The 105,407-nt window shown below is 46.3% G+C and overlaps 1 protein-coding gene across 3 annotated transcripts; it reads right to left on the reverse strand.

Annotated features, from left to right (window-relative positions):
• Positions 1 to 9,809: 9,809 nt before the first annotated feature.
• PHF2 (PHD finger protein 2) lies at positions 9,810 to 95,496 on the reverse strand. Of its 3 annotated transcripts, XM_080350603.1 has the most exons (22): positions 95,310 to 95,496; positions 53,893 to 53,978; positions 48,986 to 49,100; positions 46,049 to 46,209; positions 43,705 to 43,846; positions 40,665 to 40,851; positions 39,991 to 40,153; positions 38,451 to 38,538; positions 37,775 to 37,881; positions 36,534 to 36,625; positions 35,205 to 35,294; positions 33,804 to 34,175; positions 32,776 to 32,895; positions 31,414 to 31,532; positions 30,629 to 30,807; positions 30,330 to 30,403; positions 28,640 to 28,797; positions 18,991 to 19,268; positions 16,694 to 16,789; positions 15,654 to 15,763; positions 14,231 to 14,492; positions 9,810 to 11,004 (listed from the first exon to the last, which is right to left on the reverse strand). In XM_080350603.1, the coding sequence occupies exons 1-22, from the start codon at positions 95,405 to 95,407 to the stop codon at positions 10,916 to 10,918; spliced, it is 3,186 nt and encodes a 1,061-aa protein (XP_080206729.1). In that variant the 5' UTR covers positions 95,408 to 95,496; the 3' UTR covers positions 9,810 to 10,915. The 3 variants fall into 3 exon arrangements, with proteins under 3 accessions (XP_080206729.1, XP_080206730.1, XP_080206731.1); XM_080350604.1 differs by lacking the exon at positions 32,776 to 32,895; XM_080350605.1 differs by lacking the exon at positions 14,231 to 14,492.
• Positions 95,497 to 105,407: the final 9,911 nt, after the last annotated feature.

Here is a 105,407-nt window from a genome sequence, read left to right on the forward strand (position 1 = left end):
CACAGCATCAACACCACTGCACAAACAGGGAGTTTCTTTTGACCGTAAAAGCAAAACCTGTAGAAACTAAAGAGTCTGCTCTTTTTAACTCCGAGCACCAAAATAATGAGGACTTCTGATTTACTTGCTCATTTGCTTTTGTTACAGGTGACTTGATATTCTGCATAGCAAGGAACGTGCTCAGAGGAGAACAAGCTGTATTTGCAGGTACACAGAATTATTAGGATAAATGTCATCCTTCCTGCTGTTCTCTCTGGTCTCCTTGGGGCTCATAGCTCAATAGCTCTGACCTGTCAGGAGAACCGGTGAAGGCCCCTGACTCTTTGTCAGACCTCACAGTGTTCCAACACCCTCCATTCCCAGAAATTTCACCATATGTGACAGGATAATTTACCTCTGACAACCTGCAAATCTGCCCTTCCTCACACACCCAGTCTCAGCCCACAACCAATCCAATCTCTCACCTTACGGTCCCATTCTGCAAACAACTCTATGAATGTCCTTTTTTTGGCTTTTCCCAGGGAATCTGCCTTATTTTTTTTCTTTTTTTCTTTTTCTTTCTTCCAAGCTTCCTCCTGTACATACAGTAACATTCCTGTGACAGTCACAGGAGTGGTCGTATCCTTCTGAAAGGTCTGTTTGGATGTTCTCAACATACTGGGCTCTTCATAATAAAAAGGGTGGGAAAGATTTTTGCCAAATTTTTGTGAATTATGTATTAAAACGAGCAGCACACCATCTATTACATGTGAGCTTTTTAGGCACTTGTTTTGTATCTCTCTCCTCTCCGTACACATGGTGGAAGGTTAGTCCCCTGGGGTGATGGATGGCACTGGGCCCTTTCAATGCATGTGGATGTTCTTCAGAGCATTGTGGGAATGCCTGTAACTGAGAAGAACATTTCTGTCACAGGGGTGAATTAGATCAACGTGAGTCGCTATCAGTGCCATTAGCCCTCTGGTACCAGCTGGACAACTCCTGAGGTTCTCCCATTGTGTGGGGAGATGCGTGGTGAACGGAGCTGACCTCTGGAGAGCAGGAACCTCATGGCCGGCGTCTTCCCTGACCCAAAGCCCACGGAGGTTGGTGGAAATCTTCAGCAATGTTGTGTCAATAGTTCACAATGCTGAGATTTTAGAGTACGTTGGGGAGTGAATGTGAAGGGTGACTTGGACGGTGGAGCGTCTCCTGTCATTTCAATGGATTTAGACAGCTGGTGAGCGGGCAGCCCACACCACCACAGACACACGAGCAATCCTCAGACATGTTTGCCACAACAGCATCTCCAGGAGACGTATTTTATCACTTGTGTTCATATCACATCCTATGAAAAGTCAGTTTAGGGCTCTGACTATCCTCAGGTACAGTAATTGAACTTCCTTTTCATCTAAAGAGCTATGAGAATGGTCACTTTTATCAAGAGGAGAGCACGGGAACGTGACAGCTCTAGAACGTGAAGGGTGCTTGGGTGGCACCAAGAGAACACTTTCATGGCTTTTTCTCACTGGAGTATGCTTGGAAAGTGCACAGAAACTGGTCTGGTAACAGCACATGCTACATGGGATCCCACTGCCTGTGGGGCTTTGCTACCTAAACAGTTCAGATCTGTAGGGATCCAGCCAACCGCATGGGTTGTCTTACCTGAAAAAGACTCAACAGGGCTCTGGAAGGAACAAAAGTACGCAGGGCTATTTGGAAGCTCAATGGAAACACAACTGCAATGGCGGGAGTGAGCCACGATGTTTTGAGAAGGAGCTGACATGAGGACTGAGTCATTTTCACAAGATAAACCATCATATAAACAGACTCCATATGCTACTGTGACTGAAAACATACTGAAAATAATTTTTTAAATTAATTACTTTGCCTGGATGTATTTAATTTCCTGTTCAGTTTTAAGCATTGGACAAACAAACTCTAGTTTTGTTTTGTTTTGTTTTGTTTTTTTAATAGCCAATGTTCCTTTCTGTTTCTCAGATCCTACTTGTGACATTGTGCAGAAAAAAAATAACCAGAATATTCTTGGAGATTTACAGGGTTTTTGCCCCATTGCACGTAGGTCAGAAGCATGTGAAAAGCTATGATTCTGAAGGTCACACATATAAAGCAGAGTTGCTTTCTCTTTGGACATTCGTGGCTAGTGATGGCTTTGGCCAATGCTGGATGCTGGCGGCCTAAGCAGCAACCAGAGCCTTCCTGAAACGGCCCTGGATCAAGCAGGAGATTAAGAAAAGCATTAATGAGCAATGTGGATTAAATTTGTCTGGACGTTAGGGGGGCAAAAAGTCAATTTACAGTGGTTTTCAAAGGGCTCTGTGATAGACAAGCTCCAATGAAAGTGTCTGGCAATGAAACGGTGTCTTGGAGAAACTGAGGTGTGTAGCTAGAGAAAAAGAAAAGTTTCCTTTGTCTCAAGAGCAGAAAACTCACCGAACGTGATGAAGGTTTAATCCCTGCAGATGGTCTGAGGCCACAGCATCTTTATTCTCTTCTCACTAGCATCTGTCAAAAGGTTGTCATCGCTGCTTATGCCAAATGCTGGACAGGGAACAATTTGTGTAAAACCTGCTCAAGATAACAAGCTCGTTAATAGCTTATATTCTGTGTTAGCGGGCAAGGTACACTTAGCTGTGACAGTTTTCTTTCAGTGGGCTGGGGAGCTGTTATCAGCTGTGACAGGGCAGAACCGGTGGAATGCGGGGAACAAAAGGCCCAGACAAAGGGAGCACTTTGGGTCTGGAGCGTGTCTGGCTTCCTCCGGCTTCCTCCAGGCCACACAGTGACAGGCATAGGGTCGGATTCCTTACTCTAATTAATATTTCATTCTCAGAGCGAGTTTCAAGTTATCCCTTGAGAGAAGTTAAAGGTTTGTACATTTTGAGGCAAAGTAACAAGGCTGGTGAGATTGAATTAAGAAAATATGTTGAAAGGAGCTGTTACCATCTCTAACCTTGGGCAAGGGACATGCAGACCATAGGGCATTAGTGGACGTTTTCATTGTATAACTTGGTCTATGTCCTACTTTATGGTCTACTCCAATAAATTTATACATAAATGCTGCTAGGAAGCGTTCACCCCTTCTTCCCTTCCTACCTCCTCTGAACTGGTGCATCTGATATTCCATATTCTGCAGAGGTGTTTGTTTTCCAAACCAACCCACCAAATGTACTTTATGACAGCAATAAAATAAAGTGGCTATGCGGCTGGAACTGCTGAGTTCAGCTAAGAAAGTGAAAAAATTGGCCAGTGCAGGAGAGTTTCTGCTGCCAGCAAGTGCGAGGAGATAGATAAAGCAGGCTGGTGGCCATCCAGCCTTCATGGCCAAGACCTGCATGAGACAGGGGTGTAGGACTGTACAGATGTGGCACATCGGGCACTGCAGTAACAGAATCAGACCAGTCATTACCAGCACGATCTTAACCACCTAGGTAGCTAAAGGATGAAGCTGTGTCACTCATCATGGGCCTCAGCTTTAGGGTTCTCTGTCCAGGGGACTGGGAGACAGAAAGGCCAATACTGGCAAAACAGGCAGAATTGATCCCTCTGAACTACTGCAAGACACTGGCCAGCCTGGGAACAGTGTGGTAGCCAGGCAGGGCAGCAGCGCCCTCCCACTCCCTGCCCCACGCTGGGCACCGGAGCCTGATCCTGGCCAAGGGGACGGACCTGCACTGACCATGGAGGGAGGTTACTCCTGGGAAGTGGGTGAGAGACGGTGTCCCTGCAAGCTGAGGTTGGTTGGAGCCGTCTGATGGCTACGGCACTGCCTCAAGCAGAGCTGCTCTATCCAGCGTTTTCTCATTCTCTTCGCCATGGGTTGTTGTCAGGCAGCAGCCTCTTAATCCAGCTGTAATTCCTCAGGATAGAGCTTGCTCGAGAGAGAAAAGTCATTACTGATCTCAGGCTGGTGAACTGGAGGTGCAGTAAGAAAAGTGGTGCCACTATGTGTTGAATGGTTTACCTGTGAGTTTATCAACTTGAAGAAAGCCCTCCCTGGTTGTGCACAGAGAGAGGCACTTAATACATCTAATAGCACCCGCGACATTCCTATAGCATCTCTTTCAGTGTTGTGTTAAGGACTGCTCCAGCATTCTGCTCATGCATCACTGGATGACATTATCCCTGCGTATTATGGCCACCGGCACACCTAGGTTAAAAAAATGCTGTGATGTTCCAGGGGAAAACAGTTAAATTATTACTGTTCATTCACCAAAGTCTGGACCCTATGTGGGGAGCTGTGCTCACGTTATTTGCCCAGTCTCCTGCTCTAGTGCACCTCACCAGCATGGAGTGTCCCACCTTCACGTGCTGCGCAGCCTGCACGTTCTGTGTGGAGGAAGAGGTTCCTGAGAAAAGGCCTTGTGCTAAAAGTCCTCCTGTTATGTCAAAGAAACCAGCACAGAGACTTCGTACCATCACCGTGAAGGGGCCCTGCGCACTTGCGTGGTCCTCACAGAGCTGCGCAGCCCACGTGCGGAGTCTTGGTGAAGTGACGGCAGGTTTTGTGTGACCGCGAAGCAACGTCTGCGGAAGAGCTGCGGTCACAGCAGGGGTCTGGCCCATGGTGGCTGCTGCTCTGTCCCACCGAATGGTGAGAAATGAGTGATGAGCACAGGACTGGGGTGAGGAGCTGAGCCAAAGATGCCCCGGTGACCTCTGGAAGAAAGGGGGCATCATGTTCTCCTTGGGCTGCCAAAAAAAGCTTTTTAAGCAGCAAATGACAGAGTAGCGTAAACACAAAGCCTTTTAAGATGCGTCTCCTTGTCACTTAGGTGACTGCTAATTATTAATTTGCTGGAGTTGAAGGTGAGAGGAAGACTCGTGGTCTGCGAATGCCTGCAGCGTGTGAAGGGGGAGCCAGGAGCGAGCCCAGCCCTGGCTGGCAGGGCCCCTTGTGTCTTCTCCGAGAAGTGCCCCATGGAGCTGAATGTTTAGTAAATACAGTTAGCTGGGGAAAGAAGTATGTACAGTTTGACAGAAGAGTGCCCTAAAAGTGGGCCTCAAAGTGCATCTTCCCAGCAGACTGCAAACAGAAGGAAATCTAATTAATTATAATTATTACACTTTTAAGAGAAGAAGAGAAGCAGACTTTCTCTCGTATACAGAGAACAACTTCAAAACTGTTTACACAAATGCTGTGAATTCTGCGGGGTGGGGGCTCCAAATCCATGTCAGATGTTAATGGAAAGAACGGCGGCGCAGGATGGCACCGAGCCACTGTTTTAAGTAACAAACACGCTCTCTGCAGTGCAGAGTCTGCCCTGAGCGGAGATGAAAGATGAACGTTGGGTCTGCAAGGCACAGTGAAGCTGTGCCAAACGTCCGCTTCTGAGTGATTCTTGTCAGTTTAAAGACAGAAACAGTAGAAGCCCAAATGTTAGTAATAGTTTACCAGGAGCAGCCAACAGCCTTTCTGCACACATGGACAGAAAATACCTCTCTGGCAACGGCATCCTTTGTACGTTGAGCAGTAGATTCATGAATTTCCAGCTGCCAGTCACTGTAAAAGTAAAATGTAAGGTGCACTTCTTGTTCCTCCTGCAGGTAGCTCCACATAGGCAAAAAGAGGAATTAAGAAGTATTTCACCTATGTCTGCATATTGCCCAACACAGCACCCATTAAGCCTAGTGAGACCACCTGAGGGTGTTTGAAGTCCTCAGTCAACTTGACAGCAGTAAATGCGGAACATTCTGTGGCCTCTTCATATGCCCATGAGGCACATCAGGCGTTCCCTTGCTGCGTGTGGAGCCGGGCAGGTGGGAGGCAAGACATGGACCTGCTGGAGAGGGGCCAGAGGAGTCACAGGAATGATCCCAGGCTGGAACAGCTCTGCTGGGAGGACAGGCTGAGAGAGCTGGGGGTTCAGCTGGAGAAGAGAAGCTCTGGGGAGACCTTATTGTGGCCTTTCAGTGCTTAAAAGGGGCCGACAAGAGAGATGAGGACAGACTTTTGAGCAGGGCCTGTTGCGATAGGACAAGGGGTGATTGTTTTAAACTAAAAAAAAGGGGACATTCAGGCTGGACATGAGGAAGGGATTGTTGGCCCTGAGGGTGGTGAGAACCTGGCCCACGTTGGCCAGAGGGGTGGTGGATGAACCATCCCTGGAGACATCCCAGGCCAGGCTGGACGGGGCTCTGAGCAACCTGAGCTGGTGAAGATGTCCCTGCTCATGGCAGGGGGGGCACTGGGGAGCTGGGAAGGTTCAAAATGCAAACCACTCTGTAGTTCTATGCTAAGGCAGCAGGATCTCTGCACAGCTGACCTTGGAGCAGAGGTTTGGGGCAGCATTTGCCAAGCACAGCTGGAAGGCAGAGGAGCTGGGACAGTCCAGGGGCTGCCAGAGGTATCACACTCCAACTGCAATTGTACATGCTGCATTTTCAATGCGAGATATTGTAACGAAAAGAAAAAAAATGTGGCTTTTCTATCTTGCTGGCACCCAAAGAGCTTCCACTTGTGATTGCTGGAGAGCCCTGCCCAGGAGCTGGAGCGCGGCCGGAGCAGAGCCAGGCGCCCTTGGTCTCTGCTGTCAGCAGGAGGCGGCGATGCTGATGGGAAGCACCGAGCCAGCCAGGGGTCACCTGGGCTGGCCCCCTGCTCTCGTTTTTCACATGACATTTATGTAGGATAAGAACTTGTCAAATGCAGAGCCCTCTGGAGCTTGTCCAAGAAGGGCTGGGGGAGTTGCCTGGAAATGGAGTTAGCTGCCCAGGGTCAGCAGCCCATCTGTAGTGACAAAGACACTATTACACTTCTACCAGCCATGTGCAGTGGGTACCAGGATTGAGCTACACACATTGTCAATTGGTGCACAAGCTTATGGCTGAAAGACACGGGCTGTTTTGGGGGCCTGAGGAAGGGCAAAATCAGTGCGGGCAAAGGAAGCAATAACGATTCAGGAAACAGGCACGAGATTTGAAATGACTGGACAGAATCACGGACTGAGGAATGATTTGCAACAAGCCCTTAAATGTTCTTCCTGGGGGGATGCCTGACAAAGCCAAGACAAACCATGAGGAGAATGGCAAGAAGCCCCTAGCAACCCAAGAGGCCAACAAGGCAGTTCTTCCTGAAATGTTGTTGTGGAAATACTCGACAAGCAGCATCTGAAGGATGTTTGTAGCACTGGCCTCAAACCTCACTACTGGCTATGGGTAAGGAAGGGTAAGAAATACTTTGGAAAGCTTTCTATAGTGTCCAAATGGGATTTTGCAAAAGCCTGGACCCTCCTGGCTGAGCCTGGGGATGGGAACAGTTGGGTCCCATGCTGTACCATCCCATGCCAGTGCTGGACTACTACGAAGGGGAGCTGGAGCGGCGACTGTCGCCTCTTGTCGCTGGATGAGAGCTGCAGCTCTGTACCCTTTTGCCAGTGCTCTGGCCCCTTTGCACTGTAGCAGCTACGCACTGTCATGTTTTCTGCACGGACCGGAGGACTTGCAGTGGCCTCCTCAGGCTGCTGGCAGCTATGCACTGGGATGAGTCCCAGGGCATCCTCAGCTGCACTGTAATAAACCTGGGAACAGAGGCCATACATCTCACCAAGCCTTAGGAGGTGCTGGGCATTTAATTACAACAGCTCCTATTTTCTAAGCTGTGATGGTTTCTGAACTGTGAACTCCCCCAGCTGGCGAACGTCTGCTATGACCACCAGCCACCCCACCTCCAGGCCAGAACGGCTGTGAGGACGTACTGCAAAACCAACCCCAAAATCTGTCCTACATCCAGGGTTCTCCGGTCAGTTGGAAGCCAGATGGGACATCTGAGCGATGCGTGTCTGCAGGATGATGTGCTGACATGGCCTAACAAAGCGAGCGATGTGTTAGCACAACTGTCCTGTCATTTGGGTAGAGCAACAAGGTCAGCACGTGTTTGCAGATGACACATGCTTGGTGGGGTTTTTCTGTCTCACGGTCTCAGCACCATGGGATGCTAGACAGGAATGTGAGAAGAGCCAAACCCCCAGCAGCTTCTCTATCAATGCTCTGCCATAGCCTTGAAGGAACATCATGCCCAGGCTGCTTCAAAATATGACTTCAAGAGAACACAGCCACATAACCTGGCCCATGCCAGACGTTTCAGGTCACTTGCATATTCTTTTGGGCTTTGTACATAAAAGTCTCTATACACACACATCACTGACCATCCCTAATGGAGCTTCAGGCCTTATTCTGAACACATAAAAGTGTCAGGAACACGGCTGCACAGCAAAAATGGGAAAGCAGAAAGAAACTGTTCACCTGCTCAGCAGTGCACACCCCACACAGTCTGAGAGACACTGGTCATGCTGCTGCTGTTCTGCCAGTGTCCAAGGCCAGGTGAGGTCTGCAGCCAGCAAACATCGTACTCCTGCTCCACACCGTGTTCACGGGGGCACCGTCTGCTCCAGCACTTGTTGGAGGTTGCCAGCAGCCAAAACACCTTCCTTTCCAACAGGGCAATGAAACATCTTTTTTTGGGTCTAGATGGGCAAGGTGAGCGAGTCAATGCGAGATGTTTGGTGGGAAAACACAGGCAGAATTGGAAAGGGGGGGATGTGGGGATGTGGACAGGACACATCCCTCCTGGCAGTGGTTTCCCCACTCCTGTAGGGAATTCCTGAGTAAAGGTGGGAACTAGACAGGACTGGGAGCTTGCTTCCTGGGAAGCTCTGTCTATCCAAGCACGACCCTTTGGCCTGTGACATTGGAAGGAGCTAATGGCCACCATATGAGTAAGTAAGTTCTCTGCTGGAAGGCAGAGAGGATCAAACCACTGCCCCTTCTGATACCTCCACCTGGTGCCCTGTTGTCCACAGGAGCATTCCCTGGGCCCCTGTAGATTCTTGTCATGCTGTCCTCGGCCAAAAGCTTACCCTTGGATGAAAGGAACTTCTCAGCTTTCCTTCAGATCCCTCAATCCAAATGGGTTCTCAGAGCCTTCCCCTGGGAAACGCTGCCTTCATCCACCGACCACGCGTCACCACTGGCTGCCCGCTTTGGAAGGTGACAACATTCAACTGAGATGAGTTTTGCAATGCCTTGTACTGCACATAATACCTGGCACCCACTTCTCCTGAGCAGACACGGCCTTTGCATTTGCCTGATGTGCATCAGAGACCCAGGACAGACACGCGGTGTAGGTACTTCAGAGGCAAAGCCTCTCAGAAAGGAAGCAATCCCTCAGCAGCCCCCCGGCCACCTGTCTTTCTTCAGGAATTACTTACAACGAAGCTTCATCCAAAGGCAACCTGTCTGAAGAGATGTGGCCAGTGACAAGATCCATATTATGCCATCGCGTCATTGCCATCTAGCAGACGAGTACGACATAATTGGGGTTTGAGGCCACGTCATGCTTACCTCCATGTAGAGGATTCTGCAACGCTCCCCTCGAGCCTGACGGGGCTGTCAGAAGGGGTGAGGAGTGACCCTGTGCATGCTGGAGTTGGCTCGTGTCACTGCCAGCGTGATGTGGCCAAGGGCAGCAGCAATTGCACGTGTCTATGGGTACCATGTTCAGGCTCTTGTGACAACCAAGGAGCATTTTGAGAATGGCCCCAGGGACAAGAGGGTCAATCTGGAGAAATGGCTCAAAGTCAATGGTGAGATGGCTGATGTTTTGGTGAGTGAAGAGAAGGGGACAGCCTGTAGCACCTGGTACCTCCCAGACAGAGGAAGGAAGCAGAGGGAAAGGAGTCTGCGTGCTTCTCCAAGGGACGTGGATGGCAAGAGCAGTGCCATGGGCAGACACATCTGGGTGGACCACAGGGTGTCTTACCAGGACACTCAAGGCTGTGCCAAATTACCCAAGGCTCCTCATGGTGCTACAGCAAGCAGAGGTCTCGGTAAAGGGTTTGGGTAGCAGATGGGGTGCTGGCTGTGCTTGTAAAGGGGCAGAGGAGCCTCCCAGCTGCCTGTCCCTGCTGAGGAGCAGGCAGAACAGGGCAGAGCACCATGCTGGGCTGCCCGCCCTGCCTGCCCCCCCGCCCGCTGCCACTGCTCCTCCCACCCACCCCAAGGGACTCCAGGGGCACGCGGCTGCTCCCCTCGAACCCACAAAAAGGCCAGGCCCAGGCAGTTGTGTACAAAACCTGAAATAGTTTACTTTGCTTTCTTTTTTCTTTTTTTGTCTTTTTTACCTTTTTTTAAACTTTGCTCTAGGTTTACTTAGATTTTGTGAACTCGATACAAGAGCATTTGATATGAATCGGTAAATAAAACACCGTCATAGATAGATAGCCACAATAAACTTTGTTAGAAATGTACATGTTGCGAAAAAATAATAATACTAATAATCATAATAAAAAAAGCCAGTGCGGCGCCCCGGCCGGGCGGCCCCGTGGCCCTCGCCCACGGCCGCGGGTGGTTCTGGTTCCCCGCGGGCGCCGCACCCCGGTAATGTGTGTATATAAACAAAGCCCATAAGAAATGTACAAATATAAAAAGCTACAAACATTAATAAATTACATCGTCACAAAACACGGAAACACTCCACAAGGTGCTAGTAAAATAACTCGTCTCCCTCCCTCGTACAAGAAGTTACGCAAAGAGCTGGTACCGGCGAGCGGCGCCCCGGAGAGACTTTCCCCTTATAAAAACCCGGCGGTGGTTATTCCAAAAGCTATGTACAAGCTACATTCTAGGAAAAGGGAAACGCAGCTACACGGGGCGGCGGGGGCTGCCTGAGAAATGCACCCAACGCCCCACGGCCCCGGCCCAGCCCCAGCCCCTGAGGCTGCAGCCGGGGGCCAAGGTGACCAGCGCGCTCCTCCGTGACCAGGATTAGTAGTAACTTTTTGCGGCTAGTCACTCTCAGCACTCTGAGAAAGGACATCTATATTAAAAAATATTTATAGCAGGATTCTGTACACTCCGACCGCTGAAAGTTAATGGGATTATTGTGGTGGTGGCCCGGAGCCCGTTAGCGGCTCTGCCGCTAGAGCAGCAGCTTCCCGTTCCGGTGGATCTTCAGGATCTTGCCGAGCCGCTGCTTGGCCGTGGCCATCCCCTTCTTCGTGCGCTTCCCTGGAAGGAGAGCGGGGAGGGGTGAGGCCTGCTCCCGCCACGCGCCGCCCCAGAACCGGCCCCATGTTGGCTGCCTCCATCCTCCAGAAGCCCTCCCACTCTGCCCAGCATGGGGGAGCACGGCCTCTGCCAAAACCCACCCCTTACCCGCACCAGGACACGCTCCTTGCAGCACACCCAGCTCATGGCGGAGGCTCAGCTCGCCCGTTTCCTGTGGGGGCTCCTCCTGCCTCTGCAGTGCCAGCCCTGCTCCCTGTGCCCTCACCAGCCCTGCCAGCCAGCCTGCCTCCCCACACACAGACCCACGGACACACAGAACCACAGAATGTCCTGAGCTGGAAGGGACCCCCAAGAGTCATTGAGTCCAACTCCTGTCCTGCACAGGACACCCCACAGGTCACCCCGTGTGTCTGAGGACGTTGTCCAGTCTCTTCTTGAATACTGTCAGGTTGGGGCCGTGACACCTCCCTGGGGAGCCTGTTCAGTGTTCACCCAGCACCTCTGGGTGAAGAACCTTTTCCTCATGTCCCGCTGACCCTCCCTGGCACATGTTCCTGCCGTTCCCTGGGCTCTGTCACTGTCACAGAGCAGAGCTCACCCTGCCCCTCCTGCTCCTGCTGAGGAACCTGCAGCCCGTGAGCTCTGCCCTCAGTCTGCTCTGCTCCAGCTGAGCAAACCCAGGGACTGCAGCCGCTGCTCACACGGCTTCACCCCAAACCTGCACCAACTTCATGGCCTCCTCTGGACACTCTGCAGCAGCTTTATCTCCTTTTCTCCTGTGTCCCAGCCCTGCACACAGCGAATGCTGCAGGTGAGGCCGCCCCAGCGCAGAGCAGAGCGGGACAATCCCCTCCTGCCCGGCTGGCCGTGCTGTGCTGGGTGCACCGGGACACGGGGCCCTCTTGGCTCCAGGGACACTGGTGGCTCATGTTCAACTTGCCGTCGACAAACCCCGTGGCTCCCCATGCCTGGCAGGCTGTCACAGCTCCTGCCCTCACCACACACCCGCACAGCCCCAGGGCTCTCCGGGCATATCTCTGCTATCCCTAAGGGCAGCCTGTGCCACGGGGATTCTGAGCTCACATGGCATCATGTGTCCCAGGCCATGCACTGACCTGAGGATGCCTGGGCTCTTACGCACCACACTGAGACCAACCCACGTACCATCACAACTCTGTGTTTCTTCTTGCACTTTCCTCCCCCAGCTCTAGAGAGACCACCCACATCCAGCCTCACCAGAAGGACACTGAAAAGACGCACACACACACGCTCCCATACACGCACTTTCCACTTTCCACAGATCAGGCTAGCACCAAGGTACCACAACACGCCCGAAGTGGACAACCTTCCCTGACGAGAGGACACTGATGAGAGGACACAGCTATCACAAGCCCACGTGTGGGCTCATGAGCTGTGCAGTTCGGCGAGGTCTGTGCTCCCTGTGTCCTCCCTGCCTCAGCACTTCCCAGCTCCCTCCTTATGGCCAGGAACTCCCCGGTTCACCCGGGCACAAAACAAATCCACACAGCCTCTGTTCTTCCCATCGTGCCACCACTGGTGCATTCTTGTGCGATACCTGCAAAGACTCAGCTCCTCACCACCTTTCCCATCTGCATTAAGTGCCCCAGCCTTAAAGACCATGACGGTGTGGGTGACGCTTTCCACGGGAAGTTTCCTCGTTTCTCATCCTTTTGCCTCACTCTTTAGGACTGAGTGACCTTCCCTGAGGAGGTCCTAGAGCTCCCTAATTCTGCTTCATCCCGCCATCTCCTTCCACTGTCCCTTCTGCTTCATCCCACCATCTCCTTCCACAGTCCCTTAATTCACAGTGACGTACAAACTGGTAGACCTCATGCTCAGGACTCTCCGGTGCTCCATGCAGAGAGATGCCCTAAAGTGCCCTTGGTGCCCCCAGCTGTCCCAAGACCCTCCACAGGAGGCCCTGAAAGTGCTCTGCTCCCAGCAGGTCAGCCGCTCACTTTCCCAGCACATGGGTCCATCCCTCCTTCGAGGCCTGAGCTACACCACAGGCAAGGTGTGACCCACGTGCCGGGTCAGGCTCCCTTCGCGATGCCCTGACCGGGCTGCCCAGCTCACCGGCCAGACTAGGGTTTGGCTCCATTCAGCACTTGTCTCCCCTTCATATCTTCCACTGCCTCGGATCTCTTTCACTAATGCCACCATTCCACCACAAACACACAATTCCAGGCAAATACCTTCATTCCGCTCCAGTTCTGTAGACAGTCACAGGTGTTGGCAGCTCCTGGCAGGACCTAGTGCCTACCACAGTCCTCTATGGCCCATTCAAGCTACTCTGGTGTTTTACTATTGGGCAGGACACTGTGCATCACCTCTAATTTGCTCCACTTAAATGCAGGGGAATGCAGGAAACATCTGCCATGTTGCCTCACTTTTTACATCAGGGCCTCTCTTACTCTTCACACTGTCCCACACACCTGCCTCTGTCACGCTTTCTGAGCAAAGTTCTAGCAGAGAATAGGAGGTCCTAGCCCAGACTCCAGAACAGCCTCAGCTTTGTAACGCTTTCCTACAGCAGACAAGCGGGCTCTTCCTCTCTCTTGGCTTGTGGCTGTGTAGCTGTGTTACTCCCAAGGTCTGATGCTCCTTCACTCTCTTGTGCCAGCTCCCCAGTGAGGTTTGCAGATTTGCACTGCCCTGTGCTCGCTGGATGGGGACTCCTCAGGTACACATCAGCACGTACTTCTGAACAAACACCACCCTCCACAGCAGAGTCTGACCCAGCCCTGGGCAGAACAGCCACCACAGATACATCTTCCCCTGGACAAGGCTTCACCAGACAGGCTGGACTGTGACGTGACCACTGCAGGTGTTCCTCCAGAGCCCCAGGGCATGCTCAGGAGCGCATCCTAGCATGGGATGCCTCACATCCCGCAACAAACAGCGCAGTAACAAACACATATTTGGGCCCACGGCGCCAAGACAGTCAAGACCACGGGCCCCATCTCTGAATCACAGAATGTTAGGGGTTGGAAGGGACCTCAACAGATCATCTAGTCCAATCCTCTGCCAGAGCAGGAACACCTAGATGAGGTTACAGAACTCTCTGACCAGAACTGACCTGCCGACACACTTCTACATACCCACGACACACACAACACGTTGAGGGCCCTGCAAAAGGCACAGATTACACGACCAATTCGCCCTTCCCCATTCCTACACCATAACCCCAGGCGTTTCCTGGTACCTTTGGCGGAGGCATTGTTCTGCGAGGATGATGAGGGTCTCCTCTGTGTAAGGAAAACACCGGGTGCCATCGGCTGCGATCCCCTGTTAGGCTGGGCGACCCCAAAGGTGCTGGCCCCTGCGGTGTACTCGTGATCTGTGAGGCTGCTGGCATGTGACTCCAGCTTCGGCTCTGGCGAGCTGCCTTCCTGACCCGCTTTGTTCGCGTTGCTGGTTGACAGCTTCTTTTTGGTATTTTTTTTCTTCTTGCCTTTTTGTTCCTCCTTTAAAATGACAAACATGAAGCTCAGATTAATCCCCTTTAGCTACGGCAAGGGCCAGCGGCGTTGCTTAGGGTCCTGATACAAGGAACACCCACGAAGCTTGCCATGTACACACTGCTCACGGTCTGTTCCGACACCACCTCGCTCACAGCTCTCTCTGCTGCACGCACACGTTTGCATTTCTTGCAGCTATGTTTGCACCTTGTGCAGAACCTCCTGGTCTGGTAAGTCTGCGTACACCGTGGCGAGCGGGAGCCAGCCAGGACCCTGCCCTGGGAGACCAGCGTGGTTTGGCACGAACAAAGTTTTCGATGTTCCACAAAAACTGGCACCTCCTATCTTCAGATATCTTCATATGCTTTCACAACAGCATGGAGGATATTAAACATCCCGCTGATTCACAGACTCTGCTTCCTGCTAGGGCACAAACTCGACCTGTAACTGCACTTACACACATGTCCCATGAGAGCAGTGATCTGGCAACATCCTGTTTCCCTTGCCTACCTTCAGTCTGCTTCTTGATGAACCCTGCTACCAACCTTAGAGTTCTTCTACTCAACTGCACACATCACAGAAACCCAATGCCACCAAAATCTGCATCTCCAGCGACTGGCCAAGGTGTCGCACCAACCTTGCTCCAGCAGACTGTGTCAGCTTCATGCTTCACGGTGTCACGTTTGTGGGGCCTATGTATGTTAGCACTTAGCATTTATCTGACCTCTTCGGAGACCAGACACTGATCAACACCCCAAGTGCCTCAATATCTTTGCTAAACTGTCCCATAGTTACCCACAGTTCACCAAATCTGTGGAAGCAAATCCTTATGCTTCCCAGCAGGCCATTTCCACTGACCAGGCAATCACAGCAGTCAGACTCTCAGCAGTTCATGCATTCTCCTTTGGGGCAGCCTGGCAGCTCTGCTCATTCACTCATACTTCTCTATGCTTCCCATACATCTCTGCGCTGCGGTGCTGTCAGATACGCTGCGGACACCATAGGACTTTCCTTCCATTTATTTCCCCTGAGACTGCCGAGCCTCGTGTCACTGGCACGACCAAACACTGAGGAGGACTGGCACTGCACTGCTGTTTGGGCACAACTCTGCTGCGGGGGGACAGGGCTTTCATTTCCTGACAGCTACGGCTTCCCAAGCAACCTCACCTGCTGTGACAACTTGGCGGCAGCAGCGGCGAGTCCAGTTTCAATGGAGGCGACTCTCGTGCCCTCTCGCACCGGTCTGTCTTGTCGAGGCACCGAGGGGCCCACTCGTGCTACAAGGAAATCAGATGCGGGTGAGAGGTGCAGAACTTGCCCGTGTGAGCAGCACAACGGCACACGGGGCAGTGAGGCTCTGCCCTCCGCAGCAGGGAGGGCCAGGGATGCTGCAGCCTCTGCCCTGCCTTCCCCGGGATGCACGTGACAGCAAAAGGTGCCAGCAGCCTCCAGTGACAGTGGTCTGGGGAGAAGCTGCTGATAAAGATGTGTCACAGCTGAGCAGCTTCCCTGGCAGCAGCAGCTCCTGAAGCCAAAGGCACAGGAGGTTTCTGCTGACACTACAGATAGGAGTGACTCCAGCATCCTTTCCAACAGATGGTGTGAACTGCCCCATCAGCTGGGGGTGGACATGCTGTGCCACCAGCTGAGGAGACACGGGCTGCTTGTCACACACACAGCAAGCTGCGGAGACTCCCCTGTCAGTGGGCCACATCCAAGTGGTCCAAGGACCTCCTGGCCTGTCACTGCCTCTGGTGAGCTGCAACAAAATCACCCTTGCAGCCCACCGTCTTTGGCTGAACCTGGAGGAGACTATTCCCACACCCTCTCCATTACTCTTTACATAGTCAACACCTAAAATAAAAGCCGTGGCTACTCCGCTGTCTGGGGTTTCACTGTTAAATCACTGGTAGGGTGGCCACCAATTGTTCTGTCACCAAGAGTATGAAGAAAAATAAGCCAACAACCCACCCAGGAGTGACTTTTTCTTGTCAACCGATTGACAGAGGATGGTTGACACTGCTCAGGGTGAGCCCCAGCGCAGGATATCACCTCCCAGTGCTGGAAAGGATTAATTAATCCTTCACATGATAAAGAAATTGCTATTTGTGGTCTTACAGTTTCCACACCCCTTGAAAAATGGCTGTGTTTTTAGGAAGCTGCATGACTTGGCCTGAGTCTGGGCAGCACAGACCATATGGACTTACCTGTTGGACTGTAAGGGGCATCATCTGAGCTTTTCCTTTTCTTTGATCGGGATTTGAATACCGGGTTATCTTCATCTGATTCGAGGGAAGGGTAAACTACAGGAGGAAAGAAAGGCAATAGTTTCAGTGTAGGAAAGAGCTCTTACCCTGCACAGAGGCCCGCATGCTCTGTACAGGTGTGGTGGCATCACAGCTGGAATAGCAAGGTCCTTCGGTGGTACCACTGAGGGGTGACACAGCTGCAGCATTCAGGGGACTTTCTCCTGGCTCTCCTCCACACACTACACTTGGGAGCCGCTGTCATTAAACTGTGATGCTAAACTACTTTTAGGATACACAGTGAAACTTCTCAGCCAGGAAAAATCAGTTTTCCTTCTGGCTGTGGAGCAGCAGCACAGCCAGAACAGACACAAATGGGTTTCCTTACTCCAAGCTAGACCGGTGCTAAAGACTAAGGAATTCATGCAGCACAGCACCTTCCTGGCCCCTATGGCTCCTGAACACACAGGTAGAGAGAAATAACACAGTGCTGTTCATACAGACCTGGAAAACTGCTTTCCTTTACTCAGAGTATCCAAAAGATGAACAAGAACCATTCTACCAAAAGATCTTTCACAAGTTGGTGTTTATCGCAGACGCTTAACTGCCTAAATTTTGACCCAGCGTTTACTATGAAGTTTCTCTATGTTTTTTCACGTGTTTGATTATCTTGCCTGTTGGCATTTGTGACATTACTGGTGATGTTGAGCCAGTGTGTGCCCAAGTGGCGAAAAAGTCCACCCGCATCCCGGCTTGTATCAGCACTAGTGTGGCCAGCAGGCCCAGGGCAGTGACCGTCCCTGTGCTGGCACTGGGGAGGCCAAACCGCGAATCCTGGAGGCAGTTTTGGGTCCCTCACACCAAGAAAGGCTTTGAGGTGCTGGAGTGAGTTGAGAGAAGGGAACGGAGCTGGTGAGGGGCTGGAGCACAAGTGTGATGGAGCGGCTGAGGGACCTGAGGGGTTCAGCTGGAGAACAGGAGCTGAGGGGAGACCTTCTGATCTCTGAACTGCCTGAAAGGAGCTTGGAGCCAGGGGGGTCGGGCTCTGCTCCCCAGGAACAAGCGCCAGGAGCAGAGGAAACGGCCTCAAGTTGCGCCAGGGGAGGTTGAGGTTGGATGTGGGGAACAATTTCTTCCCCAAAGGGCTGTGGGGCATTGGAACAGGCTGCCCAGGGCAGTGCTGGACTCACCAGCCCTGGAGGGGTTGGACAGACATGGAGATGAGGTTCTCAGGACATGGGGTAGTGCCCAAGTTAGGTCACGGTTGGACTCAACAATCTTGAGGGTCTCTTCCAACCAAAATGATTCTATGATTACTGTGGCATTTGGCCATTGACACTAGAACTCTACTGATCAGACGTGGCACAAACAGAGCCTCTGGACACTGAGCCTGCTCACAACAAAGACTCTTCATTTGCTGGCAGCACAGACATAGAATGAGCAAATGCATGTAGCGCACTCTGAAGGGCTGGGCAGCATTCTGCAGCACATCACAGTGTCTCCATTTTGGCATCTCTGCCAATCATGTGAAAACACTCACTCCACTTTTCCAGTCATGACCAATGATCTCTGATGGCCATGCTTGTCAGGGAGATTTAAACACACACATAGACTCTTCTGTTATGCAGCATAAACCTCGACCAACCTCTTGCTCTCTTTGGGGCTTCAGGCTTTCCAGGCCACATCAGCCTTCACATGACTAATTTTCTTCATTTCCTCACTTCTTATATTTAAAAATGCTTCTGCTGGTGGCAGAGCCGATATAAGTGTTGCAAATTAGCTCCGTGCCCATTCCTGCTTCAGATGCTTGCATTCTCTGCCCTCAGTCAAAATAACCCTGGATCCAAATACAAATTCAACTTCCCACTCAGCTAGATATTTTATTACTATAATGCAGACAAGGACATTTCTGTCGTAAGTACCAGTACCTGACACACATTTTTGGGACAGTTTCCTGTTTATTGGCTGACTGCTGCAGTTTCACTGGGCTTCCATGCTTCTTAAGATGTTCTGATTATGACATGCTTCAAATACCGTCTACCTGGATGACTGTATCACCACCAGCTCTGTAGTCAGTGCTTCATTTTGCTGTGCAGACCTTTTGTTATTTGCACTCCTCCTTACCAAAACACCCAGTCAAGTTCAATGTGACAGCAAGTGAGCAAGCATATAATGAGAAACTGAGCAGGTATTTGCAAACATCCACAAATATGTAAATGTACACCCAGGCACACAATCACTGCTTCGTTTGTACTTACCATAATCTGAATCTTTAAAACAGGCGTCTAAGTGGTCCTGATCTTCATCGTAATCTTCGATGTCAATGCTGTTCTTTGTGCTTTTCTTTAGTAACCGCTTGCCGGCATTTTTGTTGCTGCCACCACCTGTTTTTTTAGAGTTCTGTGTGGAGATGGAGTTATTCTTCGCCTGGTTGGTACCCCACGACGTCTGGAGGCAGGACTCTGAGGACTGGAGGTTTGCCATGGACAGCATGCCCTGGATCGCTTCTTGCGTGCTGGGGGAGGCAGGTGGCTGACTGCAGGGAAACATTGAAAACACGAGAGTTGTTAGCAACTCCAGAAAAACACAAACCCCGCTCAAGCAGTTGACTCCTTTCACTTCACGGTGTTGCTAGAAGAGATTTCCTGACGGCTGTCCTTTGAGCAGCTGGGCATGCCACCAGTGCTAAGAGCAATATGACAGACAGCATGTTAGGTCTCCAAAGCCCATCACAGCATTCCCAGTAACATGGTGTTTCTCCTACTGACTCTGAGGACTTCTGGGTCAGCGTTGGAGGGGGATGTCACGGTGGGCTTCTGCTACACACTGCCAAGCAAGTGGAGGAAGAATTGGAACAACTGGAAGGAAGCTCATGATCACAGACCACAGCTCCCACTGGGGACCACCACCACCTCAGCATCTCCAGTTTAAGAAGGATGAGGAATTACTGGAGAGAGTCCAGTGGAGAGCTATGAAGACAATGAGGGGATTGGAGCATCTTTCTTGTGACAAAAGACTGAGAGAGTTGAGTCTGTTTGGCCCGGAGAAGTGAAGTTGAGAGGGGATCTCATCAGTGTTGATAAAAATCTCCAGGATGGGTGTCAGAGGATGGACCAGACTCTGTTCAGTGGTGCCCAACGCCAGGGTGAGGGGCAATGGGCACAGACTGAAGCACAGGAGGCTCCATCTGAACATGAGCAGAAACTTGTTTGCTGGGAGGTGCCAGAGCCTGGCCCAGGCTGCCCAGAGCGAGTGTGGAGTCTCCTGCTCTGAGACATTCAAACCGCCTGGACCCACCTGTGTGATCTGCTCGGTGACCCTGCGTGAGCAGGGGTTGCACTGGGGATCTGCAGAGGTCCTGAAACCCAACCAGCCTGGAGTTCAGTGATCTGCTGGAAGTGCAACTTGTAGGGCACAAGGAATTTCAGAGGTTTCTGCAGCACATTGGGAGGGTTCCCTGCTGTGCATGCGGGATGGATTGATTATGGGAGATGCCAGAGAGATATGGACTGGAGGGCTGGACTCCAGGGTGGGAAGAAACCTTGCTCTCATTGAACCTGTTTTGTGACATTTTATTGCTAGTTGCCAACAGGCACAGCACAGCTACTGCAGAAATACATTCGTACAAGGTAGGCTGAGGTAAAACGATGCGTAAATTCTGACTGGCATGTACACTTAGCAAGGGGGGAAACATGCTTCCCACAACACAGAAGAATGATAACTTCATCAGAGAATGATGCAGAACACATCGTCAAATATTTCCAGGACTTTGGAGTCTGGGCAAATAGTGAAAGGCAAAAATGCTGTGGTAATGACTTTTTTCACAGTGATGCAATAGAAACCACTAACACACACTATTTCCCAGGTAAATTAACAGTACCGCACTGCTTTTTCTTATTTGGTCTTAATTTAATCCACCTTAAACCATTACAGGACTCCAGACAGAGTAACATCTAAAACGTAGCGGGAGTTTTTGGGCACTAATTGCATTTATAAATAATCCTGAAAATGATTTAAGACTGGTGTTAGCAGCTAGCAACTCAATGGAGAGAAGAACATCGAAAAACTTATTTAGGAAAAAGACATTTTAACTCGTTCATTACCATGCCAGATGCCTTAGCCTTCTCCCTGTCAAAGGCATATTTTGTAGCATCTATAAGAAATTAACATATTTTCTCTCAATTTTTTTCCCCAAACCATTTTTGCAGGCACGGGACTCTCAAAACACTGCAAACAGACCATCAAGTGCTGACCACTAAATGGGCAAATCAGAGAGGAACTGCCTTAAGCAACACACGCTTTCACAAATAAATTGTGGAATCTGATCAAAACCAGTGGCTCTAAGAGTCAAACCACAACCTGAATGTGTGGCTGAAATGCCTCCAAGAGACAGAGCTGCACTCGGGGCAAAGTGTTTCTCATTAGGGCATGTGCTCGCGTGTACTTCCACTAGAAGTATTTCAGCTTTCTAAGCCAAACACAATTAAAGAAGAATCAGGAAGCAATTTCTAGGCTCTGGAAGTCCATATCCCCATTCCGTAGCTTCAGCAATGATTTAAAAAAAACTCAACTTATGTAAGTAAACTATCTGTGAGCTACAGCTATGACTTAAAAACCATTTAAAATGAGGGCGGGAGCAGGAGCAAAGCAGCCAGAGAGCTGCTGCCCCCTCCCAGCAGCTGGCACAGCCCCTTCCAACACCCCGCGAGGTGGCACCTGGCGATGGCACAGGTCCTGCCGTTGCTCTGCAAAGCCGACAGCCGTGCTCTCCTTCCCCCAGGCTACAAATGATGTTGTGGATGAACAGAGAAAAGGACACTTTAACAAACTGCCGGGTAGATGTTTGTGCCTTTTGCAGTGGGGTCCACTTCAGCATAGAATCACAGAATAGTTTGGGCTGGAGGGACCTTCCCAGCTCCCCCAGTGCCCCCCCTGCCATGGGCAGGGACACCTTCACCAGCTCAGGTTGCTCAGAGCCCCGTCCAGCCTGGCCTGGGATGTCTCCAGGGATGGTTCATCCACCACCTCTCTGGCCAACCTGGGCCAGGCTCTCACCACCCTCAGGGCCAACAATTCCTTCCTCATGGCCAGCCCGAATCTCCCTCCTTTAGTTTAAACCATCCCCCCTTGTCCTGTTGTAACACACCTTTCTAAAAAGCCTGTCCTCAGCGTCTTGCACAGCTGCCCTTTTTGGGATTTTATTGTTTGCATTTACTCTCGTAAAGACAAGGACACATGATGGAGAGGTGAGTTTGTTGCAATAACGGTTTGCCACCTAGCAAGCATCTGGTGATTTTCAGCTGTGTAGAGCACAGGAACTGAACAAGATCCTCACTGGAACCACCACCAGCTTCCCCTGCAACACCAGCACCGTGCAGTAAAGCCAGGTGCAGCTACAGCTTGGTGCACAGGCAAAACCACCGCTCAATGGCCAACAGGGCATGGCCTGGTGCCACCTGAGTGACCTGTGGGGCTGGGTTGTGGGGGACGAGTCCAAGGTCACCAGTCCCAGCTCGCACTGAGCGGAGACCAACAGGCCAGGTCTATACCCACAGCCAGAGCTCCCAACCCTGCTCGTGAGCCACAGGCATCGTCAGCACCAGCGCCTGCCGCTCTGCTGCTGCTCCTGAAACCGGCTGCACGTCTTCATGTTATTAATAGAGAGAAGCACCATAACAGAAGGGAAAAACTGCTGTTAAAACTCATCGCAAGTAAAATGTCCCCCAGGTCTGAGCAGCCTGTGGTGTTGGCTGGGACAGTGTGATGAGGAGCAGGGAAGGGCAACTCATGTGAATTCTGGGGTTGTTATATGCAGGGACAGGAGTTGGATTCTTATTTCTCTTATTATCCTTGTGGGTCCCTTCCAAGTCAGGACATTCTGTGATTCTACTATTCTATGATCTCAGTGAGAACCCGAGGAAGAAGACACTGGTCTGTATGGCTCAGATGGCTTTGTGCTCTCCATGCAGTGCTCCCTGGAACCACTTGTTCTGTTGGGTTTAAGCCTTGGGACCTCAGTGTCCCCAAACAACAAGTAATACCTTCACCATCCCTTCAGCTACGTTTCGGAGCTTTCACATTGCCCGTGTTACCTTCCTAGACTTGACACGAGCATCCTTTCCCTGAGAGCCCGTTCCAGAGCAGGCGGCAACAGGCAGAGAGCTGTGATCATGACAAGCATACACACAATTCTGAACAGACAGACAGAGGTTTCACCTCCCCTGGCCTCTGTGCCGTCTGGGCACAGGAACAATCCCAGCACCCCGAAGTTAGGAGATGACATGATGCAGGGAGCCGGTGCCTCAATTTTCACAACCAGTTCTACTATTGCCATCATCTGAGGGTCCAGCATCTCCAGGCAGATCATCTCCTTCCTTCCATAAGCAATTACTGAGCCATTCACCTATAACCTTATATTCAGAAATTCAGTTTACTAATTTCAGCAAAATATTACTCATTGAGGAGTGGCTTTCTCCCCATTCTCCATGCTGCCTACACAGACAGGTGGAGGCACCAAAGGGTGAGGGGACATGAGGGGCAGTAAACTCAGTAGTATCTCACCTCGCCTCTGAATAACTATCACCCAATCTCATTTTAAGATTAGAGGGAAAAATATATAATGGCAAAGGAAAGTAACACAGTGAGGGTGGCTGAGCAGATAGAATCACAGAATCAGAGAGGCTGCAGAGTCTCCACCCCGAATACATTTAAACCTCAGCAGGGTCATGCCCTGAACAAGCAGGTCACACTTTACATCTGTCTGTGCTGTGAGCAGGTGGCTGCTCCAGGTGACTTCCCAAGGTCCCTTCCAACTGCGGCTACTCTGGAATACTTCAAATAAGAACCACTGAAATACAGTTGTGCGTGTAAGGGGAAGGCAATACATCACCATCCTCTCCTGGCGACAGTATTTCCCTGTCATTTCTGCATTTCCCCTCGCTCTACCTGTGGCCAAAAGCAAATTAACCACAAAGAAGAAGTGGAGCTGAGATACTAATGACTTACCAATATTTTTGAGAAGTCACGGTTGTATAAAACTATGGAAGTCAATTTGAAGTATGAAAACAGTATTTCCTTCTATCTTTGTATCAGACCTGGAAACAACAAATCATTTTGCTCAGCTCAAGATCGTGTGACCACCAGTCCCCTCCAAGGCTTTTTCGTTATTCCATTTCGATTCTTTCAGACCGTTCCCACACTTATGGCAGCCTTTCTGCAGGACCTCTGTCTCATCATCCCTTCCCATTTCACCACCATTGCCACAAGTACGGGAGATGCAGCTCTCTAGAGCAATCTAGACAATGTCATCAGGGCTTTCTTTTGGGTCAGCTGTGAATGACAGTCTGGTATTTTACAGAATAAAGTTCCCCACAATTCAGATAAGGTCATTATCACAAAAAGCCCTGATCTGATTCCGAAGTTCCTTCTGGGGTGCAGCAGCTCCACACGTCCCACTTCAGAGCTGGTCTCATCAACAGAACCGCTGTGTGAGCGAAGGAGATTCCACAGAGACCTACTTGCACTCCTGCTATGTGGAGTATCTACTATATATATATATATGTCTACATATAAATGCATACATGTCTACCCTTAATCTGCCTTGCAAGTAGAGAAAGATGGAAATTGTTCTTGAGAGTCAGACACGACCACATTGGCATTATGTTGCGACACAGTGTGTTTGCATATCACGTTTCTTGCATTTTTTAGAAAGAAAAGCACGTGATGGCCATTTAAAAAGCCTAGCATAATTATGAAATGAAACATAGTAATTTCGTTTATCAGGAGCTTTTTTCAATCAATCTGCAACACGCACTGCCAAAGCCTAATTGTTTATACAAGAGCCAAAACTGATACGACACATTCCCCCTGAACTGCCACACACAGGTTAGTAATTCGTGCAGAGTTTAGTTATGTGACTGCGTTTGCGACTTTGATTTCAGAAACCACAAAGTCTACTAATACACTGGGTACAGAGCCCGGGCTGAAGGGAGGAGAAACGACAGGGCTGAGTCCCGCTCCGTGACCCAGCGGCACTTTTAACCCCTTGCAGACAGCAAAACACACCTCCCGAGCAAGGAAGAGAAGCTCTGAGGACCATTTCTTTAACCTGTTTTTCCCCTTACCCCTGCATTTCTGCACATGGTAAGTGGGCAGCAAAACATGTTATACATGGAATGGTTAGCAGCGTAAACACGGCCAAGGCATCTTTTAATGATCTTTTAATTCTTACAATGGTTGACAAATTTTCTTTTACCAACCTTCACGTATGGTGGCCATACTACATTGGTAACTTCATTCTCCAAGTTAGATACAACTAACCAACCAACCTACATGTCTAATTACCTGCCAAAATGTAAGCATAAATTTGACATAAACACTAATTCCACTATGCACCATAACACAGAATGAAAAGGAATTCACAGGAACAGTCAAATAGACAAGTGCCAGTGTGATTATTTCTTTCGAGCAGACGCTGCAGAGTCAGGGCCAAACCTCAAGAGATCAGAAAAATATAGAACCACTGACCCACTTGAGCTCAGACAACCGAAAAACAGGATGTTTCCTGGGAGCTGCAGACACGTTGGTACCTCTCCCCATGCCTCCTGCAATCACAGGAGGTGGTCGGCTGTTCAGATCAACAACTCCTTGCTAGGGGGAAGGCAATAACAGAGGAAAACCAGGACTAAATTGAGATTAGATCTCTTTCCTAGAAACAGCAGGCTGGTCAAGATAAGCCTTTTAAGGATATGTAGTGACCATGTTACCACTGGCTTTTTTCACCCCCGTTAAGAATGACCAGAGAACACACACAGCTCTGTTCAGCACAGAGATGATCCTCGTCAGCACGCTGCAACCAGCCATAAACTCTAAATATTGATGCACAAAGGCAAGCCTGCCCCACAGAGCTGCCTGCTACCTCACAGCTGATGCACCCTGCATGAAGCCAGCCTATATTTAGATCTGCTTTAATCTTGGGCATCCACCTAAGCTCTGAAAGAGACAATTGCCTGATAAATGGAGGAAGGATGAATCACAAGATGCTCCTGGTTCAGCAACACTCCCTCCTTTAGATTTCTCTGTAGCTCTATCACCACATTGCAACCTTAAAAAATTCTATGTTCTCTCTCAACATCAAACAAATTCATTTTTTAAACTCATTGATAAAATTTGCTTCTATGGTTTCCCTTGATAATTTATTCCACATGTTATGACCATGAGCCAGCACTGGACCCGGAAGGCCAATGGTACCTGGGGTGGGTTAGAAGGGGGTGGTCAGTGGGTCAGAGAGGTTCTCCTGCCCCTCTGCTCTGCCCTGGGGAGACCACACCTGGAATCTTGTGTCCAGTTGTGGCCCCTCAGTTCCAGCAGGACAGGGAACTGCTGCAGAGAGTCCAGCGCAGCCACCAAGATGCTGCAGGGAGTGGAGCATCTCCCGTGTGAGGAAAGGCTGAGGGAGCTGGGGCTCTGGAGCTGGACAAGAGGACACTGAGGGGGGACTCATTCCTGGGGATCAATATGGAAAGGGGGAGTGTCAGGAGGATGGAGCCAGGCTCTTCTGGTGACAACCGAGACAAGGGGCAATGGGTACAAACTAGAACACAAGAGGTTCCACTTAAATTTGAGAAGAAACTTGTTCCCGGTGAGGGTGTCAGAGCCTGGCCCAGGCTGCCCAGGGGGGTTGTGGAGTCTCCTTCTCTGCAGACATTCCAACCCGCCTGGACACCTTCCTGTGTAACCTCATCTGGGTGTTCCTGCTCCATGGGGGGATTGCACTGGATGAGCTTTCCAGGTCCCTTCCCATCCCTGACATTCTGGGATTCTGTGATGTTCACCTTTCACCATGGGGTGTATCTTTTGGAATACTTAGTTAAGGCTTTGAACTTCCAACCTTCCCCAGGTTTAGATAATATCCTCCTCTCTGAGGGGACCCTCTTGTTCCAGTTTAACAAGTCCTTTCATATTTGCAAGCTGCACTTTTCCTTTATCCGCACGCCCAACACCCAGCAAGGTGGGTGAGGACAGCACCTTGTCCAGCCTGTTCTCCGCTCTCACATCACCCATACACCTATTTCTACCTCCTTCACAGGTTCTGTGGCTTTGTACAACCAAGGCAGACCTAGAGAAAACAGGGAGGAAAAAGATGCTGCTGGGGTACCCCCGAAACCGCTACATGTGGGATCTGGCTTTTCTGTTCAAAACAGACTGGTTTCACTGCTTTGCACGTATAAGATTGTGCAACACATCTCACTTCCATGCAACGAGATGAATCGGGAGTAGGATAAATGCTGCTTCAGGCAGCCAGCCTGGAGAACCAACATGTCCTGCCTGCCTGGGGAAGGTGGCTTTCAAACCACGGCAGAGTGGAGATGGACCTGGCTGATTAAAATGCCAAACCAGAGCAGCCTTACTACACGGTTCATTTAATTTCCCCCATCACTACTTTGCCTGCCATTCTCACCTTGCAGAGGACAATTCCTTTGTTTGGAACAACATGTCAGAGGCCAGAAACTTGTGCCAGTATTTACCAACAGCCCCCAGCTCCCAAAAGTGCAAAGGCTGCGGTCCCTGCGGAGCAATAGGGGTAATCTCTGGTTTTCTACAGCCAGGGAACAAATCATTCAAGACTGAAGCAGCAAAGATCTACTTAACCAGCAGACTGCCAGAGAGCACAGGGCATAAGATGCAGCAGTTCACATCTTCAGTGGCATTTTACGCATGGAAGCTATAAACTCAGCTGACGTTAGAATCATTGAATCGTTTTGGTTGGAAGAGACCCTTAAGATCATCAAGTCCAACCCTGGCACTACCCCATGTCCCTGAGAACCTCATCTCTGCATCTTTTAAACCTATCCAGGGATGGTGACTCCACTACTGCCCTGGGCAGCCTGTTCCAATGCCCGACAGCCCTTTCCAGGAAGAAACTGTTCCAAATACCCAAAACCCCTTCCCAGGGCTTTGTTCCTAAGGTTTGAGTTAAGCAAGACATTTCCCTATGTGAAGATTCCCACAAGGTTCTTTCAAAACAACACACATACTTCTATTATCTAATTGCCCTACTTGTATTTTAAGATCAGATGTGGCCTGTAGAGAGTGCAGCTAGTGAACCCATACATTCGTTTTTAGACGAGTCCAAACTAAACCCTTATTCCGGACAGTTCTAAACTGTGAGATGTGAGTCTAGGAACCATATTTCCCAATTTTGCCTTTCTTTTCCACTGCTCATTGTTTGGATTACTAGAAGAGCTAGTGCTGTACCTTATTAACCATATTCCAAAACACCCAGTGGCATCTTCCGTGTCCACCTACAGTTGTCCCATATGAAACACAACCAAGCCCAGGCAAGCACTTCCATTTTAGGTGTAGAAGCACCTGTGAAAGAGTTTGGGGTTTTTTCCTAGTCATGTGTTTCGGTGGGGAGAAAGAATGATGATCAAGGGTGTGCAGGAGGGTAGAGGTAGACAGCCTACTATTTTCTTCTTTCAAACGTTCAGTATTCAGGGAACTGCACAGCACTTTACAATGTCTTATGGAAGGAATGGTGGTCATTTAGATTACTTTATTACATTATTTCTACATTAAAAAACATTACTCATGCCCTCAAGCTATATTCATTCAGCTCTCTCTTCCTTTTTAATGATTCAGCTATTACAGTATTATTGCTAAAATGGATGTTCAGCATTTACAGATGTGAAATGCCTCTATTTGTTTAAAATACACCACTAGAACCTTTCCCACATACTTTCCGCCTCTTCCTCCAGATCACAGGATAAAGGAAGAATTTGCTTACTGGAGAAAAAGCAGTTACTGAGCTGCAGAATTAATTCTCTCCCTTACTCACACACACAACACCACAAAAGAACTATTTTAGTTTATGGGTAAGAGGAAAACACATCCCTTGGTACATACCTGTTGGTGTTATACTCTAAACCTCCAACTTCCTTGCTTGCCTGCAAAAGATCAAGAATTCCTGCTGAACTTCCACTCTCTTTCTTTACTTTGGAATTGCGCCCTGGCTTTGCTTCTGTGTCGATGTGAAGCAAATCTTCCTCTGATGAGTCGTCACTCTGCAAAAGCAAGGGAAAGGCTCAAAAAACCCCAGGAACTCACTAAGTCAACAAGAACAGCACATTTCTGCAGCTTGCTGCTCCTCCAAAGACACAAGGCTACCATTTGTATTTTGCTTTCATTAAAGCAATAACAAAATGACAAAAAAACCCAGATATGCAGTAAGAATCCATTTCCTCGCAGCCCATAGGTGTGGTGGGTTTTCCTTTCCCCTTCCAAGCCTGGAAAGCCAGCTTTGAGATCTGATCCTGCGCATGGAATCAAACCACTGAGCAGTTTCCAGGTGCTGTGTTGCCTTCTCAGCCCCTGCTCCTGTGCTTGAGACCATGACCCGTGTTGCAAAAGATGTGGGCATGTGGCCACGTCTCTGTCAGCCCCGATACGCATCAGAGCACAGGTCTGTATCTCGCAAGAATATTAACTATTAATTCAGCCCCAGGGACAGCCCCACATTTGCCATCCCTACTGCAAGAGAACACAAAAATCTGACAGAGGAACGGGACAGACCCATTTCGCAGCAGTCTAGAGTATAACAGAACTTTTTTCCCCATTCCTGCCCTGCTTTCAGGTCTATATAATCTGCATCCTTATTGCTTAAACTGCAGGAACTGGTCACGGAGACACCAGGATGGTTTTCCCATGCACGGGTCTCCAGACATCAAGTACTGACTGGGGCAAGGAGGTCTGCACTTGCTCTTTAACATCCCCAAGATTCCTCAGTTCTCAGGGCCAAACATTTCAGTCACCTACAGTTCTGTGTTAACAAGCTGCTTTGCTTCTTCTGACTCTTTCAGATATTATAATATGAATTTTTACTAACAGTTGAGCAAAACATTTAATTTTAATGGCATTTCATTTCCAGCACTGAGCTTCGATGCTAACACAGAGCAAACTTAGGCCTGTGCTGCTCGGGTTCCTGCAGGTAATAAGCTACCAACAGGCACCCTGGCACGGCCTCAAGTTACGGACATCCTAAAGTGTCATGCTGAGTCATGGGCATTCGAGATGTGAGCCCGTAACGGGCAGAGGGAGATTCTCCTGACAGCAATTTAATTGCTACAGAGTAGGTGTTAGGGCCTCCAGTAATGTGAAACGCCAAATGACACGAGCTCAGTTGTATGAGCGTTACTCTGAGTTCCATCTGTCAGACGTGAGCGTGGCAGTTTAATGACCAGCGTCCAAAGCCCACGGAAATGGGGGGACAGACACAGGTCGGGAGCACAGCTCAGGACAGAGCCCTGTGCCTGTCAGCCATGCAACATCCAGAAATCTCCTCCCGACCCTTCCCATTCCTCCCATCACTTGCTCCTGTCCTCAAGCTGCGGTACGGCCGCCATGGTCCTCACGCATGCATCCCAGCAGGCCGGATGGTGTACAAGCAGTGTGAGGCCCAGAACAAAATTATGCTTCGTCCTTGTGATGTCTGAGAGGCCGTGAGAGCAGCCTGCACGAAGGCTTTGCCGCTGCCATCACAGCACGTCAGACACACACGACGGGCACTCGCTTCTGAGAGGTACAATAACACCCATACCTTGTATGACACTGACTCCACCTTCGGCTTCTTCACGGGAGTGTGCTGCACAGTGTCTTTTTTATCTGCTAAAACTGAATTAAAACAAAACAAAACAAAGTCATGGTTCTTTTCCCTTCAAAAAAGTCACACTTCTAAGCCATAACTTCTAAAGCAACTTCCAAATTCACTTATATGTCACTGATACTTAAGACATGGTTTTCTTTATTATAAATCACATAGATTTTAAAGACTAGATTTGGATAATCAACACATAAGATTTGTTGCACAGATACAGACAAAATAGGAAATACTCTTACAGGGCAGTTCTCTTTTTGTAGTGTTTTTCTTCCTTCTGATTGGAAACTCATCAATTTTTAGTTCGCCATCATCTGACACATATTCATATTCATCTCGTACAGGTTTTGCTTTATCTTCTTTAAAATTCTGCAGTGACCCAAACACACTGGTGTTCAGCTGTGTTTTGACTCCCTTTGAACTGAAAAGAAGTAAACTATAAATCAGTAACAATACGTTGACCGGAAAACATTTTGTGAATTGACAGAGAGGAAGACAACGAGCATCTTTAAGCAGAAATCTCACCCAACTCAAACACTTTTATAGGTGCCACAGCAATTCAATTACTTTTACAAACACATTTCTCTACCTACAATTTATATCTTCAAATATGATGCCAATTAAAGTAGCCTTGGCGGGCTGCAAATAAATCCTGTATTATTTAAAGCCATCTCAAAGTATATCAAGATATGCATAATGCACAGGCAGCAGGGAATTTTGGCATGCAGAGTTCATTTAACAGTTGTTTAAAAATGTACCCTGAGTAGGATCTGCACAAAAACCACTTGATATAACACAACTAGTAACAACCTGAAGTGCCAAAACACAAGTCGTTGCTGTTATGGCCAACTATACTGGGTTCTAAGTAAAATGAAGTTCTAGAGCAAAGCACTTTTTGACTAAATGTGGTTTTTACATTGACCAGAAAAGCAGATTTTCACCTTCATGTATTAAAAAGCCCATAAATAATTACAAGACTTCTTAAACTGCTTTTTAATTGATGTGTCTTGTTATATTTTTTACTTACCCAAGCAACTTCTTGTTTGAGAAGGAGAACGTAAATTTGTTGTCCTTATTCCCTGATCCAGGAGTCTTTTCTGACTTGTGTTCCTCTTCCATTTTTAGAAGTGAATCAGGTTTACTGTTCTGAAAGGCAAAAAGATCCAAAACAGAACAATAAAAGCAGTTAAATGAGTTGTGGTTATTTTGGATTCCTACGTAACCTTAGAGAATCCATTGATTTATATGCAGAGAAAAATACGTTCCCCCAAATGCAGTAAGTGGTAGAGGATTATACTCCTCCACAGACTAACGTGCGTTTTAGTTCAGGGACTCATCCCCATTCAAGCAGCACTTGAGCACCATTTTAAGCAGTGCCTGTCACAAACACAATGCCGAATTTCAATATTGCACTCTTAAATTGCTACAGACTGAGGTTAAATACTAAAAATGCCTTTAGCGAATGGGAGCACGAGTTAAACACGCTGCTCCTGAGCGTCGCGGGGCTGAGCACACGCGCCACCGCGCACAGACGGGGCATCGCGGCCCCAGGCTCCGCTTGCTGCCGTCACACCTTCAGAACAGCTTGAATGATGAATTCAATCATTTTGTATCAAATTCATTCAGCGCAAAGGAAGCCTTTCATTGTCTTTTAAGCGTCACCTTAATGTTTTCCTAAGCTGTACTGGCTGTGGAATTAATTGGTACATATTGATCAAATAAACATTAACCGTGACTGTATCTAACACAAAAAATGTCAGTGTCTCTAACGTTAATGATTCATGATTCTTGGTAGTTTTCCCACATGAAAAAACAAGTACTTTTGTTTTGTTTGAAGGAATTGTTTGCACATTTGTCGTTAGAAATTCACAACCAAGGCTAAATTCAGACAGTTATTTCTGTGAGAAAGCCTCCTGTCACCACGTTTTAAATGGCACCCAGAGAAAAAACGTTTCATTCTGTGAATGGGTTTTACTCACCCTACATTAGCTCTCCAGGAAGGCAAGCTTTTAATTAATGGGGCATAATTCAGATTTCATTAACTCTACTTTTATACCCTCATTAGTTATTGATTTCTCTGGAACTACTCCAGACTTCACGCCATATGACGAGGTTAAAGTAAGAACCACAAGAGAGCTGCATTGTAAAACCTCACTATTAATAGTGTTCCTACTGGCTTTGCCAAGGATGAGGATGGACAATTCAAACATGCTTTTGAAACCCACCACACACACCTCCTTTATCATTGATTACTTCATTACTTTCTGCTCAAAATGTTTTCTTTGGGAGCTGAAAATACCTCTGCTGAGGTAGACCTATGAACATTTCTCCACCCTTGACATATCATTATGTGGCAGAATCAGCAGTGGAATTTAACAGGAGACATTACCTTATATTTCCATTTGGCTTCTGTTTTGCTTTTATTTTGCTCTCGAACTTCAAATTTCTCCACCTCATTCTGCTTACTAGCAGGTTCCTTATTTGGAACACTTAAAACATTCTTTGCAGCCTGGGGAAAAAGTCAGCATGTACTCTTAATGAGGATGGAGTGCTGGCATGTTACAGAAACACATTTTTCATCTGGAATATAACATGATATATTTTTGAAAACTCCTCTTTCGATTAATTCTTTTTGAACCCAAATATGAGATTCAATCAAATAGTGCTGCTTCAGAGAATGCGGAAGACTAGTTGCATTTCTCTTGGATATCCCGACAGACAAGGTTACTGTAAAAACATGCTGAGCTCCCTGCCTATTGCTCTGTGGACGGGTTTTGCAAACTGCATACAAACTACTGGGAAATTCAGAGACATTTTAGAAAAGCCTTATGGATACTTTTAAACATTATTCTGTCAGTGCCTCGGTGAAATCCTGGCCTCTACTGAAGTCAGCAGCAAAAGTCACGTTGACATCAAAATGAAACTTGCCCTACATGGGCAAAAATGGAAGGAAACTATTGTTTTATCTTCAACCGCTCATTGTAGAGCAAAATCTCATGCAAATCAGCTTCAGAAATCAGTTCCTTCATCTCTGATAACTGACTATGGAAATGCATGAGTGCTAATCATACTTGAAATAAGAAGAGAATAGTTCAAGGGCCAAAAAAAGCGCCATTACAAAATGTGTTCTAATTTTCCTCTCGCCTCAGCTTGGGCAGGCAACTGGCTGCAGTTTGGCAGACTCAGCTCAAACCAGTAGGTTTCTTGGAGGCTCCGTATCAAAACTAAACAAGCAATTAAACAAAATCGAACACTCATGTAACAAAAGGGCAGTTTTACAGTTACAAAACTTCCATTTACTTCAGTGGAGTCAGGGTTTCACGCTGCGTTGCTCATATTAGTTTTTTCATGAGATCTAAGGAGTGATTTTACCCTTATTATGGCAAGAGAACAGGGAGAGGTTAAAGTATGACCCACCTTCCCTTTCTTTGGCGTCTCGATCTTTGTCAAAGCCTCCTTGGTATGTGCCTCCAGCAGGTCGAGATTCGGGATGGCTGGTGGTGGGCTCTCTTTTGCTTTCTTGCCTTTCTTTTTGCCTTCTCCCTTCACTCTCGGTGTTTTGGGAGGTTTAGGGGGTTTGGGTGGCTTGGGGGGCTTGGGGGGTTTGGATGGCTTGAGTTGTTTGGGGGTTTTCACAGTTTTGGGAGTCTTTTTTTTAGGGAGCTTTTCTACAGGTGGGGGCGGAGGTGTCACTTGGACGGGTGATGGTGCCTCCTCCTTCTCCACAGGACAGATCTCCTCGGTGTTTGTGTTGGCACTCGTGTCTGCTTTGCTGGCTTTCGAAGCGTTCTGTAGTTTAGCACAAAACGGGAAGGCATTGAGACCCCTCTGTCCGACGTTTGATACTCCCCTGCACCCTCCTGTTCCTTGGGGAAACAACTCCCAAAGATTCCCTGTTCAATAGGGGGGTAACTGCATCCAGGGAATGACGTCACAGGAGCGCTCACCACTAATTCTCACCTCCACGTTCCTCAAGCACAAGTTTGGCCTGGAGAAACTCCACTGGCTTCATAAGGAACGTAACTCTCCCCAGGTTACACCATCAGGTACAAACAAATACATCAAACGAAGGGTCTTTTGTTTAAAATGCTAATCAGCTCAAGCACAAACTATTTCAGTTTAATTCAGATGGGACAAATGTAGCAGAATCATGTTTCATGCCCTCAGGAAAAATAAGCAGTAAAATAGCTGCCCAATTAAAATTAACACTGTCTGGCTAATTAAAAGAAATTATTTTCTGCTTATCTTGTCATTCTGACAATCAGAAAACTTAAATACTACATGAAAGAGGATAAAAGGACAAGATAGATTTCAGTTTTGAGGTCTTAGGATATGGTAGTAAAGGGATTGAATGTAACAGAATGTCTCCTTGAAATAACTGAACTAGTATTGTCACCATCACACATCCCCACTAAGTGGAATACGATGTCAAACTGAATGGATGAACCTCCATGAAACCTCCTTTTTTGGTTTATTTTTTTTGGTTGGTGTTGTTTTGGAGGGGTTGTTATAATTATTATCACATTTGCTATAGTAACTCTACCTACAGTCCAGCGAAGAGCAAGGAAAATTGGGACAATGTACAGACTAATTGTCCCCAGCTCAGCCAATGTCATTGACAAGACCGACGAACTAAAGGACAAGGAGATATGACACAGGGAGCTTGATCAGGGGAATAACAGTGTTGAGTTCCATCATACTTTGGGGTGTGGAGTAGAGAGTGGGGAAAAATGTTTCATTTATTTCAAGTCATCCATTGTATAGCCTAGATCATTAAAAGACCCAGAACATCATTAATATTATGAAAAGCACACAAACCTCACTTAATCTTATTTCTTTGGCAAGGTCCTTGATAAGCTGTGCTGGTTTGAAGTTTTCTGGTAGTTCATCTTCATGCTCTGCTAAAGCCTAAAACAGAACAAAGCAAGACGGGTGTTTCTGTGCATGCTTTTGGAAAAATGTTTTTAAAAACCTCATTAAGGGACATGCCAATATTTTTCCTATATACTGAAATCAGTACTGACTGCATCACTAGTCTAAAGAAGGAAAAAATACACTTTTTTCCCCTTCTGGATATTACTGTAAATAGTTGTCCTGACAGAACAAAGCCTTTTTCAGATATTAGTGCATTTTTACAACTGTAACATCACTTTGCACCCCTGTTATATCAGATTCTGTGAGGAGAAATTGTCTTAGGCTGGTGTCAACAATGAGTATAACAGGCATGTACCCCGTCAGCAGAGTGGTTTGGGAGCTCCCTGCCAGGACTAACAACATTTTCATTCACACATCATGTTATAATACTCAAAGTTCAACGTGACCTCAGTGCCAACCCAGTCTAACTTCCTTTGACTCACTACTTCTCATCTGCATGGCAACTGGAAAAATAACCAGGGTGCCATGGAGAAGAGAGTTCCGCACCAGTCAGTCCTTCCATAGGAACCAGGGAGCAGTTCTGGGTTCAGGCTCAATCACTGGCTTTGTGCAGCAGGGAGCAGCCAAGTCTTTGACTCCATTTAAATCTAGGACAGCCATCAGCTAGCTTAACCATGTGCTCAGCAACTCATTCCTCCTTAAAACGTCCAAAAACCCAAAAGCTACTAGTTCCCCATTCACATTTTATGATTGAAGCGCCTGTCTCCTGCAGCTAATCCCTTAAAACTTCAGGATCAACACACACAGGAATATCACTTCTGAAATGGCTGCAGCAGGAATCCAGGCTGCGAATCCCTTCAAACCTTCTCTCCAACCGGTATGTATTTCCTGGCTCAGTTAATGGGTTGATTTGCAGGAACGGGGCACCTTGTGCACACCAAAATGTTCTAGACCTTGCTCACATACACAACCTCTGCTTAATTGATCTGGTACATGAAAATGCTCACAGTCAGGGAGAACATTGATTCAGAATCCTTTTGGTTGTGTGCAGAATTGGCTTTTTTAAAACTCAGGTGGCACCTTTTTTGGGCTGACTCCTCGTGTTGCACCAAGAAATCCCAACTATCACTCTCCTTCCTTGCTCTCCCAGGCTCTTCTCTTTGGGATTTCAGAATGAGCTGTTGTGCTATGGAGATATTATTTGCTCTAGCATTTGCTCTCTGTTCCAGTGACTGACAAACCTGAGGAACACAATATTAAATGACCTCCTACCTGTTTTTTAGTCCATGACCTGAAAGCACCATTGAGAATTTTTGCTCCTTGGAGTAAATGAGCGGGAGGTTGTTGCCCAGCTTTATGCAAACCTAAGTAGAGGGAAAAAAAACAATGCTATTGAAACACGGATAGCTAAAGTTGTTCTACGTAAAGCCTTTAATACGAAAAAGTTTCACTGGGAAAGTTAACTCTTTGAAAGCTGGCCACCACAAATGAATCCCTGTTATAATTTGATGGTAATAAGGAGTATATTTACTGTGTCATCAATCCAACTCAACCTTCCTATACTGTGCTCCTGTAAGTTATGTCTACACTGGCACTCCTTTCGCTTCCTTTCTTGGTCCCAAACTCAAGCTAGCTTCCATGTTCACACATCCTAGGCTGTGGGAATAAAAAGGCACTGTCAGCGGTTCTTTTGTTCTGACTGAAAATGCAAGTACCGATATGCAGAAACAAAGGTTATTTGGGGCAATGCATTTCACTTCTGCATGAGTACAGGCTTGCCTAAACTTTTCCCCTCATTCCAGTTTTTGTTGAGAGCTGGTCACAAGGGCCCCTTTCCTGGTGACACTCAGAGGGACTTGCTTATTAATTAGACACATTTTCCTCGTTATAAAAGGATCTGGTGGGTGTCTCTAGACACATTCTGTAATAAAAGAAAGAGAGGCAAAGAGCAAAGCGAGCCCAACTCTGTAAAAAACATACACACAGGGATGTTTGGATCAAACCTGAAGGAATCTCACTAGGAAGATTCTGAATTTCACATAGAACTTTGCTTTAATTCTCAATGCTCCTGCCGGCCACGTCTCTGACACTGCTGTGGCCCCGTGTGTACATGACCTGCCCACGGGACAAGGATGTGCTGCTCTGCGCCCCGGGCTGACAGCGCGTCTAGTTCAGTAGGTTAAACCAGTGAATGAACCCAGACTCGACAGGCAACTAAAAACTAAAACGTTACAACATTATGTACCTCTGAGGCAACTCAAATACATTTTACAAAGCAGATGAAAGACACAGGTAAGAGGGAAAGTTAAGGCCCTTCCTAGAGCGAGATGGCAGGATATTAAGGGGAGAGCTGGGCCAGCCCAGCACATTCTGCCACTACGTTAAAAGTAGATTTCAAATACTAACAAGACTGACTTTGGTCCGTCTTCTATGTGGCACATCGGCAGAAATTAAGAGCAACTATATTGAGGCCCCCAGTGCTGAGCAATTAAGGCAAAGAAATACCGTTTTACCTTTGAATGTCTCTAGTAGATGCTTTCCCATATACCAACATGCAGTTTCGAAGTTTGGAAACTGAGTCAGACTGACAATTTTCAATCGTCTTTCTACTTCATATGCCCTGCAATACAAAGCCACACAAACTCAAAGCAGAGTAGGTCACAGGTATGTCGCACTGCTCATAAATGCCCGAGGTTCAGTTTGCAGCACTCCCATTTCTTTGTGGTGCTGCTACCAAGTATTCTGGCATCAGACCAAAAGCAAAACATAAAAATAGCACTAGTAAGAAACCGTGTGATACAGATGTAAGATAGTTTTATTGTATTATTTGTCCAGTATCAGTAAAGAATTACTTTTGTTGTCTTACAGTGGGCGAAGAGCCCAGCTGAGCAGGTGGGGCCTTATCCAGAAGGCAAATTCTAGAGTAAAACTGGTGGTTTTTAACAGTTCTTCCTTCAAGACTTGGCTACACCTCACATATCCTTCCTATGCAATAGGTGTAAAGACAGCCTGGAATAACTTGGCATGGGAGAACAGGTCGAAGGGGATAAATGTGGGTACACTTTCCAAAACTGCCCAATAGAGCTACACCAATGTTACTGCACATGTAGGCTAATTAACAGGAGAGAAGATGGCCAATTTATTAAAAACTGAGCCTCTGTCTAATTTTAGATTTCAAAGACAGATTACCTCATCTGCATTTCAACACTTAGACTATGTAGAAAATGTCCTGCAAAGGCCAGGCAGTCTACAGGGGTCAGAGTTGCATAAATCCAACCTAAAAGAAAAAGAGTCTTGAGGATAGAAACTGGAAGGACAATAACAAAGACTTTACTCACAACATGATGTTTATACTTCACTTAGCAACTTACTTCCTACTACAGCTCTTCGGACCAAATCAGCACCAGAACCACACGTGGATTGAACACAGTCCCATCTGGCGTCTTGTTTGTTTTGCATGATAAGGCCCAGCCCAGGGCGGTGCTACGCGCCTTTGGGTCTGGTCCCAGGGCCCCCTCCAGCGGTGGCAGACACTGAACGGGGACACGGTGCTCACACTGACGTGACTTCATTGTTACTGTGAAAAGCAGCAGCTACACAATGGCAGCCGCTTGCGCATCACCATAAGGATATATGACAGCTCTTGACACTGACTTTATTATAGTGTCAGGAACAGGTGTATTCCAAACATTAATTTTCATACAAAAATCTACTCAAATTAGTCAGTCTCTATAAATTGCTCAGTATTTATTCCACCATCTGCTCCACACATGGTCATGAGAGATATACCCACTTGCCACTTTTTACAATCGAAGTAAAATTCAAGTGCGTAAACATTCTGTGCGAGAATATACTCGCACACAGAAAAATGGCACTGGTGGATGCTGCCTCCCAAACACAAGCACCGGTGCTGCTACTTAATCACACCACCCGGAAGCCTCAATTCAGATTATGGATCGCGTGGGCAGCACATCGTTTAAAGGCACATAGAGTGAGAGAAAATCCCTGTCCCAAAGAGATTTCAGTTTCAACAGGTAACAGGGAGTGCTGGAAACAGCAATGCAAATGATGGAGTAATGGTTTATGGTGAGAGGAAGGTGAGGGATGGGCTGGAGTAGAACTGTGTTCAGTTCAAACTCTGCACTATCTTCCCTATCCTTCTGAAAATCCTCCCAGGAACGGAGAAACCCAAAATCCACCATCCTTAACCTGCAAGGAAAGCCCAAGTCTAGCAAGTAACCCATAAAAATCCATGACATGCAGGTCTCCAGCCTCGTGTGAAACCACGAACGCGCACTCACACTCCTGCAGGCACCTACAGGTCCTCAGTGTCACAGGGAATTAACGACCGTGAAAGCGATTTGGTGGGGAGTCACGGTCAGAAAGTAATTAAACATGAATTCTCTGTTAGATGGTAAAAAGCACCAATGTGATGGTTGGATATAGAGAGAGAACTCATGAGTTACCGCAACCCAGCTAGACCATGAGCAGAACACTCTACTACTAGTAGTATTTTCAAAAGGCTGCTAAAATATCAAAAATATTGAAAGCGGTAACAGTTCTGATTTTTTTTTGTTGTTGTAAGCATATGAAATTATATTTCTATTGAGAATTAGACTTCATACTTTGTCAGAGAAAGCTGTCAAATCACATCCCTCTAGCATTTTGGACATGCTATTTCAGCAGCTCTAAAATGAGCAGGAAACCCCAGCTGCACCAGCCCGCTCACCTGATGGAATGAAGAGCGTCTGTCCTTGTTTCACTGTGCATTTGTAACATTTATCTACTTGGTCTGCAAAAAACATCTCGCTGTGGTTTGCTGCCGATTGCCAGCGTTCGTAAAGAGAAATATTTGCAGAGGCTGGTTTGATGAGATAAAATATCTTTTCTCCCTGAATGAGAAAATATAAAATTAGCAACAAGCAGTCAAAGCAAATAATACTGTACTGGCACAGATACATGCACACGCACAAATATTTTATCTAAATATATATATATATAAAACATTATGTATTTTAACAATATTTAAATAAAATTTACTCATCAGCTTCATACAGAGTGGCTGAAATAATCGAATCACTAGCTGGCCACATGTGCTCCAATTTGTGGGACTGATGGTACAAATACTTTAGAGCTCCAAAAGCAGGACGTAATCTCTTTCACGTCTTAGGTGACATATGTGCAGAAGGCACTAAACAAATATTAAAATCCTAACACAGTCAAAATAGACAGACAACTTCCACACCCTGAGCAGTTAAGGCTCTGCATAAGACTTTACAATAGTAGGACTGTTGGGAAAAAAAACCCCAAGATCTGAATTTTTGAGAGTTAGTCTTTGAGGACAGTCTTGGCATATAAAATTGAGTTCTTTACTAGATATAGCGCAAAGACGTGGCCCCTCACCTTCAGCACATGGTACCAGGCAGAAGCTCCCCCCGAGTCGATGTGGAAGTCGGTGTAGCTGTCCTTCACACAGATCAGGCAGTACTTGGTCACTTTGGGTTTCGCCAGAAGAGCATCGTCAGGCCAATAGTTTTCCACCCAGGACAACTTCTTAACTATATCTGGAGGCTCTACAAAACTGGACATCCTTTACGGAGAGAATGGAAAACGAAAATCAGCTTATTAAAAAAGAGCACAAGGACCCCCACACAATAAAAAGCGGTGCATGACGCTGATACTTGCATGGCGATCTGAAGCAGCTCCTTACGTGCTAGTGGAACTGCTCCTCATTTGGAAAATTTGTGAAAACTGTTCACAGACAGAGATTAAAGGCTTTATAAACATGAGGGCTTAGCAACGAGCCTTTAAGTTCTTTCAGTAGCAGTATTTATGGTCAAGTATATGCTGTTTGGATTTCTCTAGTCCCAACAGCGCTGTTATCACAGCCACTTTTCCAGCCCCCTTCAGAAGAGAAATGGGTGCACCCTTACATAAATGGTCTGGTAAATCTTCAAACAAGTTAAGCTTCACATTAAAAATCCTAACAACAATAATATTAATAATTAAGGACTAAATAAGTCTGGATCTAACTATGAGTATCACAGTGATCTTTTTATTTAGACTGACTACGTCACATCAAAAGCTCAAAAGAAGGAAAAACTCTATTGTGGCTGACAATGTGAATATATTTTAAATATAACATATATAATATTTATTTATACAATTTATACAAAGGAATATACATTGAGCGTATGCTTATATTGTATATATTTATTTATATAAGTTATATATGATGATTATCTTCAAGATACAATATGTACTATAAATCACAGGTAAGATGATGTAGTTGCATGATAAACAAGTATTAAAGGTGTTTCATCCCACAATGTGCTAATTTTTATATTTCAGTAGTCCAAAACATGGATTAAAATTTGCAGAAGGTTCACTGTTGGACGCTCAAAAATGTCACATCAGTAAGAGTATCTGCACTTCAAACTAAAATGAAATTCTGCCGTGTGTCATTTATGCTCACTGTCAAACATTGACAACAATAGCTTCATTTGAAATGGCAGGGAAGGATGGAGCAGTGCATTCAATTAAAGTGTCACTGTCTGTGTTAAGAAATAAAATATTTGCTAGTTAATGTCTAAATTAGCAGCATATGAGTGACAGCTCCGGCAGCCCTTCGCAACAAAAGACCTCCTGTCATTCTGGGATAATGGCAGAAAGCTAAAAAAATCTCAGCTGAAGATACTGGTAATCTTTGAAGCCTGTAATTACTAGAGCAGCTTTCTGCAGAAATGGGTGTGCCCTGCTGAAACACTAACTACAGGGCTAAAGGTAATGGCTTTTAAAAAATGAGCTTGTAAATCAGCTTCCTTTTTTAAGGCTACTTGAAGTCTTCTTGCTAACATGGAATGCTCCCCAAAACAACCATCCTTTATTTTTATGTTGGCATTCATCATCAGCTGTGTAGTGTTTGTATATAAAGGAATCTTTTCCTCCTCTGACGCTTCCCTTTGGGAAGTGCTGGTTACCCAGAAAAACTGCAAGAACCATGAAAATTATCTGCACAGTTGCACGAAGTTCAATACATTATAGATGCATCTGCCTACTTATGGAATAGGAGCACAGCTAAATAGAGCACAGAGCAATAACTTGAACTCTTAGGCATTTATATCAGGTAGTTATCTTGTGTATAAAACATATATAAACATGAGGAGAACAGTTAGGGTTCCTGCCACTGAGGGGTCGCTACAGCTGAGCGTCACCATCGCACCCCACGGCTGCCCACCGCAAAGTTCTGGACTGCTGTCGTATGACTGCAGCTTAACTCACAAAAACACGTAACTACAACAGTACAGGATTACAAAATCAGAATTTCAGACTTACCCAAGGACATCCAGTGACACGTTATGCTACACCTAGAGCCACACCTCATCTACTGGCTCACTCCGCACTACTTTAAATGGAATTTTTCACTAAGCAATATACAATGTGCTCAAACCAAGGATGCTCACTGCTGCACAACACATTTTAAAAAAGAATGATCCCAGGAGGTCACCAGATCACTGGTGAAAAAAACAGCTTTTGGTGTAGCGCTATTTGTATTTACTTTTGCTTTCTCTGAGAGACTGCACATAATGAGATGTAGACATTAACACATTGGGAATACACTTAACTTTCCATTTAGATGTGGCTTTACTCAGTATGACTGTAGATAAGGGTAGCAGCAAACAATCACTGAAGCTTAAAGAACATTTTTAAAATAAGCACTAAGGCCTCGTATTTGTTCTGAAACTGTTTGTTTTATTTTCAGGGAATACTGTTTACCAGTATAATGATAACCTCACCATGTTCTAAGATCACCTTAAGCGGGAAGAAAGGCCATTGTCGCCTTATATCCATCAGGATTCCCATCTCACCAGAAGAATAACATAGAATATTAAAAAATAAGACCCCTTATGTCCATGTTCTCCCACATACAGTGTTATCACACCCCTGTGGTCATCTCTGTCCTCCTTTCTTTGGTCTTACTGGTATTTATCAAGCTGCGTCTAGGTACCTAAGATGATATTAGGAACGTATTATTCACTACCAGGACAAGGCAGAGAATTCACTCCTGGAGCATCATTATGTTCTACCACATAGTTGCACTGAATTAACTATACTTATACTACTAGAGTTAAAATAGAACTGAAAGGTATCAAAATCCCCTGTTCTGATAAATGACTGCTGACGGCACATGAATGCTGGTGATATCCAGGCATGAATGACCACGACAAATGCCGACCCATTTGCTCCACTGTGTATCCTTCTTCTCACACAGCAATTAGCACTTTCACTCCCCTGCTTTGGCTGCACATGGGTGATGCAGTGGAGAGTCAGAGCTGCAAGAAGCCGCCATCCCAGGGTTAAAGCAGCAGTTCCTAAAGAGGAACCGTTGGAACAGGTTCAGTCCCCCCAGCCGAACGCCCCGTGTGGCGGGCTGGACCCTCACCTCGTGTCCGAGAACTCCAGGTTGGTGACGTTGAGGACCCTCTTCCTGTTGGTACTGTAGTAGTAATCCACAAATTCCTTCAGCTTCATCTTGCAGTCTTTCTGTTTGGTGACATCGGTGACATCAACGCTCCTCTCTGGTCCTACAAATTAATTCAGAGGAAAAGAGATTGAAGGGCAGGCTGACTCGCCCTGTTTTCTGTGCTTGGGGGCAAGTCAACTTTTAGAGAAACATCACAACCTTTTGATTTTCTGGTCTTCTCAGCCTTTGTATCTTCCCTGTTGTTTATGCACGTAAACACATATACAGATATCTACAAACAACATGTATATACATAAAATGCATAGGTACAACATGGTGACATGATTATTTCTGTAGTTTTTATCTTTAAAGGATTAAGCTACTTCGCATGTTTAATTTCATTATGAATTTTATTTGTGTGGTGGAAATTATATAAAAACACCTGTATGTGCAGAGTAAGCCCTACCTATCACGCTGTAGAAGTCTTGTGATTGTAGACAGTGTCATACTATAGGGCAACCTGTCAAACTGATTTTCCAAAATTTTAAATTCTCTTATGTTCTATTTAAAATTATTGCTTACATATTCTATAATCAAGGAAGAGTTTTCCAGGAAAATTCCCATTTTTAAACATACTTCATGTGTGCCACAAAAAAATGTGACTTTTTGTTATTTTATGCAAAATTACACCTACCAAAAATCCATCCCCTCTGTATTAGAGTACCAAGTACTTACGCATTTCCTCTGACAGACCTTGTCAGATACAAATCTGCAGTGTTAACACTAACAGTATTAGCCAATTAGTGGAATTTAACACAAGAGAACACACGGTGAAAGTCAGAGCTTTATAAAAAGCGCCCACGTCTAAGCACACTCTTATACTTTCTGAAAATAAAAGAAAAAAAAGGCATCTCTCCAGTCTTCTTTCCTTCAGTTTTAATTGGCTTTATTTTCCTTCTCCCAGTGTTTCATTCATAGCTTTTTATCACATTAGAAGAGGAAACAAAAAAATAAATTTTTTACTTTTTCATGAAATGCCAGCACAGTAATGATGTGTTTGGCAGCCTCAACTGTGGTGTTTTGTCCTCTGTCACTTACTTTGGATTGTTTCTAAAAGACATTCTAGGCCTGATGTAATAAACTACAGAACAGCGAGATAAATCCCTGCCTGGGAAATCAAGTGAACTAAGTCCATGGAGGTCAGACCCACATGTATGTGTTCCGTTCACTTTCAAATCTGGTGCCAGATACAGACTGAGCAACCCATGCTCTTCCCTCCAGCTCTTCACAAACTGTTTTGTTGGTAGGGTGGATTATTTCAGCTAGAGGCTGAGAGAAAGCAGAAGGAGCACCCAGGTGAAATTCTGCTAAGTGTAGCAGATGGTCAAGGAAAATATGTTTCCTGTAGAAGCAATGAGATGCAGAAAACAACAAGATCAGGGATCTTGAATTCTGCTTTATTCAGGGTTATCACACTTCACACATCACTGCATAAGCAATAGATACGGTGGAGAACACCCACGGCTGGTGACAGCACCCTTCAGTTTGGGGAGCAGTCAATGGCCTGGTGAGGAGCGTGCAGGAGGACTGGCAGTCTGCGTGAGGACATAAGTGACCACGACACACACACAGACACACTGGGGCTGGAGCCCTGGCTCCAAAAGGACGATGCCTTGCCAGAAGGAGAGAGAATCGGACAGAAAGTGACCCAGAGGAAGGACGTAGCGACAGAGGCCAAGAGACAAGATCACAAGTGCTAAAGGGAGAAGGACGTGGAGACAAGGGACTTCAGAGCGTTTCCACGGCTCCCGGCCAAGGCAGGTCTTCCGAGGTGGGATGACGTGATGACTGGCAAGAAGATGCAGTACAATCTCCTGCTCAGGGTGGAGACGGGAGGATGCCAACATGAATCCAAATGACCAGCAGCAATGAAAACAGCTCTCACTGACACCACTGGGAGTCTCAGTCTAGTATAATAATTCCTTCCATACAAAGCAAGATGGCAGTAATCAATTAAGGCCTGGCCTAAAGAAACAATTTCTTAATATTATTATAACTGTTTCTTTTAATGCAGTGCTGCAGAGTACAATGCAGTCTGGCTCAGGCTCACCGTAAGATCCACAAGTTGGTACAAGAAACAGGAGCAAATTAATTGCTAATTACAAGCTACCACTACATAACAAGCATTGATGTCATCATAGCCCAAGACATGGACAGCATTTTAGAATATATTTCACAATTTTTTATACTACAAAAAGAAACGTTTTGTAAAAAGCAGCTGAGTTCTACCCAGTACCATGCCACCTGCTTGCCAGATACCCACCAACGTAGTTTTCAACATCGCTGACGTAGAAGGTGGGTGCGGGTACAGACAAACCCAGGCCGTCCTTCTTTGGGACAAGGATGGGCTCTGAAAAGCCATTTTCTTCCAAATACTCTGTTGTTAGTTGGCTGCCTGGCACTTTCACGACTATATCTTCAGCACTGAAAAAGGAAACACAGGTTCAATGGTGAGGTGCTTCCACGCGGAGTCCGGCATCTTCTGCATTGCAATACTGAAAGGGAATGTTACGAATAAGCAATTACAGGCAAAGTAGGTGCATAACGCAAAAGCCAAAAAGCCATTTATTGCAAAGCACACAAGGCACAAGAAAATTGTCTGTAATCGATTCGCTCAAGCCTCAGGCACCAACTACTCGAAACTCCTAAAATAACAGCTTATGGAGAAAGACCATTTTCCTCAGCTATTGGGATCTGTTGAGTTACCAGTGGTCAGTGTTAAAGAAATAAGTGTTTAATATTCCCCTATAAAGAAGGCAAGATTAAAACCACTACATAGTCTCAAATAAATTGGCCAGAAAATACTTTGTAAATAATTTTTAAGTGGTCAAATAAATTCTTCAGGAAATACTCTGCAATTTATTTTCAAGTCACTAGGAGGGCATCAAAAGCACTAAAGGAAAGGGCAGCTTCATCAGAAGAGCAGCTATTTGCACCGACAACTCCCAAGGGAAATTCAAGTCTCATTTCCACCTCTTTTCGAGAGTAAAATGCTTTGAATTCATGGTGAAAAGTGACTGTATATGAACAACCAGCAGTCCCAAAAGCATCGTGCTGCCATGTGTTTGTCACTTGGGCTCCAGAACCATCCGGCAGGCCAGGGCCATGGCTGCCGCTGGGGGGAATAGCAAAACGTTGAGTGTTCACCCAAAAAAGCACTCTCTCCCTGAGCGGGTAAGGCTAACACAGGACTGCCCTCTCCTGCAGCAGTTCTGAACTACAGCTCACGGCTTCGTGCAGCACCAAAAACTGGCGGGAAAGGGGACGAGGCCACAAGTGCCGCCATGGCGGCCGCACCCTCCGGCCTTGCCACCTTTGCCGCCCATGACACCCAACCTGTGGCAGAGCCCCCACAGCCTTTAATTAAGGGTTTTCCCCACAACCTTTGCTGTGGGGGGGTCCCGCTTTCAACCCACCACGTTGGGGGAACCCCTCGCCCTGGGCCTGCTCAGAAAGCCCCGTCAGGGTTTGAGCCCCCAGGAAAACAAGATAGCTGGATGTAAATAGGGATAAGCTGTAGAAGCCCAGTATATTTCCAGATCACCCCAGCCACAGTAAATCAGCAATCGCTAATCAGGAGCCAAATTTAATTAATAATTAAAAGCAGCATTCCTTATTTATGTGAGCACCGGTACTGTACACCAGCAATGTACAAAGAACGAGGCTGGAGATTTTAAGGAGCAAGAAGCAAACCATGATTTAACACTAAACCCCTGCACTTACTTTACATCACCCATATACATATCTCACGTACTTGTTTAAGTCTGATTTGCTTCTATATGTGCCACAAAAACGTACACACAGTCGTAAAGAGAGATCAGTACCAGAGCAGCTAGTGACGATGCTGCCAAAATGGAGAGTCTGGCACCTACACTGAAGTACCTGAACCATAAATTTAATTATAATTGCTACTGCTATTACTACTCTAACAATATTTTGGTATTAAATATTCCGAAGCGGTATGACATGAATTACAGTTTTTGCCTTTTTGCTCTCTTCGCTGTCCCTTTTGATCCAAGCCTCACCAAGGGACTAACTGTGGGTTATAATTTACTGCCGTGTGCTGTGAATCAGCAATGATGCTTCTGTCTTTAGACTCAGACCCCATTTTTCCATTCATCACATTATAGTTGATGAGTGTTGGGTTTTGTTCTGTGAACATCTGCAGATTTCATTCCTTTTCTTCATAAGAGTTTTACTATCGGTACGACTGTAGATGTCAGAGGCCTGAATATTGCAGGCACTCCTTTTGGCTACAGACCCTTCTTTCTCAGAAACTTTAATCTGGCAGCAATATTTTCTTATGTGCATATTTATGTGGGAAACAAAACAAAAATGGAGGTCCATTTTAATTCTTTTTTTACAATTTGGGAGTGACTCAGATATTGTGTATGTGAGTGCAGGCTCAGAGGCCATCCGAGGTTACCAAAATCATTCTGCCTAGGCCTTAACCCTTTTTTAAGAAATTAGCTTTGCAACCTATGAAACTGCTTTATATAAAAGAAAAAAAATAAAAAAAAAGACAAAAATCTAAAAGGCTCAAATAAAAATAGCCAAGCAAGTGAAAATACTGTGTGCTGAGTGCAGCGAAACACATTTCTAAGTGCTGCAAAAGCTTTGCAGAGGTATTCACAGCCTCTTCCTTAACCGGCCTAAGACCAGTATCTGAAATTAAATGTGAAATTAAATTTCCCATAAAAAGAAAGAAGTTTTGTGTTTACCAAGTACGCTTTACCAGTCTCCAAGGATCCTTCTAAAATAATTAGTCATTAATAATTAAGGATTTATTTGGCTAAGACCTTACATTGAAGAACCAGAAGAAAACCATCACTCTTACAAACAGCTGTGAACAGCCTAATAAACTGTGGAACATCTCACCTAACAATTAGCACTATTCATTACCCCAAATAAGAGAGCCTTTGTCACTGCAGCAACTGAGGATGTCATTGTTCTTCTTTTCAAGATGGAGACAGACTTCAGCAAAACCATTCGCATTTTGGAGCTGGGCTCAATCAAAAGCAGATTTTAATATGGCTGCACAAATATAAAAAAGGGAAGAGCCTGGGATATCTACAATAAAACAGCACTCATTTAAACTTCATACTTTGTACTATATAACATTTTCAGCAAGGATCATCATCAGCTTCCCAGGGAACTGGCTATACATACGTGCTTCACCACCACAGCCCTGTCCACCTACCTTGGAAAAGTACGACTTCGAAGCTCCTTTATAAAGACTTGGCTCCCGTTCTGTACAGGTTTCACCTCTGTTGTCTGTCCAGTATCGTGTTTATGCCAATTTCGTTTCTTTTTCACTGAAAAATAATGAATTGGACAGTAGCTTATATCAAGTCGAAGATAACTATTAAGACATTTGAAGGAAGGACAAATCATTTCATTTCTTACACGAGCAGAGAAGAGGGAACCCCCACTATGCTGCACTGCAAATTTTAATATTGCTCTCAATTCACCATTAGACAATTATACTGTAGCCTGAAGATCTATTACACACTGAACAGTGTTCGCTTTGTAACATAAGGGCAACCAGACGGATAATTGCTGAGCTGCGCAGCTACCGCAGGCTTTATGCAAACACAGGCTCTGGACGTTTTGTACTTGCCAGACTACACACTTAATCCTTATCATAAAACCCTTAGGAAGCCACTTTTCTGCCACCTCAATATACAGTATAGATCTTTATGGACATATTTATCATTAATTACTTTAGCCTAAAGGTCTGCCCCACAGTGGCAGATTTGACATCAGTTTTGATGGGCTTTGAATTATACCCTGCACACAGCAGCATGCAGAGAAAAGGAAAAGAAAATACATGAGGGCACCACTAATGCCATTTTTAGAACTCCTCTTATTCCTAGGCTTGGAAAGGTGAGCCAGGCCTAGGCCTTAAGTCAGTGACAGCAGACTGAAGGCCCCACAACTGTGCTCCCAGCCGTGAGACACACAGGGAAGCTCATCATGAAAAAAGGGTCAGCTGGAATAAGCTCCAATAAGTCAGTGAAATGTCAATGCAGTTCTGCCTTCCCTCTTCGACAGCCAGATAACACAGAGCAAGAAAAACTGGTCCAGCTTTTTCTCCTAGTCAGCACTATCTCTCTCAGCGGTTCCTACTTCCATAGTCTGTCCAGACATGCTCATTTTCATAGCAAATTGTTTCGGTCCCAAGTGCATATTCATTCAATTTCAAGACTCTGTTAGCACAATTTTCATATGTCACAACTTTCTTTTATACTCCACGCTTGTTTTACACAATAAAACTCAGTATTTTACCTCAAAATCACAATATCTTATGCTTTTCTTACTGTTCGAAACAGCCAGGGAAGGAGCCAGAGTCCTCAGTAACCGTGCGCAGATGGCACTATTTCCTTGCTCTTTGCACATACAGAAACCCACGTCGTTTTTTATTAAGAAAGGAATCTGGAGGCCACATGACATGAGGTTCGGAAAAAGCTAACTTTGTGTTCCCAACCAGAGCCCTGGATTAACTCAAGAAAAGACATCTCCCAAGGAATCCACCCCAGGTTTTGCACAAAGCATGTTGGTTTTATTAGTTCCATGCGGCTCTCCAGCCTAGCTGGATATATTCATTAAAGCTGCTAGTTCTTTATCTTAATGACTCTCAGGCTTAGTGTATTAATTCAGCGCTCCTGCTAACAAAGGAAACAAGCCCTACATGAATGCCAATCCTTCCTCCCCTTCCCAACGACGGCCTCCTCCTTCTCTCGGCTGATCCCAACCAACACTGCGACTCTTAGCGTGAGTCCTGGGGAAACAGGTGTCACTTGCCACGCTGCAAATTAAAGAGCTTATCATATTAGCATGTTCTTTTATTACACTTCAGATAGCACAGAGCATCGAGAAATAAAAGCGGCAAATCGGTGCTGAATTAAGAAATTCACTGCAACTCTTCAAGCACCACCGGGGAGCTCTTTCCCTCGGCACCGAGCGCTGGCCGGCGTCCAGCTCGCACATCGTCCACCTTCTCGCGTCATTCACCTCCCACCTCCGTCCACCTCTCACACCCACCTCTCAGGCAGAGGCACCAAATCGCTCCCCAGGCGGTGCCGTCTCACAGGCCGGCTGCCGTAGTGCATTATACTGCACCAAACAACCGACACTTGGCCCATTTTCAGCCGTTCTGTCTTTACCACGAACACCACAGTAAGGATTAAAGGGCCATTAACATATGCAACAGCGTTGGCCAGAAAGGCGACTTTTTCTTAAATGACTACAGATTTCTTTTGCTGCAGAAATTTCTGAACAAATTTGACCTTTGGAAAACATAACCCACTCCTTCTACAGAAAAAGGGAATATATTTTTGCCAAAACTGTATCTCAAGATGGATAATTCTAGACTTCAAATACACACTTATATTATTTCAAATGTATTCATGAAGAAGAGATACCTAGAAACACCTTGTTAGTTCTCTATTTATATTAAAGATTATAACTAGTTAAAACTACTTTCAGCCTGACTTTGGTTTGCTTGCATCTATGTAATTTCACAAAGAATTCCTCCTCATGTTCACTGCTACAAGAGACAGCAATCAAACTGAACATTTTAGATTGTGTTACAAAAATGAGTCAAGTCTGCCTAAACAAAGCATTCACATTTTATTTAAATGATGTCAGAAAATGTTGTATGAATGTATATAATTTTTCCCAACGAGGAGTCCCTACAAATGTCATTAAACCGAAATGGCTTAAAATGTCATATGACAGGAAACAATCTTCTGAAATAGTAGCCACTAAGCCACACTGGTAAAGTGGAAAAATGTAAGAAGAGGAAAATTATTTTTAAATTTGACATCTGGAAAACATATATTGTGGAATGTGTGCTCCAGAAATACACGTATATTTTTAAATCCAGACGAGTTACAAAACGGACAATTGGTGTCTGTGTTTCCCTTCGCTAATCTTGCAATAATTAAATCCTACTAGTGAACCACTGGCTCTGGAACAACACTTAGTTGTTTAATACAAAACTGATACTGCTGGATCACTGGTTTAAATGTCTATTTTAACAGTTTACGGACAAATGGAAGCAATCACCTCCCAGAAATCCCCGTGGAGCCCAGCGCGGCGCAGCAGGACGCCCCGACAGCATGAACGCATTAAGCCAAGCTGTTCCTGTCGCCTTCTAATCATTTTGGTTTGGGGTTTTATTTTAAACTCTCCCGGCCTATTGCGCTCCGCAAGGAGGGGCTGCAGGATCACAGCCTCGCTTTTCAACCTCATCCACCATTCTACGAGTTAATGGTTGTGCAGCTTAAGAACCTGTGATCTTGCACTGCACCAAAACTCAAGGTAAGGCTCTCAATAACTAACATATTCCTGAAATTTTTATGCTCAGCTACATTGATGCTGGGTCTTGTAGGTCATTTGACTTTCTGTAATGTATTGGAAGGGAGGAAACACAGTCACGTTGCCGTACTGCAGAGTGATCTCATGTTCTGTATTCTGTCCTTGTCTGTATTCCTGCCACACCAACAACCCCAGACACCGGTAAGACCAGAAAGAAGCACTTTCTGCCGGGCTGCAGGATGCAGACTCAGGGATGTACTGCCAAGTCGCATTTTTATTTGGATAAAAAGAACTGGATCGCCAAAAACATTATTGAAGCATCAGAAGACTTTCGTCTATTCAACTCTCCTCGTCTTAACTGTTAGACTTGTAATATTTTGATCAAACCTGCCATTTCTTGAATTCTAAGATTATGCACCACCGTTTTTTATAGAATTGATATTTAATTCCTGATTATAGACTTTTGCTGCTTCTGTCTGATTTTTTTCCCCCTCACACTGAAACGTAGATGGCTTTCATCATTCATAATGCAAAGCGAAGTGAAAGAAATCAAAGCATCAGCCACATCTCAATGTCATACAAAACTCAAAGAGGCTAAAACTCCTGCGCCAGGTCTGCAGTCAGACCCCCCTTTTCAACACCACCCATTCAAATACCTAATTGTCCACTTTAAGATGATTTGCAGTTATTTGTTTGACCGATTTCCAGTGTGTTTGTCAGAAATCTTCCAACAAAATGTTAGAAAGGCTGAGTCTTTTAAATCAAAACATTTTGTGGGGACATGTTGATCTTGTTAATTCTTTCAGAACCAGCCTCCCGAGAGGTTTTTTCCAGCTTGCCCAGTTTGTGGGTGCCCTGCTTGGGCCAAAGTTGCCTGCAGACCAGCTGGGAGACAGGAACAGCTGCAGGTCATTCAGGTTTCCAGTTCACACTCGATTTTGAAAGTCACAGAAGAAAAATTATTCCAATTTTTTCCATTTCAGATCCCTCCCCTTTCCGTAGAATTCTTTAAAACTTTAACTCTTCAAGCAGTGCTTGTTTTTAAAATTACTGAATATTAACTTGACAGAAGTCAGTTTGCAGCCATCCCTTCTGTCTCACTGAAAAGGGAACACGAGCAGGGGAGAGGAGCACAGTGCTCTTCCCCTGTGTGCTGCTGCAAGGTTGCAAAGCAGTCAGAACCTCCACATCATTGCTGCTTATTTACAAGAATTGGCTTTTAAGCAAAGCATTTAATTTTTTACAGCCATTTGTTTATTTTCTTTTTTTCCCCCCATTGTATAAAAGAAAGAATTTGTGAATTAATCTGACCAAAACAAACACATCCTACAGTTCTTTCCCAGACAAAAGTCCCACTGAGATCAACTGTCACTTTTACTCAGGAGAACTTTTCCTGTGAAAGAACTGCAAGAATTGGCACCCTTAGTACATCCTACAATTTTGCCTGCCGCTGAAATCACTACAGTTTTATATCCAGGCCAAGCATAACATACTGTTTCTTACTCTTCTCATTCAAAAGCAAAACCCACCATCTAGTTTCCAAAACTCACTGCATTAGAACTAGCCGTCTTTGTAGGATACTTCTATACTTATAACCCACAGTACTAAGTGTCTTCACAATTCTTAATTCCGTGCGTTGTTTCTATTGCTGAGACTGGGATGGAATTTTTAACACACGAGATATTTAGGTGTGCCTTTTTGTAAGAACAAAATAAACCAGCTTCCTTTGTTTAAACAGACAGAATCTGCTTTGTATCTGAGGACCAGCGGTGCAGGTATACTTACAAGTAGACTTTCCGTGGGTTTTCTCACAATTTGGACAATGGTAGATGTCGATATCTGGTGCCTCATCTTCTTCAACACCCACACAGCTGGAACACATGAAGGTAAGGTATTAGCTTCAGTCCGCCTCCCAACATGCAAGCATGCAATTAATAATGAAAAAACCCAAACTCCAATAAGCTGTGCATTTGCTAGGCAGCTATGCTGGCTGCTAACAGCTATATCAAAACACAGCTTAGGTGCTTTTCACACTGCTACAGTCAGACTGGATTTTTTGCAGCCTGCATTCCTGATGTGATGCTAAAAAAGGTATTCTTATTCAGAGGCCCAATACACTGTAAACCTCCATTAAAAAGTGGCAAAGGGTTCCAAAGATTTTTTGTATTATTATTTTTTTTCTTAGGGATACCATTTTGTATCTACATAGAGTTCTCCAAGCACTATCCCGCATAAACATAATTAACAAAGCACATCTTCTTTACCAAGCATGTACGGACAGCTGCTAGGTACCAGAGCAATCTTGGCAAGGTACACCATATGCAAAACTTCTATAGGTTCCACCTCCAGTACAATATACAAAGATAAGGAGGAAAAAGAGGACGTATAGCTCACAGCACTTCTGGCTGCCAAGAAGACGGGTTGTATCTTGGCAGCTGCTGAGAACACCCACCGAGGTTATTGGGGATGGCACAACATATGTGAGGATGCGGGGCAGCCCGTGGGCATGCCGGAGAACGCGATCCAGTGGCACAACACGGCGCCGCGGCAAAACACAACCGAGCTGCAGAGGAATGAAGTGGCTGAGATAAGAAGTTGTTGCGCAGTCGAAGCGTCGAGCAATCGAACTCCAGAACAGCACTGCTCCTGCCGCCAGAGGAAAATCAAATGGGGTTCTGCTCCTGCTCGCTCGCTCGGAGGCGGCCCAGGCTGCGCGGCGGGTTTGAGCACAGAAATGAGAGGTTCGGGTGGGTGCTGTGATACAGCCTTGTGCTGCGGCTCCGGCAGAGCTCGGCTGGGCAAGGGGATCCACGAGAGGCAACAACGGCGGCTTCACCGCAACCACCTGCGCAAACAAGGCCAGATCACACCGCGATAAGAACACTCGGGGAGTTTCTCTGCTCTGCAGCCTGAAATGCCTCCTCACACAATCACAGAACGTTAGGGGCTGGAAGCGACCTCGGACGATCATCCAGTCCAATCCCCCCGCCGGAGCAGGAACACCTCGGCGTTCTCCAGTTAGCAGAAAACACCAAAACATAGCTCCTCTGCCTGCAAAAGGGTCTGGGCACGTGTCGTGGCAATGCCATCTCCATGGTGGGGGAGCGTTCAGCCTCCTTGCACCCCACCAGCCCTGCAAAGTGGCGATTAGAGCAGGAACACAAATTCAGAGTTTTTAGCTGCTGGTTCTGACCATGGGAAGCAGAGAGGAGAACGTTTGCTGCTCTCCCACAGGCAACAGGCTGGGTCAGTCTGTCAAGTGACTGACAGAATCTCTCAAACCACTTTTACTATGTTCAAGCTCTTTAAGACAATAAAAGTGTCCTAAATTACAAACAAGTTAAGTAACTAGAGACAGTTGTGTAGGTTGCATACAGCAGTAATTACTAAATGTGATGGTTCAGATGCAGGAGGGCCCTGTACGCTGTCCCTTATGAGGAAAGGCTGAGGGAGTTGGGGCTCTGGAGCTGGACAAGAGGACACTGAGGGGGGACTCATTCCTGGGGATCAATATGGAAAGGGGGAGTGTCAGGAGGATGGAGCCAGGCTCTGCTGGTGACAACCAGTGACAAGACAAGGGGCAATGGGTGCAAACTGGAACACAGGAGGTTCCACTTAAATTTGAGAAGAAACTTGTTCCCGGTGAGGGTGTCAGAGCCTGGCCCAGGCTGCCCAGGGGATTGTGGAGTCTCCTTCTGTGCAGACATTCCAACCCGCCTGGACACCTTCCTGTGTAACCTCATCTGGGTGTTCCTGCTCCATGCGGGGATTGCACTGGATGAGCTTTCCAGGTCCCTCCAGCCCCTGACATTCTGGGATTCTGTGTATATGTGCACACGGTGTACATGAGCACACATGGTATATGTGAGCACACGTGTGCATGCTTGGGGCAGGAGGACTGTTAAAATACACTCTGACCCTCTCTGTTGATAAAGGGGGGTTTGAAACCACTTCTGAATCCCAGGCACACAGGGACACGTCACCACACGCGTCAGGATTGCAAACCACAGATCTACTTGCTTTTAGAAAAATGCACCAACAAACCCCACACTGAGACTGCAACCACACCGGGAAAAGCCAAACTAGCTAAGATAGGGAAACAACTCTTTTTTTATAGCCATCATAAATGTTTTGTCAAAATAAGATTCTGCCAGAAACCTTAGTGGATATTCTCAATATTTTCATCCTGTTGCAGCCATCAGTTTGTGGATGGGCCCCAGCTCCCTCCAAACCAAAGTACAGGCTGAGAGAAGCTCTGCAACCAAAGCCAGAGAAACTCTCGTTTTTGTGAGTTCAGCCTCAGAACAGGTTGGTAAACAGGACATAAGTTCTGAATCATGTAAAAGCAACTGCAGATTTGGCTGTTGGTGTTTTTTTTAGGTTTGTTTTTTTTTGCATGTTTGTTTGTTTTTTAAATTAAATAGCTACTTGAAAATACATAAAATTACTTGGTCTCCCTGGGCAAACAGCATGGATAACTGAAGAGTAGGTTTGCAGACAGGAAAAATCATCACAACAATCCAGTCCTCAGAGTCAAATACGTACAGGCAGCAAAATACCAGATTAAGCAGCCGAAAATTTAAACAAACCCCAGCAGATTAGAGGAAGCGTAAGAGAATGGCGAGGATTCCTCTACACATAAAGCTGCATCAACTGCTTATGCCACTGGATTCAGTTTGTTAAGCTTAGTAAAGGTATGGATTAGGCTCTACACTAGGGCTTGAAAAGTCTATATTTAGCTAAACTAAGGAGATGAGACCCTTGGGTGCTGCATGGATTGCTATGGGAGGAGGTACAGAAAGCTGCTGCGCTGGGCAAAGGCTTCAGTGTGGTGGGAGCTATTGTTCTGAGAGCAAGTAGAAATATTTAACTAGAACAAAATGGAAAAGTAAAAATATCTGACCTCAAATGCAAACGGTCCTCTAAAAGATGCAGTCAGCTTTTCCAGCTACAACACGGCTTTTGAAATAAGGTTTGGCCACTTACAGCTACTCGTAAGCAGAAGCTGCTGTCCTCACTGTCTGTGGAACTGCGAGCACAAACTGCCCAAGAGCTCACCCTCCTGAAATGCCTCAGGTCTTTGACCAAAATCTGACACCGTTCCAGTCTGTGCCCCTTTTCTCAATGCAAACAGTCAGGTATTTCCACCAGCAGAACTGTTTGGGAGTTTCCATGTCGACACAGGCATACCAAACTGAATTTCCATAGTTTGAGACAGCCCGACAGAGACAACAAGAGCACTCCTGCTAGAAGAGGAACAAGCATTTCTTGCTGACTGTATTGGTTCTACAAGGCAAAGTTTTGGTAGCCGGGGCCATCAGCCCCGCAGCCCTGACCTGCCCTTGGGCTGGTGTCTGGAGCATTTACACCTGTGAGAACCAGAGGCTGGCAGAACACAGAAGAGTCCTGAAGCAGTCTCCTGCCTAATTTACAAACATACTTTTTCTCAGGTTGGTTAATTAACAATAGAATAGAATCAAAGCATTTCTCCAGCTGAAGAAAATCAAGTCATCTATAGCAGCTGAACAGTGCTGTCCTTCCCCTCACCCCCCCAAATTCAAGCACAAACGGTGCTTTGTGTTTTGCTTCTATTATTTTTTTCATGAGAACGCTTCACTTCGGTCCCTCCGGTTGCTTTTTTCAGCCCCATTTGACTGAGAGAAACACAAACACACAAAAAGGCTGGAGCCAAGCGCTGGACCCCCCACACGGATGAAAGGGGCTGAGCGGATCACAGGCCGTGCCGGGGAACAGCCCAGCGACCGTCCCGTGTTCGGCTGTCAATACAAGCCCGGGATGCGCTGCCATCGGTGCAGAAGAACTGGATAAAGGTCTCAGTAGCACTGTTGTGTGATTATTGAGATCCGCCACTGAGATAAACCGGACAGAAGAGGCTGAGCAGAGGAACCGACAGGCAGGGTGGGCAGGGAGCAGCGGGCCGGGCAGCAGGAGGCTGAGCTGGAAGCAGCCTCAACGCCAGGAGCAGATTTATGTGCTTCATTTGTACCAGCACCCCAAGAATCCATTTCACAAAGCCCGCAGACACCCCACAACACTCTGCTGACATTCCAGCAAGATCCCACTCCGCTGTGAGAACTCGTAAGTCAAGTGGTGCAGAGTTTAGGTCTGTGCAAGAGATGGTTAAACACCTCCTGTTCCACAGCGAGGACACCGGCAATTTCGTGTTTGGAGGTGTGCACAGGTATAAAGCAGATGTCCTCCGACCAGGTACTTAGGGATGCCCCTCACTGTCTGTGAATTCTCTCCAGCTGCTGCTTTTTAAGTATGTGATAAGATGTCTGGCAGGACCAAACAGGTTCATCTTGAGGAAAGCATCAGGTTCACAAAGCAAAAGGAGAAAACTTTCACTTGGTGAAGAATAACGAAACAAGGAAAGAAAACTCTCCCCAAATGTCCTGCAAGGCCTCACACTCACTGTCCCCTCAGTGTTGATGCATGAGAGGCTGCAGCCGCCATGGGCCAGCTGGCAACCGGGGATGCAGCTGCTGCAGGGGCAAGGATGCAGGATGCTGGGGATGCAGGACACCGGGGATGCAGGACACTGGAGATGCAGGATGCCAGGGATGCAGGACACCGGGGATGCGAGACACTGGGGATGCAGGATGCCAGGGATGCAGGACACCAGGGATGGAGGACACCGGGGATGCAGGACACTGGGGATGCAGGATGCCGGGGATGCAGGATGCCAGGGATGCAGGACACTGGGGATGCAGGACGCCAGGGATGCAGGACGCCGGGGATGCAGGACACCAGAGCACTCACCACTCCACCATCATGCTCAACCTCTGAAAAGCTTATTCCACTCTTTTTGCCCAAAAGCAGTCAAGATGGTGTAAGAGATTAATTCTTGTGCATGCAAGAATATCTCATTGGAATGATTTGAAACAACTTAATGGTTGATTTTTAAATGGTTATTTAGGTGATTCAACTCAGGTTGAGGCAGTGTAAGACTAATTTGATAATGAAAGTGAAACATTATTACTGATGCATTTGAATTTTACCAAAACTGTTACAGGCAAAATTTTTTTTAAAAGCAAAGCCTTCGATATTCCAGCTGATTAAGCTGATATATCACACCTTTTATGGCAAGTTAACTGAAAATTAGCGCAAACAGAAGCATTTGCTGTCAGAGGCTACAAATTACATTTTTATTAGAAACTCTGCCCTTTGCCACTTTAAAACTAAACTGCTTCTGTGCTCACAATGAAGAGATGTTCAGATTTCTGTACGCTGACAAATTCAATGACAATTTTGGTATGGAGGCAACAATAATCAAAGGTATGTACATCTGAACTGTTTTTATACTTTGAATGTTTACAGGACCTTAATTTGTCATCTTCAGTGAGATGACATTTTAAGGAATTTTAGGACAAAAGTTAATCCACATAGTATCAATTGTATTAAAACCGTGTGATCTCCATTATCAACCCAAAGACAAGTAAGGAGGGTTGGAGGGGTTTGCTCAGGTCACCAGCACAGGCCAACATGTGGCACCAGTCAGCGGTTCCTGTCACATCCACGGCCAAACGCATTGCTCAGAATTTGTAACTAGAAAATACATCACTGCACTACTTGTTCTATTCTGTGTATTTATCATAAAATCCGTTTTCAGCATTTACGACTGGAGGCTGCTGGAGGCTTGAGGAATTTTAACACTGGTAAAAAATAACACTTTAACTCTTATTTCACACAATCAAATCTCTGCTTCTGCTTCTCTCCCCGAATCAGCCTAAATCAGAAAGGAGATTGTAGCACGGAGGGTGTTGGGCTCTGCTCCCCAGGAACAAGTGCCAGGAGCAGAGGAAACGGCCTCAAGTTGCGCCAGGGGAGGTTGAGGTTGGATGTGGGGAACAATTTCTTCCCCAAATGGCTGTTGGGCATTGGAACAGGCTGCCCAGGGCAGTGCTGGAGTCACCAGCCCTGGAGGGTTGGACAGACGGACATGAGGTTCTCAGGACATGGGGTAGTGCCAAGGGCGGGGTAACTGTTGAACGTGATCTTGAGGGTCTCTTCCAACCAAAACAATTCTATGAAATCCAAACAACTTCTATTACCAGCCACAAATTCGGGATATCAACACTGCACGCAGTCTGGGGAAGCGGTGATGGGTTTTCCAGCCCTTTCTCCTCTCTCAGCGCACACGGCTGTGCGGACGGGCCCGTCCCAGCTGCTGCTACTGCAAGCAGCCGCTTGACCCCAGTGCTTCAGGATTAAGCATCAAAACCCTGCATGGGGCAGCCATCACACTGCGCAAGAGATATTCATGGCATTTTTATACACAATTAAGGTCATAACTAGTAATTAACTTGAGCTTATCCCCATTCCTTAACAACTGGTATGATTTCTTGATGTGTCATTTATCATGCATTGCACAATAATGCTCTTCCCGAACAACAAGGTGTTGTTTGTAAGGACAATACCCGTCCACTTTCAGAAGCCTCCACCACCTGAAAAAAACTGTAAGTAGTGCAGGAAAATCAGGACTTCCCAGCAGGAGAGACTCACGCTTCAGACTTCGATGCCGAGCTGATGTTAAGCGACAGCAGTTTCTTGTTTCCACATCACAGCACCCAGAAACGCAACCGCCAACACTGTGGACACAAGCGATATCAAGAAAAGACAAAAAAGGGAAAGAAAGCAGGTGTTCCAAGAGCAGCGAAACAAGTTGTTCCCTGGATTGGGTCTCGTGCTGTTTTTCTGGTGGTAGTTGCAGGATGAACTCTGACCAGGGCTCTTCCACCTGCGCTCGCCAGTGTCTAAGGAGCAGACAAGCCTTTTCCTAAGCAGAGGGATTAGCCATGTGTTTTCACAAAACATACAGGAATCTTTGAGACCTCAAGCCTGCTGTCAGACGCGATTAACGCTAAACAGTGAGTTCGAAAGTCATTTGGGAAAGCAGAATGACGCGTGTCTGTGTCGCTCCAGGAGAGGACCCAAGAACGAACAACAGCCGGAGAAAATCCACATGTGCTGCTATGGGCTCATGTGCAAGTGTCCAACATGCTGCACTTGTTGAATTAGGGCCTAAATGAGCGCTAACCTTGGCTGTAATGGATAGCTGGTATTTCATGTCACCTTATGCTCACCCTTGGCGCAATAGCAACACAAATGCAGAGGGAAAGGCGTCCCCTTCCCCTCAGCAGCACAACAGCTTCAGCAACACACAAACAGAAAGGCCAGGAAAATCTGCGCTATTCATCGGCTTGTAATGACCGTCCTTAACCTCAATTAATTACGCAACTCTGTGACTGCACTTCTCCACCTGTAAGGCAGCAATGCAAACACCCGACAGCCTCCGAGGCGGCTGTAGGATCGTTAACAAACATTTGCTCGGTGCTTTGAAGGCGACAATCCCTTTGCAAGTACTGGGTTGTGCTGCCTACATGCAAAGCTTTTGCTTTAGAGGTTTGTCTCTGCTACATGTAAATTCTCCTGTGGGAATCCAGTACGACATGTTTTCCTTGTGGCATCAGCCTTTCCCGGGCTTCACAGCTCCACGCATTTTCATGGGTACCATTTTAAACTAAAATTTACATTCGAGTTGCCACAATTCTGGGCTTAACGCTGGGACTTTTTCAGAGCAAATGTAGCGTGTATTTGAAACACGAAGATTTAGCCTCTTCCAGCTGAGAAAAATCTCGAAGGGGCTTCTTTTCTGTTCTACACAATTTTGACCCTGTTCCTGCAATCTGAAGAGGAGAAGGTGCAGGCGCTGTAACCAGCAGAGACAGACCCTTGGGATTTCATACCAAGGGATGCTAAAAGCCCACATCCCAACTCTGATGAGGAAAGGGCATGAATGGGACCACTGCTGGAATCAGGGAGGATGGCAAGTGATGCTTTCCTTAATCTTAAGGCTTAAGGAGAGAAGCCAGAGTGTGGTAGTCAATGGTGCGGAGTCTGGTTGGAGGCTGGTATCTAGTGCAGTGCCTCAGGGGTCAGTACTGGGGCCAATATTATTCAATATATTCATTAATGATTTGGACGAGGGAATAGAGTGCACTATCAGCAAGTTTGCTGGTGACACCAAGCTGGGAGGAGTGGCTGACACTGGAAGCTGTGCTGCCATCAGAGACCTGGACAGGCTGGAGAGTTGGGCGGGGAATAACCTGATGAAATTTAACAAGGCCAAGTGTAGAGTCCTGCATCTGGGCAGGAACAACCCCAGGTTCCAGTATAGGTTGAGAAATTACATATTAGAGAGCAGCGTAGGGGAAAGGGACCTGGGGGTCCTGGTGGACAACAGGATGACCATGAGCCAGCACTGGGCCCTTGTGGCCAGGAAGGCCAATGGTAGCTGGGGTGTATTAGAAGTGGGGTGGTTAGTAGATCGAGAGAGGTTCTCCTTCCCCTCTACTCTGCCCTGGTGAGACCACATCTGGAATCTTGTGTCCAGTTCTCAGCCCCTCAGTTCCAGAAGGACAGCGAACTGCTGGAGAGAGTCCAGTGTAGGGCAACAAAGATGATTAAGGGAGCGGAGCATCTCCCTTATGAAGAAAGGCTGAGGGAGCCGGGGCTCTTTAGTTTGGAGAAGAGGAGACTGAGGGGTGACCTTATTAATGTTTATAAATATATAAAGGGTGAGTGCCAGGAGGATGGAGCCAGGCTCTTCTCGGTGGCAAACAATGATAGGACAAGGGGTAATGGGATCAAGCTGGAAAACAAGAGGTTCCACTTAAATTTGAGAAAAAACTTCTTCTCAGTGAGGGTGGCAGAGCCTGGAACGGGCTGCCCAGGGGGGCTATGGAGTCTCCTTCTCTGCAGACATTAAAAACCCACCTGGACATGTTCCTGTGCGACCTCACCTGGGCGTTCCTGCTCCAGCAGGGGGATTGGACTAGATGATCTTTTGAGGTCCCTTCCAATCCCAAACATACTGTGATACTGTGATCTTCAGATCTGCGTCTCCTTTGATGGGAAAAGCCTGTTGTCTCAGGGGCACAAGGTGAGACACATCAGCATTTCTACCTTCTTTGTTATTTGGGAATTCCTTGGGGCATGAGGATGTTGTCCACTCTTTTTGATGTTTGCAACTGTGCTGGAATCAACCGCTTGTTTATAAAGTAGTTGCCTTTTGCTTCTAGAAAGAGGAACGGAGTAAATTGGTTTGTTACAGGCTGGTTGAGAAATGCCACCAGGATGGAGTTACACCAAGGAGCTGCTCTCTGCTCCTTCATCCCTGCGCTTCACCCAGTTGTACAAGTTTTGCTGTCTTTTACAACTTTGCAATTTGGTTGACTGAACCACATTTTGCATTTTTTTTTTCCAAACTTGTTTGCAGTTGTGGTACGCAGCAGAGAATTAGCCCTTTGGGAGAAAGCATGAATTACTTGACCTCTATAAAACTATTTGTAAAAGTTAGTGAAAGCAGGACCTCCCTGAAAAACAAATGTTACAGCCAACTAAGGCAGCTGCAGAATAGGTTTTTAATTGCAAATAGCTGAGGGACTTCACTGATGTTACTGGGCAGTGCAGGTGTTTGATGAAGAGATGATAACCTGCCCTATTTCTGGCGTGAACACCCTATCTCTGCAGTATATAGCCGTTCGAATGTATGGTCCACCTACATCATAATCACAGAGCCACACTGGCGAAGGGCTCAATACAAATGTCAAACCTCAATGACGGGGAATGATCGGCTGCTTGGGACAGGAGCTTGCTGCTCTTGCTGAAAGGGACAACCCGCACTGAGCCCTCCAAAAATCACAGGCAGAGCTTTAAAAAAACGGACTTAACATTTTTCAGAAGGTGCAGCCCAAATTGCAAGGAAAGCTAAAATAAAAGTAAGCATAGAAACAAAATGCAGACGTTGAGAACCTAAACTACATTCAGAGAATTACAGATTTTATGTAATCAACAATATCCAGATTGTTCGAGCCTGAGTCATAACACAAGTTTAAAAACACCAGAAACAAATCATTTTTAGCAACTGAGGCTATTATTGTAGGATCTATTTCCCTAAGGCATAATAGTTTTGTCTCTATTACACTGAATACTATTAATGATAATCCATCCTCAGCTGCTATTTTTGTGAGCAAGTCAGTTGTTGTGGAAAAAGACATCCTGTTTTTTGAAGGTGTTATAGCTGAACTCCCCAGTGATCTCTGTAATCTCAACACATCACAAAGGAAATAAAGTTTAGATCACTCTGCAAAGAGTTACTACTTTTATTTGCTTGCATTGCTTTTATTCACAGGCATAAGATGCTAAACTACTGCAGCGGCTTAGATGCATCGAGCCCATTTTCAGCCCCTAGCTACATTCAAAATACCACAAGGAAGATTCTTCTAAATTGATGGTCAAAAGATGAGTCCTTAAAACTCACTGCAGACAGAGCGCGAGCGGCTCCGTAAGCCACCCCAGCACGACTCCCCAGCCCTCGCTCCCCACCCCAGTTGGGCTCAGCAGAGCCAAGTTCCTTACACAGCAGCACAGCTTTGGCTGCATTCTTCTTTCCTTCGAGCGTGCAGTTGTATTTCAACTCTGAGCCAGGTTCTGGATGCTGTTCTAGTCTTTCTGTGCTGCTCTTGGGGCACAAAGGATCGCAAAATTGCCCCATTTGCTCAGCTGGGAATTCCTCCAGCACAGGTTGTCACAGAACCAGCCTGCATTACCTGATTTTATATCAGGTAACAAAAGTGCTCCATAATACATCAAACACAAGATAACTTCATTTTCTTTTCTTAAAAGCTTAGAGTTCTCCCAATTGCAATCTTGCAGAGAATCATGATCTTCACATATTTAACATACAGGAAGAGGACAGGAGTCCCAGTGAGCTGTTACAGAAACATCCCTTTATCTCTTTTAGTATCATGTTTAGATAATGTAATTATTTAAAACTGGTTTTCCAACCTTTGCTGGTCTGCGGAGTCCTATAGGTTTTCCTGAGTCCTCTGTAGAGCAAATTTAAGTCTACTGACATCAGACTTATTTTTCTTAGATCAAAAGTCTGTTAAAAATGCACAGTGATTTCAGGGGGTCCCTAGAACATGCCCAATTAGAAGACTCTGTGTTTCTGACACCCGGAGAACCTCAAAAAGAGGTCTAGGCTTTGGTCAGCCAATCTTATAAGAAAGCAGGAGGAACTCAAAAGCTGTTCTAATTTAGAAGTGCCATTGGTGACTCCAACCACATGGCACGTTCGTTATGGCACAAACAGCCGCACAGAGTTATCGGTGCCCAAACCCAACCACAGCAATACGGCCTCTACTCAATCTGGATACTCACAGCGGTGCTAACAGGACCCAGTGACAGCTGCAGAATAAAATTTACCTGTCCAAATGAATACTTAGTAATTTTCAAGAACCTGTCCCATTTACTTGACAACAACTTGGAGGTATCACAGCTTCCCATGGCAATACCATTTTCTCCCCTAACAAACTACCTGGATTTGAAGTTAATAAATCTGCTGTGAGAGTTTTAGTGCAAAGTGTTTTCCTGCTGCACCCAAGACTGTTTCTTTACTGCAGCAGCTGTCTGGGATTTGAACACAAGTCAATGTGCAGTCCACACCTTCCTTCTGGCCTCACTATTACTCCTTTGCATGCCAAATTCCTCCTTGTTGCAAGAGCCAGCCAACATCGCTGTTCTCACCCAGTTATGAAGAACGTCTCCAGGAAGAGCTGAGAGAGTATTTTACAAACATCAGCTTGCATAAGAATTCAATTTCCCTGGTTCTGTGTGTAACATCCACTGTCCTTAGGAGCCACAAATCCATACATGAGGTGTTTAGTGTCAGGGAAACTCATGGAAAAAGCAGATTCTACAGTTATCATAGAATCAGAGAATTATTTGGGTTGGAAGAGACCATAAACCATGTCCCTGAGAACATCATCTCCGTCTGTCCAGCCCTCCAGGGCTGGTGAGTCCGGCACTGCCCTGGGCAGCCTGTTCCAATGCCCCACAGCCCTTTGGGGAAGAAATTGTTCCCCACATCCAACCTCAACCTCCCCTGGCACAACTTGAGGCCGTTTCCTCTGCTCCTGGCGCTTGTTCCTGGGGAGCAGAGCCCGACCCCCCTGGCTCCAAGCTCCTTTCAGGCAGTTCAGAGATCAGAAGGTCTCCCCTCAGCTCCTGTTCTCCAGCTGAACCCCCCAGGTCCCTCAGCCGCTCCCATCACACTTGTGCTCCAGCCCCTCAGCTTCATTGCCATTCTGCATGTGTCCCCTGACTAGTGAGTCTATATGGAACTGAATTTACATTCTCCTGTCAGTACTAACACACAAGTCCTATGTGCTCCCAATTCATCACCTCTGACCTCTCTTTTCACCTAGATTTTCTAATAATAAACCAACTATATATTGGTTTAAAATAAGATTTTGCTAGTCATCTGCCTCATTTTTGGCAACAAAGTTCCTGTTTGGGACTAGTACTTTTCAGCTGTATGTTGTATACTTCATAATCCAGTATTTATGTTAGAGCTCATCCGCAGCAAAGGCATTCTGAACTTGTAAGCTAGAGGTTTTCACAGGACCACAGGATGTCAGGGGTTGGAAGGGCCCTGGAAAGCTCATCCAGTGCAATCCCCCCATGGAGCAGGAACACCCAGATGAGGTTACACAGGAAGGTGTCCAGGCGGGTTGGAATGTCTGCACAGAAGGAGACTCCACAACCCGCCTGGGCAGCCTGGGCCAGGCTCTGACACCCTCACTGGGAACAAGTTTCTTCTCACATTTAAGTGGAACCTCCTGTGTTCCAGTTTGCACCCATTGCCCCTTGTCCTGTCACTGGTTGTCACCAGCAGAGCCTGGCTCCATCCTCCTGACACTCCCCCTTTCCATATTGATCCCCATGAATGAGTCACCCCTCAGTCTCCTTGCTGAACCTGAATCTAAGCCTAGACCTGGGAGTCATGTGCAATCATAATACACACACACAGAGATGTTATGAGCTGCAGCATGTCTCCGTGCTGCTGTGAAGATACCTGGAGGTCTGCTTGACCTCCGCCATGGACACGGGCTTTCAAGACAAGAGCTTCAACTATTTCTTCTCTGCAGAGGCTGGAATCAAACAGCTCTCTGAGGTCTGTTCGCAGGGTGCCCCGTAGCTTGTTCCTGTGCTAGAAGAACACATCTCTGTTACCCAACATGCTACCCCAGCCCACACAATCCCCATGGCACTGGGGAGCACAGCGTCCAGGGCAAACCCTGCCCCAGCACTGCCCCAAATAACCTCCTGAAAGCAAGTGCCGTTTATTTAGAATAATCCTCCCTCCAAACTGATGTACGCCTGTGTTTCCCTTCCTTAGCTGTTCCTACCCCAGTGTAGTCTCCAAGAAGGTTTCTAGCTGTGTAACTTGAAAGCCATCGCCATTCTACTCTTCAGAAGGTGTCACAAGGGGTTTAAAGTTCTTGTGATCTCTAAGCCCTGGGATGGCAAAACATGGCCTGAGAGAAGGATCCTTTGGGCAAACAACCCGCCTCTTATTTCTCAAGGGTGCATTGGGGTGTGCCAGGGTCTCCTGGGTTACTCTCCCACAGCCTTCTCTGAGGGAAAATTAGTACAGCTGTTGAAAAATTCTGATAACCCAATAACTTCTCACTTATCCATACAATTATTAAAAGTAATTATTAATAAATCAATGCAATAAATCTGTCGCACTTTGGTCAAACCAACTGGGATACATTTAACTTTGAATATTGAACATGTTCAGTGTAACTGTTCAAAATCCAAAACTGTTCAAAGTCTTTAAAGTTGTTCTGGAAAGTCAGGAGCTCAAAGACCCAGTAGGTATGCACTGAAAAGGTCAAGCTCAGCTTTTGCGGCCCTGACAAGAATGGAGGATACGACTCCATTGCAAGTGAGCCTCAACCCAACCCAGGACCATGAGTTGGGCTCTAGGCTGCGGTGAAGCCTGTAGTACTTACTACTGACATTGGTACTTAAATGAACCAACCTGAAACTGCCGCTGGTGAGCTTACGTACACTTCAGCCAGGCTGTAGTGCAGATGGACTGAAGCCACTTCTGAGAGTCCATGTCCAGCAAAGCTTGTATTCTTGGAGGCAAAAATGAGGTTCTAGATTTCCATTTCATTCCTCGTAGTACCGAAGAACCCTGGTACTTCATCAGGAAAATAACAGTTTTTTAAAGATGGATGCTCGCTAAATTGCAGGCGGCAATATAAACACTGTGGACGCCCTTCCAGAGAAACAATATTTGTCACGAGCAGCATGGAAAGCTCCATGCCCTGTCACAGGTGTCTCCATGCTCATTTCAACATGCTCACTAATTACTGCTTTAATTTTCAAGGTATTCCCTTAAAGAAGGTAAGAAATTCACCGAGGAAATGGTGGTGTGCATGCCAATAAATCCTTTCTCTCCACAACGCCTGGTGACCCCAAAGTGCCAACTCAGTTTGGACTCAGGTAATACCTTTAATGCCACTGGCTTTGACACAAGGAACGGGTGACCAGGAACCGAGTCCCAGCGCTGGTTGTCACCCCTGCCACTCAACACCTGAGCAGTTCATTTGCCCTCCATGAGAAGGTAAGAGGCACAGACACAATTCTGCTTTTCTAAAGCAACAATAAATAGGTCGTACCACAAGCAGAGATGTAATCTCGCTCTCGCTCTTGCTTGAAGCAAGGCGTATAAATTTACAAAATGAAACCAGCACCAAAGAGACAGGAAGCCCATGTAGAAGACAAAATATTAACACAGATAAACTGTGAAGCATCCTTACTGCACATTTCCTGGCTCAATAATGTAAAGAGCGATTCATATGAAGAATCTGAGATGTGCACTTCCTATTGTGCATGCATTTCTAGAGGCTGACACCAGTGTCTTGGTACCCTAGAAACAATACATTTCCAGTTACCTATAAGGTGTTAAGTTAAAATGCCTTGCAAAATATAAATTCACACAATATTTTTAATCATCTCAGCCAATTTCTGCTCTTAGAGTCCACCCTCTTCTATGCATGTGGGAGCTGAAGTTGGCTTTGCTTCTGGCTTATTAATAGAAAGAAACCTAAATCTGAAAAATAACATTAAAAAGGGAAAAACACGGGTATTGAGACAAGGTAAAAGCATGCCAGCAATCCTAAGGCTGTTTTTCAAATATGCACAGATCTACCCCGCATCTTCTCACAAGTGGATGTTTTATTGTGTATCAAATACCTTCTTCCTGGGTTTCGGAGGAAGTTGTATCTTACAGTCGCTTTTGTCACAGTCCTATTCAAACCAACTTTGCCCTTCAGTTTAGCTTTTGATTAAGTTGTATCATTTTGTTTTCTTTTAAATTCACTACAAGGCACTTTAGTGTTCAGAATAAAACTCTATAAACCTGGATCCTCTAATATCAATAGCGGAACTTGTCAAATATATCACATCTCCTCTCAGAATTTAAAATTTAAAAAACCCCCACATCTGTATCTATCCACCGCTGGAGACACAGACATGTCCATACAGGTATGAACCTACATAGACAGACACAAAAAACATTTGAATGCAACCACAGTCGTGACCTTAAATAGACTCCAAGAAGTCCGACAGAGAATTACTACCTCTTTGTTAAAATAATGAATCCTTTGGTCTCTTTGACTCGTAAATAACTGTCCTTGCCATCACCTGAGTTCCTGGAACGCCACAGAACCACAGTTCAGGATGACAAAGGCTTTTAAGGAGTAAGTGGACCCTCCAGCTTCCATGTGTGTTGAAATCAATGCCTATGGAGAACCTCTGACAGCTCATGTTTCTTAAAATCAAACACTTCTGATACCAGCACTTAATTAAATTATAAAAGTAGAGATGTGTGTCATCAGCACTTCTCCAGATCCACCAAGAAAACTACGATGTCTTCCTTCAGTCCTTACTTTTGGGCCTTGATGAACTACCGTGGTCATTTCTGGAGGGGATTAGAGGTCTGGTCTTGATCCAGACACTGAGACCCAAATGAAGCCAAGGGTCCACCTGCAAGACTGGAACATTAGATTGAAGTTCCTCAGAGCCAGTTGTGCTTTGGCAAGGGTGATGGCCAAGGGCAGGTCCCTGCTGGGCACCCGTCCCCTCCAAACCGCGTCTGCCAAGGGCCCCTGAGCCAATTACAGAAATGTACAGCTGGTGATTTTGCCCTTTGCCTTGTTACAAATAATACGATTACGTTTTCTTCATAGATCTTTTGATTTTTTTCCTTTGGGAGACATGTGGGTTTTAATGGCATTAATTCCTATTTGCCAACCTTGTCCATATAAATGAGGATGTTCATTAAATTAATGTTAAGCGATGAGCACTATAATTAGGACACATTTAAAATGCAGTACATCTAAATCAAAGACTATCCAAGATGTTATCTTTTTTTATTAAAATATAATTCGAATGAGGCTTACTGTTAGTTTAAAATAAATTACATTTTCCAACAACCTCTTCTCACTAAGGCAACGTACAGACCAAGGAAATACACCACGGACTGCCTCTTTCCAGTTGACATTTTTCCGTATGCTCTGGGGTATGACATCTTTTATTAGCTATTAGATTAATATTGAGCTTACTGTGTAATTTTTTGCGACTGATAGCAGGAAAGAAAGGAAAACAAAGAAATGTGAAATATTGGGCTTGCATACAACGAATGTAGTTGTGATTTTGGGAAGCGAAAGATAACATCACACTTCAAGTTCCCCAGATTATCTCACTAGGAAGAGGGGCTCATTGAGGACACATTAGTCAGACACACCATCCCTGAGGAGGGATCAGCCAACATTGATGTAAATACACCCGAGAAGTTGCAACTCAAGCCAAGGGCCAACTCATTCCTAGAGCATCTTTTGTGTTGTCCTGTGGAGACACCTCAGCCCTGCACCAAACCCTCTGTGTTCGCCATTTTAGGCCAGACCATCCGCTGTTGCAGACTAGTGGGGTTTTAGTCTTTGAATGCAAAAGTCACTCAGTGTGGCTCAGAGTCATCCAGAAAATCCACAGCAGGCTTATGGAGCAAGTCCTGCTCTCCCAATTCCTACTGCTGAAAGACAACACTCTTGTTAGAACAGACCAACCACAAATGAATTTAGGTTGAAAAGAAGGTTTCTAAATAAGGGGTTGGGTTAAAAAGTGCCAGATGAGACTCTTTTGCCCCTTATTTTATCTCAAATAAAAATTCTATTTCATGTCACTGTCATATAATTTAAAATAACTAAAGTCTTGGAGATTGCCTCCGATGTTTAGTCACACAACTGCAGCTGACTGCGATGTCTGTTGTCTGGGTGACACCAAAGACAATACCTTGAAGAAGTCACCTTTCCCAGAGACAACACGGGGAGAACAGCTTATGCAATTTTTGTACCGCAACATATTCCCATCTATATCCAAAATCCATCATCTTCCCGCGACAATGGGGCCATCAGAGCCTGGTTCTGTTCTCAGCCACATTGGGCTGCCATGTAGGACCACGCTGATGGAAATCGAGAGACTCATCCAAATACAGCTGAGATTAGAGCTGCAGTCTTTCCACAGTCTCTTTCCCCAATCTGAAGTTTGCCAATGAGTTTCTCTGCTTGACTGTTTCCTTCTCGCCTCGTCTCCCGGCAGCGCCAGGAACCCTGCACCCTCTGCCACAGCAGCACCCGCACTTGGCGCAGGACGTCTGGGGAAAAACCTGCTCCTGCGCCAAGGATTCGCTGCTGAAAACGGGGCTCTGCCAAACGCAGCCTGCTCCGTGGAAAACCTGCTCGGCCCTGTGTGATTACAGCTGTTCTGATCCTTGTTCTGCTCCTCTCCTGACGGGATTTCCCACAGGCAGATGAGAAATGAGCCAAGAAGGGAAGGAACCAGAGAAAGAGGCGGTGGTAAAAAGCATGAACACAACAAAACTTCAGGAAAAAACTGCAAAGCGAGAGCGAATTAAAAACAAAAGGTCAAGAAGTACATTAAACAAATAACACACAAATAACCCTCCTCTCAAAGTCATCCTCTTATTTTTCAATTTATTCCTTGTGTAACACAGCTGAAAGAAGTGGCACTGGTCCACAAGAGAATCTGGCCACACACAGTAATAAAACTTGTGGTTTTTTCTAGGCTACCAGGACGTAAGGAAATTGCTGGTAGCCTAGAAGTGCTCATCACGACTGGGGAAGGTGGCAAAACCCAACGGGCGTTCAGAAGCACCGCACTGCACCCGAGCTGTGCAACACGAGATGCTCACAAGGGGAAGGAAGCTCCAGCTCGAGGGTGCAAGCTGAGAGCTGCAGGTGTGACAAAAGAATTGCTGAGCGCACATGGTTCTTCTTTGTTGCTCGCTTTCTCCCGCCCCTTTCACCAGTCGCCTTCTGTTCTCTACAGTTTTGCATTTCATCTTCAACCGATGTGCCAGGTGTTGGTTAATGACCGCAAAACCAGCCGAGACGCCAGCGTCACTCTGCGTGACAGCACCTGAGGTCCTGGGTTACAAAATGTGCAGATGCAATATTCAAAAGCCGCAGCTGGGCAGAGCCTTTCTGGGCAGTCTGCGGAAGAATTCAAAAGCCAATCGACATGAGTGGGCTGCAGACCTGCCCCCTCCCTTTGCATAGAGGCCTCAGCGATGCCCAGGTCCCCTCCCTGTCACCTCTGTCACCTCTGTCACCACTGCATGCTCCCTCCACACAAGGACGCAGGGAGGCCTCTTGTCCCAGCGGTCAAGACAGATGCAATAACCTCAATAACAGCTACATGGCAGGAACCAGTACGGAAAACCTGAAATATCTTTCAAATAAGAAAAAGTGGCCTGATTCAAACTCCATTAGTAGGAATTTTCCACTAAAACATAATAAATAGGTCAGTATTAGCTAACATTTTAGATAACAGGCCCATAGATCAACAACACAATGAGCGCCTAACATGCTCACTCTTCATAAAAGTTCTCAGGTGCAACTTTTCCCATCTTTTAAAATGTTACGTTAAGAAATACAGTGGAATATAGCATGAAAAGCCCTACAGGTACTTCTGCCTCTAATAGTGAAAAAAGGCTGAAGATTCTACAAATTTGTTCCCTCAGTGAGCTGCTCTTTGTGTTAGAGACAGAAATGCTAGTGAAACATAACCTGTATTAACCAAACTTGCATTCACAATCACTAAACCAGCTTCCAAAACCACAACACAAGGGTGGGTGTTCTCCATTTAAATTTGTCCCTTCCACTCCTGGTCAAGATTTTAGAGAAGAGGCCACCAAGCACTGTGAGACCTCAGATTAAAGCAGTAAGAAAATAAACTCCCTTGTGTGCTCTGCAGCGTATTTCAGTTTGTTCAGGTAAAAGAGCTGAGTGCTTGTCCACGAGGAATGGAATGGAAATGTTCTCCTGGTCCGGAATCTCTGAAAGCACCAAAGTGTTTCTGTTTATTTCTGCAAGCACCAGCCCTGTCTCCTCTATCAACACAATTGCATTTGTTTTCTAAATAAGCCTAGCCTACTTTTTTACACATGTGATGGCACACACTATTTGAATCTAAGTTTTGTCAGCTCTACATATATCAAACCAAGGCATTTTTGCCTTTGTCTCCTGCTCGTGGATCAAGTGGTTCTTGCTGGGAGCGGTGACACATACAGGAAACATGGAAGGAAACATGGGAAGAGGAAAAGAACACTGCAGGAGAGAAAAATGGGCTCGTCTGCAACGAAACGGCCAGGTAGTCTGGAGATCTGCATTCATGTGCGTAAGTCATCTCCATAAAATCACACTAAAATCTTCTATTTTGGTTCTATCTTACAGACTATAGCACTGCTGTGGAGATGGTTTCTTCTAGTCTCAAACAGCACGTAGCACAACAGACTTCAGCCTCAGTTGAAGACCAGATCTAAGACCGTACAAAGTAAATAGCACATGTATTTGTAGGGTCTCATAAAGCTCTTCTCACATTTCAGTACAGATTCCTCATTGTGACCTACAATCAGCAGAATTTGCAATACAAGGCTTTAAACTATGTCCTGCTATGGATGTTGAGTTTGAGCAGAAATAACTCAGCTCCTGAGAATGACGGAGCTGGAAGGAGGACGGGAAGTCACTCGAGAAAATACTTTTGAGAGAGTAAATATGCTTGAAGTAGAGCATTTTGCCCCGGAATCTGAAGAGTGTTTCTGTTGCGTATGGAGAAACAGAGACTGGGCCTCTTTCAACAACAGGTCATTTTGTGCAATGGCAAGCACTTCAAGTGACAATTAACCACTTCTGCTTTGTCCCCAGGAACGCAGCAGCTTCCCACTCTTTCACAAAGTACTTAACTTTGGTGGTTGCCACCAGTTCACTGGTACTGGACTAGCCTGATGTTCAACCTTCCAGGCTCGATGCCTTCAAACCTGTCATCCTCACAGGATACTCCTAATAAAGCCTCTTGCCAGCAGGATTACTCCTCACACTAAGTCTCTTGATGGCTGAGATCTAAAACCGAATGGGGGAAATACTGAAGTTTTCCCACTGAAGTGCCTGGATCTAAAGTCTCTGTGGCTTCAGTGGCGAGAAATCAAAAAAGTGGATTCACACATAAAATTGTCCCTCAGGCTCCCAGCTCACTACCATGGTACACGGGCAATTCTCCTGCACATCCTCTGTCTGTCGCCACACATGGCCCAAAAGTTCTGTATGAAATTAGGTGCTGGGTTGACCAAAACAAGTCATTATTTTTCAGCTGCAAATAATCACGTGAAGAAGTGTGTTGTTCTCTAATAGATCCTGAGAGTCCAGTGCAGCAGTAAACCAAAAATACTAGCAATGTGCTCATTTTCACATACACATTGAAAACTACAGGCTAAATTCTGCCCGGTACAGAAGGGTGTAGGAAAGGGAATTGTCTTGAGGGAAAAATACACCCTTGCTTTATCATACGATATAAAATTCTGTGACATTAGTGTCTCAGCACTTCTTCCTCACTCAACGTGCCACCTCTGCTATTGACCATTGCTGCATACAAAGCTCCATGATGCAGCCCAAACGAAAGCTCATGTCAAAATAGACAGTAAACTATTTCAGTACCATCTTTTAAAACACATTCCTTATTTCTTGCACATTACATTTTTAAGAATTAACTTCTAAAAATAAGCACACACATATAGGAAAATCAACTATTATTTAAAACCTTACAAATCGACTGCAGTCTTGCCATGACCCTGTCATTTCAGTTCTCCTTACAAAAGGAATGTTACTGCAAACACTACTGCAACAGTGTCCTGTCCCCACAGTAGAAACAGCCATACAATATAGAATTATAGACTCGGTTTGGCTAGAAAAGACCTTTAAAATCATTGAGTCCAATCATTAACCCACCCCTGGCACTGCCCCATGTCCTGAGAACCTCATCTGTGTGTCTGTCCAACCCTCCAGGGCTGGTGACTCCAGCACTGCCCTGGGCAGCCTGTTCCAATGCCCCACAGCCCTTTGGGGAAGAAATTGTTCCCACATCCAACCACAACCTCCCCTGGCGCAACTTGAGGCCGTTTCCTCTGCTCCTGGCGCTTGTTCCTGGGGAGCAGAGCCCGACCCCCCTGGCTCCAAGCTCCTTTCAGGCAGTTCAGAGATCAGAAGGTCTCCCCTCAGCTCCTGTTCTCCAGCTGAACCCCCCAGGTCCCTCAGCCGCTCCATCACACTTGTGCTCCAGCCCCTCACCAGCTTCGTTCCCTTCTCTCCACTCGCTCCAGCACCTCAAGGCCTTTCTTGGTGTGAGGAGCTCAAAACTGTACTGCCCACCTATTGTAAACCCACATCTGCAGATCTCTCAGTAATGTGATTTTGTAACTTGTCCTCTAAAAGCCATCGCACTTGGAACAACACCGCTCCCTTGCACTGTGACCGAACTGGAGCTAAACCGGCCCAGAGCACAGCTCAGTGGGATGGGAACAACAGGGATACAGCACACACTGGTGTTGGAGATGCCTGTTTTGTGGACCGTGGGCTGACCTTCCCTCGGGACGGGCGGGCATGAGATCGGAGAGGGATCTGGGCAACCAGGGTGGCTGGACGGTTTCCACCAGCACTCTGTCACACACCTCAAAGTAACTCACTAGCCTGGGTAAACAGCAGGAAAATTTCCAGTTGATCAGCTCTGCCTAGCGATTACGAGACTAATGTGAATTTAAAGGCAAACTCCAGATAGCTGAAAATAAAAATAGACAAACATCCATTAAGGTACTCACCAGCCAAAACACTGAACCGTAATGCAGTACTATTTATTTATAAAAACAACGTACCTTGTGCAATCCAAGTGTGTTAGAATTACTGACAAGATCATTACCCACTGCAAAAGCTATTTTACATTCCTGTCTTTCCAGCAGCAAGGGACCCGTGCTTAAGGCGCTCGGTCCCTTCCCTCCTGTACATGAGCCCCATCAGCCCTGATGTTACTGGTTGAAACAAGTCACTGTGCAGCATGAAGACCACATGAACTTAACAGAAAGTTTAGACAAACAAATCCAACTGTTTGCAGGCAAAAAAATTGCATTCTCTCTCTTCTCTAAACACTTGTTTCCTTTGAATCGCACGCGGATCACACCTTCAGCTCCCGTAAACCGGCCCAGCTGCGCTGAAGTCAGCTGCAGCAATCTGCATCCGTTGAGAAACGCATCTGTGTTTTCTTCCTCCCCACTTGTTTCATCTCCCACCCCCAGTCCCCGCCACACAAACCCCTCCAGCACCACTGCACGGCCGGCACAACAGCTGAGCCCCCGCAGCACCAGCCCAGGTGCTGGGCCACCAGTTCACTCCGGTTGCCTACAGAACGGCATTGCCAGGGTTTAAATACGTCTTACTGGTTCTGGATCGCAAGCTGGGGGTGTGCGAGAGGAGGAGGAAGGGAAGGATCTGCCTCAGTGGCCACCAGCAGACCCATGTTCCTCCCCACCTGCTCCCTGGCACAGCTAAAAGACACCCAACAAACCTCACTTTGTGAAAAACTGCCGGGCTTGTGTACGATTTCCAACACCCACATTTTCAGCAGCGTAAAGCTGTGCCTCAGGCTGGTATTTCTCACTCTTGTTTTCTTTTGGGGAATCATTTTCAGTTTCTATGGGCAGTTTAAGAGAAGACCTCCAGGCTGTTTGAATCAAGAACCAGAAAAGAAACAGGGTTTTCTCCTACTGCTAACACAGAGTTCAGATAATTTGCCTGTGCACTGATAACAAACGGGGTTTCGATTTCAACCTGGACGGACACATCTGTGCATACATTTCCATTGGAAAAGGTGGGTTTGCAAATAATCAAGCTCTGAAGAGGGGAAATATGTTTCGATCAGATGTTTCCAAGCTTACTGAAATTAAGCGGTGTCTTTGCCCTCCCATACACCCGTCTGAGGGCTCATTTATATAGAGCAATGTATGAGCAACTTTACTGCTGCAGTTACACTGATGTCCCACCTTCTGGATTAACCATCTACACAGGAGGTCCATCAAGTATAAGCTTCAGTTCTCCGGTTACAGAGGCTACATAAATGCTTTAAAATAAAACAACAGATGACTGTTGTAGCTGCTCTGCCCTCTGAAGAAACCATTCCAAAGGCTCAGAAAACACTCCGTCCTTGCCGAGACCAGAGGACTATTTTCACAAACACTTGTGCACAAATAGGATCCAGCAAAGGGATTGCTTTGCTTTGCCAACTACGCCACCAAACCAGTCGTTCTTTAAATAAGCGATCCAATGCTAGTTTCTCCAGCAGCTGCCGGGCACTGTAACATGCAGAGAAAACCACTATTTTAGGAAGGCAGAGTTTGCCGCATCCCTTCTCACTATCCCGCCCACTCACCGCATCAAAGATCTGGTCATTTTGCATGTCACAAATTCACCCAGACTGCAAGAGCATGCCTGAGATGTGCAATATATATATATATATATGACTGAACTACAGATACATGCAAATAAACACCTTACGAATAAACTAAACAGCAACAAAGCCCCAGGCAATGTCATTAACTTTGTACAACAATAACCACTTGTACCAAAATATACATAAACACAATTTTGGCTACTGCATGTGTTTGATTTGCTTTAATTGCAACATCCACTTATAACTTCTTTTTAAATCTGAGGTAACTTATAATTGTAATTTGTTTAGGCATTGTTATGCTAAGATCTCACTAAAAATATACAGCGACATTTGGTTGGTTCTCATTTTCATTGACAGTATCACTTATATATATATATATATATTTATATTTATAAACATGCAGCAGTACACTGACATTACCTTTTCATGCTCTGTTTCGCATGGTAAACAACCTGAGCCAACTGTAATGCTCACAGGAGTAGATCCAACAATGAATTTATGGTATAACAAGGAGGGGAGAAGGAAAGAGATGGATTTTCACTGTCATATTTCTGAAGAACTTACTATATTGAAACCAAGAACAATATAATTTAAGAATGATAAATTATTAACAGAACCCCCAAACAATACTCAACTATTTCTGTTGTTCGGTTGCATAACCTGCTCTTGTATTTTGACTTCATCAGCTTTCAATACTTGAAATACATTCTTCAAAAGATTAACACCGAGTTTCGAATGATCTAATTACAGCTTTATCAAGTTTTATTCCCATTTCCAGATGGCAAATCGGCTTTATATGCACACGTGTCCATCCGTGCTGCGCTCTGAACGTCTTTCCCATGCAGTTCTGTGGCTGACTGGTGTCTACAACAACAAACCCTGTGTGATGGCATGGGAGCCCTCTGCCCACACAACGCTCTGCGTTGTCTCCTTGCTGAAGATGGTACATCATCTCCTTCGATACAGCAGACAGCATACATGCCTCAGAATGACGGAAAACATTTGTGACAGGGGGAAAAAAGCAAACCTGCGTGTTTAGAAAGAAAAACAAGGTAGTAATACTCATACTACCCGTGCAGTTTTCCTATGATCAGGCATTCAGACTAAGCATTGGGCTGGTATAAAGTGAAATAGTGTCCTTTACGTCCCGGTACTCGCAATTATTTGCTCTTCCTGGTAATTCAACCCTGAATGCACACACTGGTACTCCTGCCCACCCTCCTGCTCTGCAAAGGGATGGATTTCACTTTTACGAGCTGTATGACACAACAGGTTGATGATAATGGATCAGTCAATGGGGCTTGATCCTGGCACCCTTATTCTTGACTTCAGCAGAGCTTCTATTTACCGAAACAGGTCCCAAGGCACCGCTGCGGAGCGGATTCCTGCCATGCACTGCACTGTTTGGGGTTTATCATTGTTCATCGGTGATTTTACACCACATACCCACACACCATGGCCACACATGTTGCAGTTAGTCATTCATTACAGCTTTCACAACAGCGTCTCATCCAAAGACATCACGCCTTGCGAAAATCAGTAGCCCCCACCAGGCACAAGAGCAGGGAAATCTCAGGGATTTCGTAAGTGATTCCTAGAAAATGAACCCACAATAAATTACCATTACATTTTACAAAACTGTTCTTTTAAGCTGTGCTTCGGGATGAAGTCTTAGAGCCTGACTCAGTGAACACACAACGTTATTCTCACGACCTGGAGAACTGGAACTTACTCATGTGAGAAACATGGCCTGACTGCAGCCGTGACTGCGGTGACGGGGATTTCCATTTCCCAAGAGGGAAGAGAGGCTCACGCTCATTTTAACCTCGGGGGACAGGTGGTGGGATTTCCACACCTGTTCAGCATGCGATGGTCTAACCCAAAGCCAGGAGGAATCGCCGGTCTCATAGCTGCTCGTACAGCAGCATGGCGATAGCACACACTTGTGAAAGTCACGCGCATCGTTTAAAGCTTAAGTTCAAAGAATCTTCCAGAGTAACACACAAATACTCTCTAAGGCGAGTTTGCCTAAACTGAAATGTGAGCTTAACCAAAGAAACAGGACGCAGGTTGGGGTTTTCAAGGTTCTGCGCAAGACACTTGAAAAACCCAAACGTCCTTTGAATACACGGCAGAAAGAATTCATAAACTCCGCAAGTATCAGAATTAGATTTAACCAGGCATTTTAAATGGAACCATGTTTCCAGCTCCTTTTCTGGGAAACCCGTGGCATCCTGCCCGGGCTGGCAAATGCAGCCAGGACCTGCACTCGCGGCTCTGCCGCCACCAACACCTCCCTACCTACACCTTACATATCGCCCTGTTAAAAACAAACACACAAACAAGCAAACAAAAACCCACCACCACAAACGCTCACCAACTTTAATTCAGCTGAAACAGACAAACGAAATAGTATCTCAATGAAGCTCTAAGCAACTCTTAAAATAGAAGTTTTCTACTCCTCATTCTCCAGTGTGCCAAGTTATTCCTATTTCTGTTTTTTTTTTTAAATCTCTTTGTTCGCTACCTTTTTGACATTGCTGCAAAAGCCTGTCTTGGCCAGCCAGAACAGACGCAATCTTGTAATACTTCTGTAGTCTAAGTGGGAAGCAAAAGACAAGCTCCAAAAGTGGCTATTAGGTTGCATTCATGGGCCATAATCATCTTATTCTGGCAGTCAAACCAGAGGCATTTAAGATGATGCTTTTCTTCTCTCTCCTTATCAAACCTCTTTTGTGGCTTTGTGCCACGTAACAGCACAACATGTTCAAAAGTTTTAAAAGTAAATTGGAAATCAAATATAAGTTGTAACATTCAAAGTAACCTGTATAAAACTGATTTCTGTATGCTTCATATAATGCCGTTACTAGTGTCTCCATTATTATTATACAAAGTAATGTCTCCATTATAATTATTATTATAATGGCAACATTAATTTGCTTCCAACAGGAAACACGTCACAGTCTCCTGTAATTTTTAGTCTATTTTCAAATTACTCCAAATACATCAGAATCCACTAACTTCACATTTTTGCAACTAATTTGGTCCAAACTGACATGGGAACCCCTAAATATTTCTTAATAACACATGATTTTGAACTGCAGAGGAGCAGTCACAGGACGTAAAATACAGAGCAGCATTCAGTGTCATTAGTAGCTGAACATGCTCCGAGATTGCACATTGTTAGGGGTGTAATGTTACGCTGCTGCAAATTGCTATTTGCTTCAGCTGATTCAGACGTCTGCGAATCGACAAACACTCACCGCACGCAATTTATGAAGCAGACTTCCATTTACCAAAGAATTGTAAAAAAATGTAATCACGTTACATTTTGAGATGTGGATTAAGTGTCTCCATAAAGGCAGTGAATGGCTTTGATTGTTCCTACACCTGGAGCCGCTGGGTCCTTCACTACAACACTCAGCATGTGGTGCGGAGGCTCCGCTGCGCTTCCGCAAAGTCTCAGACGAAGCATTGTTTGCATTCTGATATATATTCCTAAGCACAATTAACATTATATTTATGTTTAACATTAGGCTTTCAAATTATAATTTTAAAATTATAATATAAAAATTATCTTGCACAAATCAAGATGGTGCATTTACTGCAACTCCTATCTAAAGGAAATAGGAAGATGCAATTGTTCCCAATGGCACTCATTTCCAAAGCTACTTATGTTATTATATGGGAAGTAACAATCTTTCTTTTTCCTCTCCAGACAATTTTTACGCCTTTTTACAAACACAACATAAAGCGTTAATATTGTTTCCCTGGTTGTGGCGTAACCAACACGAAATGAGAGCTCAGCCTTGCTCTCCTCAAAGGGAAAGCCCTACCCAAAGGGTGAACGCTTCCCACCCACACAGGCTGGGACGGTGATAATCCACCATTCCTTCAATGACTGTGACATTTGTTGTGTCCCCTTGAAGACCTGGGCTGGCACCTGCGCTTGCCAGGGCGGGCGGCTGAACCTCCTGCGTTTAAAGCAAACGGCTCTGCTTTCAGTGGAATTTTGGAGCTCCAAGGACGCAAAGAAACACAAAACTCAGAAGGAGCAAAGGCAAACCAGCAGCACGCGGGTTTACACTGTGACCGTCAGCTGTCAGATGGCTCTGGAAATATAAGTGCCCGCTCGCTGCTAAATTCAGTTTAAGCTGCTCAGAAACACCTCCTTGAAGGCTGATTTCCTTCCTAACGCCATTCGCCGACTCTCTCACCATAAAAATGCAGGAGAAAATATTCTGGACGGCATTTGTAGCAAGTACTCAGTATCTGTGAGAAACTTGCTTTTACAAAAGCATGAAATGACGGATCTGCTTGTTCTGCCTCCCCCCAAAAAACAAATCGAACCAACAACAGAAACAAACAAACACTAACACACAAACAAACACAAAACCCCAAACCAACAAACAAAACACACACACACGTTGTCAGCCCCTCCCAGGAAAAAGCACAGTCTTGACAAATTAAAAACTTCCAGACTCGTCCCATCATTTCTTTAACACAGCGGGTAAAAACACCCCTGATTACAACTCGTGTTCAACTGACCATTTCCTGCTGTCATTTATTTTGGAAGCATAAGGAAATAACTCCAACTACTGCTTATTGCCGCCCTTTGAGTATTTTTCGACTAGTATTGGAGTGATTCAATTTCAGCAATGACTTCATGGGACCAGAGGACCCTGCCAGGAGCAAACTCAGGGTAGGACTGAGCTTCCCATCAGTTCCTCCTCTGCACATCCGAACCCACGGCCTCTCGGGGTATCTACATAACCCCCCTACAGACACCATTTTTCTTACCTACTCCCCAAAAGTGAAGCTGGAACACAAACATCCACTTTATAGCAACACCCGCAGCATCCAACAAGGCCGATGGATCACATTCCGCTTGAAAACCAAAAAATCCCATCACCTGAGAACCAGCTCACCTATTTTTTCTCAGTTACGGTGAGCAGTGAACATGTAGGAGGAAAACACAACAGCAAACCTTTGAGTTAGATAAGGAGTAAAATCAGGTAACTTTTGCTGAGAAAAGAACAAAACCCCAAACGAAATCTAAAAAACCTCCAGAACAGTGAGCAAACTATGTTTCTTTTAGCAGCATTCCAGAAACCGCACCTTGTACACAGATTTGTTGATTCAAATAGCACGCATAACGAGAGCTAAATATTCTGACACACACTCAGAAAAATCACAGTGGATTGTCACTTATCTGCTCCACCACATCCCTGCCGAGCTGCGAAGGAGTGCAGTATGTTCGAGACACACGTCCTGCTTTAAATGAATAATCTTCTGAAGGTACCAAATAACAGAGGAAGGTGCCGTGGGATTACGAGTTCGCTGGGCTTCTACCAAACAGAGATACTGCAAAGGTTGTGGATGTGTACATGCCGCACGGTGTAAGCCAGCGCCAGGTGGAAGGGGAGCGAAGGGGATGCCTGTAAGAGCACATTCAGATTCGGAGGCAACTCAAGCTGTCAGCCCTCAGGCTGGGAAACCCCGTCAACACAACCAGGGCAGCACCACCAGACCTTCCACGTCCTCCTCGGACTCTGTTTCCAAGAACAGCTTTCACTGCCTTTCCTCTTCAAGAGATAAACTACTTGTTTTCTTAATTGTGTTATGCTTTACGTTAAGAATATTAATGTATTAATTAATGTGCATGCATCAGAGAGAGCTGAACCAAACCTAAGCACAGAGATTAACTGATTTGCCAGAAACTTGGGAGGAAAGGAGCAAAGCCAGTAAGGAAACCTTGCAGTCCCATCTCTCTGTCCTCTGCATTAATCTGTGCGTAGCCAGTATGTCTGAAAACATAAACGTCAAGTGTTTAGCACAGAGTACAGACTATAACAATTTACACAGCGACTTTAAATCCAGAGTATGTTTATGCTTCAGAGTTCTCCCAAACACACAGAGACAGTTGCAGAGAGTCAGCATAGGGCTGCACCGCACTATGCGTCTCAACCACAACACCAGCTATGCTGCCACAACGGGTGAAACTGCTGGAGAACCGAGGAAAGCAGAAAGAAAAACCTAACTTGTCCTAAGGAAAAAAAAAATAATAACATTTTAGGCTATTGCATTGAGTAGAACTCAGTACTCCAAAATGCAGATCACCACCAGGCACTCTAATGACCGCGGAGGATGCTGCTCCTTGCACTGCGGAGTTGGCTCCTACTCACTCCAAAGGAAGCGTGTTATTTGCTCAGTCCTCATTAGCAGCTTTGCCAACGCCGTGGGCCTCTCGTCCGAGTGCTGCTCAGCTTTCATTCCTTCGTCCCCAAGATCTGCTACAGGTGCTGCGGAAGGAACGGGCATGTTTCGATAGATGCAGCGGTGTCATTAGTAACCCAGGATTGCTTGGGGACGTGGGAGTGAAACTGCAGGGGACTGTGAATAATACCGCAGGGTGAGGAGCAGCTGTGGATGAGAAAATGTTACTATTTCTGATACTGTTTATAAAGCGTAAACTGGAAGACAAAGCCAGCGCAGAAGGCAGGGGAGGTCAGGACAGACACTCTCTTCCGAATGAATACAAAGTCTCTTTCTCTGAGTTCTTTGGGAAACCAGGGAGTTGCACAGGAGAACTCAGGACTCTTGAAAACACACAGACACCTTTCACCTCCGTTCCAGAGCCTTTTGGTGGGCTCAGAAAGGACGATCCCCCCATAGCACTGTAACACTTTGCTGTATTTTGAAGCTGAATTGGAACCTTTTACCCTCTCTTCACCAGACCAGACTAGAGAATGTGAATTCTTGTAGCCATAACTGTAAACAATTTTCCCCAACACCGCATATTTTCCACCTGAAATACTCACACTTGGACTCACCAGTGCGAGGTCACATACTGGAGAGGAATTTCCTTTCTATGAACTCAGAGCACAGTTTTCTGCTGTTATGAGCTAATCCAAAAGGTAGAAAACCAATTTCAGAACCGAGTTGCTTAAAAAATAACTAGTAAGCCCTTAGCTGGCTTCTTTATAAGCTTAATGCAGATAACAAACATGTGCTGGTTATGCCTGATAGGTTACCGAAAATATGGACAAAGCAAAATGGAAATATTATTGTTGAGTGGAAGATATGTGGAAAAATATTCACTGATATACGTTCACAAATTTAAAGGTCTCTGAATGGAACTAGAAAATTAAGCATATTTCTTGGACTGTAGAAGAAATATTGAACTACTTTCTCAGCAGAACTCAGATGAACAATTATATCATCTCACAATTTAAGATGACGACTCTCTTAGCAGAAGGAAATCAAAATGTTGATGGAAAAATCTGACTGAGATAGAGGGCTCTCCAACTTAGATAACAAAACAATACGATACAACACCTGAAAACTGAAAATAAGCAAACTTGGATTGGAAATACACATATAATTTTTCCCAATAAAGAAACAATAAACCATTGGTACAACTCACTAGTGGATTTCTTGACTTTTCCTCAGGAGTAAATGTGCTTTCACTTGGCTGATGTGTTTATTCTGATGCAAACAAAGTCAATGACCTATGTAGGAGTTCGGAATACTGTCAAGCACCATTTTGGCACTAAAATCTGTAAGTTCATAAGATCTTCCCAGAACAAGCCCGATTGTTTCCAGGCCCCTTAACCATCTAAGCAAGAGTAATCCCACCCATTTTAGAACAGAAGTCCCATGTTCAGCTGGAAGGAAACGACACTCTCATCTTTCCTCAGATCTTCTCTAACACTACCATCTTGATTGCTTTCATCAGCAAAGCTTAACTGAGAGGCCTTGTTTCCAGAGCAGGAATTAGTCAAGTTTTTAGAATTATTAATCCCTAGTCAGCAACTAAACATGGAGTACAAGCATTAGTGTTCCATACGCAATGGGCAGGGATGAGCAAGCTGACTGCCGAGTTTGCCGACCGACTTCTTTTCTAGGTAGATTATACCCAGTGGAAAAGCAGCCTTGGGCTACTGGGTCATCCTGGGGGTCTTGTTGCTTCTGATGGTACTTCTGAGACTTTGATTTCTGAAGTGACCATGGAAAAAATATTTAATAGTCCCACAAGCTTACCATTCTTTGCTCAATTAGTATTCATTCAGATATCCAGCAGGATCCCTCTCTACAACAGCATGCTTTGATTCCACAAGCAGGATTTCTTGGATAAGAGTTCATAGTCTGTAAGGAACTAGATAGAGTAGAACCATAGAATCATTTTGGTTGGAAAAGACTCTCAAGATCATCGAGTCCAACTATAACCTCACTCTGGCACTGCCCCACGTCCCTGAGAACCTCATCTCCATGTCTGTCCAACCCCTCCAGGGATGGTGACTCCAGCACTGCCCTGGGCAGCCTGTTCCAATGCCCCACAGCCCTTTGGGGAAGAAATTGTTCCCACATCCAACCACAACCTCCCCTGGCGCAACTTGAGGCCGTTTCCTCTGCTCCTGGCGCTTGTTCCTGGGGAGCAGAGCCCGACACCCCCTGGCTCCAAGCTCCTTTCAGGCAGTTCAGAGATCAGAAGGTCTCCCCTCAGCTCCTGTTCTCCAGCTGAACCCCCCAGGTCCCTCAGCCGCTCCATCACACTTGTGCTCCAGCCCCTCACCAGCTCCGTTCCCTTCTCTCAACTCGCTCCAGCACCTCAAGGCCTTTCTTGGTGTGAGGGGCCCAAAGCTGAGCCCAGGATTGGAGGTTTGGCCTCCCCAGTGCCGATAATGTTCAAGTCATCCTGCTCCCAATTAATTGCAGCCAATAAACCATGTTTTAGCTAAAAAAGTTAAAGTACACTAGATATACTCTAATTTTATATTCCTTAGCAACTGCTGCAAATGTAAGGGTACTAATTATCTTGAATGGAGAGAAAGAAAATCACAAATGGAGATGGTGATCCAGGAGACACTCCTTGTTCACACGCAGAACACCACAAGTCCAAGTCCTTTCGCTTCCCTTTCCTGCCCTGACCCAGAGACACTGGTGAGATGTTCAACCAAGGGATTCAATATTGCTCATATCCTGGCTATGGGGATTGTATTCCCGAACACCCATCACTGAGTGTTTCATGTGCTCCCGTGTTATTGTGTGTTCACCCAGGAACATAATGAAACATAATGTCCCCACGCGGGGAAAAGGGTGAACCCCAACCACATGGCTCACGTTGAACGAGCGTATTTTTAGACGCACCAACAATCACCAGCACGTACTATAACCAGCTGTACTCCCTGCGCAAATCCCACGGACAATACATCATTTGGTCAACCGAGATGCCTCTGCTGTCCGCACATGGTGTGATCACCATGTCGCTGTGCCCAAGGAGCACAGGGAGATTATATTTTTAAATAACGAGTATCTATTAACTACGTTTTTTTTCTCATCATAATTCGGCCATATCAAATGCAGCTTTTCCAGACCAATGAATGCCGCGTGTGACACAGGAGCAGTGTTTCTGCCAATTTTCACCTTCCATCACCTTCCATTGAGATGTTAATAGTGAAAAAGGACATTTAACAACAACAAAAAAATCCCATCTAGTGACTCCTAGCAGAAATATCTCACTATTTTTTTCCACTTATTACATCCTTTCAGGCTGTGAGACGAAAACTTCAAGGAAAAATGTTCTCCCTGAGAGGAAACGTATTGTATTTCTTTTGCTAAAAGACGAAAATGCAATGAAATCCATAAGCAATTCAATAAAAACAGAAAGGCGACCATAACTCCAACTGCACCCACGTAGTTCTGGATCTATCAGATTAACAACTGCAAACAGGAGGTTGAAAAATACTTTTGTTTTTACAACTTTATTCTTTTCCTGTCAAAATATACTTAACTTTCTGCTTCTTTCAAGCACTTGCTAAAACAAATGGATAAAATACTAAAAATTGCCGAGTATCCCATTAGAGGCCCATCCCAGGGAGCTTTGGAACTTGAGGTGTGCAAACAGTGCAGTGAAACCCGGTGTCCTCACACCTGCTCACGTCTTGTTATTGCCAATATATTCCATGTAACAAACAGGTAACATCCTAAATAGACTGCGCATAATGCCCTAAAATAGATTGTGCACAGGCTTGTTGTTTTCAAATAAAAATATAGAACAGAATTACTATTCATATCACTCAGCAATTGTAAGAGTTTCTAATATTCACTTGCATTATGGTGTTCCCAGCCACAGATAAGACGCATAAAATGGTTACTATGTAAAACCCTCTATCACCACTGCAGTGCACCTTTATATGATACTTTTAACATTATAAACACATTTATTAAAATGTTTTGAGGAGCTGCGAAGTATTTCAGATATACAAACTTCTAACAAAGAGGAAAATAAGTCGTTACTACAAAGTAACTGATGGAGATTTGTTCATCGGAATAATAATGTAATACAAGTGTAACACTAGTAGCTGTCAGGGTAGATATACTACACTACTACTATAAAAAGTATATTGATCAGAAAGAAGATAATATATTAAGGTAATATTAAAGATTATGGGGTTTAGAAAGCCTTACATTGATCCTATAACACTTCTTCTCTTCACCAGTTTCTCCCTATACGTAGCTACACCGCGCTGATGGCTTTTTCAGGACATTTTTATCCATTTCCTTCATTATAGAGCTATTCAGCAATAAGAAAAAAGCTGTGGCTAACCAAGCCCCACTTCAGTCACAGAACTGACTTTTTGTTGCCTGAAAAATGACATTACTTTAAGTTTTCTGACGAAAAGCCAGCACTTGGTAAGGATGCAGTCCTGCTCCTACTGAATTTAACAGGAATTTGGAGTTTGCAGGACTGCTCACCAAAGAGCCAAGCTAAAGGTTCGGGCTGCAGAGGAGCCACTCAGTAATTAAAACTCTTTTTCAAATGCTTCTTTTCTAATTAAACACGAAATGTGCTTAATATCCATAATATTTTATTCTTTTCAGAGGTAAATTCTGAATGATTTCAGAGGTAAAACCATCTGAAATTAAACAAATCTCTATGTACAACACCCTTCCGTGATCCATATATGCCAAGGACCAGCGTACCAGAGCGAGTACCTGCAGGCCAGTTCCTCCCACGTTACTGCCCACACTGCATGTTCCTTCAACTTGCATTTCCTAAAGCATCCTTTAATTTGGAGAATAATTCCATGATTTCTGAGCTGACGCATCAAAACCTCGATGTTCAGTCCAGCTGAGCACCCACGATACCTAAATCCCTATTTGCATGAACTGGGGCAATCTGTTCTTTGCCCAACTAGACTTGATGTCTCAATTAAACACTTTTTCAAACTGAAACTTCAGGGTTCTCTAATGAGCAAGTTTAAATACAGGACACCCAGGGACTGCACACCTAGAGGTGTCTAATAGTGATGCTCAGTCCCGCAGCAAAGAACTCATCCAAAGAGAAATGTCCGCTCTACTTCCAAGCCAGCTTTGCAGAGCGAGATGTTCCACAGGCATCCACAGCAAACCTGTTTTCTACCCAGCAGTGGTCCAGAAGAGGACAGACGACTCAGAACTGGGGAAGTTGATGCACTTTTTGCCAGTATATCTAAAGACGAACCCATCCTACTGAATAGCAGTCGAGTGTTGTGCCAAGTGCTCTTCCTGGGAGGTCGGCGTTAAAACAGCACTGTGGAAAAGTTATGGGTGAACCTCAATTTCCATGCAGACTTCTTTCTTTGAGTAAGAACTCAGTTCTTTTAATTTACACAAAACACAAGTTTTCAACTCTCTAGCACATTCTCCCTGCAAGATAAAACTGCGGATGAAACTTTGTATTTGGAAATCTGCTAGGCAAATTGAGGCTATGCTTTTAACAAATACTTGCAAAGCGTTCTTGCAGCTGCAATTGATACTGCGACGGCCCAAGAGACTCTCTGAGGTCAACTCAGCGTTTTAATGGCATTCTAAAACTCTGACATATTTTCCATTCTGAATCTCAGGCTCTTTTCTCAGGGCACAAAGGGATGTGAAATGGGAAGACAAGAAGCTTTTTTAGCCATGCCAAAGGACTCTGAACACAACGCTGACGGGCAACATGCAAAACTGATGTGCTTGACCATCAGACTCCTGATGCTCTGAGGATGGTCCTAATCATTGCGGGACCACACCATAGTATAAGGCAACAAATCCGGGACAAGTGTGCCATGTCTATCTGCCTCTATGCAGCCCTGGACATTTAGAAAGAATTTTAAAAAAAAAGAATAAATACATACATACATACATACATACATACATATATATATATATATATATAATGGATTAAAAATGAAAAAAAGCTTAAGCTTTCAACAGCTTTCAACTTACAGAATAAAAATGCTATATCACTGAAAAGAAGGTTTAAATGACAGCAATTTCAACCGAAAGACAAGGATTTTAACCATTTTATCTTAAGTTCCAATCTTCTTCATATTCCATACTGGCAACTCTTTCTTTTTTAAGTAGGTGTTTTAGTTTGTTTGCGTTGTTTTCCTTCTAAAGCAGACAATACCCACTGAAGTGTCCATGCGGACACTTTATCCAGAATAATTAGCGTGCTTTGTAGGGTCTATAAAACCAACCTGGTTTCCTTGTTTTTTGCTGGAATAGAGCACAAGGGAAAGCATTCAGGTACAGGTATCAGTGCGGCTTATTCACAACAGCTGCTCTGGTCAGTCTCCCAGCATAACTGAGGTTGTGATGCAGCCCAATTCTTCAGGAAAACTTGAAATAAATAATCTTAAATATTCAGTTGTTGGAAAAACATACATACCTCACTCTTATCTGAACTTGGCACGGTAGAGGAAATCATTCTGTGCACGGTACAATTAACCTCAGTAACTCCCCCGCTGTGATAACACCGAGGCAAACAGCACCGTGTTTTTAGGATTATCCTCATCTTAAAATTTTACCCACATTTCCAAAGTTGGCCACAGCTAGTGACAAGCCCGTGTAGAAGAGAGGAACCACACACTGCTAGACCTATTTTTTAAAAGGACAATGCTGAACACACTGGTAGGAGAAAAAAATCTCCCCACGCAACGGGGTTTTTAGACAAGCGCTTTTCTTAACACGTCCAGAGTTCATTCTGCGCATTGAGGCACCTTGATTAACACCCATCACAATTTTATGCTGCTATGGTAACTGCAAGAACTACTTTCATATAACTAAACCTTTTGTAATTTTACCGAGTTATTTACTTCAGCTGTGCCCGGGGCAATAAGTTTCAAAGTTTAAATATACATGGGGTAGAGAAATAAATATAAAAATACTTGTTACTTTATTTAGCAAGTGATTGTATGATCCCGCCCTACAACACCAGGTATGTGTTTTGAGAGCAGGTAACAAAATATCCACTGCAGAGAAAATAAATAATTCACCTCCCTTCACCTACATCTGTAACAAATAACCCAGTACAGATTTCTACTTGAATACATTTGTACAAAAGGACTTGCCTTGCCTTGAATATTAGGTTCTGTAACACTCCCATCATAGATGAGATATGAGAGAACTGTTGTTAAATACAACTTCTTCCACTCCTGGGTAGTTACATCCACAACCTGCCAGCAAACCTGCCCTTGCCGCTCTTAGACGGGTGTCCCTGACACGGGTAGCTCCAAAGCACCCGCAGCATCACCCCGAGCGGAGGAGAAGCCAGAGTTTTTAGAGAAAAGCGAAGGATTAGAAGCAGCTGAGTGTGGGACTTCATTAGAGCAAACATCCAGATGCGATGGCAAAGAATGTACGGGAGTCAAACAACCCCACCGTCTGCTTTAGTGCTATTTTCCTTTTGCTGATAAGATCATCCCCACGCTCTCCAGACAGAGCTTGAAGCTGCTTGTCTCGAGCTGCTCAGGCATGGAAAGCATGGAAATGACTGAAACAACCTATCAAGAAGTCACAAACAGCACTCGCTGAACATACCAGTGGCTCCATAGCTCAACACACTTCATAAACAGTGTCCAAGGGTCTCTGACGATGAGTACTACATGGAGTCGTAACAGAGGGGCTCGGAAAGCTGTCAGAATGAAAGGAACAGAGCAAATCATGACAAGTTCTTTACTCTTCCCACAGCACCACATGGGCAAGACTACCAAAGGCTACCGACCTACAAAATCAATGCGGATGCCAGATCTTTGCCTCTCAGAAGAAACCTGTTGGGGACACATATCAATTCCATCATATGGTCTAATGCAGCAACTTCACCACATACAGACCAGACTAGAGTGATAACGGGTGCCCAGGCAAGCGCAATGAGGTGCCACCTTCCCTGCCACGCAGGAGCTCCAACCCAACCAGGAGGGACCACCCGGACGTTTCTCAGTAGTAAGTCCTGATTTCTACAGAAAGATCCAACATAAGAGAAATCCTCCCTGAAAAAAAGATGATAAAAACGATCGGTGATATCTAAAAGCCCGAATCCATCCCTTTGGCACTTGTATGGGGCAGCAACACAGAGTAGTGATTTCCAAACTGCAGTTGTTGGCGCCTCAGCAAACTGCCAAGTACCCGGCGGTGGTCTCAAGAGCAAGTGTCCGACCTGGGTGATGGCCCCATCTCCCTGCTTCCAACCTCTAAACCGCATTAGGTAACTGTAACATACATTTGATATTTTTATAATATGGATTTACCATCGGAACCGCTGAATTTGCCACAGAGATTTTACCCAACCTCAGATGCGAGCAAAACTCTGACTGTTACGTGAATAAAACCATGAAAAACACTTCTTCAAATATTTGGAAACTACCATCAGAAAGAAGGCATGAAAACACCTGATCTGCTTCTACAAAACCAAACCAGAAACGGCTTTTTAATTGGTTTTCTGAAATGCACACTGTATATCATGTTAAAAGAGACATAAGGATGATTAAACAATTAAAAAACTGGGCAAACCTCCTAACAGTATGTAGTTTTGCACACTCGCTTCTTTTTGATTGCAGCACAGTTTCTATATAAACATCAACACTATGAGAGCTTTGGGTGTCTAGGGGAAAGACAGGACAATTCATATAACTAAATCCTGATTTTTAGTTTTCTTTGTTGAATATTTATTTGTTCATGTAATGCCACAAAAAGAAAACAGGGACATGTATAAGCTGTTTTCTAGTAAATCACTCAATGAACCTCTCCAGTAGAATTATCTTAGGTTTTGATATGGTGAGGAGTCTCCTCCTTCTCAGTCTTCTTTACTTTAAAATCCATCTCTGGATGCTACTGTGAGCTAAGCAAAAACCCCTGTGACACAGCTACAATTCAATTCTACCTCTTTTTACCACAAAATTAAATACCTTTGTGCACGCATGAGATATTGCCCCTGAGCTGCCCACAAAATGATCGTTTTCTTGATCAGTTACAACTAATCTCTTTTCATCTATTTTAATCAAAATTCACCACCGTATGCAGGCAGCTTAACTCTTTTTGCTGTTTATCTTTTCACCAATCCACTCTTATCTCCACTTGGCATTACAAACTTAATTTTTTAATGTCATTAAATTGAAGATTCTCTCCAGCCTCTAAATCACCCTCACTTTGTCATCTGTGCCTAAGTCTTAATCAGCACAGGCCAGTGCGCGTCCTTTAAGCCTCATGTGCGGAACCACACGTGCAAAGCACCCCACCATCAACACTGGCACCAAAGGTGTTTTCCTTCATGTTTACACACAGCTTTTTAAATCAATGGTGAAACAACATCCCTAATGCCACTGTGAAGTTTCTTTAACAGCTTTCTGGGCACACAGGTAGTTTTGGGGAAGATCTGCTGTTGACCCAGGAACTCCCGGACATCTGTAACCCAAACGGCACCACCTCTTGCCTTCAACTCTGCTATTTTGAGGCAATTATTGGAGCCAGTGAAAACGACACTGATACAGTTCAACCTTATGGACTACCTGTCACAAAAAGCACTCATCCAGGTGGATTTACCGGATTTTAATTTCACTTTTTACACTTTTAGCACGCACGGACAACTGCTGCAAAGCCAGCAAGCTCCGTCATCCTGCCCAGTAACACCCGCTGCAGGGACAGCTGCCCGCACCGCTGCCCTGCGCTCCCGGTGACCCTCCGCTACCGCCCGCCCGAGGGTCCCGGCCGGGGCAGCCGAGTCTGGGCTTCGCTCCCGGCCCTCGGACCGGCCCCCGCGGCCCCGGCACCGCCCGCCCGGGACGCAGCACCTTCCCCGCGCCCCCGCCGCTGGAGCCCGGGCCCGCGGGACGGTGCCGAACCGACCTCCCGCGAGTTCTGCGAACCGTTCCGGGCTCTCAGCCGCCAGCTTCCCCCTTTCTCATATCGTAACACACGCTCCCAAAGTTGCGCCCGACCGCCTTAACTCCAGCGCGGCCGCCCGCCCATTGTCTGCCGCCCCGGCGCCCCGGCAGGCGGATTTGGGGAGAAACGAGCCGAAAAGAGGAGTTCTCTGGCCCGGGCCGCCCTGCTCGGGCTTCCCCTCCCCCGCCGCCGCTTCCCCCCGCCCGGCGGCCGCCACTACGACAGGCCCCGGCCCGAGAGCTTCGGCGGCGGCAACAGGGCCGGCCCGGGGGCGTCGGTGGCGGTCGGGGGCAGCCGCTCCCTGCCCGGGCGGCGCCCGGCGCCCACCGTGAGGCGCGGCGGAGGTCCCGCGGGGCCTGTCCGGGCTCAGGGGCGGGCTCTGGGCGAGCGGGGGCTTCCCCGCCCGGCCCCCCCGCCTCAGGGCAGGCGCTCCGCCGCCCCGCCCGGCTCCCGGCGCCGAGGGGCTTCCCCTCGCCCGCCGCCCCCTCCGCCAGGGCGGGCGCGGAGCTGGGCCCCGCCGCGCTCCCCGCAGCCCTCGGCCCGCCCCGCCAAGGGTTAAAGCCGCAAGGCTGGCGCGGCGATGGCAGCCCTGTCAGCCGGGAAACACCCCGGCTGCCCCCCCCCCCCCCCCCGCTCCTCCCCGCTCCCGCCGCCCCGGGGAGCCGCGGAGCACTGGGGAGGGGGGTGCCCGGAATCCCCCCGGCCAGGAGGCCGGCCCGGCCCGCCGCGCCAGGCGTCGGAGCCCGCTGACAGAGCCCCGTCTTCCGCCGCCGCGGCCCCGCGCTCTCCCTGCCCGCCCCGGCCCCCGGGCGTGCCGCGGCCGGGCCCGCCGCGGGCCGCGTCTCCGTGCGGGAAGCGGCGCGGAGGCGAGGGGCGGGCGGCGCGGGACACACAACAGCCCGGCCGTGGGCGCCCGCGCTGCCATCGCCCCGCCGGGCGGCGGGAACCGTCCCCTCCCGAGGAAAGCACAATGGCCCCCCCACCCCGGTGACACCGGAGCCCCGGGGATGGGGGGGGGGGGGGGGAGCTTTGTGCGGGGAATCCAGCAAAATTTACAAAACAAAACACACACACACAAAAATACAACGAGGAGAGAGCGAGCGAAGAGACGGGGGCAGAGTGGCTCCTCCTCCTCCTCTTCTCCAAAAAGGCCTGTTGGAAAACTGCACACGGCGGCGGCTCCGGCAGCGCCGCTGCCCGCGCTGCCCCCGGAGAAACGGCGGCGAAAGGCGGCGGGACCGCGGCGAAAGGGGGGGAAAGGCCCGAGCTCTTTGTGTTACCTGCCGTGAAACCAGTCCTTGCAGGCATCGCACTCGATCATGAAGCGGGTTACGTCGTAGGGCAGCCTACAGATGCAATAGACGGGCACCGTCGCCATGTTAGCTCCCTCACAGCACGGCTGGGCGCCCGGAGCAGCGGGGCTGGCGGCGGCTCCTGCCGCGGGGTCGCTCCGGCGGCGGCTCCTGCCGAAACGCGGCGGATTGGCGATGTCGAGGAGACGGGGTGGGGGAGAAGGGAGAAAAGAAAGGGGGGTGGGGGGTAACGGGGGAAAGAAAAAAAAAAGGGGGGGGGGAAATCAGATAATGCAATTACGGCTCCTCAAGGGCGGGCGAGCAATGTCAGAAAAATAATAAAGGGCTTCCCAAAGTTTGGCTGCATGGTTCCTCCGGCTCTGCGAGCGCCGACCGGACTGGGGCTTTTTGTTGTTGTTGTTGTTAAATGATTATTATTCAAAATGTTTGGCGAAATGCATTCTATTGCGTGCCCCCTGGTGACAGTACAGTACCGAGGCTTTTCATAAACACTCCGAAATGTAGCCCTTTCCTTGTAATGTCCTTACGTCAGCTTGCAACATTGCAATATTTCCTCTGCCGGGGCTGGGGCCGGGCGGGCGGCGGAGCGGCCGGGTGAGCGCTGGCGGCGGCGGCCGCAGGGGGATTTTTCGGGGGAGTGGATGCGGGTTTCTTTTACTATTTTTTACCATTTGCCTGCCGGGGGGGAGTTTTTTAAAGCAAGCGGCCCGGGCGCGGCTCTGCCCCCCCCCGCAGGGGGTCTAGGGGGGGAGCGGGGCTCCCAGCCCCCCCCCCGCAAATCCAGCGCGGGGTGATGCTCAGTGTGGGTCTGCGGGAGCGAAGCACAAAAGCTCAGTCTGAAGGAGAAGGCAGCACGGAGCGGACACGCTCCAAAGTAGCTTGGAGTCCGGTGCTGCCCTACAGCAGAAATAACGCCCCGATGGTCTGGTGTCCGGGCGGCAATGGCAGGTAAGGGCTTATAAACACGCACAGGTGATGATTTATATTAAAAAAAGGAAAAAAAAAATACGAGCTTTTTAGTTGGTAGATTTCTATTACTGCTTTTATATTACTGTTTTTAATGTTACCCACTTCTGCCCGGGGCAGCCCTTTCACTGTTGCAAGTGGGGCTGCTACACCGAAGAGATGAAAATAAATACCTTGTGCCTGTGAAGCACCAAATCAAGGCAAGAGGGAGCTGGGGCTGTGCTGGGAAGGGCCACTTGGCCACATACCATCCGTGTACCCCCAAGGTGCACATACCCCCCGACACCAGCGTCCTCTCAGACAGACATGGGTCAATGGCAGCAGCGCAGGCACAAGAGGAACCTGTGAGTTTGAACCGAGGTTGTGGATGCAGAACCTCTCTCCCCTTCAACGCCAAGACTCTGAAGGTGGTTAAAATGACTGTACTGTGGGGCATTTGAGGGGGGGGATTCTGTGTCCCAAGAGTTCAGTAGCCACTGACACGCTTCCCTGAGAAGCACAAGAGCTGCCTGTGAAGTACTCACAAAGCATCCAACTGAGATGTGATCTTAATTCCAGTCAGGATGGATTCAGCATCCTGTATCCATCTCACTTGAGAAAAGTGCTGGTGGGGGGACACACACGACTCTCTTCTATTTATCTTAAAGCCAAAAGAGAAAACGGACATTTCTCTGCCTTTTTTTCCATCAGTCTGCAAAAATCCTCAGAAATCACCTGTGGAGGACAAGGGAAATTCAAAGAGCCAAAATAACTTGAATTCTGTTTTTCTGCAGAGAGAAGGCCGTTGTTGGTACAGGCAGAAGCTGTTTTGGACACCTGAAGAGGAACTGCCAAAATTGTTCGCCTTGCCCACTGGAGTTACATGCCACAGAAATGACTTGCAGCTGGTGTTCGTGCTTTGAAGCCGTGTCAGAAGCGGCACGCTCTGCTCCTCCGTGGATGGTTATGAGAGCGGGCTGAGATTTCTGACATAGCTCAAGGTGTGGTAATGCGCGGGGAAGATTACAGACCTGCATTTTAAATCCTGACTCAGGTGTTTTCAATGACATGTTTTCAATGTCTCAAGACACACAAAGGGGCCTGTTCATCGCGCTGCGTGGCATAAGTATCTGCCCTCGAAAAATCCGGCCTCTTTTAAGTTTAAATAGATCTATCATGTTTTTAATTGCTCAGAAGTAGAAGAGCAAGTCTAGGGAGTAAAGCAGGATGAGGAGGAAAGGCTTGGGAACCATCGCGAGAGCTGCACGCACCTTTACAGAGCCTGTTTGCTGCTCGCCAATGCCAAGTGCATCTACCAGCACCTCTCAGCACAGGGTGTAAATGGAGCTTTCAGCAATTTTGATGCCCTTTGGTACAGGATAGTCACACAGAAATTGGGCTTCGTGCCTCTGCACACCCGAAAGGGGTGCAACTGCAACCTGGAGTGCTGCCTTCCTTTCATAAAACCCGTATTCTAAATTTAAAGAGCATGGAAGCACTTGCAAACGCAGCATCTCATCCACACCACATTCTGCGCTCATCTCCCTCTCCCAGTTGTTTTATGGGCTTTGCTCACACCAAACCTGTAAGATCTGTGAAAAATTATATCCTCGTTGCCTTTCCTCAAGTCCCATAAGCATCTCCATGAGAAGAGCCCCTTTCCAAAGCACTGTTTGAAATTCTCATGTCAGCGTCTTCCCTGCAGCCAGCGGAATACCGTGGAGATTTTGGTGACCACAGCTGGGATGCACAGGGGCGCAGCCAGACACTCCTCTCGAGTGGTGCTGGAGCAGTTGAAATGTCATCAGCTGCCCTGCGCTGCTCCCGGGGTGACAGTGACATCCAGCAGCACAGCTGTGCTCCCACCATCGGGGTTTTTACTCCTTTCCTCTGCAAGTCCATTGGATTATCTCAAGTTGTGCTAGAGGCTGCTAGAGGCGACATTGCCAATATTGCACGGGAGCAAATTATGGGAGACTCGGTGGCTCTGTTCTGGCAACTCGGACATCTTACTCATCATTTTGCCAGGGATTACTAGATAAATAAACTAACTGGTGAGGTTGTCTCATTGTCTTGACTTTCCCATGGGTCTTTTGATCTGGAAGCAACGCAAGGAGGATGCTTGGCTGCTCTTGGGCAGGGATGAGTGAGTGGTGGAGCGATGCTGAGATGCCTCAATAGGACATAATTTCATCATCAAGTCAACTTTACTGAAATTTTGAAGCAAGTTTTTAATATGTACTTTTAAGGCAGTTGGAAAAAAAACCCCACAGCTCATAGGTGCAAACAGATGCCCAGAAAACATCCGCATGGTGGTTGCAGGCCTTGTGGGCAGTAAAGCAGTTGGACACTTGGAATCCAGGGACTATATGGCATGAAGAGATCTGCTGCTGGCTGCAAGCTCATGGGAGAGGGTGGGATTTTTCAGGAGTATTTAAATGCCATGGGAGGAGACATCTGTCCAACAGTGACATCCTGGAGTGGGCACCTGGAGAGTCTGCGCCTTCCCTTTGGGCAGGGCCGGCTCACACCACCAAGCTCCCCCGGTCCCACCTCTGCTGTGGGGCTCAGAACAGGCTCAGGCTCCATCACCAGCACAGGGGGAAGGATCACTGGCAGGTTTTGAGCTTCCTCGCTTTTCTTGCCATTTTGTAGTGTTCGTCCTGTATATTTCCTCTGCAGTGGTGTGTACAAAGTCCTATTTGATGATGCCCTGTCGCTTTAGGCACATTGTCCCTGTAGTTATTTCCATGCCAGCGTACAGAAGCAAACGAAGTTATTTTTTTTCCCCTTGACCATATCTACTCTCTAAGTAAGTGTTTGCAAAGACGTTATCTACGAAACCAACCTCGAAACAACAGGGATGGCTGAGCTGCAGCAGAGAGGAGGCAGCAGACGATGGCGTACGTCCCTTCCAGTTTCCCCTCCAACGCCACATTTCCCTATTGCAGTAACTGTCCTATTTTGGGCCTGTTTTTGTTGGCACAAACAAAACACGCAAACAAACCAGCACCCATCAGCCCATGGCTATCCTAAGGGAACTCCACAGTAAATGCACAAAAGTGGTAGTTCAAACGCTGTAACAAAATGCCCAAATAAACCCAAGCCCAGAGGAATAGTGAGATGTGCAGTTTGAAGCAGCGCACTGAAGGATGTAAACACCATTTTTAATTTAAAAAGGTTAAAGTCATAAAAGGTGACTGGTTTAAAAGCGCCTTTCATGTAGCAAATTAAAGAATTAGTTAAAGAACTTATTTTGTAGTCATAACTCTTATGCATTTTGCATTTATCAGTCCATACATGTACTTTTTCACTTAAACACTTCTCCCCAGTCTTATATTTTGGCATGCAGCCTAATGCCACGCACCACATCAACATGAAGAAGTTAATTCATTGTGTATCAGTGTCATACTGACACTAAAATTTTGCATTTATTGTGAGCCACCAAAATCTGCACAGGATACACAGACAAAACCTGAGCTGTGACCATCCTATCAAGTGTCAATAAAAAATTATCAGTTTCGCTTACAAGATTTTAAATTTTCAGGTTGTTCTGGTTTTCTTTTAAGGCAAAACAATTGTAATAACTCAGAAAACTCACCACAGAGCCCTGTACCTCCATGCTGTGGCCTCAGGGACACACGTGGAGCGGAGGTGCAGGAACAGACAGGAGCTGCCCTCGGGACACAGCCGCCGTACAAACCAACATCAACAACTCCAGTTCCATTTGGTGGCTGTTGGGCAGGAGAACAGTTAGAGGCAAGCAGGCCTAGCGGACTCATAGTTTATTTATGCTGTGTCTTTGTCATTGTTTCTATATTTATTTGGGGAACAGAGGACCAAGAACAATCTGTCTGCGCTCCTCTGTGAGACGGCAGTAGAAAAAGCACTTCCCGGTGGTGAAAATGTCTAATGCGCTATTTGTTGCAGAGCTGTGTGGAGGACCAGGCAGTGTCCCAGTGTCCCCAGACAGTGTCACAGTGTCCCCAGGCCACGGGTCGGGTGCTTTCAAGGGGAGCCCAGGCTAAGCAGGTCCAGCCTGTTCTGCCACCAGCACTGCCGCACACCAGGGCTGGCCACCATATTGCCAAGACTTGGCAAATAAACCTCCTACGATTTAAAGAAAATTGGCTACAGGAATATTTTTGAAGTGGTTTTTGCCCGTATTTTACAGCAGGGTGTGAAGCAGTGAAATTACTGTCACATTTTACCCTGCTCAGCGGCAGAAGCAAATGCTTGTTTCAGCAGCAGCAATATTCCCATTAAATGTGGTCCTGAAGTTCAAAGCCCACGTGGCAGGAGGTGTTACGGCTTTTCATGGTGGGGAGCTGCCCGCTAGCCCCAGGGTGTCCCATGGCTTGGCTGGGACTGATCCCAATTCACATGGTGGCCTATGGGTGGGGAACACTGAGCAGTTTGACGAGACTGCTGTTATTTTTGGGGTCATCCCTGTGGGATCATCACCGTGCCAGTTATTGCCACTGTCAGGCCCTGTCAAGCTCTGCTGGGCTTTGTTGGGCTTTGTTGAGCTCTGCCAGGTTTTGTCAGGCCCTGTTGGGCTATGTCAAGCCCTCTTGGGCTCTGTCAGGCTTTTTTGGGCCCTGTCAGGATCTATTGGGCTTTGTTGGACTCTGTCAGGTTCTGTCGAGCCCTATCAGGCTCTGTAAAGCTTTGTCGGGCTGTGTCGGGCTTTGTCTACCTCTGTCGGGCCCTGTTGGGTTTTATCAGGTGCTGTTGGGCTCTGTCAGGCTTTGTCAGTCTCGGTTGGGGTCTGTTGGGCTCTATTGGGCTCTGTCAGGCCCTGCTGGGCTTTGTCGGGCCCTGTCGGGCTTTATCAGTCCCTTTCATGCTCTGTTAGGCTCTGTCAGGTTTTGTCGGGCTCTGTCGGACTCCGTCAAGCTTTGTCAAGCCCTATTGGTCTCTGTCAGGCTCTTCTGGGCTCTGTCAGGCCCTGTTGGGCTCTGTCGGGCCCCGTTGAGCTATGTAAAGCCTGCCTTTCTGCAGACTACTTGGTCCTGGAAAAGATTTCTGAGAACTGAAAAATTGTGATGGGTCAGTAACTACATAGTAGATTTTGCCAGGTACTAAAACATACTATCTGTGACACATGGGGGTTTCTTTTAGTTCAAGACAACAGACACTGTTCTAGAAGAGGCAGCAGTCAGTCACAGCCCCTGCTCTCCTGAGCAACCCCTTGGAGAGGTGAGATGTTGTCCTCAGCAGCCATAGAAGCCCACAGCAATAGCTGCCCCACCTGTTGTTTGCAGGCATCAATGAATCCCCAGTCTCCTGTGCTAAACACTTTCTTTGATGGCCTGCAAAGATTTTTGAAAAAATATATTAAAAAAAAAAAGGATTTTTGAAAAGCATTCTCATAAAGCAGACTTTTCTTACATCTGCGTGTCATTCTGGAGGAAGGGCTGGAGAAAGCAGAGGGCATCTACAAACCCTCAGCAGTGGCTTTCCAGAAAAAGTGGGTTTTGCTTGATTCGCTTCAGCATTTTAATGAAAACTTCTTTCCAACTTGCTGTACCAGGACTTGCTTTTGCCCCTCTGAGCAGGCCAGGAGGTGGCAGCAGATACCAGGACCAGAATTGGGCTGTGGGCACCAGCCAGGGACTGGGACAGAGTGGAACAGAGCTGGGAACGCTACAGGCACCGCTGCTCCCCCACCACGTCAGAGCCTTTCCAGGAGTGAAAACACACACGCACACCTCCCTGTTTGCCCCTTCTCCTGGAATATTCTTTCCTTGATTGAAACTGCCCCCTCCCTCCCCTGCTCCTCAGGGTTTTGCCTTTCTCTTCATCTGCCTTGCTGATGTTCAGCACTGAGAGGACCTTCCCTCTCCTACCCACTTATTGAAATGATAGTAACAACTGCTCCAGCTCAACTGTTTAAACCATTTATGGATGCCAGTGTCTAGCACCTCATACTTCATTTGGTTTAAGAACATTTAGTACAATTTAATGCAAAATATCCATAAGCTAAACCCCAATATGACACTCTTCAGTAAAACACCCCTAAAAAGAGCTTCAGCAATCCAGGTAAAGTAGGTAAGGTGAAAAGGGAAGGAAAAAGGTCCCTGGAAGCTGAACCGAGCCCAGGCAAGGCTTCGTCTGAGCAGCTTTTGGGAGGTCAAATCCCTGGGGCTGGTGAGCTCTGATCTCACCGGCCTCTCACTTGCTCAGCTGCTTCCCCAGAATTAGGCTGGGCTTATGCAGATGAGCTTTGCCCACAAAAAACACCTTTCCCAGAGCTCAGGTCGCTCCATTCCACTGCAAGCAACGCTCTGGTCAAGACCCACAGGCTTGTGCAAGAGCCTGGGGCTGCAGGCAGCGTCTGCTGTTTGTGCAGAAACCTGGGCCCAGGCCCCACCTTGCGCTGAGGCTCCGCGGGAACGTCGGTGGCAGTGACGACGCTGACCGTGCTGTCCCCAGAGCTCCCACCCGGAGCAGGTTTGGGCTGCGCTTTGCTGGGTGTGCTGTGGGCAATCACCCCCAAGCCCAGGAATGGCCTAGGAGAGAAGAGAAAGTGTAACAGCCGGTGAGGGAAAGCAGAGCAGAGCTGGGCTGAGCAAAGCTGTCACTTGCTTCAAAGATCTGTGTTTTCCTATCTCGAGTGGCCTATTGTTTTCATTTCCTCCCTGTTGTTTATGGGGTTTGTTGCTCACTAAGACAAAACCTTCTTCACCTGGCGTCCCCGCCAGCTGCAAGGCCAAAGTCAGAGCCAATGCCCAATGCCAGAGACGAGACTCCTCGTCAGATTGTGAATTGTCAGACTCACTTGCCAGGAAGTGATTGATGGTGAATCTGAAGCATTTACACTCCAAGGGCTGAGGTACAAGCCAGAGCCATGGAAGCTGCTTCCCTGAGGGCTCCTTGTCCCTCTGACACGAGGCAGCTCAAAATACTCAGTCACCATAAGTGAAACAGCACGTGAGAGGTAACACTCAGCCATACACCAGGCCAAGGTATTCTAAGGGCAAATTCATCCCCTGCTGCAAATTCTTTTGACTCAATGAAGGTGCCACAGGTACCAGTTTCTCTCTAAGACTCTCAACAGACAGGTACACAAGGAGCAGGTCACAAGAAAGTGTAAATGACAGGCACTCTCCCTCTCCCAGACTCATTTCTAAATGCAAGGCAGGGAAATTTCAAGGAGTGGCAAAGGAAATTTTTTGTATATGTATAGCAAATTAGACTTTATCCTTCTTTATTCTGTTTTACTACTGCATTCAGGAAAGTTATTACACAATATATATTGAATTTATAATCCAGCACTAAAATTGTTCCTCTTTCTGACACCTTAGGAAGGCTTATTTCTAATCTCTTTAACCACTCATAATCCTCATGACTACTTATACCAATAGATAGGGACAATTTCAGGCAGAAATATGTATTTCCAGCTGTTGGTTTCTCCTTCCAGTACTGCAGTGGTCTGGATCCCCAGCCAGGTTTGTCAGCTGGTGAGATGTGTACGCGCTGCTGCTTTGATTTATTCCTGTTCATATTAACACACCAAACCCCCCTGGCCTTGTTGTACTCACAGGCTGGACCTCTTCACCACGCTTTCCCGAGATGTGGCCAACGTGATGCTCGTGTCAGCAGCTGCTTCGATCCCACGTGAAAGGCGGAAACTGCAGAACAGACAATACTATTAGTTACATATCTCAAAGTAGCACTACCCAAGAAACTGGAAATTTAGCAGAGAGCTAAAAGCTGAGAGAAACTGAACCTGCAGGTGGGTGTGGGGTAAGAAAAGCTGCTTTACAAGCTGGGCTGACACCCTACCTCTCCTCATCACTTAAACGCTGCTGCCTCCTGAACCACTGGAGGTTAAACCACCAGACTCCCCTGCCACCCTCGTTCCCTTGCCATGCTAGATGGGTTCCCCTACTCATTCAGCCACAGAGCAATGAAAAAAACAAGTCTCAAATCACTTTAGGGCTCAGACGTGTCCGAGTCAATACTGAAGCACTTCAGTGAGCGGCCTGAAGAGCTGAATTGCCGATTCTGTGTGTTTTTCCAGTTATTCACAGAAATCTTTACACCTAAAATGTTGTTTTCCAAAAAACAAAACAGAACGATGGAAAGCCATCTTTCTTCACGTTTTTAACCTAAGAAAACAAGGCAAAATATAATGCTAAGCTTGTCCCTTGAGACAACTGCACTCACATTCATACAAGATTCTTGTTACTAAGAAAACTTTTTTTTTATTATTTTATTTTATTTTATTTAAAAAATAGATTCCTCCATTTTTTAAGAGCTGCCCAAGAACAAATTACCTCAAGATAGTCCTGAAGGGTTGTGTCCATCATGATGAGATCCTTGAGGAGGGTACCAAGGTAAGCTACCATGTCTTGCATGACTCCCTGCAAACGATCAGAGCATCATTTGAGTAAGGAACTGAGAAATAGTAATCATAAGAACACTAGAATACTCCTGTAAAAGAAAACAACATGAAAGTAGTCTGCTTCACCAAACAGTGGTCTGTAAATGACGTGTAAAAATGGAAGCAATCCAGTCAGGAGTTTCGCACAATAAATAAATGGTTTAAACGGTTGAGCTGGAGAAGTTGTTACTGTGGTTTCAATAAGCAGGTCGGACAGGGCAGACAGGGAGACGCGTGTGTGGTCACCCCCGGAATGGCTCTGCCCTGATGCGGGAGCAGCGGTGTCCAGTCCGTCCCAGTGCCTGCCCCATGCCCACAGCCCCATTCTGGTCGTTGTATCTGCTGCCACCTCCTGGCCTGCTCAGAGGGGCAAGAGCAAGTGGTGCAGGGTCTGGCACAGCGAATTGGGAATGAGTTTTCATTAAAATGGTGAAAGGAATCAAGTGAAGATCACTTTTTCTGGAGGCACGGGATCCCTCTGCCAGCCTCGTGCCATTGGCTGAGGTTTTGTACTTGCCTTCTGCTTTCTCCAGCTCTTCCTCCAGAATGACACACACACAAAATGTCAGATTTATGAGATTACTTTTCTTTCTGTTGCGTAGCTCCCTGAAACCTCCTCGTTCTGTGCCACTGACCATGCCGCAGACACCTCTGCCTCAGGGGCGTCATCTTTAATCGCATCCCCCCACTTGCTGCCATCCAGTGACAAGTGTTCTGAGAAGTGACCT

This window comes from Nesoenas mayeri, assembly GCF_963082525.1.
Source record: "Nesoenas mayeri genome assembly, chromosome: 10".
Taxonomy (NCBI): Eukaryota; Metazoa; Chordata; class Aves; order Columbiformes; family Columbidae; genus Nesoenas; species Nesoenas mayeri.

What these genes read in the sequence shown, in the direction of transcription:
- PHF2 (XM_080350603.1), bottom strand. Translation starts at nt 95,407, where the DNA reads ATGGCGACGGTGCCCGTCTATTGCATCTGTAGGCTGCCCTACGACGTA. An exon ending in AGACGCCAAAGAAAGGGAAG is followed by an intron (nt 32,896 to 33,803) that starts GTGGGTCATACT and finishes CTTTTTCCCCAG; the next exon opens with GCTGCAAAGAATGTTTTAAG. An exon ending in TTAGAGTATAACACCAACAG is followed by an intron (nt 19,269 to 28,639) that starts GTATGTACCAAG and finishes GTTTCCCTGCAG; the next exon opens with TCAGCCACCTGCCTCCCCCA.